The sequence below is a fragment of the Callithrix jacchus genome, chromosome 2 (assembly GCF_049354715.1).
Source record: "Callithrix jacchus isolate 240 chromosome 2, calJac240_pri, whole genome shotgun sequence".
NCBI lineage: Eukaryota > Metazoa > Chordata > Mammalia > Primates > Cebidae > Callithrix > Callithrix jacchus.
In genome coordinates, this window is record NC_133503.1 from 40,544,853 (window position 1) to 40,680,956 (window position 136,104).

Here is a 136,104-nt window from a genome sequence, read left to right on the forward strand (position 1 = left end):
TTTAAAAAATTTTTCAAATTAGATTTTTGCACCCTTTATACAAGACTGGATGGCAGGACATTATGTTTGATTCACTCTACCTGATGACATTTAAAGGTTGTTTTTCTGGATTGAAGACAACATCCGAGGGACAGAGTAAGGAGCCTCTAAATAGACTTCAGAGCTTGGAATGTTGCTGGATTTGTTCACTCTCCCAGCATGTTAATATGTGAGACTAATACTTGGAAATAGTGACAGATATGGAGGAGTTTGGATACTGAGAGAGAACTCAAAGTGAAGATGGTAAACATCTAGAGTTTTTGTTGATTATAATTTTCTCATATATGCAGAAACCTCAGTGTGTTCGAAAACACAACCCTCTTTTAAAATACATAGTTAACTAAACTTCAAAATTAGAAGCTAAGACAATAATCATATTAATACAACCTCTACACTGCCAACTTGGAAAAACAATGAAGAAGAAATGTGAACTGCAACAAGCTTCAGAGATGGAAGATTTTTTTTTTTCCTCTGAAGGGCATATGGGTAGAAGCAATTGTAGATGGCTGGGTGTGAAAGAAACAGACCTTGTAAGCCTGCTATGTAGCTATACTGTGCTAGATGCGATTGGGATGTAATAAGACTTAAAAGACAAATACTCTTGTCTTCACAGAGCTTATAATCTAGTTGTGCAAGACTGGTTAAGAAAGCTGGCTTAATGGAGCTGCATTCCACCTTCACCCCTTAGTGTCATTGGGTGAGATATTTAACTTCTTCGCTCTGTGTCATTGGGTGAGATATTTAACTTCTTTGGGCGTAACTTCCTCATCTGTGAAACACTGATAATTATATCTCCTATATGGCAGCAACGCCAGCCTCTTTTCTGTTCTTCCCCAAGGCAATCTCTCTTTGGACCCACCTTTGCACCTGTTTCTGTGGCCCGGAAAGCTTTTAGCATGGCCAAACCCTTCAAGTGTTGACTTCCATGTCACCTGCTCAGGGAACTTTTCAGAAAATACGGTTTCTGTATCCTCAGATAAGACTGTTAAAATACTAACGGACCGTATAAACATGAGGGTGCTATTATAATCATCCACCCTAAGTAAGATTTGAGATCCAAGGAGTTCTCAAGGATTTAGGGTTAGCAAACTTTTCATGTAAAATGTCAGATAGCAAGTATTCTAGGGTTTGCAGGCTATATTAAACAAATGGGTTCTGCTGTGTTCCAATAAAACTTTACTTATGGACACTGAAACTTGAATTTCATATACTTTTCACAGTCACGGCGACAGACCAGATTTGGCCCCCCTCCCTGTTGCTGGCTGACCCCTGGTTTATAAGTAAGGCAGATAAAAGAAGGGAGTGACTAAGAACCACGATTCTGCGGCCAGACACCAGGGATCAGGTCGCTGCTGTGAGGATTGTCAACCTCTCTGGTTCCAACACCCAGAGAATGGGGCTGTGGTCCCTGCGTCAGGAAGGTCGTGTTGAAAGCTGGATAAGGGCACGTAGGTGAAGCTCAGTGCTTGGCACGAGCTGTCATCAGCAGCGTCGCCCTCTCTTTGGACTGGCCTGTTAGTAGTTAGTTTTTAGTGGACTCGAATACAACACTTGAGCCTCGGAGGCTCACGTTGTTGGAGCAACTACACCCGAGTCGGGGCACCGCAGGGCAGCGGCGCAGGGCTAGGCCCGGCCGGGCTGGGCGGTGCGAGTCGGGGGCGGGGCGGCGGCTCAGCGACGCCGTCGTTGTCCCCGCCTCCTCCCCAGGGGCAGCGTCGGAGCCTCGGAGGCGGCGGCGCTTACAGCCTGAGGAGAGCGTCTTGCTCCGGAGCGGCGGCGGCCATCGAGACCCACCCAAAGGCGCGACCCCATCCCGGCCTCAGCGGCCGCGCCCCTTCAGTTAGCTCGCTCGCTCGCTCTCCTTCCCTGCTGCCCGCTGCGCCATGGCGTTGGCGTTGGCGGCGCTAGCGGCGGTCGAGCCGGCCTGTGGCAGCAGGTACCAGCAGGTAAGCGGCGCCCGACTCCCGCCCCCCGTCCCGGACTCCGGTCCCCGGCTCTGCCCTTTCCGCTGGCCGCCTCAGGCCTGTCTGGCCCGCCCGCGGCCAACTCGACACCGGGGCTTGGCAGGCCGCGCTGGGCCGGGACGGGCGAGTTGGGCCCCGGGCTCGGATTCGCGGCCCCGGCGGGCCCGGCCTGCCCCACCGCGACCCCGGGTGGGACTCCGGTGGTGGAAAGCCTTCCTCTCGGCCTAGTTTCCCGCATTTCCCAGGGCGGGCGGGTCCTTGAGTCAGAACCTGCGACCCAAAGGCGGCATCGATCTGAGGCATTCGTTTTTCATGTTTCCACCTTTGGTTTGATGTCATTGGAAAAAAAGAAAGAAAGAAAAAAAGCATAAAACGGAAACTGGGTGGAGAGAAAAGATTAAAATCTCTGCTGCTGCTGATAGCTCCCCACAGCGAGATGCTATTGCTCAGGGTTTCGGAGCCTAGTTTGTCGAAACCCATCCCCCTCGCCTCCGTTTTAAGACAAAAGTCAAAAAATGAAGCGAGAGACAAGCCCGCAGTTTGCAGTAGATTTGTAAGAGGCGACGTTTGGCTTTGGTGATGCCCCAAAAGGGAGAGCTACAGTCAAGTCTGTAGCAGGGCGTGTGCCGGGTGTATTTTAAATGCTTGGAAATGACGTTTTAAGATATTTGATGGCATAGCTGGGGAGGAAATGTATAGGGAATAATTGGATCATTTTCTCCGGTCTGATTTATAAATTGAGGCCCCAGGGAAAAAGAGCTGCTTGTTTCACTCTCCTTCTGTAGCTTAGTTCCCCCAGGAAATTTAGAGACCTTCTGCATGGCTTTTAGAAGTCTTATTAATGTAACAAACATTATAATTGTGGGAATTGAGCCAGGTGGTAAACTGATGTTGATTGGAACCGCAAATAACGGCTTGTGTTTGTCATGTTTCAAATGCTTTCGGCGCATACAGATGTCAATCCTGCTTTTATGAAATAAAATGCTCTATTTTAGACTATCTACTATTTTATATTTTAGAAATAAGGAAAGCCAGTAAGATTAAAACGTAGATTAACCCTGGTGCAGCCGGGTTTGTTTTGCTATCATCAGCCATGTGTTGCAATCCGCCCCCGCTCAGGCTTGGACTTCCAAATGACTAGTTCAGAATTTAGCTTCTTGGTTTCATAAACACATCCCAAATTGTGACAATGCAGTTAATCCTTAGGTCTCTTCAGAGCACATGGATCTAGCACATGCTTTTTTTGTATGACCTTGGGCAGCCTGTGGGTTCCTTACTGCTTTAACAAAATGGGAATAACAGATGTCACTTAACTGTCACCACAGTGTTTACAAACCACCCGTGTTTGCAAATCACCCCTACTGTATACTGAGATCTGATTTCATCCTTTTCATCCTGACTTGGATAAGGCTAACAAGCAAAAGAGCTGTGGTTTTTCTTTGTACTGCCATCTTCTTGAGCTATTAGGTAATGCTGATATACAGCTAGAATACAGAAAATTTGCGGGAGTATCAAAATCATGTATTCCTTAGTGTGGCATTTAATGTTTTTAAATTATGCAGAATTGAAGTGTCAAAAAAATGAAAAAAATTTTCTGAGAAAAATTATAAAAGGTGAAAGCCAAAAAAACTGCAAAACCCTCCCTAAACAAAAACCAAATAGATAACCAAAGGTAATATTTTAATGTACATTCTTGTGGGTTTATCGCTATGTAAATATACATAGTTCTAGATCAGTATACATGTGTAAAGATAAGGATTGAAGGAAAGCTAATACTGATTTTTTTATGCAACAGTCACAGTACTAATTAATTTACATCCATTTTTTCATTTAATCCATACAAAACCCTTATGAACTAGGGTTTGTTCTCATTGTCAAAGACTCAAAGTGGTTCAGTAACTTGCTCGAGGTCACAAGCTGCTAAGTACTGATTACAAGGATATACACACACTCACCTACTTAAAACACAGGCTCACAGTCCAAATATAGGTGTATGCATTAGCAGTTATATACACATGGGTGTATATTCTCTTATGTACCCATAATGCATATACAGACATATCTTTGTACATGCGTGTGTAGTTTCATAAGCCCCTGATCATACTGGCACGTACTTTTGCACATGTCCCTGTGTATCTTATTCTCAGGCGTGTGCATTCGTACATTTGCATACGTGTGTATTGTGTACATGTATATACAAAAGCACACTAGATAAATAAATGGGTTCATATTTCTATTTTATAATGTGCTTTACACAATGTTAATGTCTTCTATATAAAATATTTTTAATGTCTACATGGCATGTAATTGTATGGCTTAATTTAAGTAACCTATCTTTGGTCACTAAGAATGTTTATAGTTTTTTTCATTCACGGAAATTTATTTTACATACGTCTTCAACCGTTTTCTTAGTATAAATTACTAGACACAGAAATGCCTGGTCCGAGAATATACATATTTAAAAGGCTATTGAATTATAGAATGATGGTGAATTGTCCAGGCAACTTGATTGGAGCATGATACTCTTTGGTTGTCACACAGGGTTGTTCTGACTTCTATTTGATCTAGTTAATCAAATTGAGCTAGTTTTCTCACTAAGTAAATGTAATGGAAAACTGTATGATTCATTCATAAATGCAAACACAGTTTTGTCTTTACGGTCTTTTTATTGGTAGTGCAATATGTGGACAACTTGAATTTAGCATAGTAACAAACTATGCAGAAAGGCTAGGCTCAGCTAGGTGAAGTGGCTCACACCTATAATCCCAGCATTTTGGGAGGCCAAGGCAGGCGGATCACCTGAGGTCAGGAATTTGAGACCAGCCTGGCCAACATAGCAGAACCCCATCTCTGCTAAAAATACAAAAATTAGCTGGACATGGTAGCAGTTGCCTGTAATCCCAGCTACTCAGGAGGCTGAGGCAGGAGAATTGCTTGAACTCAGGAGGCAGAGGTTGCAGTGAGCTGAGATTGTGCCACTGCACTCTAGGCTAGGTGACGGAGGGGGACTCCGTCTCAAAAAAAAAAAAAAATTAGTGGGACCTGGTGGCACCCACTTGTAATCCCAGCTACTTGGGAGGCTGAGGCAGGAAAATCACTTGAACCCAGGAGGCAGAGGTTGCAGTGAGCCAAGATTGCACTGCTGTACTCCAGCTTGGGTAACGCTGTGTCCAAGAAAAAAAAATGGCTAGGCTCATAGGTTCCCTGTGGCATTATTTTTTTCCTTTTTGCATTTTGAAACTAAGACTGTCTCAGACAGTGGAAGCACTATTTTAGAAAGACCTGGGTAGACCCAACAGTGCTGAGAAACCTGTGGCATGTTTTTCTCTCTCTGAGGACGTTTACTCCTGTTCATTCATTCCAAACCCTCTTTGCCTCACTGCAGTAGATCTGTGCATGAATTTTGCCAATTCATTCCAAGTATTTTGAGATACTTGGATTTGAATTCAATTTAAGTGGGTGATGATGACACTGCCATGTTGTTTCAAACAGATTACAGAATGTTTGGTTCTGGACTTGTTTCATTACCTGCTAAAGAAGTTGCCCATTTGTGAGCATCACCAATACTCCGTATTATAGTTTGATGACATAGAGCAGCTTTTAGAATGGTACATTTTTGGATTCATTCTCTCAGGATTATGGAGGAATATTTTGATGAGTGTAAGAATTTCATCTCTGATGGGTCAAACTATATTTATGTTAAATTATTAGATGAAGTAATGATCATGGAGGAAGGAATGAATAGTGTTCATGTGGCTTTTTAATTTTTCAGTTTCAAAAGAAGTTATAATTATGTCACAGAATGCCTCTTAGAAGAATGTTATGTCAAAGTTTCTTAGGTTATATGCTGTATTTGTGGCCTACATGGTCAGTGATCAAAGAAAATTTATAAAAATATTAGGAAGATGGGTAAATTACTCCTTTGAAAAAAAAATATTTTTTTGACGATTTTTACTCTTGTTGACAGGCTGGAGTGCAATGGCATGATCTCGGCTCTCCATAACCTCCTCCTTCTGGGTTCAAGCGATTCTCTTGCCCCAGCCTCCCGAGTAGCTGGGATTATAGGCACCTGTGACCATGCCCAGCTAATTTTGCATTTTTAGTAGAAACAGGGTTTCACCATGTTGGTCAGGCTGGTCTCAAACTCTCAACCTCAGGTGAGCTGCCCTCCTCAGCCTCCCAAAGTGTTGGAATTATAGGCGTGAGCCACTGTGCCTGACTAAAAGCTTTTAATTGTAGTAAAATACACATGAAATTTACCGTGTTAACCGTTTTTGAGTATATAGTTCAGTGGCATTAAGTACATTCATATTGTGGAACCAATCCATCACCAGAACTTTTTCACCTTGCAAAATTGAAACTCCATATCTATTAAACAATAACTCTCCATTTCCCCCTCCTCCAGCCGCTGGAAACCACCATTCTATTTTCTATGAATTTGACTGCTTTAGGTACCTCTCATAAGTGGAATTAGACAGTATTTGTACTTTTGTGACTGGTGTATATCACTTAGCATAATGTCTTCAGAGTTCCATATTGTAGCATTTGTCAGAATTTCCTGCCTCTTTAAGGCTGAATAATAGTCCATTTTATATATGTAGCACATTTTGTTTATGCATTCATTTATTGATGGATGCTCGGTTTGCTTCCACCTTTTGGCCATTATGAGTAAATACTGCTGTAAAAAACTAGTCTACAAATATCTTTCAAGTCCCACTTTCACTTCTTTTAGATATACCCAGAAATGGAATTGCTGGGTCATACGCTAATTCTATTTTTAAGTTTTCAAGGAATTCTTATACTGTTTTCCATAGCAGCTGTGCCATTTTATATTCCCACCAACAGCGCGTAAGGATTCCAGTTTCTCCATATCCTCAACATATTTGTTGTGTTCTTCTTTTTTTTTTTTTTTGATTGTAGCCATGGGTGTGAAGTGGTATCTCATTGCAGTATTGATCCGTATTTCCCTAAGAATTAGTGATGTTGAGCATCTTTTCATGTGCTTATTGGCCATTGATATTTTCTTTAGAGAAAATGTGTATTCAAGTTCTTTGCTCATTTTTGAGTTGAACTTTTGTTTTGTCGTTGAGTTGTAGGTGTAGAGTCATTTCTTCATGATATTTATATTTTCAACCTTTTACTACGGAAATTTCAAAGACATACAATAATAGAGTAGTATAAGAAACCTTATGCACCATCACCCAGCTTCAGCAATTGTGAATGAATGGCCAGTATTATTCCATTTATATTCACCATATTATTTTGAAGCAAATCCTAGAAATCATACATTGATAAATATTTCTATGTGTATGTCGAAAAGAAAAACAAATGGTATAATATTTTAAGAAGATATCACATGAGGAATATATCATGAGAGCTCTCTCGTAATCTGTGAGGAGTATGGAACAGGAGTTGTCAATGCCGGGCTGTGGATCTATAACTAACTGTCCTTTGTATTGATTTGGCTCACTCTTGGCAAGCCTCATGCTTTGTTTTTATAGCAATGATAGATTCCTGTTAATCTATTCTTGTTTTCTTACCTGATCCCATGGGTGACTGCTTGTTAGTCAAGATTTATTTGGCTTAATCATACTATCTGTGTCCTGAAAACAGGGCAGCACTTCCTGGTTTTGGCAGAAACCAAGGCCCAGTTGAGCTGTTCTAGGGAATTTTGCTCTCAGCTGATACCACCAGTAGTTTGACTGCACATAACTTCAAATTGTTTTATCCTAGACATCAATTATATTTCATTATTTTATGTTGTTATATTATAAAATAAATCCTACCATGAGAATAACTTCCTATTTTTATTAAGAAAGAAAAAAAAGGCTTGAAGAGATTCAAGTGACATCTTCAGATTGATTTGTTTTCAGGGCTTTAAAATAATTATTTTTAAAAAATATGTTCTTTTATTATCTGAACAAGTACAACAGCTTAGAAGAAGAATAATATTCTTATAATAATGACAATTTAGATCAAGCAACTTTAACACTTTAACGTACTGTTCGTACTGAAATTGGCTTGATGGTTTATCTTTTTTTCAAGTCGTTGTTGGCAATAAGCTAGGCAACTGGCAAACATCATGTATGAAATTTTTTAGGCTTTACGTACTTAACCAGTGGTAATTTCTTCTAGTGGTTGGCTAGCTGCGGGTACGAGTCGGAGTAGGCTCTGGGTTCCAACCAACTGCGGATTGAAAATAGGGAAAAATAAATACAATAATAAATAATAACACAAATAAAATATACAATATAACAGTTATTTTACATAGCATTTGCATTGTATTATGTGTTATATGTAAAGTACACGAGGTAAGTTATGTGTAAATACCATTTTATGTCAGAGGCTTGGGCATCATCAGATTTTGGTATCTGTGGGGAGTCGTGGAAACAGTTTCCCTCAAATACTGGGGATGACTGTATGGTAATGTCTTGTTAATTTCACCAAGTGTGGTAGTAAAGCAAATGTAACCTGATATCACTTAGCACATCCTGCTGTTACAAAAGACTTACTCATTATTTTTCTGAATAACATAATTTATATTAAAGTCAAAAATAGTAGATTTACTGATCAAGTTTAAGAGCATTCCTAGTGAAATATTTTCTTATTGATTAATGCAGTTCCCTTCATATGTATATTTCTTTTCTTTTTTTTTTTTTTTTTGAGACAGAGTCTTACTCTGTTGCGCAGCCTAGGGTACAGTGGTGCAATCTCGGCATACTGCAACCTCTGCCTCCTGGGGTTCAAGTGATTCTCCTGCCTTAGCCTCCCAAGTAGCTGGGACTACAGGCACCCGCCACCATGCCTAGCTAATTTTTGTATTTTTAGTAGAGGTGGGGATTCACCATGTTGGCCAGGCTAGTCTCGAACTCCTGGCCTTAAGTGATTCACCCTCCTCTGCCTCCCAAAGCGCTGGGATATAAGCCCCCTCACCCAGCCTATATGTATAATATATTTCTTATCCCTGCCCCCCAGCAATTTAGCATAATCTTTGACAATTTTTCTGTTTTCGTCTTATAAATTAGTTTATCTCAGCAATATCAATTAGTAGTTACCATAATCAGAGTTTATGAATAGAGATATAAAGGTTTAGGGAATAGTGCCTGTTTAGTAATGATTTCATTTTCTTTATCATTCAGTGCTTAAATGTGGTATTTAAAATTAAATATTTTGTATTACACAGTAATACATTCTTAATGTGCTAGATTCAAACAGTAACTTTCTAAAGGAAAACTTGATTTCCCTCTCCCTCCTATCTTCTTCCCAGAGCTGTAAACTGCTCCTCAAGTTTGGTGTGCATTTTTCAGGCATTTTTTTTTTTTTTTTTTTTTTTGAGACAGGGTCTCACTCTGTCACCCAGGCTAGAGCGCAATGGTGCAATCTCGGCTGACTGCACCCCTCCATCTTCAGGCTTTCTTCTTAACCTTTCCTTGGCTTTAAATTAAAAAAAAAAAAAATTATACTTTTAAATAGACTTTACTTTTTGGAACTTCTTTCCCCCTAAGATGGGTTCCTGCTATGTTGCTACCCAGGCTGGCCTCAAACTTCCTGACCCAAGTGATCCTTCCACCCCAGTCTCCTGAGTAGCTGGTACCAGCAGGCACGCACCACCACACCCAGCTGAAACATTTTTTAACTTTTCAGAAATATTGAGAAGACAGTAAAGAGTTTCTATATGCACTATGCCCAGTTTCCCCTATTAGCATCTTGTATCAGTATGGTACGTTTTTCACAATTAATGGACCAATATTAGTACATTGTTATTAACTAAAGTCTGTACTTTTCAGATTTTCTGAGTTTTTACCTAATGTGCTTTTTCTGTTCCAGGATCCCATCCAGAATCCAGGATGATATAATGTAGTAACGTTACGTTTAGTCATCCTGTTTCCTTAGGCTCCTCTTGGCTGTGAGTTTCTCAAACTTTCCTTGTTTTTGATGAGCTTGACAGTTTTAAGGAGTACTGGTCAGGTATTTGTAGAATTTCCCTCAATTGGGGTTTGTTTGATGTTGTTCTCATAATTAGACTGGGTTGTGGATTTGGGGGAAGACCACAGGTAAAGTGCTGTTCTCATCACATATCAAGAATGCACACTGTAAACATGACTTATCACTGTTGACAATGACCTTGATCACCTGGCTGAGGTAGTGTTTGTCAGGTTTCTCTTCTGTAAAAATGCTTTTTACCCCCTTTTCCATACTTACTCTTGGAAAGGAAGTCACTGTGCACAGTCCGCACGTAACGAGTGGATAATTATGTAACACCTCGCTGAGGGCAAAGTATTGACATGAATTATTTGGAATTTTCCTGCATGGGACATTTGTCTCTTCTCTGATCACTTGTTTAGTATTTATATTTGTATAGACTAATAAATATTTAATTTATTCTTCCAATTATAATCCAATAACTGCTTTATTTTATTGCTTATATTGCATACCTCTGTCATTGTAGATTTTTTTATTTAACCACTTCCTTACTTTTTGGCACTAGGCTCATCTTACGTATTTCCTGCAGTATCCTAGAATCAGGCATTTCTCCAAGGAGCCTAGCTTCCTTTTACTGAAAAATAATACAACAAACCAAGATATGTGCCCCTTGCTGCTGGGGTGTCATTGCTTTTAGGTCTTCTAAGCTGACAGAGCAAGGAACTATTTGTCTGTATATTAACCTGTGGGTAAACACATCCCGTAAATATTTCTGTATGTACCATCTATCTATATTAAGCTAACCATAGATTCATACTAGTATCTCCACCTCTAATTCATTACCATATGGATCACTCTAGCCTACTCCCCTTATCTATAAACTCTCACTCCAACATTGCAAAACCTGGTACACTTCCATCATCCATTTACCTAATTCTTCAGTTCTGATATACATGTATAAGTTTATCACAATTGTTAACCTGCACCCCTGTAGGAAATAGTATTATTTCCACTGGAGGACAGAGCATATGTACAGTTCCTTTTGCCATTAATCTTTCAAACTCTACTCATTTGCAAAAGTTACTTAGGTCAGCACCTTTACCTCCACCCACTTGAGTGAGATTGTTTCATACATTTATAATACAGTTATATTGTTTTGTCACATTTTGCATACCGTCCTGGGATCCTCCAGCCACGTCAGTGGATTTCTAAAATTTGCATACCTTAAGAGTCTTTGTGCTATAAAGTTCTATAAATTTTCACAAATGCATACTGTCTTATTTTTTCTTTTAAACAACACTTTTTTTGTGGGGGGGCGGAATAGAGTCTCTATTGCCAGGCTGGAGTGCAATGGCTCAATCTCAGTTTACTGTAGCCTCTGCCTCCCGGGTTCAAGCAATTCTCCTGCCTCAGCCTCCCGAGTATCTGGGACTACAGACGGGTGCCACCACATGCAGCTAATTTTTTTTTTTTTTTAGTAGAGACAGGGTTTCACCGTGTTGGCCAGGATGGTCTCTTGACTTCATGATCTAACAACCTCAGCCTCCCAAAGTGCTGGGATTACAGGTGTAAGCCACCTCACTTGGCCCTTAAACAACACATTTTAAGAAAAATGGTAGAACTGATTTCTCTTTATTTTCCCAATGTTCTGTTAATGATCATGTTTGCTTTCTTTTTAAAGCAACTTTAACACCTTTAAAGAAAATTTTATTTAGAAATAATTTTAAACTTAGAGAAGGTTGCAAGAATAGTATAACACCCATATATCTATTACCAAATTAATCTTAGACTCATTATTAAATTTTAATTAACAATGAATACAATCCTATAAAAACTGAAAGTACTACAGATAAAGCCCGAGTCCCTTTAACATCGCAGTCCTTTCTCTATAGAATTCAGTGTTTATTTAGCTATTTGTTATCAAATTATTACTTTTCTTTTTTTTTTTTTGAGACAGTCTTACTCTGTCGCCCAGACTGGATGAAGTGCAGTGGTACGATCTCAGTCACTGAAATCTCTGCCTCCCAGGTTGAAATGATTCTCCTGCCTCAGCCTCCCAAGTACATGGGTTTACAGGCGCCTGCCACCATACCTGGCTAATTTTTGTATTTTTAGTAGAGACAGGGTTTCACCATGTTGGTCAGTCTGGTCTTGAATTCCTGACCTAAGGTGATCCGCCTGCTTTGGCCTCCCAAAGTGCTGGGATTATAGGCATGAGCTACCTCGCCCAGCCCAAACTTTCTTTCTGTTTATAAATCTAGTCTATAGCTGTACCACGCTGGACGCACCCTATCTCATCTGTTTATAAATGTCATTTTCACTCCTACATCTACCAGTACCTGGTGCCACCAGTTCCTGAGCTTTTGGGGAATACAAAACAGGTTGTTTTTTGGCTTTCTGGTTTAGGATTCAGCTTTCTTGGGTCTGCTGAGTCAGTTACCACTTGTCATACTGCTTCTAGCTATCAGAAATTTATTGCTGCTTCCTTTCCTGTTGCTTGTTTTTGTAGGGTTTTTTTTTTTTTTTTGCCTTTAAACAAGCAACATTTTACTAGCATTTATATTTAAGAGGGTTTCAGGAAGACTAAGAAGCAACTGTGTATGTCTAATCTTTAATTGGACATTATACAGTAATTGTAATTACTTCTTTGTCTTTTGTTTGCTAAACTGCAGACTTAGTGAGGCCAAAAGCACCAGCCATGTGTTGTTGCCTGACACATTTAATAAGTGTTAAATTAACCTAGCAGTTAAATACTTGTTGAGTGAAACATTCTGCAATGATAGTGAAACAGGAAAGGTATTAAATGCTTGAAGTACCTACTTTTTGACTCTCATTGTTCTTGCAGGAAGAAAGTACCTCATGACCAGGCCTGAATCAAGGTGGACTCTCTTTAATAGAATACCTTTTCCCACCCATAATCTCTGTCTGAGTATGCTCTAATCCAGGCTAATAAGCAAGCATAACTTTTGGAACTTCTTTCTATCAGAGCTGAGCAGGCTGCAGTCAAAACACAAGCCTGGGTTCTAGGCATGGCTCTGTCACTGTCTTTCAGTGTCTGTATATTTGATTTCACTGTCTTTTCAATGTGGAATATTTCTTTCTTGGGATATACCATTTGATTGTTTTTGGAAGAAACAATATTGTAGGAATGACAGTGTGATCAAGATGTTTTCCTTTACATATAACACAAACTTTAATTGAACACCTTAGCAGTTAATGCTAAGTGTTATAGGTTGAGTACTAAGTGTTAAACATTTCTCATTTCTGAAGAGATAAAGGTTGAAGATGTCTGTTTCTCCTTTGTGTTTCTTTTCTGTTATCATTTCTTTTTAAAATTGGTAACTACAGAGCCATACTATTTATTTTTATTATGAAATTTTGGATACATATGAATGGAATACATAGTGTATCTTATGCAAAGTAACAATACTAAATCAGAGACCTGTGACTACCATCCATATCACATCAGTCTTTTGAAAGTTTGTTTCACACGTATTCTTTTAGACCAATCAGTAGAAAACAGCTGCTTTTGCCTTAGTTGCTTTGTAAAGCCATATTTCTCCTCAATTCTTCTGTGTTTAAAATACACTCCTTGTGCTAAATAGTGATGGGGATACCAGCTGCCACTCTCTACTCCTGAAACCATCATCACTGTCTTTCCTACAGTTATAGCAGTCATCTGTGTATGGCTATGTGCATAGCCTATGACTTTATTTGGATATTTGTAAAGTAATATGAATCCTTTTCATAGATATGAACTGGTAAGTTAAGGTGGTATTAAGATTAGCTGCCATTTCTTCAGGTAAGTTTCTGTTAGAAATCCACCTCTCTGCCTGTTTTGACCAACACTGGCTAATGTATCCATGTGTGCCACTCACTGGTAAGTGCTGGGGTGAATAGAGTAATAAACCGTGTAAAGGTCTCAGTCTTCAGAGGGCTCACAGTCTGCATCACTAATCCTCAGACAATCTTTTGTTTTTTCCCCATTTCTAAATTGTTAGTGAGGTTTGATTTTTGTATGAAAGCAAGTAGAAATCTTAAATGTGCAGCTCATTGAATTTTCACAAACTAAACATGCACAGTTGACTAGTACTTAAATCCAGAAACAGCATTACCAGCACTCTAAAAGGTCCCTTCAGTGCCTTTCCAGTCACCCTTCTCCCAGTGCACACTCACTAGTATGTTTTTAAAAATCTTTATATGAATCTAATCGTACAGTAAATACTGTTTTGAGTCTGGCTTCTTCTGTTCAACATGATGTTGCAAAATTTACCCATGTGGGTTACAGTTTATTCATGCATACTGTTGTTGCATTACGTGAAAATACCACAATTTAGTTGCCTATTCTACTGTAGATAGGCATTTGAGTAATTTCCAGTTTTATGAATAGTGTTGCTTTGCCCCTTCTTGTGTGTCTTTTAGTATCATGTGTAAATGTTTCTGTTGGACATATAACTAGGAGTGGAATTGCTGGATATGCGTAAATTTATCTTTTGTTGATATTGGCAAACAGTTTTCTAAAGTAGTTGTACAGGTTTATATCCCATCAGTAGTGTAGTGTGAGTTCTTGTTATTATATATCCTCAACAATATTTGGCATTTTCTGCTTTTTATTTTGTTCATTATCTGTGATTTTAATTTTCATTTCTATAATGACTAATGAAATAGAGTACCTTTGTATAAGTTTATTGGCCATTTAGATATCTTTTTTTGTGAAATGTTTATTCAAGTCTTGTCCATTTTTTTTTATTGAATGGCTTCCTCATTGATTTTAAGAAGTTCTTTATATGTTTTGGCTATAAGTCCATTGCCTGAAAAATACATTTCTCCTGCTCTTTGGATTTTCTTTTGAATGAATAGTGGAGTTCTTTTATGTGTTTTTTCATTTTGTTTTGTTTTTTAGGCAGAGTCTCGCTCTGTTGCCTAGGCTGGAATGCAGTGGGGTGATCTTGACTCACTGCAACCTTTACCTCCCAGTTGAAAGTAATTATTATGCCTCAGCCTCCCAAGTAGCTGGGACTACATGGGCATGCCACCACACCTGGCTAATTTTTCTATTTTTAGTAGAGATGCGGATTCACCATGTTAGCCAGGCTGGTCTCAAACTCCCAACCTCAAGTGATTCTTCTCCCACCTCAGCCTCCCAAAGTGCTGGGATTACAGGCATGAGCCACTGTGCCGGTCCAAACAAATGATTTTTAAAATTGTTCTTGAAATCTGAAAGACGCCCCCCCCGCCTTTTTTTTTAAGAGGCAGGGTCTTGCTATGTTGCCCAGGCTGGTCTTGAATTCCTGGGCTCAAGCAGTCCTTCCACCTCAGCCTCCCAAAGTGCTGGGATTACAGGTGTGAGCCACCACACCTAGCCATAAAATAATTCTTGAATAGATGCCAGTTGTAGTCCATGGCCTGTTGTGACTTTTTTTCCCCTTTGGAAGGGGCTGCTTAATGTATCATTTTAAATGACGAATAATTAGGAGCTTGTTTTTGCTTCCATGTTTCTGTTTTAGAGCTTTAACATATTTTAGATGAAATCTATATATGGGAGTGGTGGGGGGTTAAAACACAGAATGTATTTACCACCTTTGCATTTAAATTCTTGACTAGGGAGGCCGAGGCAGGTGGATCACGAGGTCAAGAGATCGAGACCATCCTGGTCAACATGGTGAAACCCCGTCTCTACTAAAAATACAAAAAATTAGCTTGGCATGGTGGTGCATGCCTGTAGTCCCAGCTACTCAGGAGGCTGAGGCAGGAGAATTGCCTGAACCCAGGAGGTGGAGGTTGCGGTGAGCCGAGATCGTGCCATTGCACTCCAGCCTGGGTAACAAGAGCGAAACTCCATCTCAAAAAAAAAAAAAAAATTCTTGACTAGATTTTATATAAATTATTTTTAAGTAAGTCTGATCTAGCCACTATTTTTAGAATCTGTAAACAAAAGATGACCAGTTCCTGCTGTTCTCTCAAAGTCAGAGAGTCAGGTGCTTAGTCTCCTTTTCAATTTGTCTTTCCCTAGGGCTTATGGGCCCTGGAGCTCTGAACTAAGCCTGAATTTTCTTAAGGAACCAAGAAGTGAAGAAAAGGGAGAACTCACATTACTGAGGACATGGACTGGTTATAAATAGTGGAGATGCTACTTCTTAAAAATGCTAAGTGTTCATGAGCAGAGAGACTTGCTATTAACTATTTGAAAATATTGAACAATTGTCCGTCCTTATTTCCCTAGTCTTTGTAAGATCATGACCCATCAGGGGCCTACCATTAACCTCAAAGGCTCTTGGCTATAAGTTTTCCTGAAGCTGGGTGCCAGATTTATTTGCATGATGATGTCTTGGAACCATCAGTACTAGAAACATTTGGATGTCAGACACCCATCCCAGAGGTTGGCAGGTTGATGATAATTTTCTGGTGCCACCCCAAAACCTCACAATGCTACTACCATAGCCATGGTTGGCTAATTAGTGCTCTCAGGGATGAGGGGTGATTTCTCCTTGTTCCTTGTCTTTCTCTTTAGATGGTGTGCCTTCACTTGTTACTTGGACCTAAGTAAAGAATAGAAAGATCAGAAGAAAACCCTAAAATTGATGATCATAGGTCACAGTATTTGCACTTTTCATTTCTAAGAACTAATTCTAACATAAATAATTTTCTCTTTCCAAACCAAGTTGTACTCATCAGTTGTACTGATACATATTAACAGTGATGATAACCACAAATTTTTTTTTTTTTTTTGAGGCAGAGTCTTGCACTGTCACCCAGGCTGTAGTACAGTAAGTAGCACAATCTCAACTCACTGCAATCTCTGCCTCCTGGGTTCAAGCAATTCTGCCTCAGCCTCCCGAGTAGCTGGGACTACAGGTGTGCACCACCACCCCAGCTGATTTTTTGTATTTTTTAGCAGAGGCAGGATTTCATCATGTTGGCCAGGATGGTCTCAATCTCCTGACCTTGTGATCTGCCCACTTCGGCCTCCCAAAGTGCTGGGATTACAGGCATGAGCCATCACGCCCAGCCCACAAAAATTTTAAATAGAAAGCTTGACAAACGGTTAGCTTTTCTAAGGGGATTTACTACAAAATTCGGGTATTCTTTTCATCTGTTACTGTATTGACTTTTTAAAGCATTATTCTGATGACTTTGCTTTTCCTTTGGCAAATTTTGATTTTTAATGTGTTTTCATTTTGATATTAAGAGGATTTGCATTTACCTTTTCCATGAGAGATATTGAGGATAGTCTAAATCTGGTGATTGATTTGGTGGGTTTTTTCTTTTTTAGAGATGGGGTTTCACTATGTTGTTCAGGCTGTTCTCTAACTCCTGACCTCAGGTGATCCACCACTCACCTCAGCCTCCCGAAATGCTGGGATTACAGGTGTGAGCCACTGCACCTGGCCACAGTTTGTTTTTTAAAAGTTATCTTGGCTGGGCCTGTAATCCCAGCACTTTGGGAGGCCAAGGTGGGTGGATAGCTTGACCAGCCTGACCAACACGGTGAAACCCGTCTCTACTAAAAATAAATTGGCTGGGCATGGGGGCAGGCGCCTGTAATCCCAGCTACTTGGGAGGCTGAGGCAAGGGTTGTAGTGAGCCAAGATTGTGCTGTTGCACTCCAGCCGGGGCAACAAAGTGAGACTTTGTCTCATTTAAAAAAAAAAAGTTATCTTTTCAAACTCTTGAACTGCCTTTGATCTCTTGATCCTAATATTCTTCTCTTTAGGAAAGGAGAACGTTAAGGTGTTTTGTTGTTGTTGTTGTTGTTTTTTACTATAATTAGTTTATAATTCATTGTGCTGTTTCTCTTTGTTGTTTTTATTCGTTCACAAATATGTGTACTATATTAAGCTTTGGGTATATTGATATGATCAGGACCTATTTTTTCCCGTTGAGGGTCATGGACATTTATTTAGACAGAGAATAATGACTTGGAGTAATGTTTTGTTTTAAATAAAATTTATGTTTATATAGGTTTGCTTTCAAAACTTAGAAAATACTTTTAAAGTATATGATTTCAGTGTTTTTTATTATATTCACAAGGTCGTATAACCATTATCACTGTCTAATTCTAAAATGTTTTTATCACCCCAAAAAGAAACCCAGACAGTCCCGCCCCCTTCTGTAACCCCTGGCAACCACTAATATACTTTTTGTCTCTATGGATTTCGCTTTTTCTGGACATTTCATAATAAATGGAAGCATTCAATATATGGCCTTTTATGACTGGCTTCTTTCTTGTACTGTAATGTTTTTGAGGTTCATCCATGGTTCAGCATGTGTCAGCACCTCATTTTTTTCTGGATTAATAATATTTCATTGTACAGATATACCACATTTTGTTGATCCATTCGTAAGTTGATGAACATTGTTGGCCATTATGGATAATGCTACTGTGAACATTCACATACAAGTTTCTGTGTGAACATGTTTTCAGTTCTCTTGGATATATATGTTGGAGTGGAATTGCTTGAACTTAGTATAAATCTATGTTGTGGTTTGAGACTGGCTCTCACTCTGTTGCTCAGATTGAGCAACAGACTGGACTGGACTGGACTCACTGCAGCCTTGAATTCCTTGGCTAAAGTGATCCTCTTGTCTCAACTTCCTGAGTAGCTGGACCACAGATGTCCCACCATGCCTGGCTAATTTTTAAATTTTTAGTAGAGACAGGATCTTAGTATGTTGCCCAGGGTGGTCTCAAACTCCTGACCTCAAGTGATCCTCCTGCCTCAGCCTCCCAAAGTGCTGGGATTGCAGGCTGAGCCACTGTGTTTTCAGCCTATGTTTAATTTCTTTTGAGGAACTGCAAACTTTTCCACAGCAGCTGTACCATTTTATATTCCCATCAGCAGTGTATTTGAGTTCCATTTTCTCCACATACTCTATTGTCTGTCTTTTTTATTATGGCCATCCTAGTAAGCATGAGGTAGTATTGAGTGTCGGTTTTGATTTTCGTTTTCCTGATGACTTAATGATGTTGAGCATTTTGTGTCTTTTGGCCTTTTGTGTATCTTCTTTGGAGAAATGCCTTTTCAAATTATTTGCCCATTTTATAATTGGGTTGCCTTTTTATTGTTGAGTCTCTCTTTTTAGAATTATTTAAAATATCTTCTCCTAATTAATAACAATTAAATAGAGAATTTTTCTTGAATGTAAATAATTTGGTGATGTTAGAATAACAGAGTTTATGTTTATAATATATAAAGTAAATCTACAGGCCACACAAACTTAATGATTATTTTTGAACAACAGTAAAACAGCATACTCAGTTCTTTACGAAAAGAGATGTGCTTTTTTACTTTTTTAATTATACTGTCTTGTTTTGGTAGGATTTAGGGACTCTGTCACTCAGGCTGGAGTGCAGTGGTACAGTCTTTGCAACCTCTGCCTCCTGGGTTCAAGCGATTTTTCTGCCTCCTGGGTTCAAGTGGTTCTTCTGCCTCAGCCCCCCAAATAGCTGGGACTACAGGCATGTGCCACCACACCTGGCTCATTTTTGTATTTTTTAGTAGAGATGGGGTTGTGCCATGTTGGCCAGGCTGGCCTCAAACTTCTGACCTCAAGTGATCCATCCACCTCAGCCTCCCAAAGTTTTGGGATTACAGGCGTGAGCCCCCATGCCCAGCTGAAATATGATTTAAATGGCATTTTTCTTAATAGAGCTATACAATTACCTACACATGCCATATAAAGTAGAGTTTAATAGAGTACTACCTAAAATTACCTATGCCTGCATCACTAAGAAAGAATTAATCCAGTCACCTGTTAATTCAGACAGCCTTTCACTTTCTCACACCCAGAACATGTCCTTACTCTTTACCTGATTACCTTTGCTTCCAGCTATATGCTGAGCAGACTAGAATGGCTCTCCAGAAGAACTCTAAAACTCTTCCACTGTTGCCACTTCAGATACATCACAATCTGCTGTGGTACCTTTGGCCTTGATGACCCTCAATTTTAAGAAACATTGCTACTAAAGTTTTGTTCTCAAGATTAAAACTAAGCACAGTTTTAAAACTGAAAAATACAGCACATCTAAAGTACAGGGTTTTGGCCATGCACAGTGGCTCACACCTGTAATCCCAGCACTTTGGGAGGCTGAGGTTGGTGGATCACTCGAGGTCAGGAGTTTGAGACCAGCCTGGCCAACATGGTAAAACCCCATCTCTACTAAAAATACAAAAATCCACCAGTTGTGATGGTACACACCTTTAGTCCCAACTACTCAACTACTCGGGAGGCTGAGGCACGAGAATCTCTTGATCCTGGGAGGCAGAGTTTACAGTAAGTCGAGATCAAGCCACTGCACTCCGGCCTGTGCACGAGAAAGATTCTGTCTCAAAAATAATTAAATAAATAATATAATAAAATAGAGGTTTTTTTCCCTCCTTATCACCTTCCTCTATATCTAGGTACTATTGTTATTAAACATAAATATGACATTTTAATGAATCTCCAACACAGAAATCAGATATAGTTCTAATTCTAATAGAAACAAAGTTGAATTTAACAAGTTTAAAGACATTAAACCCTACAGATGTAAACTATTATTTGAGTTCCCAACCAGCAAGGAAGTTTCATCACTGCCCTCCTCACCAAGTAGTTCTAAAGATGATCTTCAATTTAGAAATGAGTTGTTTTTAAGCAATAGCGGAGCTGGGGCTAGGATTAGGCCTAAGTAAGGGGCAACATTTGTAACTGTACCAAATGGCAGGACCTAAAGCCACTTAAAAGTCATTCTTAGATTCTCTATATTTATTAAGAATGGAAGAACAACAAAAAACCCCACACTAAACAAAACCTATAAATCCTTATATATGAGAAAAGGTATCAACTTATACCTCAGAATTCATACAAACAAACAAAAGCATACGAAAAATAATGTTGAACTATCCAATAAGTCCATAAAGTTGGCCAGGCACAGTGGTTCACGCCTGTAATGGCACCACTTTGGGAGGCCGAGATGGGGGGATCATGAGGTCAGGAGATCGAGTCCATTCTGGCCAACATGATGAAACCCCATCTCTACTAAAAGTGCAAAAAATTCAATGTCCAACAGCTATTGTTTTAACTATCACAGTTAGTCAAAGGATATCCCCCCTAACCTTACCCAACATCTCTGTGCACTGAGAGCTGAAGTTCCCAAATCTGTCCCAGTTTTCAGATTTGTCTCTCTGAGTTTCCCCTACAACCCAGATTCTATGACAGTTAAGTTGGACTCAGGCTCCCACTGACACAGTTGTAGAAGAGACTGAGCATCTTTCCAACTCTAACCCCAACGTGTCAATGCCGCGTATTCTTTCAAAGAGCAGCAGGAAAGAGCCCGAAGATTCCTGAGCTCCAGGGACATGGCAGGGAGGCTGCACAGAAGGGTTCCCAGGGACAGAAAAGGGGAATCTTAAAAATAAATTTTGGAACCAAGTTACCAATTTTATAGCACATTCTAGTTCTAACGCACATGTTCCTCCACTTGTTACTGAATGCCTGACTTGGTGCCCCCAAAGTGTAAAAAGATGTTGAATGCCTGACTTGTTGCCCCCAAGTGTAAAAAGATGTATGTATAAGGACTCCATTGTTCAGCAAGTCATTATTCATGCAGATGGTAGTCACTAAATACCTCTTTTTGAAGGTGATCGCCTCTCCCCCAAATCCCCTTACATTGCAGTGTTTTGTTTTAAACAGCTTTCTTGAAGCCTAATCTTATCACCAGCATTATAGAAATAAGCCAAAGTGGGATGGCTGTACAATGAAGTCTTAAGATTATCCCATAGTCATAGTGGTGTTTTAAAATGTTTTTATTTTTTAAATTGGATAAAAGTACATTATTCTAAAGTAGTGAATCTTAATGGAGCAAACTCTTCATCTAGAAGTGTTTCTTTTTTCCTTACCAAATTGAAAATTGGCGTTTCTAAGAAGGCTAGAGTTTATTTGCACTGTCATCTTTTACTATGGTGGGGGATGATCGAATATAACATTTTTAGGTTGCCAGGAGACAGGCAGCCTGTCTTATAAATACTGTCACAGAACGCCTCTTAACCTCTTTATTCTTTGGATTTCTTTATTTCTTAGAATTGCCATGTTTCTTCTCTGAGACCTAAATTATGCAGAGGTAATGTGATTACTTTGATACAAAGCTCAGGAAATATAAAACGGGTGAGAAATACCAAGCTAGGTTTAAATGAAGGTGTTACAGTATATTAAGGAACATTTCGAAAGATTCATATTTGCCTCTCTTCTTGCTGGTAACTCTTCTGCTTCTTTTGGTGACCTTCCCACAGCACAAGAGTTGTTAGGTGTGAGGAGGCTAAGAATACCTTGCCAAGAGCTTCAGATAATGTTAAAACCAGTATTTTAGGTGAACCGTGGTCCCAAGAACTCTCTTTAAATAATTCACTAGTTTGGTGTTCCAGGAGCTTTACTGCAGCTATTTTGGCCTCATGTCTTTGTTCTTAGGTTACAATACAGTTATTTGGGGAGTACCTTAAATTTAACATTAGATTACTAGGGTTCGAAAAAATGTACCCAGATGGTAGATGCTGATGAGAATTTGACACAAGAATTCATTTGAAATTGAATGCTTTTGAAGTACTAGTTAGAAAAATTTATCGACATCTGGTTTTGAATAGCATAGTGAGTAGAGATTGAGATGATCAGTTAAAATTTAATGAGTTATGGGCGGGTGTGGTGGCTCATGCCTGTAATTCCAGCACTTTGGGAGGCCAAGGCAGGCAGATCACCTGAGGTTGGGAGTTTGAGACCAGCCTGGCCAACATCTAATAAAAATACAAAAATTAGCTGGACGTGGTGGCACACACTTATAGTCCCAGCTACTTGGGAGGCTGAGGCAGGAGAATTGCTTGAACCTGGGAGGCAGAGGTTGCAGTGAGCTGAGATTCCGCCTTTATACTCCAGCCTGGGCAACAAAAGAGAAAATCCATCTAAAAAAAAAAGTTAATAGATTATGGAGCTCTACTTCATGTTAGTACACCTCAGCCTCTCTGTTTTACTGTCTCAATTCAAGATAGAATTCTAGGCTGGGTGCAGTGGCTCACTCCTGTAATCTCAGCACTTTAGGAGGCCGAGGCAGGTGGATCATAGGTCAGGAGTTCAAGACCAGCCTGGCCAAGATGGTGAAACCCCGTCTTTACTTTAAAAAAAAAAATTAGCTGGGCACCTGTAGTCCCTGCTACTCAGGAGACTGAGGCAGAGAATTCCTTGAACCTGGGAGGCAGAGGTTGTAGTGAGCTGAGATTGCGCCACTACACTCCAGCCTGGGCAACAGAGCGAGACTCCATCTCAATAATTAATTAAGAAAGAAGAAAGAAAGAAAGGAAGGAAGGAAGGAAGGAAGGAAGGAAGGAAGGAAGGAAGGAGGGAAGGAGGGAAGGAGGGAAGGAAGGAAGGAAGAGTTCTTTGTAGCAGTATGGTTTAGAAGTGGTATGTATTTTCCAAGTGTATGAGTTGGCTCTGTATATCCTGATGATACTCAAGACAGGACCAGATCCCCAAGTCAGTTATATCACTAAATATTCTGTTATTACTTTCCAGATTGACTCCAGTCCCAGCCAGCTCATCTTTTAAATTAATATAGTTCATTGTCACACTGGACTGGAAAAATCAAATGAAATGTCTTTATTTTATGAAGATGACTTGTGTAGACCATACAGATTAGCAAGAGCAGACACTTTCAGTGTGAGTTATTTAAAATAATTGAAGATTTGGCTGGCAGGAAAGTTGCTAGATAGGGAAAAGGGATATCTTTTGACAGATATATATATAGAATTAGGAAGAATTTATGTTTTCTTAAATGTCTCAAGTAAGATTTAATTTGGTGTGCATGCTAAGTATAATGGTAACATGGTTTGCCTGTGATTTGTCTTTGTCTTAACAGATTATTTTTCTAACTTTAAAAAGGTGTCATCACTTGAGGTCAGGAGTTCGAGACCAGCCTGGGTAACACAGGGAGACCCCATTTCTACAAAAAACAAAAAACTAATTAAAAAAAGTTAGGGTCACAGTATGCCATAATTGTGCCACTGCACTCCTGCTGAGCAACAAGAGTGAGAACCTGTCTCCAAAAAAAAAAGTCTACAAGTGATAAATGTTCACTACAAAAAATTTGAACATAGAGATGTACAACAATAAGGAAAAATTCCCCTTTATTCCTATTACTTAGAAATAACAGTGTTGAACTGCAAATGTCTGTCATTCTAGACCTCCTTTCCATTATATGCCTGTATAAAAATACAAAAAAGGATTATACGAGGCCAGGCACAATGGCTCACCCCTGTAATCCCAGCACTTTGGGAGGCCGAGGTGGGTGGATCACGAGGTCAAGAGATTGAGACCATTCTGGCCAACATGGTGAAACCCCGTCTCTACTAAAATACAAAAATTAGCTGGGTGTGGTGGCGTGTGCCTGTAATCTCAGCTACTCGGGAGGCTGAGCCAGGAGAATCACTTGAATCCGGGAGGTGGAGGTTGCAGTGGGCTGAGATTGCACCTCCGAACTCCAGCCTGGTGACAGAGTGAGACTCTGTCTCAAAAAAAGGATTATATGATACATGTTGTTTGGCAAATTTAGCTTTTTTCATGTCATAATAGTACACCATAAATATCTATTTGAGTAATGAAATTTAATTTATTATTATATTTTTAAAGATAGGGTCAGGCTGGAGGGCAGTGGCACAGTCTCAGCTTATTGCAGCCTCGACATTTTGGGCTCAAGCCATCCTGCTGCCTCAGCCTCCTGAGTAGCTAGGATTACAGTTCTATGCCACTACACCAGGCTAATTTTTGTATTTTTTGTAGAAACGAGGTTTTGCTGTGTTGCCCAGGTTAGTCTTGAACTCCTAAGCTCTCCTAAGCTCAAGCCATCTACCCACCTCGGCCTCCCAGAGTGCTAGGATTACAGGTGTGAGCCACCATACCCAGCTGAAGTTTAATATATGTATTTTTTGACACAGAGTTTCACTCTGTTGCCCAGGCTGGAGTGCAGTGGCACGATCTCAGCTCACTGTAACTTCTGCCTCTCAGTTTAAAACAATTCTTGTGCCTCAGCCTCCTGAGTAGTTGGGACCACAGGAGTGCGCCACCATGCCTGGCTAATTTTTTTATTTTTAGTAGAGATGAAGTTTTGTCATGTTGGCCAGGATGGCAAAATTTAATTTTTAATGGCCACTTAGTAGTCCTTAGTGAGTTAGTTGTACTGTAATTTACTTGTCTCCTATGATTGGAATTTAGGTTGTTTCTAATTTTTGCTGACACAACATTTGTATGTACCCTTTTTGCCTCTTTGAATATTTCCATAGAGTAACTTCCTGGGAGTAGAATACTTTTCTTAAAGGAGTTGTGCATTTCAAGGCTTTGATTTGAAATAGGTTGCCAAATAGCTTTCTAGAAAGGCTATTTATTTCAGTTTTTGGGTTCTTATCTTTCTAATTGGCTTTATGCTTGCATTAAAATATGAAATTTTTATTTAGTTGCAGAATGAAGAAGAGTCTGGAGAACCTGAACAGGCTGCAGGTGATGCTCCACCACCTTACAGCAGCATTTCTGCAGAAAGCGCAGGTAGGTAACAAGGCCAGGTGATTATGGAATCCTTAAAAACACTCGGTGCTTTGACATTACAGTAAGAAAAAAAAAGGTGTTTCAGAAGCAGTTGGAAGAAATATTATAAAGCGAGTTTGGATTTTAAATAATTGAGAAGTGGATACATTTAAAATTCAACATCAGTCTCTTACAATTCATCTATAAATGTCTTTTGGTTCAGTTGTTATTTGTACTCTTAGGGGAATGACTCGATTTTGTCTGCTAGAGTTAGTGGAAATCCTTTTATTTCAATTCAGCTAATCATCAAAAATTGTACTTAAAATTATGCAGCATATTTTGACTACAAGGATGAGTCTGGGTTTCCAAAGCCCCCATCTTACAATGTGGCTACAACACTGCCCAGTTACGATGAAGCGGAGAGGACCAAGGCTGAAGCTACTATCCCTTTGGTTCCTGGAAGAGTGAGTATAATTTGCAATGTTACTTGATGGCTGCTCTATGGGAATTAAGTTATTTTCATTATCCAATTTTTATTCATTACTTATGATTGTACTGATTAGTGAAAGTTCAGCTAACTTAAAAAATTAGATATATTTGCTTTGGGGATAATAAACTCATCTCTGGGGCTGGGTGTGGTGGCTCACACCTGTAATCCCAGCACTTTGGGAGGCCGAGGCGGGTGGATCACGAGGTCATGAGATCGAGACCATCCTGGTCAACGTGGTGAAACCCCGTCTCTACTAAAAATACAAAAAAATTAGCTGGGCATGGTGGTGCATGCCTGTAATCCCAGCTACTCAGGAGGCTGAGGCAGGAGAATTGCCTGAACCCAGGAGGCGGAGGTTGCAGTGAGCTGAGATCGCACCATTGCACTCCAGCCTGGGTAACAAGAATGAACCTCCATCTCAAAAAAAAAAACTCATCTCTTCCTAAAAATGAGGAGGTAAAGAGGTATAAATAAGCAAAAAATTACTAGTCAAACCTGCTCATTTTTCCTCTATCTCTCCTAATACCACCACTGTTTCAAGTCTCCTGGGATGGCTGAAGTATCTTGAAGCAGGAGCACACTGACATTTCCTTGATTCTGCACACTTAATATTTTGCTGTTGGGTGGATAGCTGCTAGGGAGATCTAGGAAGAGAATAAATATGTGCAAATTTATACAATTAAACTCATAAAAGGGATCTTCACATTGACTTAGATGAACTCTGTTCCTCTAGCAGTCCAGATCATATCATTTGTGGGGACATAGTGAGTACAGATTCCATCTAGCCTGATGCTGATTCATGGAGGTGGCGATTGGGATGGCGTTTAAACCAGTGGAGATTATTGGGCACTCTTGGTTCTTGATGTCAGATATATAAGTGCTATATTTGTAGTTTTGTAAATATTTATATAGATTGAGGTTGATGCAGGTGTTGGGAGAATGGAAGCAGAATAAGTCCCTAGAAATGTGTGGACCATAGGCCTCTAGGCTCTAGTCTGACAAGAAACTGGAGTTAGTGATGAGCAAGAGCAGAAGCCTAGACTGGGCAGTATGATGGCATAGGCCCAAAGGTTCCCTTCTTGGCTTTAAGATAGTAGACTGTTTACAGACCACACCTATTGTGAGGAGCAGAGCTCCTAAAATCGTTGGTTGGCAGAAGTAGTTTATGAGCCCAATCTAGGATGATCCTAAATGACAGTAGTGTGTATTCAATTCTTATAGGTGTCAGAGAGAAACTAAGAACCCTAGTGTCTAAGGGCAAGACAGTCATAATGTAGCTGCCATGTATTGGAAGCAAACAACATGCTTGGTCCTGTGCTTGATGCTTTTATGTATTTTGTATGTTTCCAGTCTTCATAGTAACCTTGAAAGGTAGAGATTATCTCCTTTGTACAGTTGTGATAATTTAGATCCAAAGAAATAGAGTAATTTTTCCCAAGTCATATGGCTCTTATGTAGAAGTGAGAGTCAAACCCAGATATTCTAGAATCCAAAGTTGTTGTTTATTTCACTGTACTCTGCAGACCTGTTGCAATATGTGGTAAATAGATCAGTATGGAAATTAGCTCTGATTAATCACAGAACTCTTCAGCATACTTTCATTTCATACAGGTACATATTTAGGAACTTCTTAAAGGGCTCTAATATTTAGCAGACATGTTTAAAGCGCTTTTAAAATATAAGATGCAGCATATTTTACAGTGGATAGGTAAAAAGCTTTGTATAAGGCAGTGTTCTTATTGTAATTCGAAAGCCTAAAATCCAACTAGGGTTAAGGGCCCAGAAATACTGATGACTAAGACACATAAGAGCAGTGGGCATCAAAACTGAAACTTTTTACTGGATGATCAAAGCGGCAGATGAGATTTGATGTGGGCCCAGAGTTTTGATAGATAAGAACATTCCAGAGGGAGAAAGCCCAGGAAGCAGGTGTGAATTCAGCCAGGTGCAGGGCAGGTCTGTGGATGTAGTAATTGGCTTTGTATGAGTGAAGAGTTTGTGAAGGGAGGTAGAATGTTGTAACCATAACTGTTGTTTGTGGAATCCCTGGAATAGACTGGGGTACTTAAATTTCATATGTAGCTCTTAGAGAATCTTTCAGAGTTTTTGAGCAGGGGTATGAGAGGACTTGTGTGGTGTTTTGGAAACATTAACTTGGCAACATCTTCTAGGAGGAATCATGGTAGAAGAGATACCAAGAAGACAAGAAGAACGGTTAGAAGGCATTTGTAATCTTATTAGATGTTACTTCCATGGATTTTTTTCGAGTATATCTTTGAGTAGTACGCAAAAAAAAAAAAAAAAAACAGATTTAGCTTTTAATTTTGGCAAAACCTTATTCTGCTAATGTGAAGTAAGAATATTATATATTTAATGCTTTAAAAAATTATAAAACAATGCATTTTTATAGAAATTTCAAATAGTAGAGTAAGTATGTTAAGTTAGAAAAGGAAGCTGCCATTGCCACTGACTTCCCTTTCTCTAGTTCCCACTCCCTGGGGAACTACTGTTAACAGTTTGGATCTTACAGACCCTTTTCTGTAAACTTGGGTACAACAAGTTTTGATATTCCCTAAAATATTTTTCATTTGAGGATCCCCCCTTGAACTGTGTACAGATGTATCACATTTAAGTATATATTCAATTATTTTAAAATATCTCAACACATACCTACATCAGATAAAAAGATAGGCCACATGTGTTCGTATTATTCAGGATTTTTTCTTTCTTTTTTTTTTTTTTTGAGATACAGTCTCATTCTGTTGCCCAGGCTGGAGTACAGTGACATGATCTTGGCTCGCTGCAACCTCCTCCCAGGTTCAAGCAGTTCTCCTATCTCAAACTTCCAAGTAGCTGGGATTACAGGCACATATTGCCACACTCAGCTAATTTTTTGTATTTTAGTAGAGACGAGGTTTCACTGTGTTGCCCAGGCTGGTCTCAAACTCCTGAGCCTAGGCAATGCCCCTGCCTCGGCCTCCCAAAGTGCTAGGATTAGAGGCGTGAGCCATGGCACCCAGTCCAATGGATCATGTTATTTCTAGATCTGCAATATTATGTTATCAAGTTAGGATGAAGGAGATCCTATCTGCTGATGAGAGTAGAGGTGAGATTGTTTTAGATCTGTATACCAATACAAATACATGCTTACGGAGTTGAGCAGCAGGCAGTTCTGTAGACTATTCATATATGATCATGCTATTCTTTTTTCCCCTGTATATGCCTCATAAAGTATTTGAGCTGGTTGATTTTATCTCTATTAGACCCTGGATTACTAATATTTTAGGCCCTAAACAGGTCCTGGATTACTGATAATTTTAGAATTTAAACCAAATGTGTAAGTGAATTTTGCCTTTTTTCTTGAGGTATATATTTGTTGTTGATGTTTTGTTGTTGTTGTTGTTAGACTGAGTCTCACTTTTGTTGCCCAGGCTGGGGTGCAATGGTGCAATCTTGGCTCACTGCAACCTCTGCCTCCCGGATTTGGATTCAAGTGATTCTCCTGCTTCAACTTCCTGAGTAGCTGGGATTACAGGCATGTGCCACCATGCCTGGCTAATTTTTGTATTTTTATCAGAGACAGGGTTTTGCCATGTTGGTCAGGCTGATCTCGAACTCCTGACCTCATGAGCCGCCCGCCTCAGCCTCCCAAAGTGCTGGGATTACAGGCGTGAGCCACCATGCTTGGCCCTCTTGAAATATATGTATATATTATATATAGAGAGCGAGAGAGAGGTGTATATATATATATTTTTTGAGAGGGGTAAAATATTTTTAATGTATTTTATATATATATATATATATAGAGAGAGAGAGAGAGAGAGAGGTGTATATATATATGTATTTTTTTTTTGAGATGGGTAAAATATTTTTTATGGTTTTTTTATATATATAACTCCACCTGAGGTATATATTTTTTTAAGTTTTTTGTGAACTTTTACATTTTTGAAGTGTATTGTTAAAGAACTTAGGTTATAAGATGAAAGTTTATATATACTAATAATGGTAAATGGAATTTTAAACACACATTGAGCCTTTAATCTCATAATTTTAAACTGAGTCAAAACAATAACTTTTTTCATTGCTACTCACATTTGCCCCTTTATTTTTCTTTGTATTTTCCTTTTGCCTAAACATAATTCTTTTTCTTTTCATTTAGGATGAGGATTTTGTGGGTCGGGATGATTTTGATGATGCTGATCAGCTGAGGATAGGAAACGATGGGATTTTCATGTTAACTTTTTTCAGTAAGTATATATGCATAGCAAAACCAACCCCCACAAACCAGAGTGCTTTGGATTATGGACAAATCTGACAGAATTAAAATAACTAGTTGAGCTAATATATTAATACATTACATTTATTTGATGACTTTTACTAGAATGCATATCAATATACCTTTGTTTTAACATACTTTCTCTTTGCCTTCTATTTTCATGAGTATCTGTAGAAAATATAGTTAAAGCAGTTATAAGGATGCTGCATTTTTACAAGAGCTAAACCCTGTCTTTCAGGTCTATGGGGGTCCTTGTGCATTGCTTCTACTCACACTTAAGTCTGTAGAATAGGAATTAAATGCCTTTGTGTGATGAATTTTGCTCTGAAATCTTCTTTTTTTTTTTTTTTTTTGACAGATCAAAGTCAGCCTGACTTTCTTCCTTGATATTATTTTGCATTTATCTTTTCATGTGCCTCACATAGAATGAGCAACTATTTCCTTTATTTGTTGTATTAGAAAGATAAGAAAATGCAGTGCTTTTAGAGGTGATTATATAAGTTGTCAAAATTCAGAGAACAGGAGGATGAGTGACTTGAACCAGATTATTTGGGGGCACTTAATGTTGAAGGCATTTATTTTGTTTACTGGAATATATATATAACACACAGTAAAAAGCAGAGGTTAGAGCCTGGACACAGTGCCTTATGGCTATAATTCCAGCACTTTGGGAGGCCTCGGTGGGCAGATCACCTGAGGTCAGGCGTTCAAGACCAGCCTGGCCAACATGGCAAACCCCATCTACTAAAAACACAAAATTAGCTAGGTGTGGTGGCACACGCCTGTAGTCCCAGCCACTCAGGAGGCTGAGGCAGGAGAATCACTTGAATCTGGGAGACAGAGGCTGCAGTGAGTTAAGATTGTGCCACTGTACTCCAGCCTGGGTGACAGAGCAAGACTCAGTCCACAAAAAAAAAAGCAGAGGTCCTAAGTGTACAGTTTGTTGAGTGTTAAGGTTTGCTTTTAGTTCGTTTTTGTTTGTTTTTTCCTTTTGAGACAAGATTTTACTCTGTCACCCAGACTGGATTTGGAGTGCAGTGGTGTGATGACTTCTCACTGTACTCTTGACCTCTTGGGCTCAAGTGATCCCCCCACCTCAGCCTCCCAAGTAGCTGGGACTACAGGTGTGCACCACTGTGCCTGGCTAATTTTTTTTTTTTTTAAGTTTTTGTAGAGATGGGTCTCACTGTGTTGCTCAGGGTGGTCTCAAACTCCTGGATTCAGGGGATCCTCCCACATTGGCCTCCCAAAGTGCTAGGATTACAGGTGTGAGCTACTGGCTGCTGTGCTCAGCCTGTTAAGGCATTTTTGAAAGTGGTATAATTGTGTAAAATCTGATAGGGAGGATTTTTTTCTTATTTGCCTTTTGGGGAAAGACAGAAGAGTGGATGTATGGTGAGGGTTGCGGAGGACAGACTTTTATCCTTGGGAAAGTCATTTAAGCAGAGGCATGTGTAAGGCATTCTTGTTCTTGGGTAACAGAACATGTCTAACATCTTTCCCCTCCTCTGCTTTTGCAGTGGCATTCCTCTTTAACTGGATTGGGTTTTTCCTGTCGTTTTGCCTGACTACTTCAGCTGCAGGAAGGTATGGGGCCATTTCAGGATTTGGTCTCTCTCTAATTAAATGGATCCTGATTGTCAGGGTAAGTTGTACAACAGAAAAGATAGACTCTACAGAGAGATGATAATTAGAATATTTTTGAATATTTGATTTTTCATTTGCTTTTTTAAAAGTTATTTCAATGCGTTAAATGATTTTTGGTTTGTCTTTGGTTTCATGATGAAGCTGAACCAAAATCAACTGCAAATGATTCATGCACACAAGTTTTGTTGTCAAATCTATTGAATACTGGTCTATCATCAGTATTGTTGCCCAGCTGCTTTCTTTGTTTTTAATGTTTATAATGTGATAATGTATATGTTCTGAAATTAGTTGTTTTAGTAATAAAAGGAAGGTTATTACCGCTTTGATATCTCATCAAAAGCAGCCATTCTTCTCATTAATTTTGTTACAGTTTTAGTCTAGCTCTCTTCTTCCTTCTTTTCTTTTCTCCTTCTCTTTCCCTCTCCCTTCCAGGATTGGTTATGCCAAAATGTTTGGGGAGCCAAAACTGTTTATCAATTTAGGAGCCTATTTCTGAAGTAAATTAAAGAGTATATATCTTTAGTGACTTAAGAGTTACCAGTTAGTTAAATTTGCATGAAGTAATTTAAAGTTGTAAAAGATTAGGCAATTAGGCTTTTAAAGTATCCTCTGATTTCAGATAAATTTGTTGCTGTTGTCAACCTTATAGACCAAACCAGTTTATCTATCATAAATTGACATACTTAACTAACTGATGGGTATTGCTTGACCACTGTAGTTTTTCAAAGTAGTGCTACCTTATTTATTGTAAAACATTTGTTAACATTTTAGGAATGTTAGAATCCTTTGAGAATCTGATGAAAGTTATAAGCTCCCCCCCCCCCCCCGCATAGCTAATATGTACTCATCTAAAATAATGGACTTTATGTTAAGAGCCGGAGCCCTAAAGAGGTTTTCATTCCTTCCCTAAATCTTAATTGTTACTTTATGAACAAATAAAATACTATATTTTAATTTTCAAACTATATTAAACTCTTGGACACCAAAGCCTGCAAGGAAAACGGAAATAAAATTAATTCCAGTGTTGTTTTTTCCCCAAACTAAATTTTCAACTGCATTTAAAAAGTAAATCAAATGAATTAACTTGTATCAGGTGGGATGCTTTTGATTGTAACAAAAACGTAGCTCAGAATGGTTTAGAAAAAAATTTTCAATTGTTTTTTTAAATGGGGAAAGTTCATTTCCCCTGAAAACAAGTCCCTGACAAGGAGGTTAGTTAAATCAGTGGTTCATTGACATCATCAAGGACAGCTGACATATCAGCATATTGGCATAGTTCCCTGCCCAACCACCTCCGGGTTAAAAGATGGCAGTTTCATGTATTAGTATCACACTGAAACACAACGGTGCTCAAGGGAAGAAAAAGAACTATTTTAAAAAATTTTTTTCTACCACCTTTAGAGAGAACTATTTTTTCTCTTCCTTTTTTCTCAAAGAGCAAGGGAGCCTTCTCAGAAGCCCTCAATTTCCATTGGTCAGAATGATATCCTGTGTTCATTCCTAAACCAGTTGCCAGCAAGGGAAGGGAATTACCCTGGTATACATGATAAAGCTTCCAAAGTCAAGACAGGGCTAGGGGAGTTGGAACAAAGTCAGTCCTCATTAGAAAGAAGGCAATAATATCAGCTTGTAGTCCCAGCTACTCAGGAGGCTGAGGTGGGAGGATTGCTTGATTGAACCCAAGAGTTCAATAAAGCCTGGGCAACACAGTGAGATTCTCTCTCTCAATAATAATAATAATTGCTTTTGGCACTGAATAAACAAAGTAAAGCAATCATTATTGAAACATACTTCTAGAAGGGTAAATATTATGTGGACAAAAAATGTTTTCTAAAAAACAAATTTTTGTATACTTTCAAAATAAGAAGTTCATAAAGCTAAAAGCTATCATATTTAATGATTGCTTTTCCATGAAAGGAAATAGATTTGCATTTATTATAACCATTTCAAGTCAGTAATATATAAAATACTTTCACTTATATTTTTAAATTATTGGAAAGGCTAAGTGGTGGCATTGGTAGAACAAAGAAGTCTTGCATTTTGCATATCCTTAAGTTAAAATGAGAAATTGTGTCTGATAAGCTGCTATAAAGTATTTTGCCTTATTTTGTAGTTTTCCACCTATTTCCCTGGATATTTTGATGGTCAGTACTGGCTCTGGTGGGTGTTCCTGGTTTTAGGTAAGTGTTTTTAGTGTAAGAAAAGGTGAGAAAACATTACATTAAGTTTTACAAGTAAAATTACTTTTAGTAAACATTCGTTTTGATCACTGTAGAGTAATATATTAACCAGCTATAGTAAAGTTTTTTAAAGTGTTGCTTTCTTAAAGAATAGACTTTCATTAACATCAGAGTAACATACCCATTAATGAAAAGTTACTTTGTGGTTGTAGGTTTTTCCTAACCTATACATACATTCTTCTCCCCCATATGATCAATGGAGTATACAGATGACTCTGTAGTCTGTCAGTTTTTTTCCCCTTGTAAGTTATTACCACACAGCATTCAAAAACTCAAACCCAAATTGCTTATAGGCATACTGCAGCCAGTTGAACTAACTCATAAATGCATGTGGCCTATCTTTGTTAGGTCTGTCAGTAGAAAATAGAAAATACATAACCTCACTAGATATAATTTCTGAAAGAACTACTATTGGGTTTCCAGAATTCTTTAGTTTACCACTGATGAGATTAAGAATTATTTCACAATAGGCAAGAATCTCACTCTGTCGCCCAGGCTGGAGAGTAATAGCGCAATCTTGGCTCACTGCAACCTCTGCCTCCTGGGTTCAAGCAATTCTCCTGCCTCAGCCTCCCAAGTAGCTTGGGATTACAGGTGCCCACCACCATGCCCAGCTAATTTTTTATGTTTTTAGTAGAGACAGGATTTCACCATGTTGTCCAGGCTGATCTCGAACTCCTGACCTCAGGTGATCCATCTGCCTGGGCCTTCCAAAGTACTGGGATTACAACCATGAGCCACCATGCCCAGCCAGACTTCTTTTTTTTTTTTTTTAAATATATATACCAGGTATTTCAGGTTTTTTGGTCTTTGGATTTTATTTTTTACTCTAAATGTTTATTTTAAAATCTTTTTTTCCTAGACATTATAACAAAGAGATGAACTTTGGGGTAAATTATTTCAATGTTGGTGTCTTCATTATCTGTAAAGAAAATATATATGATACAGTAAGAAAGACTACCATCGCTTCTGTCATTTCTATAAAATAATAAGGCCATCTTGTTGCTTTTAAAGATGGTGTGATTACCTCACTGTGCTTCCGTGACATCAGTTTCTCCTATCTCCTATTTTGCTTCTTGTTGCCTCCTTAAGATCCTTGGTGGTACTGCTGCTAATGGGTCTGGCTGGCACATCCTGGCACCCATGCCCAATAGGTGCTTAATAAATTCAGGTTGTAGGTTTTTCCTACAACCTGCAATCCCAGCACTTTGGGAGGCTGAGGCAGGAGGATTTCACCTTGAGGCCAGGATTTCAAGACCAGCCTGGGCAACATAGTGAGACCTCGTCTCTATGAAAAATTTTTAAAAATTAACCAAGCATGGCAATTTGTGCCTGTAGTACTGGCTACTTGGGAGACTGAGGCAGGAAGACCCCTTGAGGACAGGAGTTGGAGGCTGCAGTGAGTTATGATGGCACCACTGCACTTCAGCTTAGGTGATAGCAAGACACTGTCTCTAAAAACAAGACAAAACAAAATAATTCAGGACCTGCTTTGCCAAGACTGACATTGCTGACCCTACACTTTACTTAGAAAATATAACTCATTCATCGCACCATCTACCACCTCCCCACAGCATCATCTACTCTATGACTGGTCATTAGAATTCTAAGGAAAGAGAAATAGTCATTTTCTTTCCTCTCTTTATTGTTGAGAACTTTAATAATAAAAATGACCAACAGGAGAATAATTTAGAAGAAATAGTTCCTTGGCCTGCTTCTTTTCTAAACTGTACCTTTAAGAGAAAGGCTGACCACCCCTTTTTCCCCAAGTCAAATCCTGAATGGACCAAAGAGAGCCCTTCAGCATATGTTCAGATTGATTGTTTATGGCATAAATAATTTAAAGAAATTTAATGCATTGATTTCCTTTCTATGTTAAAGTTTCATGGAACATGGATTTATAATACTTAATAATTGATCCTTCTTGGTATGTACCATTTGCTTGTAAGCAAAAAGTAAGAGTTTGGATACACTTATGAACATTGGTACTCAATGTTCGGGTCATTTTGAAACCTTTTTTTTTTTTTTAAAAAGAACCAGTTTTGTGGCATTTCTCTTGCAGAGCTCCCAACTTGCCACTCTTCAGCTACAGTTAGCCTATAGTTTATTTGTTTCACAGTTATTGTTAGTTTTTTTTAATTAGTTACCAACATGTTAAAAATCAAAATTATTTCACATAAAACATCTGAATGTTTTTATTTTTCTTAAAAGTTGGAATATCAAGCAAAGCTAGCCTACATTCCACGTGGCACCCTTTGGCTGGAGCTGAGTTGTAGCTATCTCCTCTATACAGGTCGTGTGCCTGTATGTTCAGGAAGATCCCACCACCGTACCCCAACTTAGCATTTGAAAGGGTGACCCCTGCGCTATAGTCACGTGTTGCTTTGGGTACCAAACAGAATAATGTTCCCCAAGCTCAGAGCCGACAGCTCTTGGTTACTGCCAAAAATCTGTTCAACTGTCCATGTACAAAGTTTTCTACCACTGAGTATCCCAGTAAACGTGTTTTTTAAAAAAATGTGCTAAAGTCTCAGAGACCATCTCTGAAAGAGGAAGGCCAGGAGGAGTATCTGAGTTCCCACTGGAGGGGCATATCACCTCTCTGCTGACAGTTTTGAGAGGTATAAACTTTCATCAATGTATAGATTCTGGTGTAGTCACACAAAAGGAGTCTTAACTATGAATAGAGAAATAGGTTGGGTACAGTGGTTCATACTATAATTCCAACTCTTTGGGAAGCTGAGACAGGAGAATCACTTGAGCCTAGGAGTTCAGGGCCAGCCTGGGCAACATAGTGAGACCCCCATCTCTACAGAAAATTTAAACCTTAGCTGGGCATTGTCGTGTAAACCTGTTTTCGTAGCTACTTGGGAGGCAAAGGCAGGAAGATCATCTGGGCCCAGGAGTTCAAGCTTGCAGAGCTGTGATCCAGCCTGGGCTCCAGCCTGGTCAACAGAGCAAGACCCTGTCTGTTGAGAGAGAGAGAGAGAGAGAGAGAGAGACAGAGAGAGAGAGAGAGAGAGAGAGAGAGAGAGAGAGAGAGAGAGAGAGACTAGAGTTTTAAGACAGAATTGCTGTAATAGATAAGGGGATCCTGACATCTAGTGGACAACGTTATATACTGTCGACAGAGAAAACAGTCCATGACAAGGAAGGTTACATTTTTTTTTCTTTTTACTTGAGAAAAACACAATTTTAACCTCTTTTTGGTTGTTGTTTGGAGTCAGTTATCTTGGAATACTTTTTTGGAACTCAATAGGTAGATTTTGATATGTTTCTCAATGAAGCTTTCATATGTAAATGTTTGGCCCCATATCATTTTTTATCTCCTTTAGACCAATTCAATTCTGAATGTGCAAAAGACACTATTGACTCTTAGATTATACCTTCTCATTGAAGGATGGATAATTTGGTATGAAAATCCTTTCCAGATTCCAGAGGAAATTGCTCATGTTTTGATTACCTTTAGCAGAAAAGTAACAATGTATTGCTATCAGGAGAAGAATTTCTGGGGAGGGGTCTTAACATGGAAAATATAAATTCATTCATGACTTTTCTTTTTTAAATTAGGCTTTCTCCTGTTTCTCAGAGGATTTATCAATTATGCAAAAGTTCGGAAGATGCCAGAAACTTTATCAAATCTCCCCAGGACCAGAGTGCTCTTTATTTATTAAAGGTATTAAAGGAAAAAAATGTATTCTAGTCTCAGTGCAATCATGTGCTACATTGTAGAGGTCTATTCCGTTTTAGAGTAAGTATCTGTGTTAGGGAAATATAGAGAAGGTAAGGAAGGCACAGTCCCTGCCTTTTAGCAGTTTCTTATCTAATAACAGGGATTTTTATAAAGAACTATTGATAAAGTCAAATTAGAAAAACTGCCATAGGCGAAATCAATACTTCCTGCTTTGACAGTGTAAAAGAGGCAGGGGCCTTAGCAGTCATCAGAAAGCTAGGATATTTGGCTGCTTGACTGAATCCAACATCCTGAAGCCACTGCTTACTATGGCATCAGTTCCAGAGGATGACATTCAGAAGGAACCCTTCAAGCCTAATCACTCGTCTCTGCCCCTAAACCCCAGAACTGTGTAGTACTTTAGGAACTTTTTAATCTGGGCTGCTGACAAGCCCACCAAGTCTTCCATCTCTTAAAATTGTCATTGAGGCTTTTCTGGTGGCTTTCTTCAGATTGACATCTTGATATCACTCTAATGTGAGGAAGGTCAAATCCAAGAAAAGGAAGAGGAGAAAGGACCTTTTCCCTTGCCTAGAACTGGAGGACTAAGCCCTGTCAGGGCTCTTTGATTCACACTTGATTTTCTGCAGAGGCTGACACTCCATCTTACATCAGTGGCTGCCTAGAGGAAGAGGTGGAGAATCTTGAGAAAGAGTACACCAGAGAGAGCCCTCTCTGCTAACAAGTTCTAATAGACCTTCCTGCACTTGACTGTTCCTTGGGACTTTTGGGGACTGTGTTGGTCATAGAGTGGAACCTTGAGCACCATCTAGAGGCCAGTCCAGTTGAAGGCCTTAGGCAAAGCATTGTAAAGGGTAGGTGTAGTAGTTTAAACAAACCTTACATAATAGTGGAGAGTATGGGGAAGAATTTCAGAATCATCTGAGGCAGAGTGAAGAGCAAAAATAGGGAAATATGGAACTTGTTTAAAGGACAGCAGCTTGATTGGGGCATAAAGGAGTATTGAGGATCAAGGCTAAAAAGTCAAGTTGAAACAGGTTTCACAGATAGCTTGAGCACCAAGCCTATTTGTAGTAGAACCATCAAATTGATAGAGCCAGTAACATGTTGGATCAATGCAAGACTAAGCCCATGTGGAACATTAATTTTTTCTGTACTTGCAGAGTATCAGTTTATATGGGCAATCATATGCTAAGAGTAGGGTTCTCAATTTTGAAAGACCTGTGGTGGTCTCAGGAGGTATGCTTCAGGAAACTAAAACATCTACCATAGTTGATTTTCCAGGTGATAGAACAGCATTGAAAGCTTTTAGGCAACAGAATAGTATAATGAGACCATCTTGAATATAACACGTTTTTTGAAGCATAGCATAGTATAGTAGACTAAAATTAACATTCATGGAGTTTTCCATGTGTCAGTTAATATAGTAAGCATCTTACCTTGTCATAATTAAATGTACTTATGTAAGTAAAGAAGGCTTAGGCTGCTTGAAATGTATACTAGTATTTATTATTACAAAACAGGAATCTTTGATTGCATGTTTTAAAATGTGTAGCATGTCGGGCTGGACACAGTGGCTCACACCTGTAATCCAGCACTTTGGGAGGCTGAGGCAGGCGGATCACGAGGTCAGGAGATTGAGACCATCCTGGCCAACATGGTGAAACCTCATCTCCATCCACTAAAATACGAAAACTTAACTGAGTATGGTGGTGGCGGACACCTGTAGTCCTAACTACTCAGGAGGCTGAGGCAGGAGAATCGCTTGAACCTGGGAAGTGGAGGTTGCAGTGAGCTGAGATCGCGCCACTACACTCCGCACTCCAGCCTGGAGACAGAGCAAGGTTCTGTCTCCAAAAAAAAAGCGTAGCATGTCATGAATTTGAATTTAGTCATACAGTCTGGACACAAATGAGCATTGACACCACCGGCCTGGGCCTTAATGCCTATGATGTGTATTTGTTTATGTCTAGAACATAAGAGGCTTACTAGATGTTGTTTGCAGTGTTATTTAATTACCATTGTCATCTTTCATCTGTGTGTCTGATTGGAATTTATAGTTAGCGTTAGGTGTAACTCTTAAGGATTCAAAAGTTAGTACTATTGGGTTGCTACAAGTCCTCCTTATGAAGGGTGCAGAGATCACCTAATATTTTCCCCTAATACATCTACACCCAAAATATCCTGAGGGGACAGATTTCTTCCTCTTTTTAAAAAATAATGAATTTCTTCCTCTTTTTAAAAAAGTAATGGATTTCTTCCTCTTTTTAAAAAAGACATGGATTAATGTTAGCTCTGAATTTCTAAATGGACTGAGATCACACCTCTGTCTATTCTCTTCATTATTCAGTTAGAAGGAAATGTGAATCTTTATCAGAGAATTACATACCTTCTTCATCTTGGTTCTAAGCATAAGAAATAGCAGCCAGGTTGAGAGAAAGCCTGAACTTCTCAGTTTTCCTGTGTTGTTTGGTACTTTACTGAAAATTTTGTTGTTTTTGTTTGGATTTTCTAAAATTTCTGAAATGGTTTTTGATGTTCTAAATTTAAAACAACACATATGGGGTTGTGATTTGAAGTAGGGAGTCCTTAGTAATAATAATGCTGTAGGAGCTGCTAAAGGCGATTGAAGTGATGAGCCTGCTTGTGCTTCAGGAGTGTACATTAAGAGTTGTCAGAAATGTACTCAGAGGTAAATGAATGCACTCCATTGGAGGGCATAATAGAGTTAATTTGCTTTTCTATTCACTTGTGATACCCTGGTTTATTTGAAATGGTTTCTGACACACCCAGAGAGTTCAGAGGTCTAAATTAAGAGTTTGGGGGACTTACAGCAGAATTTAGAGTTCTAATGACTTCACTAATTTTCCAGGGATCCCCAGAGGGAACCTGAAAAGCCGTAATATCCTATGGGACTGAGTTCCCTTTGTCCATTGAAAGGGTAAGAACTCTGTCCAGATCCAAAATGTACAATCCTTTCTTTCTCTAGTTTGGAGGACATTTAGTTTAATTTTGTTAGAAGACATACTAGAAAACTGTCATGTAAAGTGTGAAAGCTTTATTTCTTTTTCCCTTCCTATTGATTCTTTATTATGTTTATCACAGTTTTTAAAAAGTCATTATCTGCTAATTCCAACATCAAGATTTTCTATAAGTCTATTTGTATTGATGGCTTTTTCTCTTGACTCTGGGTTACATTTTCCTGTTTTTACACATCTGGCCTATCATTTTTTTGTTGCAGTGGTGTCAATTATCATGTTGTAGAGATTATGATTCTTAATTTTGTCAGAAGTTTTTGCCTAGCAGACACAGTCAGATTACTAGAAGATAACTTTGATCTTATTTCTAACTGTCATATACAGTGATTCTTCTAGGGAGATCAGGATAGGGGAAAGGGAACATGTAGTTTAAAAAAATTTAGGCTGACTCCTGCTGAAGAAAAATCACTGGTAAACTAGACTACTCTGCTAAATTGCTTCTCTTGACATTGTCAACCTGAAGTAATCAAAAAGGATCAGAATACAGAGTTTATGCAAGCAGAAAGCTAGGAGTGGCCAATCAGAGAACACAAACTTGAGGAAATGGGTCATTGTTCCCAAAAGCTTTATTTTCTTTTATGGACTTCTCCTTCTTTGATGGAGATGTCACTAATTAAAAGCTAGCTGAAGAAAGACACAAGTAGGGAATTTTTAAAATAACTTTGCCAGAAAGATATAGGTAGAGAATTTTTAAAATAACTTCGCTGCAACATAAAAGTAACAAACTTTCCGTATTATACTAAGATTTGGCATTTTACTAGAAAAGGGTGTAAGAACAGTGACTTTTCTAGTCAGCGTACCTAAAACATAGTACAAATAAACCAATCTTGAAGTGATCCCCGAACACCTCTTTCTAATCAGGCAAAGTAGATGTTACAAAAGCTCAACACTAAAGCTCATGTATTACTATCATAGGGGCAGCTCTCAGGTTCCCTTTCAGAGTCCATTTAAGCTTAAGGGAGGGAAAATGCATTAATAAGCTATTATCTGGTTTCCTACTTCATATCAAAATGCCAGAAGGAATTGCTAAAGGTGTGCACGGTGGCCATCAAGAAGTATGTGACTAGGCCAGGTGCAGTGGCTCACACCTGTAATCCCAGCACTTTGGGAGGTCGAGGTGGGCAGGTCACCTGAGGTTAGAAGTTCGAGACCAGCATGGCCAATTTGGTGAAACCCTTTCTCTACTAAAAATACAAAAATGAGCTGGGCGTGGTGGTATATGCCTGTAACCCCAGCTATTCAGGAGGCTGCCGAGGCAGGAGAATCGCTTGAATCCAGGAGGCAGAGGTTCCAGAGAGCCAAGATCACGCTCCTGCACTTTAGCCTGGGTGACAGAGCAAGACTGTCTCAAAAAATAAATAAATAAAATATGTGACTGAGGAAGTAGAAGAAACATATACCTTTTAGAAACATCTGTTCCTGAACTGGTAAAAAATGTAATGTTTATACTTTTTCTTATTTACCAGTTCACTGGAAAATACATTTTTATGGATTACCACCTCCTCTGATGCTGCCAGGTGAATGAAGAGTTAGCTACAGTAACCAGTGGTGGTAACACAGTTGATTGGTTCTAACACTATTTGTGTGGTACCAAAAGTACGTGTACATATGAAGCATAATATATTTTTAAATTATTTATTTTAACCACATCTGAAATAGAAGGAAAAAAAGAGGTTTTTGAGCCCTAGCATTAATGAGCTAGGGCCTTCATAATTTAAAAAGTGATGTAGTGAGCTATACCTATTAGGCATCAAATATTTTAATTTTTTTCCATGTGCTAACAGACATTTTCATTTCTCCCTTTATATAATTTTCCTCCTGTTGATTAATACCTCTTTTATTTTATTAAAGGAAATTCATCTCAAGGTAAAGATTTACTTATTGGACTGTGTTATAAGATAGCAAGATAGTAGAAATGGTGTTTTCAGTAGAATTTTTGCTAAACAAAATCTATATAATGTCTTCAAGAAGAATTGATTGTCTTCCTCTTGGAGTTAAATGATCTGTAGGCTATTGGATTCTTTTTTCTTTTACAAAGTGATCTGATCTACAATTTAGTAATGCAGTCCAGAATCCCTACTATCTGTTTGTCCTTTAGTTTGTGTACTGTCAGTGTTTCTGTAACACTGCCAGTCAAGCCTCCAGGTCTCAGACAGCAGTGCCCTGTAGCAGTCTTTCATTTGGAGATTGTATGGTGATTGTGATTACCCACTGGTGACCCATCTAGGTCCTCTTGAGAGATTTTAATTTAATTTAATTTTTACTTTTCTTGCTGAACAAGCAAAGGGATTTTTAATGTTTGTTGGGTGGCAGCCTTTGACTTTGAGGGATCTATTAAAGCTGTTTACCAATGCTAAAGCATCATGAACTAAGGCAGTGGCCAGGTAATTGTCTGTATCACATTGTATATTCTTGCAAACTCTGTTTTGACCTAATAGTCATTGTTTCATCAGTTTTCATCTATTAATAGAAACTGATAAAGCAGAAATTACTTATGCTTGTAATGAGTCTGGCCTCATTGCAAAAACTTTGATTTAATATTCATCTGCCAGTTTTCTTTTTGCTTCTGCTTGGCTTTTAGAGTTCCTTATATTTTTGAGTCTCCATCTCTGTGCTTTCTGAGGTCTTTCAATCTCTTATGTCTCTCAATCTAAAGAACAGATGTCCTTGTATCCGTTTCAGTGGTTTACTTCAAATCACAACCCAACTGAATTTATAGTTTGGAAAAATGTTGATAATATTAAAATATGTTAATTTCCTCCACTGTGTTTGTAGTCTGCATTTTGGCAGCCTTTTAAATATTTATGCAGTAATCTAATCAGAAATGATACAGAAGACACCGGGCATAGTCCCAGTTAGTGTTAGTCCCAGTTACTTGAGGGGCTGAGGCAGAAGGATTGCTTGAGCCCCGGAGGTGGATGTTGCAGTGAGCCGAGCTCATCCCACTGCACTCCAGCCTGAGCAATAGACTCTGTCTACAAAAAAAAAAAAAAAAAAGACATAGAAGAGTTTCTTGTGGCTTTTACAGTAATTTAGAGGATAGAAAAGTAAGTTATGGGTCTATATTTGAGCTCATCCAACTCTCACTTTTTGGGTACCACAAATAGTTTCTTAATAAATATTTGTTAAGCAGTAAATGTATCTCTTTAGTGCTTCTTCTTTGATTGTTAATATAGGGAATTACTTGTAATTTTCCCAAGTTGTTTTCATGAGAACCAAAACAATATACTAGTACAGAAATGCCACAAAGTATTAGATGAAAACTATATTTAGTAAAATGCACAGGCATTATTTTGACAGCATTTATTTCAGTCATGTATATTCTTTTATTTTTTTCTTTTTCTTTTTTATTGTTTTAATAAAAAACTTTTTACTCTAAGAAAATTTTTTTCTCTTAATTCATATTCTTTTTAATGAACAAATGGCTCCAGAATTTATGTTCCTTTCTTAAAATTAGTTTGAAACTACATATTTTAAGACAAATGTGCCCCTAAAACACAATGACTTTTTAAGAAAGCTTGTTTTTTTTATAAGTTTACCCTTGTTTTCTAATTTTGCCATGCTCAATTGAGGGTATAGCATGACATTGCTGTCATCCTTACTGGAAATCTTTCTTGTGCAATATCTAGTGGAATTGTTAGAGCAAACAATTACTTCAGGTATATTAGGAAAATTACCTGTGCACTGGATGATGCTCTCTGTCCCAAGTTTCAGTCATTGCTGACAGGCTTAAGTGTGGGATGCAGTAGCACTGCTTCCATTCTTTGTTCAGAGGTTTGGAAAGAGACTCCTGACCTCAGGAGTTTTTAGAAAAAGCATTCCAGCTTTTTGTAGTTCTAGAGGCCTTGATAACTTTAAGAATTGAAATTTTAATGTTTATTGAATACCATGATGTCGGTATACAGTAATCCTAAAACTATGTTAAAATGCACTGTGTCTCCAAACATCCTGCCTTCTTTTGTGACTACATCCTTCTCTTAGCCAAAATAACAAGCTAACTAGAGTTTCAATATTCAATATCCTTCTCTGGCAGATGTTTTCTGGCAAAGGCCTTCCTGCATTTATGAATTCTCTCTCAAGAAGCAAGAGAACACCTGCAGGAAGTGAATCAAGATGCAGAACAGAGGAAGAATCACCTGCTTTAAAAAAATAAAGTACTGTTGAAAAGATCATTTCTCTCTATTTGTTCCTAGGTGTAAAATTTTAATAGTTAATGCAGAATTCTGTAATCATTGAATCATTAGTGGTTAATGTTTGAAAAAGCTCTTGCAATCAAGTCTGTGATGTATTAATAATGCCTTATATATTGTTTGTAGTCATTTTAAGTAGCATGAGCCATGTCCCTGTAGTCAGTAGGGGGCAGTCTTGCTTTATTCATCCTCCATCTCAAAATGAACTTGGAATTAAATATTTTATTGTAAAATATGTATAATGCTGGCCATTTCAAAGGGATTTTCTCAAAAGTTAAACTTTTGTTTTAACTGCGTTTCTGCACATAATACATATTTGCTGTTCCAGTTAATCTAGAAATTTATTCCATTGTACTGTGTGAACACCTGGAAGCAAAATCATAGTGCAAAAATATATTTAAGGTCAAAATATGTCTTTAATTGGTAAATAATGAGCATTAATTTTTTATAGTCTGTAACCACAATTTTGCAGTACCTTATTGTACCTGAGGGATTCTAAAGGTGTTGTCGCTATATAAAATAGAAAGGATTAGGATACAAATGAAGCTTAATTACTAAAATATAATTCTTGGCACTCTTTCTATAATTAGAGTCCCCTACCCCCACCCCCCTTTTTTTTCCTGATGATTAGTCCAAAGGCTGGGAGTAAGGAGAGGATTAGGTACTTAGGAGCAAAGAAAGAATTAGCTTGGAACTTTTGAGATGATCCCTAACATACTGTACTACTTGCTTTTACAATGTGTTAGCAGAAACCAGTTGGTTATAATGTAGAATGATGTGCTTTCTGCCCAAGTGGTAATTCACCTTGGTTTGCTATGTTAAAACTGTAAATACAACAGAACATTAATAAATATCTCTTGTGTAGCACCTTTTACTGTAGATTAGTGCTTTCTTGGCTTGTATTTGTTGACTGCTAAGGCAGTTTTTTCTAATCTTAGAGAGTCATTCAGTAGATGTGATTAAACAACTAAGGTTGGGTCATTTTTTTTCCTTCATTTTCAGCACAAGAAGTCCCCTTCTTTCATATCCTACTCAATACATTCCGAAAAATGTATATGAACATTGGTTCTGCAAACGATAATGGGCTAAAAAAAAGTAGAGAGGAGGCCAGGCATGGTGGCGCATGCCTGTAATCCCAGCACTTTGGGAGGCCAAGGTGGGTGGATCACGAGGTCAAGAGATCAAGACCATCCTGGCCAACATGGTGAAACCCCATCTCTACTAAAAATACAAAATAAGTAGCCGGGCATGGTGGTGTAGTCCTCCCAAGTAGTCCCAGCTACTTGGGAAGCTGAGGCAAGAGAACTGCCTGAAAGTGGAAAACAGAAGTTGCAGTGAGCTGGATCTCACTACTGCACTCCAGCCTGGTGACTCAGCGAGACTCTGTCTCAAAAAAAAAAAGGAGTTGTAGAGATATTAAATCATTCTGGAATTCCTAATTATACTTTCATTTTTAGACATAATTTTAGATAATTTATTTCCAGTGTTTTGTGCATGTTCTCATTTGTTCTTTTCTCAGTTGAATGCACCAACTGTTTTGCGTCCGGTGAGCATCCATTCAGTTGAAATTAAAGATTCCTCGTTTCTCCTGATTTCCATTCTTGTCTTGGTCTTAAATTTAGAGACTGATGGTTTTTATGATATCAGCCATTTGATTTTTTTCATTTTCTATTTAAGAAATATAGAGAAAAAATATATCAAGATGGCCAAATTACTACACAGTGAGCACCAGCACAGTCTGATAGCTGCAAATGTCTATTCTTCTGCTGTGTATGAATATCCAGAATCAGCATAGGAAGTTGTTTAGGGTGTCAGAATATAATGCACAGAAGTATGGGTTGTTTGAAAGCCAAACAGGAAAATTAGAAGCCTCCTGGATTGACATTTCATAATAATTGACATTAATCCTTCTAACAAATTTATTGATTATTATGAACAATAGTATAGTGTGTTCTTGTTCAGAAGTTATATTTGACAATAGAGAAGGAGGTAGTTTATGAAAGTTTCTTTGAAGATTTTTCTTTTTAATTTTGAATAAGATTATACCAACAATAAAGTTTGGAAGTTTTTATGGCCTATAATGTTGTAAGTTCCAGAATGAAAAGATCTCTAATAATCTGAATAAATGTGGACATGTATAGCAGAGAGAACTATGTAAATTATCTTGCAGAATAAAATAGAAGGGTCCTAAATCACGTTAACTCAAACATTGTAGACTAGCTTTGTGTTTATTCTTCAGGTCCTTGTGCCTTATTTGGTTTTGTGTATTCAATGAACTGAAATATTTAGAATTCCTATTTCTGTGTATTTGGTGGACCATAAGACTTTGTCAAATGTAAACCTACAGTTTAATATGCTTTAAAATACTTAGTCTAGAGAATGATTTCTCTTTAGTCATTTAAATGTTCTGAAAATTCAAATCTTTTGAGGCACATAAAGTGTGCACCGTGTATCATTTAGAGTCCTTACTGGTATTCAGGATGAACATTTTCATGCTGCAGTGTTAATTCTCATTTTTCCTTTCCCATTTTCTTTCTCACTGTGATATGTTAATACTGATAATGGATAAAGGGTCAGTTTTTATAATAAATGGTTTGGGAAAGGTATTCAGAGGAACCGCTGTTACTTACCTCAGGTTAAGGAGTACACCAGCTTGGACCTTGGGCTACAGGGCAACTAGGATTCACTCATAACAACACAGTGCCCTGTATTTCTTAACTTCTTGTTGCCATTCGAAACTCTGTACTCTTATGTTTAAAGGGCTCTTTATAGCCTGTTTTTTTGTTTTTCTTCAGAAAGTTACATTGCTTTGTATAGAAATAAAAGGCGTTAAAATTTGCTTGTTAAAAAAATAAGAATGAATTTTTTTTTGAGATGGAGTCTTGCCCTGTCACCCAGGCTGGAGTACAATGGTGGGATCTCAGCTCACTGCAACCTCTGCCTCCTGGGTTCTATCAATTCTCCTGCCTCAGCCTCCCGAGTAGCTGGGATTAAAGGCATGAACCATCACCCCGGCCAATTTTTTGTATTTTTAGTAGAGACAGGGTTTCACCATGTTGGCCAGGCTAGTTTCGAACTCCTGACCTTAGGTGATCCACCCACCTCAGCCTCCCAGAGTGCACCCAGCCAAGAATGAATGTCTTTACTAATAGGATCAATTTTGTTTAGAGTTTTAAAAAAACAACAAAATTTTTAGTGAGGTAAATGATATTATTTTTCTTTGCTTGCTTTTTGCATATCTGACTTGAGCTCTGGCCCACCAGGAGTCATTAGTAACACAGATGAAATTTTGATTGGTCTTGACTGTCTTCTTATACTAAAATAAACTCTACTTAGCTATAAATGGTTTCAAAAGAAAAAGTAAATCACTACTAAAGTAGAGTATCAGGATTAATAGAAGTGATACTTCAATTTGAGTGATTGCCTGAGGGGGCAAGATTGTGGCGTGGGAGTCAACAAAACTAGACCCTAACAATGGAGCCTGGCCTCAGGCTTTACATTCAGTCCAATGCCCTCTTCCCATTGTCCCAGCCTTCTGGAGGGTTGGCATGTAAACGTTGACATAAAATGAAAAAAATCATTTGGCCCTGCTTCTTGTAAACATCAGTAATCTAATTTTAACTTAAAACATGCTAAGAACTGTATATTTATGTAAAGTAGGAGGGTGTGTATATGTATGTATGTATAAATAGATAGATGGATAGATTTTTTTTTTTTTTTTGAAACAGAGTCTCCCTCTGTCACCCAGACTTAAGTGCAGGGGTGTGATCTCAGCTCACTGCAACCTCCACCTTCCAGGCTCAAGTCATCCTACCTCAGCCTCCCAAGTAGCTGGGACTATAGGCATGTGCCACCACACCCAGCTAATTTTCACATTTTTAGTAGAGACAGGGTTTTGCCATGTTGCCCAGGCTGGCTTGAACTCCTGGGTTCAAGCAATCCACCGCCTCGGCCTCCCAAAGTGCTGGAATTACAGGTGTGAGCCACCTCACCTGGCCAGTAGGAGGGTATATTTTATGAAAAATTAATTATGACCCTTATTGCTTACTTGAATCTGATTCTTGGTTAAACTTCAGTGGTGAATATAGGTTAATCATGCAAAATGTAGTGTAATAATTTTCAGATTCTGTGAGTGGTTCAGCTATTTAGAAGATTTTCACCTCTTAGGCTTTTAGAAGATGATTTGAGGAATGATGAGCGTCATAACAGGAGGTAACTTATGCTTTCATAGATGGTTGGTATATTTAAAATTTTTTTTGCATATTTTAAAGCCTAAATCGTATTTCTAGCCTATAAGATGAATAAGGTGGACTGGGTGAGAGTGTTTGTTAAGCCAGTAGTACAGTACTCTTGCATATCCTTTTCCTTTTTGCATATACCTGTACACATTTGTGTATGTGTATAGTTGTGTTCTTTTAGACTACCTACAGAAGGCGCTCTTCGACAAGTAGCCTCTGCATGTTGGTTCTTTGTATAGGCTCTACTATTAACAAGGAAGACATCTCAGAGAAATACACTGGGAATTCCCAAAGGGGAGAGTTAAGTTTAGGTTGAGAGTAAAAGAGGTTTTCAGAAGGAAATGATGATTGTAGAAATTGATTTTGTATCATCTCCATTCTAAAAAGAAGCTATTTTATAACCCAGTTTATTGTATCACCTACAACTTTATGGCCTATGGAGAGAACTGCTCTTATGTAAAGTATATGAATTGAGAGCTGTCCTCCCGAGGCCAGTTTTCCTGACTATAAAATCTGAAATAGTCCATCTCCTGCATGGCATTTTAATCCCCTCAGTCCTCCAGTTATTCTCAGAATATTCTGTTTGTAGGATAAACATTACTCAAAGGTTTTGTGTTAATTTTCATACCTGTTTTTACTTAAAGCTTGTTTCTTTTTTTCTTTACATTGAAGAAGCATTGTCTTCTGATTTTGGTAGTTTTAATTCTTAAGTTTATCAATTGATAATTAAATGTAAATGCACATCTCTTAAACCTGAATACAGAACATATGAATATAGAGGATTCTCTTGCATTTATGTAGGATTTTACCCAGTTGAGATGCAGTTGTGTGAAATAGACATCATCCAACCTGCTTTGTATGTTCATTCTGTTCTAAAAGCAGCTAATTTTAATCATTTATATAGGAAATAAATGCTTCACAGACTTTTCCCATCCATTAGTGATTGCAGATCTATAGATATCAAAACTGAGAAAAGTGGTTTCCTCTAAGTCTTAACAAAGATTAGTGCCGGAGCTCTGGGAAGATGGCAGTATTCATTGTTATTCTTTCGTTGTCTGGAAGGTTCGCGAGTGATATATGCAGTCTGGGAAACAAGAAAATAGGTCAAAAATCTAAAAGAAATCTCTAAAATAGATGATTTCCCTGGCAAAGCATTATTAGAAAAAGTATAAAACTAAGGAAGTTCTGCCTTCTGGTTATGAAACCCAGCCTGATTCTAATGAAATTCATCCAAAATGCCAAAGCTAGAGTGATTTTCACCTTGCATAGTTAGGTTGCATTCGTGTCCCCTGCTGAGAGCTGCTTTGCCTCCGACTCCCCCTCCCTCATTTAAGCTAGTTACTTCCTGAGCCAAGTTGGAGAGGATTGGAGCAACCTATCATCATAACTGGGCTAGAGTTACTCTTGATGAAACGTCCCTCTTTTCATTTGCAGAACAGTCAGAAATGCCTAAAATGCTTCTTAAGAGAGGTTTTAGAAAGAATTTTGCCATCTGCCTCTTGATTCCACATCTTTATTTTGACAGAACATTTCATAGGCCATATTTGGCACTTGCTGTGTTTGGATGTCATGTTAATATGTTGCTTTTTTCTCTGATATCAACACTGAGGATTTTCATGTATATGATTTATTTCCAGTTTATATTTTAACAGATTGCAGATAAATCAGTGATTGCAGAGAAATCAAATGGATCAACATTTTCACCAACTATTTTTTACTTTTTATTTATTGCTATTTATTTATTACTAGCATGCTTTGGTATTAGTTGATGAAAACAGTGGGCACTGGTGACCTGAAGAAGCAAAATTAGCAGTCCATATTTTTCTAGGTTTGACTCAGTGGCTCTCAAGCCCGAGGTCTGCGTACACATGGTCATGTGTAGGACAAAAATCATCTTTTTTCTTCTTTTTGGTTAATTATATATTTTGTCCCTGAGGCTGCGTATGAAGTGAGTTTAATCTGTAGAACCTGTTTTTGTCTTTAAGCTCTTCTCTGATTCAGCAGTTCTGTAGATTTAGGTATTGGAATTACATGTTTTTAATTTTTTCTCCAATATTCACCTCATTGAATTATAAATAGACTTCGTTCCTATAGCAGTCCCATAGAGCTTCCAAATAAGGGTAGGATAATGGGTAAGTAAATACTCATCTCTCATCTTCACTTCCATAGAAGAAGGTTGAGTAGAACAAATTTGCAGTACATTTGTATCTACACTTTATAAATTATAAACTGGTTTTTTTATTTAAAAGTTTCATGGATGCTGGGTGCAGTGACTCTCAACTGTAACCCCAACACTTTGGGAGGTGGGCGGATCACCTGAGGTCAGGAGTTCGAGACCAGCCTGGCAAACATAGTAAAACCCCATCTCTACTCAAAATACAAAAATTAGCCAGTTGTGGTGGTGTTGCCTATAGTCCCAGCTACTTGGGAGGCTGAGACAGGAGGATCACTTGAACCTGGGAGGTGGAGGTTGCAGTGAGCCAAGGTTGTGCCACTACACTCCAGCCTGGCTAACAGAGTGAGACTCTATCTTAAAAAAAAAATTCATGGCATTGATGGTTGGGTAAGATTAAGAACTATTTTGTCTTTATATAGGTCTCAAAGCTCAGGGCCACAGTATTTTCCTCTTCCTATAGTCCTTCCTTTATGGCAGGACTATGGGAAGGAATGTGCACTCAGCAATGGAGGCCATAGGGAAATTCATTTCTATATATTTGTCTAAGTGATTGTGGACTCTTCCTTGGAGGTCTTTAAGCACGGGATAGATCCTCCTGTTTGGAATGGCTTAAGGGTAAAGGAAAGGAATGGATTAGCAGACCCCTTAAAGACCCCAAGAACTCTAGAGATTTGTATGTGGCCCATGTCAGTGACAGATGGAACAGTAAGTTCAACAAATGTCACGTCTGCCGTTCCCAGGCTATGCTTCCTTTAATGTGGTGACCTTCTGGGAGCATTGTCCTCAATTGTCTGCAAGAAGGAAGGGAGTATATCTAAACTTCTGGTAAACTTAATTTGGATGGCTTATTACCTACTGCTACTTATTTTTTAAAGATCCAATGATCCAAAAAAGCTGTGTTTTGCCTAGAATTCCAAAATGAGAACGCCATAAAAACCACTCTCTAGTTTCTGGAGCCGTTTTTAAAGCTCTGTCGATTCTGAAGGAATTTCCTTTATGTAGCTTTTTCTCATGTTAACAGTCCTTCCCCTAAGGGACTATGGGTAGGGGAAAGAAGATGAAGTTGGTAAGGAGACACCGGAGGAGATGAAGTCTGATTTGTTCAGAAAGGACTGATGGAGGAGTGTAGCAGATCAGTTCCTTTTGTTCTTTGCTCCTGCTTTAATCCTTCAGACCCACAGGATATGATTGCCGGCTAATTGCAGGGAGCCCCCTGTAAAAGACAGTTGGCCTACATTGAAGAATAAGAATGAATATGTGTGTTTTTTTTAATTCCTCCTTTATTTGGGTGAGTTTGCTTTACATGTGTTTATGTCTCCAAAAAGTGGTTGGATACCCTCTTGAAAGGTTTTCTTTTCAAAAAAGAAAGAAAAAAAATTCTGAAATTCCAAAGACTCTTGCCCTGCCATTGTAGCACTTAGGCAAAAGCATGAAGAACTAAATCCACAAGACTGTAGTTTAAATAAAAAAACAAAAAGACTATAATGTGCTTTATAGTGGCATTTTTATACAAGTGACTCATTGCTAGAAGTATATTGACCATTTTAAAGTGCAATCTGATCTTTCATGGGTAGACATTTAAATTCTCTGAGTACAGACATTGTACTTAGGACAAATTATTATATTTGTACCTTGGTACCAGTCTTAATCATGTCCTCATTGGGTGCTTATTTTCAAATACCTGATCCTTCCAAAAACAGTATACTAAAACCTGTCGTTAAAAAGATATCAAGTTTAATAGCAAGCCATGGATACTTTTTACTACTTTTTATTGCTGGGTATATTTTATTAGAAAGAAAGGTAAATAAATGTGTTTTGCAGAAAATATGTAGTATAAGTCAGCCCCAGTAGCAGTTATTATTTTTTAACTAGATAGTGGAGCATTTACACACTTAGTTTATTAGTGACCTTCCCATAAAATTTTTAGGAACACAGGGCCAAACAGAGGTCATAAGCTTTTCCAAGCCAGCCAACTTCTTTGGTGACATCAGACAGCTAAAGAGAAGCCAAGAAACATTCCCTACATCTTCAAATTATGTGTCCTTGGCTTTGCCTCCATCCATGGTATTTTATACCCCTCAAAAAGAATTACAGATGGAATTTGTATAATCACCTGTGTTAGAGGCGATACTCTACTCTGAAAAATACAGTTTCTACATATTATAAATGTGCTCTGCCTTCTTGGCTTATAGTTGCTTTGGCTCTTTATTTGATAAATACTAATTTTCATTAGCCAATTATGAGGTACAAGACCTTATGCTGGATGTAGTATGTACAAAGTTTTGTACAAGACAACCCCTGAACACAAGGAGGTTGTAGTCTGGGAGGAGATTGGGTAGGATATGAGACAAAGTGCTTTTGTGTCCAAGAAATCTTAATATGTAATGTTTTTCTGCTGTTTTTGCATAGTGATGGAGGAAGCTTTTTACACTTTTCAAGCTTGCTGCTAATTTAGTTTTCACCAGAAGGACACTTTTAAAGATGTTCATAAAACCAAATGCCCTCAAAGGAGAAATTACTGCCACCTGAGGAGGCCACCCCCAAAAGGGCCAAAAGGATGGAGGGAGTCCATCTCAGGGTGCTATGCGGACAGGACCTAGAAAACTAGCTGCCAAGGGGACTTGCGACTGTGAGCCTGGGGCTTGAGCCCTCTTTCCCCACTTACTGTCTATGTGATCTTGGGGCATTTCCATGCCCATCCAAGCTTTGGTTTTCAAATCTGTGTGCTGGCATATTTTCTTAAAGGGCCGTTTTTAGGGAGATAAAGTGCCCAGCATCTAGTAAACAGCCCTTCACAGCTCTGATCAGCTGTAGTATTGGGTCTAAGGGCAGGACGTGATAAGGCCAAACCTAGAATTCAAACCTTCTCAGGACCATATAGCTGTCATAAACCCTGCCTTTCCTTATTCCTTCTTTACAAAGGCTGTCATTAGGCCATCCCTGATAAATCAGACCGTTCTTTTCCTCCTAAATTCCTGCAGCCCAGATGAGAATATGACTTACTCTTGCTTTCTGGTAATGCCATCATGTGTTTATGTAGGAACTCATATACATGTTCATTTGATCCTCACAGATTACTATAAAAGGGATTATTTTGCGTTCTTTACCACCAAGCAACCAAAGCCTCCCTCCCCTGGCAAATAATTTTTCAACACTCAGTAACATCAAAACACTCTAAAAATTCAATAAACTTTGATTCTCATTTCCTTTCCTGAGTTCTATAGCTGAAATTCTGGCCTCTTTTTGCTTAGTCCATTTGTATTACATTACAAGACTTGCCATACACTATCTTTGAATGGATTTAGGTCTTCAAAGCAGCCTTTGAACTTCTTATCCTTTGCTTTGTTTCTTTCTGCACTGCTCTTTCCATGTCTTCTTTGCCTGCCTCTCCACACCTCCCCCGCCCCCACCATGTTTCCAGTGCTGGTTAGAACACTCTTGTTATTTCTCTGTCCTAAATTTCTACACAGCTGTAGATAGAGCCATTTTCTCAGTGGTCACTTTCCCTTTCTCCAAATCTTGCTCCAGGCCATTTGAACCCTAGTTACTTTTTTTTTCCCTCTGTCTCCAGGCTGGAGTTCAGTGGCGCAATCTTGGCTTACTGCAACCTCTACCTCCCAGGTTCAAGCAGTTCTCCTGCCTCGGCCTCCCAAGTAGCTGGGACTACAGGTGTGTGCCACCATGCCCAGCTAATTTTTGTATTTTAGTAGAGACGGGGTTTCACCACGTTGGCCAGGATGTCTCGATCTCTTGACCTGATGATCCACCTGCCTCAGCCTCCCGAAGTGCTGGGATTACAGGCGTCAGCCACCGTGCCCAGCCTGAACCCTAGTTACTTTCTATCTTCCCATTCCATCTAGCCGCATCCAACAAGAAAACCACATGCCTGCTTTCTCTTCCTGAAGCTCTCCGGGTAGCATTCCTGAATGCCCCTGGATGGATGGTTCCATCTGTTTCTCTGCCCCCCACCCCAGCCCTGCCAATCCAAGCCTGCCCAGGTAGGGCCTGTCTGTTTTCCCCTTTATTGGGGGATCTGGGGGGCTTTTCACAGCGGTGGCCTTTGTCATGCTGTTCACAGCCTCATTTCTTCATGCCCCTTCTAGTTTGGCTTGGCCATTAAACAGAAAGCATTGGGGTACCCTCTGCTCTTTGTTCTCTCTCACTATATATATTACCTCCAATGGCAACTGCGTGAATCCGTGACAACCCTCGGGCCTCCATGGAGAAGCACCTGGCTAGCCCAAATTTCATAATCTTCCAATGCTTCTGAATTATCTTCCACAAAACACTAGGATTCTGTAAGCTCTTAATTGGAATTTTATTTTTTAAAAACAGCTTTAATCATGTAATAAAGTGTATTTTCAAATGCGTGTTCAATTTTGTGGTTATTTGTGCTCTCATTTTCAGACATAAGTGGAACAAATACTAAAACAATATATAAATAAATTTACTCAATAAAAGTACTTTATTTGGGGTCTCAGATTTTGTTTTACAAAAAAGGTTCTGCAGCTGAAAAAAATGGCTTGAAAACCACTGTTCTAGGTGAACACCCCAATTCATCTCTTACTTTGCCTAAAACTGTTTGACCGGTATACATTATTTTCCCTCCCTCAGTCTTACGGGGGTTTCAGAATGCCCTGATTTTGCAAAAATTACCAGCCAATCTAAAAACTCACCTTCTAATCCTACTATTTCCGAAAATCAACTGTGTTCTTTTTCAGACTTGTTTTTGTGAATTTATTATTTTTACTTAGGTAGTACCAGCATACTGTCCAGTGAGATGAGGCCTCATAAGCCATTCTGTTTATGTCAGTTGTTAAATTTTTTAAATAGTCTTTTGCTGCCAAGGCGCTCTGGCTCATGCCTATAATGGCCCTTTGGGAGGCGGGTGGATCATGAGGTCAGGAGTTCAAGACCAGCCTGGATGACATAGTGAAACCCCGTCTCCACAAAATACAAAAAAAATTAGCCAGGCATGGTGGTGCATGCCGGTAGTCCCAGCGACTCAGGAGGCTAAGGCAGGGGAATCACTTGAACCTGGGAGGCGGAGGTTGCAGTGAGCTGAGATCGTGCCACTGCACTCCAGCCTGGAGACAGTGAAACTCCATCTCAAAAAAAAAAAAAAAAGTCTTTTGCTATACTGTAGATTGTCTTGTCTTTTTCTGCTTTTCATCTAGTTTTGACAAATGCTCCATGATGTTTTTTGTTTTTGTTTTTGTTTTTTGCAACGGAGTTTCACTCTTGTTGCCCAAGCTGGAATGCAATGGCGTGGTCTTGGCTCACTGAAACCTCCACCTCCTGGGTTCAAGTGATTCTTCTGTCTCAGTCTCCCGTGTAGCTGGGATTATAGGTGCCCATCACCACACCCAGCTAATTTTTTATTTTTAGTAGAGATGGAGTTTCACCAGGTTGGTCTCGAACTCCTGACCTCAGTTATCTGCCCTCCTTGGCCTCTCAAAGTGCTGGGAATACAGGTGTGAGCCACCTCAACTGGCCTTGATGATGGGGTTTTTAAAGCCAACTTCTAATACCTCTTTTTTTCCATTGCTTCATTGCTAAGAATAATAATTAGACTTTTGCAACAATTATGACAAAGACTTCCTACACCCTTGGTCTTCTTTCATCCATAGGGCATCCAAAAGAGACCCCGTTTCTCTGTTGATTGGAAGTTCACATCAAATTCCTTGACCCTGGGACTCAACCTATAGTAAATATGTATATTTTTGTCTTGCAGATGCTTATCATAGATGGACAGTAATGAATACCATTTATTGAGCATTTATCGTGTGTGAAGTACTCTGCTTTATTCTTCATGATACATTTAATCATCTCCCAACCCTTTAAGGTAGGGAGTTCTGTGATCCTTATTTTATACTTAAAAAAATGGAGACTCATGTTAACCGACTTGCTCCTTACCGTTCTTAAATGGGGAGGCCGGGGCTAATTTGATTTGTGTTGTTAGAACATGAACTCTGAACAACAATAGGATACTCATGATCTTTCCTGTGCGTGCACCTGCTTCGGTCTCTTTTTATTCTCCTGTCTCTTCTTGATCCACTCTTTAACATTTATTCCTTTCTTTTCCCATGGGGTTCCCTTTATTGAAGGTTGGAATGTAGAGGATGCTGGACTGCAGACACAGGACATCTGCCCTCCCACAGCATCCTGAGAGGTTTTCTTTCTTGTGCATATTCCCCAAGAAGTGGGCTCATACCCCTCTGGCAGTGTGCCTCCCCACCTCACTAAGTGTGGCTTCAGTGCCCCCACCCCCACCCCCAGCTTCTACTGCAGGGGTATTTTAAACCTTCCTCTAAGCCAGTGAGACAGGCACAGCTGGTAAGAGGAATCTTTCTAGCTAAGAGTCAGATGTAAGTGCTGGACAGAGACAGGACAAGGTCTCCCAATTAAGCAAAATGATATCTCAAGACAGGATTTCAATTCTAATTTTATATTAATAGCTTACATTTATTCCACATTTTTTGCGTTCAAGTGCTGCTACAGTCCTTTTCACACAGAATCTCTTAGCCCTCCAGAATTTAACAGCAACAATGCTATTATCCCTATTTTACAGTAAAGGAGCTAGCTCCCAGAGATGTGCATAATGGCTCAGGTCACATTGTAGATAGAGCAAGAATTCAAATCCAGGCACTCTTGACCACTAACCAACACCACCCCTGTTCCTCCCCTTTTTATTTACGAAGTTAACCCATGTTTATTATGGAATATCTTAACTCTGATTTTTAGAAATCTGCCTTCTGTCAATAGCGCAAAATAGAGTGCTTTATTGGCCTCTTAAAATGCCAGCAATTGTAATGTATACAGACGTGAACCTTCACGGGAAGATCATGTCTTTGTGTCAGAGAAGAGTGTCTAAAGCTGCCCAGTTGAGGTCATCTATATTGAGTTATCTGTAGGAAATATTCATTTAGGTTTCAGAAGTCATGATTGTTATTAGTCTCATTCTTTAAATTGAACTTTATTTTTATTTATTTATTTATTTATTTTTGAGATGGAGTCTCACTCTGTCGCCTAGGCCGAAGTGCAGTGGCACAATCTTGGATTACTACAACCTCTGCCTCCCAGGTTCAAGCAGTTCTTCTGCCTCAGCCTCCTGAGTAGCTGGGATTACAGGTGAGCAACACCATGCCCAGCTACTTTTTGTATTTTTAGCAGAGACAGGTTTTCACCGTGTTGGTCAGGCTGGTCTTGAACACCTGACCTCATGAGCCGCCCACCTCAGCCTCCCAAAGTGCTGGGATTACAGGCATAAGCCACTGTGCCCAGCTGTATTTTATTTTATTTCATTTATTTATTTTGTTTTATTTTTAAGATGGAGTTTCCCTCTTGTTGCCCAGCCTGGAGTGCAATGGCACGATCTCGGCTCACGGCAACATCTACCACTCAGGTCCAAGTGATTCTCCTGCCCCAGCCTCCCTAGCGGTTGTGATTGCAGGCATGCATGACCACACCCAGCTAATTTTCTGTATTTTCAGTAGAGATGGGGTTTCTTCATATTGGTCAGGCTGGTCTTGAAATCCCAACCTCAGGTGATCTATCCGCCTTGACCTCCCAAAGTTCTGGGATTACAGGAGTGAGCCACCATGCATGGCCATGAACTTTATTTATTATACTCAATATTTAGGTCAAAAAATGTTGCAAATCTGAAAGGAATCTATAATCATTTACTCTATTATTCAATATACCTTTCTAGTAGCTTTACAGAAAAATGCTCGAATCTAGTCCTTCTCACACTTTAATATGCATCCAAACTACCTGAGAATCTTGTTAAAATGCAGAATCTAGTTTAGGAGGTCTAGGCTGGGGCTTGTGATTCTGCATTTGTAACAACCTCCCAAGTGATGACTAAACTGCCTGGTCAGAATCAAGTTTTGATGAGCGAGTCTCTAATCCACATTAATATTCAGGAAAAAAATTTAAATTCAAGAGTGCAACTTTACAGGCTGGGCCTGGTGGCTCACTCCTATAATCCCAGCACTTTGGGAGGCCAAGGTGGATGGACCACCTGAGGTCAGGAGTTCAAGACCAACCTGGCCAAAAAGGCAAAGCCCCATCTCTACTAAAAATACAAAAATTAGCTGGGCATGGTGGTACACGCCTGGTAGCAGCTACTTGGGAGACTCAGGCAGGTGAATCTTGAACCCAGGAGGCAGAGGTTGCAGTGAGTGGAGATCACGCCACTGTACTCCAGAGCAAGACTCCATCTCAAAAAAAAAGAAAAAAAAATTATAACTACAAAAACTACTTACAGAATAAGCCGAAATTCAAATGGTCATATAAAAATTAAAAACCTTGTCCTCAGGCTCCAAAGCAGTCTGATTTTCTTGGAGTTTCTTTGAGCTTGATCTTAATTTCCTTTCTGACAGCATCGGCACATGCAGGAAAACACATCAGATTTCCCCTCCCTTTGTGAGTTGAGTCCTCTGTCTCTTAATAGTGTGATGGGTGGGTCATGGCTTTAGTTAGTTCACATGTCTTGCTTGAAGGATCAGCAGTGCATTTTCTAGAAAATTTTTCCAAATCTCCATTATTAAGAGATCACTGTGAGATGGGGTAGGGGGTATGGGGAGAGATTCGGACCCCCAGGGTTGAAGATCAGCTTGGTCTTGCCTCTGCATGTAGCTAATAAAGTGCAGGAAAGGTTTCTCTTCCCCACCCTCACTTTCACCCACTGTGAGCTTTGCTCATGTCCAGATTGGACTCAGGATGGCAGTTGTGGATGCTCAGAGCACAAAAGCCTTCTTGTTTGCCCAAGGGTCTATCAGAGTTTAAATAGAACTGGCGGAAGCACAGGCACGCTGTATCAGCAGCTTATCAGGGACCATGGTTTTCCATGTACATTTGCAAGGCATTTGAGTTTACCCAACTCCACCAGCACTGAGTTAAATTGCAAGGCTGGGCTGTTCTATGCTGAGCCAGGGCAGGGAAAACAAGCCAGTTTCTGGTATGGGGGTGTCAGGGGAGTCCTCAAGACCTTATTTGCATTCTGCCCACATAGAGAATAAAGCTATGATAGCCTGTGTACTAAGAGGCACCCAGAGAGAACCAGTCTGGCTTAGGAATGTACCCAGAAGTTGGGATGATTCCAGGCCTCCCTGTGATGGAAGTAGTTGGAGATACCTCTTGTTATCCTGGTTCTCTATCTTAGTTTACTAGGTCTATAGTCAGTGCCGAGTATAGTTACAGGAGGGGTCAATTGGGGGCTTGGTATTGTCTTAAAATTGTATGCAATTTTGGGGTTTGCAAATGTGTCTGCATGCATATTTCTCTGGGTGCAGACCTATGAACTAAAAGACTAAATGTTCTTATACTATTTGGGCTGCATCTTCTTTGAGGGTAATCTTCAGGGCAGATACATGGGTAGCCTACTTTAGAAATGAGGCCTTTGCATTTATAATCACTGACTTTCTAAGCACTTGCTATATGCCAGGTGCTGTGCTAAATACTTTATAAATATTATCACATTTAATTTTCATAAAATCCTTTATTTCTAAAAGAGTTGTAATTTGCCCATGATCACAGAGCTAAATACTTTATAAATATTATCACATTTAATTTTCAGAAAATCCTTTATTTCTAAAAGAGTTGTAATTTGCCCATGATCACAGAGCTAAGTAAATGACAGAGCTACAACTGGAACTTTGACTTTCTGACTCCATATCTGTTAGCACCGTGGAAGGCTATCTTTGGCATTTTAATATAAGTATTCGAGGGTTTCATATACATTAGTTAATTTGTCTAACTGGCACAGAGTGGGATGGGTGGCTCTTTTTCCCAAACTGTAGCCATCTTTTCCCCAAAGGGTGGACTTCATGATTTGCCCTATTTATATATTGCCTATGCTATTAAGTTAACCATCATTTAAAATTTTTTATTAAATGTGTTATTTCTTACCCTCATTCCTAAATAATAACCATGGAATAACCATTGATGTGCTAATTTTTTTCTCAAAGCTACACTAAAATAACTAGATAACCATTAAGGTGAAAAATGTATTAGCTGGGTGTGGTGGTGCATGCCTGTAGCCTCAGCTCCTCAGTGGCTGAGGAGGAGAATCAATTGAACCTGGAAGGCAGACATTTCAGTCAGTCAAGATTGTGCCACTGCATTCCAGCCTGGGCAACAAAGCTAGACTCCATCTCAAAAAAAAAAAAAAAGCTATGTATTAATACTACTTAATATCACTTAACATGCCATAAGTGTATGGGTGCCATGCTTTAAAAAAAAAAAAAACAAAAAACCCACCAGGCTCAGTGGCTCACACCTATAATCCCAGCATTTTGGGAGGCCAAGGCAGGCAGATCACAAGGTCAGGAGTTCAAGACCAGCCTGGCCAACATAGTGAAATGCTGTCTCTACAAAAAAAGAAAAAAAAAAATCCCTAATGTATGATTTAAAGGCTACATGTCTACAATGCAGCAGAATTGTGGGTAAACTAAAATGCCCCCTCATGCCACCCACCCCAGGCAGCCTTCTGGCACAGGGACAGGCTAGGGTCATGGAGAGTGGTGCCAAGTGTATCAGAGAAAATCTGGGTGGACTCTGGGAAGGCAATCTTATGGCAGAGGCCACGCCCGGTATCTTTCAGGACCTCTTTAAGTTGCTCTAATGAGGCAATGATGCCAAGAAAAAAAATGTTACCTAGCTCTCCTTGAGGGAGGTCGAAGGATTCCAGGGACTGGGGCAAGAATCTGTCCCACACTCTTGGGCTCTTGCTGAAAGGATATTGCTAGGACATTGAGGGTTATGGAGGAAATAACCTTCCAGGGGCAGAATCATGCAGTGAGGTTTCCCAACCTAGGATGAAAGAGGTCTCTACTAAAAAGCCCACTGGTTCTTGTTTCCATTTTAACTAAATGTTCCTCTCTAAATCCTTTACCGTCTAAGACATTAGCTGAAGGGCAATTTGGAGTTTTATTGTCTGAAATTTCGTGTGCATTTGACCTACATTGCTATGTCTTTAATAAAAGCAGCTAAGGAATAGTTCCTAATTTATTGACCTCACTGTTACTCCAAAATATGCTAAGACCCTCAGTAACAAAGCACCCTCATTTTCCTCCCCAGTAAAGTTGCATTTTACATATTAAACTTTTTAGTCTTGGACCTTAACCAACTTTATAGTTTGGCAATCCCTCTAACCTGCAAGTTAGATAAAGAAGAGCAACATACTCATGCTCCAGGGAATAGAACCCTGGAGTCTGTCTTATTTTACTTGCCTGGGCAAATCAGAGAGTGGGAAAGATTATTTCTGAGCACCAGCTGTAGTAGGATCTCTCTGATTAGGGCCACCTGTATCAGAAAAGTGACATTTGTCTGCTGCACAGCTGAGCTGGTAGTGTCTTGATAGTCCTAGAGACAGCTATAATCTTTTACTCCTTATAGTCTGTTACTATTTAAGAAAAAATGGAAAAAAGAAAAAGAAAAAAAAAGTCTGCTTTTGGACTGGGCTGGGCATTTAGCATTTCGACCATCCTCATCCTTGTGTTCAGCAGTGGCTGACCCGTGACACTCTTCTGGGGACTGCAATAGTGCGGTCTAGGAAACTAAAATCCAACTCTCTGTGGTGCAGTTCTAATATTCCTCTATTGTCAGTCCCCAAAATCACAAAGCCTAGCTAAGAACTCCCAGATACAGTGCTTTTAAAAATGTCTCTTAGCCAGGCTCAGTGGCTCACGCCTGTAATCCCAGCACTTTGGGAGGCCAAGGCGGGAGATCACCTGAGGTAGGGAGTTGGAGAGCAGCCTGACCAACATGGAGAAAACCCATCTCTACTACAAATACAAAATTAACCAGGTGTGGTGGCACATGCCTGTAAGCTACTCGGGAGGCTGAGGCAGGAAAATCACTTGAACCTAGGGAGGTGAAGGTTGCAGTGTGCCAAGATGGCGTCATTGTACTCCAGCCTGGGCAACAAGGGCAAAACTCCATCTCAAAAAAAAGTGTCTCACGCCAGCTTTCAACTTCATATCCCATTCTCCACAACAGCCCCTCCTCCCCGCAGGAGCTTGTGGCTGGAGTTTACAGGAACATCAGGCACAAATGGAATGCTGCCAGTCGCAGGAGATTCCTAGGGAGATAAAAAGCACATCTTTGACCACTTCTATACCAAACAGACCCAAGATGTGTAATTAAAGGCCCTGGGACTCTGCTGGAAATAGGTTTAAACTTGAGGTAATCCCTTCTGGCACTTCCTCTTCCTAATAACCATCAACAAAAATCAAACAAATCCACCTGGCTCCAGTTGGTAAGTCTGCAACCAGCAAAGGTCACAGGAGGAGCGATAAGAGAAGAAAGCGGCCACAAACAGCGTTACTGGAAACACATGTTGTGACGTGTTAGAGAACGACTCCAGCCAGGACCATCCTGGCCCTGAGAAGCGCTCGCTGTGCTGTCTAGAAGCTCATTCTCTTTCTCTGAGAAAGAATGCCAGTATGACACAGGAGGGGAATCATGACTTCGAGGAGCTCATTGGTGCAGCATGCTTTGGTCTTTCTCTCTGTGAGACGTGACTCAAGCCAAAGAGGATGCAGGAAGTGAGGCAAGGCTTAACGTTATTCTAGAGTGAATTCCCCCCATCTCCAAAAGTAATACATGGACATTATTGAAAATACTAATTAGCAAAATGAAGAATAGAATAATTATCCCTGGCCATGGCAGAGTGATGTGGCTCACGCCTATAATCCCAGTACTTTGGGAGGCTGAGGTGGGTGGATCACGTGGGGTCAGGAGTTCGAGAACAGCCTGGCCAACATGGTAAAACCCCATCTCTACTAAAAATACAAAATTTACCTGGGCATGGTGGCAGACACCTGTAATCCCAGCTACTCGGGAGGCTGAGGCAGGAGAATTGCTTGAACCTGGGAGGCAGATGTTGCAGTGAGCCAAATCATGCCACTGCACTCCAGCCTGGGTGACAGAGTGAGACTCCCTCTCAATAATAATAATAATAATTATTATTATTATTATTATCCCTAACTCCACCATGCACTGGTTACCCTGGGAACGTTTTGGTGTATCTAATTCTAGTCTGCCTTCAGTGCATGCATATGTATACAGGTATAAAATAAATAAACACATATGCAGGGAAAAAAATTTTTTTAACTTTTAAATTGCATCTCACTGTTTCATTAGTCAGTTTTGGGCGCAACAAAATACCATAGACTGGGTGCCTTAAGCGACAGAAAGTTATTTTCTCACAGTTCTGGAGGCTGAGAAGTCCAAGATCGAGGTGCCAGCCGAGTTGGCTCCTGGTGAGGCCTCTCTTCCTGATTTGCAGATGGCGGCCTTCTCACATGGCAGAGAGAGAGCTCTGATGTGTCTTGCTCTCCTTATAAGGGCACTAGCCCTATGGGATTAGGATCCCAGCTCGTTTAACCTTTATCACCTTCTCACAGGCCCTGTCTCCAATTACAGTCACGTTGAGGAGGCCTGGCCTTCAACACATGAATTTAGGGGGATGCAATTCAGTCCAGAGCACCTGTGCAAACTCTTCTGACTCTGCTTTTTGTTTCACTTGTCTTGAGCATCTTTTTCAGTCTCTAGTCACATTGTTTTAAGTGGTTGAGCCATATTCCATCACCTGACTGTACCATCATTTAATAATCTGTGATTAATGTCCCAATCCCATCCCCTCCCCTCCCCATTATGTTGTGGAAATATCTTGATTATTGGGGCAAATGGGTTTTTAGCTGGAAGGGCAGATGTCAGCTGGTTTGAGCCTGCTCAGGTGAGCTCAGCAGCCTTCAAGGGGAGAAGACTGAGTTTCTAGGTGACAGCTGAATCCTCACTGGGTGAGTCCTTACTGGTGGCCTATGCCTGAGGCACCTTGAGAACAACACGGAGAGCAACCCACCAGTAAGGGCAAATTAGGTTCCACCCTGGTGCTGAGAAGATGTTGGTTGTGGAAGCAGAGAAGGTGAATCAGGATGATATGGCTGTGGAATGGCAGCTTGCTGAGGGCAGTGAAGGACAGCTTTAAAGAACAGGAAGTCTAGGCCGTGCACAGTGGCTCATGCCTGTAATCCCAGCACTTTGGGAGGTTGAGGCGGGCAGATCACCTGAGGTCAGGAGTTCAAGACCAGCCTGACCAACATGGTGAAACTCCATCTCTACTGAAAATACAAAAATTAGCCAGGTGTGGTGGTACACACCTGTAATCCCAGCTACTCAGGAGAATTGAGAGGCAGGAGAATTGCTTGAACCCCTGGGAGGCAGAGGTTGCAGTAAGCTGAAATCACACCACTGCACTCCAGCCTGGGTGACAGAGCTAGATACTGTTTCAAAAAAAAAAAAAAAAGGCCAGGTGTGGTGGCTCACATCTGTAATCCCAGTACTTTGGAAGACCAATGTGGGTGGATCACAAAGTCAGGAGTTCAAGACCAGCCTGACCAACATGATGAAACCCCATCTTTACTAAAAATACAAAAATTAGCTGGGCGTGGTGGCGTGCGCCGGTAGTCTCAGCTGCTCGGGAGGCTGAGGCAGGAGAATCGATTAAACTGGGGAGATGGAGGTTGCAGTGAGCAGAGATTTGCAGTGCAGCCGAGATGACAGAGCAAGACTCCATCTCAAAAAAAATTAAAACAGAGAACAGGAAGTCTTCCTTCCCTTCCTGGGTGTCTTTGGTCATCTGGGCTCTGATGGTAGAGCCATGCCAGATAGGGGGGTTATGGTACTAAAATCTAGTAGTAGAGTTACTGGTGAACTTACGGTTCAGCAGGCTACTTACCATTTTTTCCTTCCATGTGTTCTCCATCTGTGACATCTGTAGCAGGGGATTGCAATTAGGGAAAGCTGCAGAGTCAGGAAAAATGGAAGAAACCTGGCAGTGAGCATGAAGTGAGCGCCTCCTAGGTGTGAGGCTGGTACCTGTTACCGTCTCTATTTTCCAGCGGGGTCGCCATGTGTAGACGTGTTGAGTCACTTGCTCAGGGCCATACAGCTGAGCCAGGGAGAGCTGGGATTCCATCCCACGTTTAATTACAGAAACTGCCCCAAACCATTGGGCAACACCGCTGCATTATGAAGCATGTGTAAAGCTTTCCAGTTGGGCAGGTCTGTATATAAGATGTACTTAAAGTTAAAAGACAAAATAAGGTCATTGTAAAAAAAAAAAAAAAGCCACTATTTAGTGGTATTTAGACAACTATGTGCCAAAGGCTGGTAGAGGTGAGGGAAGGTGTGAGAGCAGGTCCTGGAAGCATCCTTGATCATTGTCAGAATAGTTTTGTATGAATTTGTGCAATAAAATATAGAACTAATGGGGGTACATTAAGTATTTGTATCTTGGGGTAAGACACAACTTCAAAAGTTTATTATTTTGAACTGACTTTCTCAGTTTGAATGTCTCTTTTTTTGAGACGGAGTCTCGCTCTGTCACCAGGCTGGAGTACAGTGGTAGGATCTTGGCTTACTACAACCTCCAGCTCCCAGGTTCAAGTGATTCTCCTGCCTCAGCCTCCTGAGTAGCTGGGATTACAGATGTGTGCCACCACACCTGGCTAATTTTTGTATTTTAGTAGAGATGGGGTTTCACCATGTTGGTTAGGCTGGTCTCGAACTCCTAATCTCATGATCCTCCTGCCTCAGCCTCTTAAAGTGTTGGGATTACAGGCGTGAGCCACCGTGCCTGGCCAGTTTGAGTATCTTGAATGACTGTTGTAGGGGAAAAAAGGGATACATGCTCCTGACCTATCTCACAGTTTATGGCTGACACTCCTATAACAAAAGACAGATTAACAACAGAAAAACCAAAGTTCTACATGACACAGGAGCCTTCAGAAATGCAGACCAAAAGTCCCAGGGAAAACTGTATTTTAATTTTATTTTATTTTTGAGATGGAGTCTCTCTGTCGCCCAGGCTGGAGTGCACTAGTGCGATTTTGGCTCACTGCAACCTCCACCTCCCGGTTTGAAGTGATTCTCCTGCCTCAGCCTCCCAAGTAGCCAGGACTACAGGTGTGCACCACCACAGCCAGCTAATTTTTGTATTTTTAGTGGAGATGGGGTTTCACTATATTGGCCAGGCTGGTCTCAAACTCCTGATCTCAAATGATCTGCCTGCCTTGTCCTCCCAAAGTGCTGGGATTACAGGTGTGAGCCACTGCACCTGGCTAAAAACTGTATTTTTATGGACAGTTGTGCAGAAGTATGACTGGAGGTCAAAAGGGTATGATCTAATGGGAACAGACTGGACTGTTTGTTCAGATTTCTCTTGACCTCTTTGTGTAATAGTCTTTCCTTCCAGGTATAGGGCAGAACACTTGTCAAATAAGGTTCTTCAAGAGGAAAGATCAGAAAGAACTTCTGAGATTTTCTCAATTTCTTTCTTAAAATACTCAATATATCAAACTGCCATATTTGGGGGTAGCATTTCATATACCCCCATCAATATAACTGTGTAACCTCATATATTAGTCCATTCTCATATGGCTATAAAGAAATCCCTGAGATTGGTTAATTTATAAAGAAAAGAGGTTTAATTGGCTCACAGTTCTGCAGGCTGCACAGGAAGCATAGCAGCCTCTGCTTCTAGGGAGGCCTCAGGAGGCTTCTAATCATGGTGGAAGGCAAAGGGGGAGCAGATATCTTAACAGGGCAGGAACAGGAGCAAGGCGCAGGGGAGGAGGAGTGGGGAGTAGCAGGGAGGAGAGGTGCTGTACACTTTTGAACAACTAGCTCTTTTGAAAACTCACTCACCATCAGGAGAACAGCATTAAGGGGATGGTGCCAACCCATTCATGAGAAATGCACTCCCATGATCCAACCACCTCCCACCAGGTCTCACCTTCAACATTGGGGACCACAATTCAACATGAGATTTGGTGGGGATGCAGATCCAAACCTTATCACCTCAGAATTGTTCAGCCTGACACTTGAGTACACATTCCAGAAAGTTGGAGTACAGCTTTAGGCTGGGTGCAGTGACTCATGCTTACAATCCCAGCACTTCAGGAGGCTGAGATGGGAGGATAGCTTGAGCCCAGGAGTTCAAGAGCAGCCTGGGCAACCTAGTGAGACCCCCATCTCTACAAAAATTATTTAAAAAGTTGTGGGGCTTGGTGGTGCATACCTATAGTTCCAGTTACTTGGGAGGGTAAGATGGGAGGATTGCCGGAGCCCAGAAGGTCGAGGCTGCAGTGAGCCATGATTGTGCCACTGCACTCCAGCCTGGACAACACAGTGAGATCCTATTTTGTTTAAAAGAAAATCAACAAAAACAACAAAAAACAAAAATACCAGAAGGTTGTAGTATAGTTTTAAAAACAAGGATAGAGGCTAAGCACAGTGCCTCATGCCTGTAATCCCAGCACTTTGGGAACCCAAGGCAGGCAGATCACTTGAGGCCAGGAATTCAAGACCAGCCTGGCCAACATAGCAAAACCCTGTCTCTACTAAAAACACAAAAATAGCTGGGTGTGGTGGTATGTGCCTGTAATCCCAACTACTTGGGAGGCAGAGGCAGGAGAATTGCTTGAACCCAGGAGGCAGAGTTTGCAGTGAGCTGAGAAATCATGCCACTACACTCCAGCCTGGGTGACAGAGCGAGACTCTGTCTCAAAAAAAAAAAAAAAAAAAAAAGATAGAATGAATTTGAGCTTTTCAAATTTTTTCAGCTTTAACTTGTCAGATACTTTAAATTTTTGGATACTTATTTTTGACTGTGATACTAATAATTTTGACCTGATTGATCAAAATTTGAAAAAGCTTTGGAAGGTAAGAATGGATTTTGGCAATATGTGCAGGATATAGGACACCAAAACTGTGTCAATCAGAGTACTCAGTGAAAAAGCACACGGAGTCATTGTGGCCACGTGGGAGCCTGGAAATCATGTGTCTTCACCCTTATCTCTGGGGAGGAAGGAGGAAAATGTGGCACTGAGCAGCCTACTCACACTGAAAATGAAATCCTGGCCTGCAGGAGCACCAACGGTGGGGGAGGGATATTTCCTGGGAACAGGTGCTGCCTCTAAGGTTTCTATTTGCTCATCTGCCCCCTCAATCAGAGTGACTGTTGCACCAGGACTTCAAGGGGTTATTTGGCTGCTAGGGAGAGTCAGAGGGAGCCCAGGTCTTTGGGGCTTGTGTACCAAGAACCTGTGGCCTAGCCGCTGTCATGCTCTCATCCTGCCAGATCCCAGAGGACATGAGGAGGACACAGACCCAAGAATACCCTTGGCAGCATTGCTATGGCCACAAATGAGGCTTTATACTGATATGGGGACCTCCTACTGCTCTTTCTGCCTCCTCGTCTGGGTCTTGGGGCTGAATCCCATCTGCCTGGCAATTCCTCATTACTCCATCACCCCTGGAGAAAACTGCAGGGCCTAGAAGGTGAGGGCTGGAGAAAATAGAGCATAGCACTTACGAGGGGACTAAGGACAGAACAGCCAGGTAGGGCCAGGGACCTTGGAGGTGGCCTTTGGCTGGAGCATATTAGAGCAGAACCCTTAGCATCTGTGTGTGTGGCTCCATCAGAAGCAACAGCTGGGGAGGAAGTCAGGAATGAGTGGGTATGGTGGTGGCAGAGAGAGGAATAAGATAACATGATCCTTTCCCAGGACCCAGCCCAGGCAGATAAGGTGGAGAACTGGTGTGATTTCCTTTGCACGCCTAGTCAATTTCTTTCCTGCCCTCATCCTTTCTCAGTCCCTGGCAGCATTGCAGGTGTTAAGTGGATAAAGATAAGACAAGATCCCGAGCTTAACGAGCCCATTGTCACTGTAAACACATAATTGCAGTGCGGTGTGATGAGCAGAGAAGCCAGAGGAGGAAGCGAGTGCAAAGACAGTGTCCGTGAGGTGCCACACAACCTCGGATCTTATCCCTTCTGGTAATCTCATGTTTCTCAGTGTTGTCTTCAAATGGACCACTAGCGCTTTTAGGCCAGAGACCAGGGTTTTGCCTCTGACTCCCATACAAGCCTCACCCAGTTCAGAGTTTACACTAAGTGGTGATCAGTGCTTTAAGTGGATCAACCATCTTTGACCCCTGTGGCTGATGTGTTTGGTTGGAGATGACAGCCCCAAAGTCTTTTTAAGGCAGAAAGCAGAAAAACTTGGATGACCTGTTAACCCAGGCTCTACTTGCAGAGCGGCAGGTTTGAAATCTGTCCCACATTAGCTGAGCCATGTGGGGCAGGCTACTCAAGCTCTCTGAGATTCAGTTTCCCTAGCTGCCAGAGTGTATGCTGGTGCTGAGAGCTGACCTCAGGATTGTGCCTGGCTGCAGTCAGCACTCAGAACAAGGTGTGGCTTCTCCAGACTGGAGTGGTCTGAGTCTCTCTATTTTATTCCAGCCCTAGCTTTTTCTAGAACTGCCCTTCTTAATTCTGTTCTGAGCCAGAGTCTGGAGGTCCAGGAAAGGGCTTAGCCCTTGAAGTTTTCTTTAAAAAATAAAAAAAAAAATTTTTAAGGATTTTTTAAAAAGCTTACATCTTGGCCAGGTGCAGTGACTCACGCCTGTAATCAACAGGTGAATCAACTTAGGTCACAAGTTTGAGACCAGTCTGGCCAACATGGTGAAACCCTGTTTCTACTAAAAACACAAAAGAATTAGCTGGGTGTGGTGGTGGGTGCCTGTAATCCCAGCTACTCTTGAGGCTGAGGCAGGAGAATCGCTTGAACCCAGGAGGTGGAAGTTGCAGTGAGCCAAGATCATGCCTTTGCACTCCAGCCTGGGTGGCAGAACAAGATCTGTCTCCAAAATTGGCCTTTTAAAAAACTTAGGCATAATTAGGAGTAGCAAAAAGGTCAGGTGACAATGTGTAGCCAGGGAGATCTTTAGTCTTCCAAAAAATCAAAAGACTCACCTGATACCTCCAGGGGAGTTACATGTCCATTTCCCACCTTGCAACCACCAAGTGATTTGGAGGGTGATATTTTGGCCTTAGAATATCTGATCCCGCAAAGACCAATTTTACCCAAGAGATTTCTAGCATCCATGTCTCATGAGAGTCTCACTCTGTTTCCCAGACTGGAGTGCAGTGACATGATCTTGGCTCACCACAGCCTTAACCTCCCAGGTTCAACTGATCCTCCCACCTCAACCGCCTGAGAAGCTGGGACTATAGGTGCATGCCACTATGCCCGGCTAATTTTTGTATTTTTTGTTGAGATGGGGTTTTACCATGTTGCCAAGACTGGTCTTGAATCCTGAGCTCAAAGAACCTGCCCTCCTCATTCTCTCAAGGACTAAGGAGTAAGAAGTTGGGAAAACGTGTTTGGTCTTTAGGAGGCAGAGTGAATGTAACTGAAAGGCTGAGGTTTCTTCTTCCTCCCTTTCCTCCACTTTCTCCTGTGATTCTTCAACTCTTTAGAAATAGTTCCCAAGCCTTTACGTGGAATAGAATGTTTTCCATTCTGGTCTGGTACCCTGGATGGGGTGGGGGAGGGAGGTGAGAACAGTGAGCTCCATCTCCAGATCCTGTGTTTTTTCCATTTTTGGAATGAGCTGGGAGGGCGTTTGGAGAGGGTAGTGTCATTATCTCTCCCGCTGACACTTTGCTTGTGGGAGGCTCATTGCTGTCACCAGCCTCTTCCTGAATGGACAAATGTTTCCAGTCTTTATTTTTTCCCCTCTTCTTATAATAGCAATGGACCAAATGTGCATCAATGTACCACTCACCTGACATTCACGGAGCATTGTCTGTGGGCTGCGTCCTCAGGCTACGAGGACAGGAGGCAACCTTAAGTGGCTCACTGTCTAGTTTGGGAGGTGAGACATGTACCCACAAGAAGCTGAGAAGAGGACAATCCAGCCCAAAAAGACTTGTCAAAATAAGCTCCAATGTATTGTCTGGCCTGATAGCAATCTTTTATTGGTCACTTGCTGTGTATTATGCACTTATCTCTGATATCTCTGGAAGACAGAGAGACGTTATCATTCTATATTTCAGATGAGGAATCTGAAGCTTAGACAGGTTACACAGTTCACCCAGGTGCACACAGCTCCTCAGTCTAGGAGTCTGATTCTGTTTGTATCAAAGCCCATGCTCCATTCACACCATGCTTCTCTGTTACCAAGTGTTAAAAGAAATAGTTTGGAGAAGGCAAGATTAGTTACTATCTACAAGGTATGTGTTACTTTTGAAATTGTAACTTTTCTATCTTTAGGTAATCTTAAAACAATTTATTATTGGCCGGGCGTGGTGGCTCACACCTGTAATCCCAGCACTTGTGAGGCCGAGGCGGGTGGATCAACAGGTCAGGAGTTTGAGACCAGCCTGACCAACATGGTGAAACCTCGTCTTTTAAAAAATAAATAAATAAATAACAACTTATTAGCAATGTATTAAATGTATTGCAGCAGTTTAAAATGTCTTCAGCCCGGCAAGGTGGCTCCCAGCACTTTGGGAGGCCAAGGCGGGCGGATCATGTGAGGTCAGAAGTTCGAGACCAGCCTAAGCAACATAGTGAAACCCCATCTCCACTAAAATACAAAAATTAACTGGGCATGGTGGCAGGCACCTGTAATCCCAGCTACTTGGGAGGCTGAGGCAGGAGAATCACTTGAACCAGGGAGGGAGAGGTTGCGGTGAGCTGAGATCGTGCCATTGGTTTGGGTGACAGAGCAAGTCTCCCTCTCAAAATGTGCCTATGTCCTCAACTCCTTAATTTAGTAAGTGCTCTTATTTTTAAATATCTCCTTCCAGTCTTTGCCCATGAGCCTTGGTATTTCTCCATGGTGTTCATCCAAGTATATATGCTATTTCATGTTCTATTTGACTTTATATGCATTATAAATATTTTTTTGAAGTCTTTATTTTACAATTGTAAAGACTGGGTAATATTCCATTGTGTAGATAAAGCATTGTTTGCTTAGCCAATCTACTGTTTTGTGTCTCATCTGGACAGTTTTTAATTTTTGTGTTCTAAAAAAGAAAAGAGAAATTCTTCATGCATTTTGTTTTTACCCTCTTATGAATGATTTCTTTAGGAAAATTCCCAGGAGTTGGTTACCAGGTTAAGAGGTCTGAATGCTTTTGTGATATCTGACATATGTTGCTGAATTCCTCTCTGGAAGGACCATACACCATCCATGACTCCCAGCAGTGGACGAGACGCGTTTTTCCCTTTGGTTGTTAGAAAGCTTGAGCATTTCCCCACCATGTGTTTACTGTTGGTATTTCTTCTATATGAATCGTCTTTCCGAAGCTTTGCTGATCCATTTCTTAGGACCTTGTCATCATTTAATGTTTTGTATGGGATATTTACGTACATGGCACACTCAACTGGGTAGTTCAGAGAGTTTAATAAAGGGATGTTTTACAAGGTGAGGGCAGGGCTCAGGGAACCAGCAAGGGAGAGAGCAGCTCCTGTGATTAGCAACAGCCTGCCCTGTCGGCTCTGACACCTCGAGAAGCAAGGAGGGGCCAGGCACAGTGACTCAACGCCTGTAATTCCAGCACTTTGGGAGACCTAGGAGGGCGGATCACCTGAGCCCAAGAGTTCAAGGCCAGCATGGCCAACATGGCAAAACACCGTCTCTACTAAAAATACAAAAATTAGCCAGGCATGGTGGCACATACCTATAATCCCAGCTACTCGGGAGGCTGAGGTGAGAGGATCACTTGAGCCTGGAAGGAGGAGGTTGCAGTAAGTTAAGATTGTGCCACTGCACTCCAGTCTGGGTGACAGAGCAAGACTCTGTTTCAATTAAAAAAAAAAAAAAAAGCAAGGAGGGAGCAGGCACCAGGCCCCATACGGGCTGGTATGAGGGGAGACCTTCCTGGCAGGTGCTGCGGCTTTGAAAGAGGGACATGGCCAGCCCAGGATGACTCGGCAGGGAAGGAGCTGGGAGAGTAATTCCTCAAACCCCCAACCTCACCCTGCTGTCTCCCTCCCCTGTTCTGCTGGTGCCTGAGGTCAGACCACTACACCTGTGTTTCCCAAATGGTGCGATGGTTCTGGGAGGTCCGTGGATAAAGATTTTTTTTTTTTTTTTGAGACGGAGTTTTGCTCTTGTTACCCAGGCTGGAGTGCAATGGCGCGATCTCGGCTCACCACAACCTCCGCCTCCTGGGTTCAGGCAATTCTCCTGCCTCAGCCTCCTGAGTAGCTGGGATTACAGGCACCATGCCCAGCTAATTTTTGTATTTTTAGTAAAGACGGGGTTTCACCATGTTGACCAGGATGTCTCAATCTCTTGACCTCATGATCCACCTGCCTCCGCCTCCCAAAGTGCCTAGGATTACAGGCTTGAGCCACCGCACCTGGCTGATTTTTAAAAATTTAATAGTCGGCTGGGTGCGGTGGCTCATGCCTGTAATCTCAGCACTTTGGGAGGCCGAAACAGGTGGATCACCTGAGGTCAGGAATTCAAGACCAGCCTGGCTAACATGGTGAAACCCTGTCTTATGGGGGAAAAAAAGTTTAATAGTCATGTATTAAAATATACACATGTCCATATATATTAAGTGCTTCTATCTTCTTCTTCTTCTTCTTCTCCCTCGTCTTCTTCTTCTTCTTCTTCTTCTTCTTCTTCTTCTTGCCTCCTTCCACCTCCCTCTATCTTCTTTATGTAATAAAATATTTACAAAATCTATTATTTCACAAGTATCTATTTCTGGCACAAAGCTAAACTATGTATTTAAGTTAAAGGTTGACTATGGTACAGGGGCCTGGCAAAACTGCTTGGAGGAACAGTTTTTTTCTGCTTTAGGGAACCACTGCTCCCTGCAGACTCAACACCCTATCCTTTGATCTCTGACTTCACACATACACTATCCTTCCTGGGAGGTCAAGGGTTTTTGGTCACCCATGGATGCTTGTCCCTGATGTCTCAGGATTACAGAGGGGATTCCTGAGGCCTCATCCCAGACACGTGCTTGCCTCACCTGAGAAGCTGGAAGAGGAACCCGGCCTCTGTGTGGGCTCACTGAGTTACAGCCCAAGTGAGAGTGGGCTGCCCCTAAGTCCTGCACTGCCCTGACACCTGTCCCTGTGCTGAAGAATTCTCCCAGAGCCAGCGGGGAGGAAGAAGCGGGAGTCGGGACCCTGTGCCCTCATTCTGGTCTCGAGGAAGCACGATCAGTGCCACCCCCTTACTCAAGACCCCAACTCCCAGAGGCATGTGGGGTCATCCCAAAGGACAAGACACAAAGGAACTCTACCCAGAGATCAGTGGCCACTGGCTCCTCCCTCCCCTCTCCCACATGGGAAAAGATAAAGGCTCTTCCCCTTTCCCCTTACAAGGAGTGGCACTGCTGGGAATCCTTCATACCCAGGCCATTTAGCATTATCTCCGAGCTCTCCTCTGGGAGTGTCTGCTTCACCCAGAAAATGCCCCAGGGCACATGCCTCTGTGCAGAATAGCTGCAGGAGAAACCAGGGGACATCAGGCAAAAGATGTATGCCATTATGATTTATCATGTATCTTATTATGTTACTCAGAAAAGTGGGTTGTCAAACTCTCTTTGAGAAGTGGCCATTTCTTTTGGAAAAGTTTGAACAGTAATTCCAGGTTTTAATCTTGGAATTACAGGTAAACATTCCATGTCCTCATCACCTTAGCTAGAAACACCAGACTTCCCCATTTGCCTGGGATAGGCCTGGTTTATGCCTGTGACTTCTTTCATTTTAAAAGTATTTTGGGCTGACCAGGGTGGCTAATGCCTGTAATCCCAACACTTTGGGAGGCTGAGGTGGGTAGATTTCTTGTGCCCAGGAGTTTGAGACCAGCCTGGGCAATATAGCAAGGCCCTGTCTCTACAAAAAATACAAAAACTAGCCAGCTGTGGTGGTACATGACTGTAGTCCCAGCTACTTGGGAGGCTGAGGTGGGAGGATCACTTGAACCCACAAGGTTGAGGGTGCACTGAGCTATGATCTCATCACAGCTGAGCAACAGTTGAGTGAGATCCCATTTCAAAAAAAAAAAAAAAGTATTTCAGAACAATAAATCATGGCTACCCTGCCCATAGGCACATGTGACCAATCTTCAGATAGATTATAGAATGCGGGGGCTGGAAGAGATTTCCAGAGGTCTTTAGTTCATTCCGTGGCTGGAAGGCAACAAATAGACACCACAACCCCACCATCCAGCAAAAGCCCCATGCCTGCTTCGACCCAACCCTCAGTCCAGCCCTTCACAGGTGTCTCCATGGTACAAGTTCTCCTCATCCACCTCTTCTCCCCTCTGTTCAGAATTCTCTGATGAGAGATGAGCAAATGGGAAAAGCTGGGACTGCAGGGGAAATAGCCTCCTGTTCCAATAGCAAGGACACCCTTGAGCTTGAAGATAAGCCCAGGAGTTAACTTGTTCTCCTGACTTCCTTGTGATAAAGGCAATAGCTCTCTGAGGCAGAATCACAGAAATGAAGAGAGGAGGCCAGTGAATGTGGGTGGCCCAAAGGGACTGTGGGGCCTTGTCTGCAGGCTTAGGGCCAAGATTGTCCAGAGCCAAATGGCCTTTACCCATCTGAGCTTGCCTCACCCCTCACTATCACGAAGCCTGCTGTAGGAGCCCCACCTGGCTCTCTCCAAGCTGGACCCCTGCCAGGGCTGCTTGGGGGTCTCTTAGCTTAATTCCTTTTTTTTTTTGAGACGGAGTTTTGCTGTTGTCACCCAGACTGGTGTGCAATGGCACGATCTCGGCTCACCGCAACCTCCGCCTTCTGGGTTCAAGCAATTCTTCTGCCTCAGCCTCCCGAGTAGCTGGGACTACAGGCACGCACCACCATGCCCAGCTAATTTTTGTATTTTTAGTAGAGACGGGGTTTCACCATGTTGACCAGGATGGTCTCGATCTCTTGACCTCGTGATCCACCCGCCTCAGCCTCCCAAAGTGCTGGGATTACAGGCTTGAGCCACCACACCCGGCCTAGCCTAATTCTAATCTTCTTTCTGCTCCCCACCAACCCCAGCAGTCAGCTACTTCCTAGGAAGCAGATGGCACAAGAATGTCCCTGGGTTGGGAGTTTAGTTCTCTATTTTGTTATTCTGGGAAGAATGCGCTTAATTTTACTTAATTATAAGGCATTTATTGAGTTTCTGCCAAGGGCCAGGTAGGTATCTGTGCTAGGTGCTGGAGGTGCAAAGGCAAATCCTGACTGTTCCTGGCAAGCACAGTGAGTTTGTTCCGTGATGCTCTGAACTGCAGGCCAAGAAGGGAGCAGAGGTTCTGCCTTAGGCTGGGAGGAGGACTGGGGGAGTCTTTAGAGAGGAGCAGCCTTTGGGCAAAGCCTTGAAGGATAAACAGAGTGATATGGTTTGGCTCTGTGTCTCCACCCAAATCTCATCTTGAATTGTAATCCCTCAAGTGAAGTGAGAGAGGGACCTACAATCCCCATGTGTCAAGAGAGGGAGGTGATTGAATCGTGGGAGCAGTTTCCATCATGCTGTTCTCGTGATGGTGGACGAGTTCTCACGAGATCTGATGGTTTTTCAAGTGTTTGACAGTTTCTCCTTCATACACTCGTGCTCTCGCCTGCTGCCAAGACAGACGTGGCTGCTTCCTCTTCCACCAAGATTGTAAGTTTCCTGAGGCCTCCCAAGACATGAGGAACTGTGAGTCAATTAAAACTCTTTTCTTTATGAATTACCCAGTCCCGGCTGGGCCCAGTGGCTCGGCCCAGTGGCTCACAACCGGTAACCCCAACACTTTGGGAGACCAAGGCAGGCAGGTCACTTGAGGTCAGGAGTTTGAGACCAACCTGGCCAACATGTTGAAACTGCATCGCTACTAAAAATACAAAAATTAGCCAGGCGTTGTGGCAAGCGCCTGTAATCCCAGCTACTGGGGAGGCTGTGGCAGGGGAATTGCTTGAACCTGGGAGGCAGAGGTTGCATTGAGCCAAGATAGCACCACTGCACTGCAGCCTGGGTGACAGAGTGAGACTCCATCTCAAAGATAAAAAAATAAACAACCCAGTCTAGGGCAGATCTTTATAGCAGTGTGAAAATGGGCTAATATAGAGAGTTTTCCATGGTCGGCAAAGATAGGAAGAACTTTCCAGATGAAGGAAAATGCTTGAGCAGATGTCTGGAGGTGTGGGAAGAATGGATACTGTTGAGTGGGGTTGGAATGCAGGGAAAAGCTGGGGTAGGTTGGAGAGTCAGAGCTCAGAGGTGTGATGAGAAGCCCTCTGGAGGCGCACAGACTAGTTGCACAGCCTTGGGAAAGTCATTTTACTTCTCTCTGCTGTAGTTTATTTATCTGCATAATGGGGATAATATAACCTACTTCATAAGATTGTTGTGAGAATCAAAGGATATATCAGATATAAACCAACCAGCATGGAGTCTGGCAAATACATGCTCACAAAATGTCAATAATTGGCACTGTTTCTACTGCTACTAATAAAAGTGGGCTGTTCTTTTCTAAAACATGTGGCTTGAGTCACTGGAATGAGCCAGCAATGCTGCCCTCCTATACCAGGTCTGGTCTTATGATTCCATTTAGAAAGATACTATCTGGTCCAGGATGCTAACGGAAGAAAATGCACATGGGTGGCTTGCTCAGGGCTCTGCTGCCATCTTTTTCTGACAATTACATCAGACCAGCAGTGTGGCTCTTGACATCAGTAATGCATTTATTAATTACTTTTTATTACACACCTATTTATTACAAACCTGCTGTCTGTCAGGTACTAGATCCAAAGTCTTAGTAAGAGTAGGTGAGTAAAGGTGCTGGGAGGAGAGAAACAAATTGTTTTCAAAACTGATTCTGTAAAATCAGAAGTGCATTGGAAGCCATAATTTTACTGCATTTTGTGACTGTGAACCTGGAAACTTGGTCAGGGGGTGGGGGGAGATTTATTTCTATATGTCTCTGTCACTGACATGTGAGTGCCTCAGGAGTACCCACTGTGGGGACTGGGTTGCTTTGTCCATTTGGACACTCGACAGGTATTTATGCACACCTACTGTGTGCCCAGCACTATTCTATGCACTAGCTTGTCATTGAGATGTGAAGAGCTCTTTCGGGATTGTAATGATTATCTCTAAAATAATCATTTTTGTTTTAGAAAGAATCAAGCCCACTTTCCCCTGCCTGTTCTTTCTCAGATAGGCTTGGAAAGAGGACGGGAAACTGTGTGCACCTGCATTGCTGTCAGTAAGCTGCCATTCAAGCAGCAGCTGGAGTCAAATGCTATTCAGGAGTGATGGGCAGGGAAAGGGTTGGGGTGGGATGGGGCTTTCGCTCCTGTAAAACTCTCACTCTCTCTGGGGCGTTGGCTGCTTTCCCTAAGGGACATCTACCTGCTGGACTCACCCATCCAGGATGTCACATTTCACTCTCGGCTGACATAGTGATGGTGGTGAGTGGGGAGTGGCCAATCTGTTCAAGGAAAAGGCAACTACTTACTTCTCCTAGCCCATCCCCGCACTTTGAAATCGGTATTTACAGGAGGTAGTGTATCCCCTTATATTTATTTAGAGGAAAGATCTTCCTCAAACATGGTAAGAAGAAGACTAAAGAATAGTAATGAAACTAATTTAACGGCCATAGTTGGTAGCCATCATTTTGGAGAATTTATACTGTTCTAAGCAAACAGGTGCTTTTCATATATGTCTCATTTAATCCTAACAAGCTGGGCACGGTGGCTCACACCTGTAATCCCAGCACTTTGGGAGGCTGAGGCAGGCGGATCACCTGAAGTCAGGAGTTCCAGACCAGCCTGACCAACATGGAGAAACCCCCATCTCTACTGAAAAGAAAAAAAAAATTAGCTGGGTGCAGTGGTGGGCAACTGTAATCCCAGCTACTTGGGAGGCTGAGGCAGGAGTATTGCTTGAACCTGGGAGGCAGAGGTTGCGGTGAGCCAAGATCACACCATTGCACTCCAGCCTGAGCAACAAGAGTGAAACTCCATCTTAAATAAATAAATAAATAAAATAAAATCCTAACAATAATCATGCCAAGTTCATGCTATCATTTCCATTTCACGGACAAGGAAAATTGAAAACAAGAGGATGGGTAAGCCCATGGTCACACAGTTGGTGAGTAGAAGAGCTGGAGGTGGAACCTGTCTCTCTCAGGTGTCAGAGGGTATGACCTCCACACCAATCTCTCCCCGTGGAGGGGTAGATGCTGCCGTGAGAGTCTCTTCTCCCCTTGATTTCTTCTCTTCTCTTCTTTTCCTCCTCCTGTCCCCTCCACCCATTTCTTAATGATTCTTCAATTAACCAAGCATGGCTTAAAAAACTTTGATGAGCTTCCTCTAGCAGTGGGGCCATTTCCCTTTTTTTTTTTTTTTTTTTTTTTTAGCGAGAGTTTGACTCTTGTTGCCCAGGCTAGAATGTAATGGTGCAATCTCAGCTCACTGCAATCTCCACCTCACAGGTTCAAGTGATTCTCCTGCCTCAGGCTCCCAAGTAGCTGGGATGACAGGTGCACAGCACCATCCCCGGCTAATTTTGTATTTTTAGTAGAGACAAGGTTTCATTCACCATGTTGGCCAGGCCGGTCTCAAACTCCTGACCTCAGGTGATCCACTCGCCTCTGCCTTCCAAAGTGCTGGGATTACAGGCGTGAGCCACCTCATCTGGCAGGGGCCATTTATCTTATTTTAATCTTTATTTTTTTGAGATAGAGTCTTGCTCTGTTGCCCAGGCTGGAATGCAGTGGCACAATCTTGGCTTACTGCAACCTCTGCCTCCTGGCTTCAAGCGATTCTCCTGCTGCAGCCTCCCAAGTAGCTGGGATTACAGGTACCGCCCCCCACTCCCACCACGCCCGGCTAATTTTTGTAGAGTGGAGCCATTTCAAACAAGGCGCCGCCCTGGAGCTGCAAGGGTTAACTCTGGCCTGGTTCAGAACCTAGTGCCTTGGCCTTGGGAGGCGGCTATTAGTCCTCCTTTCTAATTAAAAATCATCACCACTGGCTTTCATCCCGTGCTAACGAGAAGAGTGTGTGTGAGTTTGTGTGCAGTGTGTGCATGGGTCTTTATCTCCACTTCCTGTTTCATATTTAATTTGACATTTTTTCCAGTTTGTGGATGTGGAACACGTGTAAAGTTGGGACCATCGTCTGTTAGTAATCATTCCCGCATTTGGGGGCTGGCTTACTCCCACTGAGCCTGACCAAAGGCTTGTGGATTCTAATCTTCCTGCCTCCCGAAATTGCTTCATCCTGATCACTGCAGTTCCTGAAGGGACTGCCTTTGGGGCAGCTTTTTGCCTTGGAAAGTTTTCCGGAAGGGCTGGGATGATTCTTGTGTAGCAGGGAAAGGGGAGGTGGCACAGAACCCCGGTTTGGTAGATAAAGAACCGTAGGCTCTGGAAAAGACAACCTCCCACACCCCCCACAGTAGTTGGTTGGGTTGGGGTGAACCGTAGCACCAGCCTTTGGGTTGTCCTTCATCAAGGCTGGATGAGGACATGGTGAATCTGAGTTCACTTCTGCCTTTTCTCTGAGGTCTGGGGCCCAAACCCCTCTGGACTGGACTCAGCCCAGCCTGCGCCTGCTCAGCAGCATGGTCTTGCAGTACCCTGATACAGAGTATGGACGCTGAGCATAGCCTCAGAGTGAGGCCTCATGAGGACACAATGGGCACTGGGGGGTTGGAGAAGCTTCACCTTCTCAGCCTCTGTGGCTTTAAGGCAGATGGAAATCCTGTTGGCCATAAGGGTCCCTAGGACCCCATCCTCATGTCACCAGTCTAAATGGGGATTCAGAGCTGCTATCCAGGTGCCTGCCCCAAATGCCCTAATCTTCCCACAGAGGTAACTGTTTCATCCTGCTAACTATTGAGCCTTAGAAACACTTCCTGGGTGTTTCTGAGTTGCTGAGATTTTGTAAATCATCAGACTCTGATAGCTAAGGATGATCTATCTCATGTATAGAATGGGAGTAAATCAATTGCAAAATGAGAGCTAGAAGAAATTTACCTATTGCTCTGATCTGGGAAGTACTCTTCCAAGACTGAGAAGTCTTGGGGCCCCTGAAATATGGTGCACAATTCTGGGTGGTGCGCATCTTTCTAGGGAGGGGGTCCATGGCCTTCATGAGCTTCCCAAATTGTCTGGGACTTCTCCAAAAAGTCAAGAATCACTGGCACAATCACCCCCTCTCCCCGCAGAGGAGTGCTATAGAATGGGTCCCAATGAACAGGGTTGGGGGAGGTTCCAAGGGAGTGAAGAACTCATGGACTTATGTGAATGGTTCTAGATCTCATACTTTCAGATGATGAAAGTGGATGGGGGAGGATTGGTAGAGATAAATAGTTTGTATTTCTTTTTTCTTTTTCTTTCTTTTTTTTTTTTTGAGACAGTCTCTGTCACCCAGGCTGGAGTACAGTGGTATGATCTTGGCTCACTGCAACCCCCACCTCCCAGGTTCAAGCAATTCTCTTGCCTCAGCCTCCCAAGTAGCTGGGATTACAGGCATTTGCCACCATGCCGGGCTAATTATTTTGTATTTTTAGTAGAGACAGGGTTTCACCATGTTAGCCAGGATGGTCTTGATCTCCTGACCTTGTGATCCGCCTGCCTCAGCCTCCCAAAATGCTGGGATTACAGGCCTGAGCCACCACTCCCCACCAATAGTTTGTATTTCCTTGCAGTAAAAAAGACAAATATTTATATGTCTTTGCATCAACTTTTGGTGATGAGAATGGGTGGGGGAGGCTTGGGTAGAAATAAATAGTTTGTGTTTCTTTGCAGACAAGAATAATCCATTTTATTATTTGCTCTTAGCTTTGTGGATGTACATTAAAGAGTCTGAAGTATAAAGAATTATAACCATCCCAGACTCCCTGACTTTGAATAATCCATTATAAAAGTACAGTTCCTTTTATCACAATGTTCTTATCTTCTGTTTGTTTCTGAGCTAAAAAGAAATGCCCTAAGCTACACCCCAGCTGTAGAGTTTCTAGACCAAAGGCTACTGTTTTTTTCCTGCAGGAACCCTGGGGTGTTAGGGGGTTAAAAGGCCTGGGCCAGCCATGTGTGTTTAAAAAACAAGGCTGACTCTGAAGCAGCGGCTCCAGCCTGACTCCATCCTGCTGTTAATGGAGGACAGAGGACCACTTATAGCTTCCTCTTCACCCCATAACAAATAACCCAGCTCCCCCAGGCCTTCCTGCACCCCCACCCCCACCGCCCTCCCAGTGGTGGCAGCAGCAGGCGTGTGTGTTCTGAGTCTGGTTTCTCAGCAGGCCCTGCGGTCAGCCCTGACAAGCCGTCTGAGACCCAGCTACTTTCAGAGATAAGGCCCAAACTAACCACATTAGCAGGGTGCTTGGAAGGTTTGCCTTGCCTCTGTCTTGTGTTTGGATGCTCCAGAACCTCCTGGGCAGAGTGGAGGCCTTTGCCTTACAAAGTGTGGTCCAGCTTTGAGCAAAGGCTCCTGTGGCACCTCCTCTGGAAAGTCCTCCCTGACTGCTCTAGCCCAGGTGACTGCTCTTCATTGCATTCATTTAGAAAATATTTCTTATGCGCCCTTTAAAAAATTCTTTATCACAGCCTGTGCAAACACAGCTTGCACATCAGCACCGTCACTCCCATTGACTCATTGTGCACCCAGCTTGGCACTAAGCATCTGACAGAAAATATTTTATTGACTCAGCGTAAGAGTCCTGCGAGGCCGGGCACAGTGGCTCATGCCTGTAATTCCAGCACTTTGGGAAGCCAAGGCGGGCAGATCACCTGAGGTCAAGAGTTTGAGACCAGCCTGGCCAACATGGTGAAACCTCGTCTCTATAAATAAAATAAAATAAAAATAAAAAAAGAGTCCTGTGAAATTGGCATCATCACCATCCCATTTTTACAGACAGGAAAATTGAGGCATTTTTATGTTTTGTTCTCTTTCCTTTCCTTTTCCTCCCTCCCTCCCTTCTGCCCTTCTTTCTTTCCTTCTTCCATCCCTCTCTCCCTCCCTCCCTTTCTTCCTTTCTTCCTCTTTCCCTTCCTTCCTTCCTTTCTTTTTGACAGGGTCTTGCTCTGTCACCTAGGCTGGAGTGCACTGGTGTGATCACAGCTCGCTGCAGCCTCAACCTCCAGAGCTCAGGTGATCCTCCCACCTCAGTCTCCTGAGTAGCTGGGACCACATGTCTGGCCACTGCACCTAGTCATGTTTCTTTTTCTTAGCTTTTATTATCCTCTGTGGTTGCATCATGTGTTTATCTGGTTATTTATTTCATATCTGGCTCATGTATTATATCATGAGCTCCATGGGGCAGAGATTTCCCTCCTGAGGTGGTGGGGACTTGGCATGAGTGGTACCTGTCACCTGGGAGGCATTCAATAGATGCTTGCTCAATAGATGCCTGCTCAATGGCTAAGGCACAGGAGGCTGTCACTAGTTCACAGCCTCACACCTGGTTGGCAGCGAAGATGGGATTTGAACCTAGGTCCCTGTGTACAGTCATTGCATCTAGTAGTTCTTATCCATGTGTGAGTTCTTGTCTCTGGCCAGACCATCAGCTCCTTTAGGCCATCCCAGGTCTTACCTGAAAGGGCACCAGGGCTTTGGAGTGGTCCACCTGGGTTCAGACACTGGTTCTGCCACTCAGTTGGGTGACACTTGGAACATTACCTATCCATTCTGAACCCACGTGGACACATTTCTGAAATTGAAAAAATAATGCCTGGTTGTTGTGAGAATTGTAAATAGTATGCAGGGTGCCTGGTTTATCACAGGTGCTCAGTGAAAGGACAGCTAACATGAGACCGACTCAGCCTAACTTCTCAGGAAGCCGGTGCACTGGGTTAAAGAAGTTTAGAAATCTGTCCTCTTTTATTAGACTATAAAACATGAGTATATGCTCATTGGAAGAAGGAGGAAGAGGAGGAGGGAAAAAGGAAGAAGAATAAATTAAACTATATAGAAATCAAAATGAGGCCGGGTGTGGTGGCTCCTGCCTGTAATTCAAGCACTTTGGAGGCCAAGGCGGGCAGATCACCTGAGATCGGGAGTTCAAAACCAGCCTGACCAACATGGTGAAACCCCATCTTAAAAAAAAAAAAAAAAAGTTAAAAAAAAAATCAAAATGAAAGTTTGCATACCCTTTCTTGCCCCAAATCCAGTTTTTTTCCTGAGAAGTAAATACTGTTAATGGTTTGGTGTGTATCTTTTCGATAGTTTTAAATGTGTTTACTCAAATCATATATTTTTACATAAACAAAATCATACTAGGCATATGGTTTTTTAAATTGCTTTTTTCATTAACCTATCTTGGGGGCCTTCCCATGTCACTTCATTCAGATTTACAGCGATCTTCTTCATGGCTGCACAGCATTTCTGGTATGGCTGGACTAATCTATGCAACCGTTCTCTGACTGGTGGCTTTTTGCTTCTAATTTTTTCTCTATTTCATGCAAGATGACAATGAATATTGTTTCTGTTATCCATTCCTGAGTGACAAATCCCTCAAAATTAAATGGCTTAAAGCAATGATTTATTATTCCTCACGTTTCTGTGGGTGGAATGAGTGGTGGCTCTGCCTCCCGTTGTGCTGGAGAGGGAGAGTCCGAACATTTTCGCTGGTGGGGCTGGTAGTTGGTGCTGGCTGGCGCTGGGTGCTGGGCTGGAGTTATCCGCACGAACGCCTTTGGTCCGCCTCCTACTGGTCTCTCCATGTGGCTTGAGTTTCTCACAGCATGAGTCTGGGTTCCAGAATGTCATTGCTGCCATACTCTATTGATCAAAGTCAACCACAAGGCAAGCCCAGATTCAAGGGGGTGGGAGACAAGCTCTACCTCTTGATGTGGGGAGCAGCATGTGTGCATGTGCGGGGAGAGGGGGACCTGCCAGGGACCATGTACTAATAATACACGCTCTCCTCAACAGGATACAAGAGTGCTCATTTCTCCACTCCCTCACCAGGGTTGGATGTTATCCATTGCTTTCATCATGTCCATACAGTGGATGAAAAATTATAACTTGTTTTTAGTTTCAGAGGCGCTGAGCATCTTTTTATATGTTTCACTTAAAAAAAAATGTTTTTGAGACAGGGTCTCATTCTGTCACCCAGGCTGGAGTCAGTGGCACTATCATAGCTCATTGCAGCTTCGAACTCCTGGGCTCAAGCAATCTTTCTGCTTTTGCCTCCTGAGTAACTGAGAACACAGGTGTGCACCGCCTCTACAAAAATATAATAATAATAATTTTTTTAGAGATGGGATCTTGCTATGTTGCCCAATATGTTCTTTAGTGAGAGTTCGATTCGAGAATAACATCCTGAATTTCCTATCCATCAAATAAACAAAATGATAGTTTGGTGCTCAGAGGGGAACAATTATCCCATATGAGGACTCTGATTCAGGGTTTCATCAGCCAGCTCTGCTGCCTGTGAACTGGCTTTGAGAGAGTTTTGAAGTGTTAACAAGCAGATTATTAACCCTGTGTTATCTTCAAGCTCATTCTTTACTTATAAGGGCCTGTGTTTTCAGATGACTCTGATTCCCAATAAGAGAATGTCCTGCTCTTCAGTGAAATTGTGAGACAGCTCTGAACTCTAAGCCCTGGGGCTGTATGGAAAATGCCCTTTTAGGGTGAGGGAGTGGGCTACTGGTAGTAAGATCCGGGGTAAAACCTCCATTAAATGGCCTACTATTAACATACATTTCAGGCGTTTTCCCTCTGCTATTCCCATGTTCCCAAGAGAAGAAAGATAAGAGAATTCAGGCCATGGTGACTTTGATGGAATAGTCCAGGGTGCAATTCAAAGATGCTCATTAGTCAAAGTGGGTCCCACTGCTTTTCCAGCTTGCGATCCAAGCTTCAGTCTCCTAGAGTTTGCACACTAGTGTGTCACACAGGAGCATTTTGGTTATAAGACCCAGAAAAGCACATGCACATTCTGGCTTAAGCAGGGGAAATAAAGAAGCAATTTATTAGATTATATATGAGAATGGAAGGGATTCAGGGCCCAAAGAGGACACACGTCAACCCTGGACTCTGTCTCTTGGCTCTCTTCTCCTCGCCGTAGACTCCTTGTGAAGACAAGATGGGGTGACACCAGCAGCCCCTCTGCCTCAGGATCCAAGTCTAGCCAGAGAGTGCCCATCTCTGGCTCATATTCCCAGGAAAGGCCTCTGTGGCCCATTGGCTCCCTTGGGGCCATTTTTCCTTTCCTGATCCAAGCCCTGAGGCCCAGAGAATCTGGAGCAGTGATTGAATTAGGCTGGGGCATGTGTTCCTCCCCATGGCTGTGTTTTGGAGCCTCACCTTGAGTGAGGTGGATCCCAAGCCAAGCCTGGGAGCTGTTCCGGAAGGCAGAGGAAAGGATACTGGGCATGTCACCGCAAAAGTGACTGTCCCTGTTTCCTTCCCCATGGATGTCACACAGCCATTCATTTAGAATGTAAAATCCACAGTGGGGGGAATTTGGGTATCCTATCTGTCCTCAGTTAAAGCTCAGTCACTTCCTCCCAGGACTAGTGTTGGCAAACAAAAAATTGTGAGTCGCCTAAGAACAATTATGAATGATCCAAAACCCTCACTTCAGTCACAGGTTGTATCAGCCTTCCTGGAGAAGGTGATGAAAAGGCCGGATTCTAACCCTTTTTTTTCCCCCTCGCCCTTAAGGGGAGGTGTCTGAGTAGTGAACCCGCAACAAAGGGAGAGTGCAGGAGCTGGGGGAATCCTGCGCTTTCTAAATGTAATCTACAGGATTATCATGTGTACAATTGATTACTGCAGATTACCTAGGGGGTCCAGGGTAAGGGTATTTATTGTCTTCAACCACAAGTCTACAAAGTTTGGGGAAGCAAAATGTACTTTTTTTGCCAGACTGGGAGAACAACCCTGGGATGTGCTAACAGGCCCAATGGGGTCATTCGCTTCCTGTTAATCCTTTTATGGTTTACTGTTTTTTTGAGAGAAAACTCAGGTTAAATGTTTATTATACAGGAAAGGAATGCTGCTGCTTCCTCCTGCTTTTCCTGCTCTGTTGCTCTTAATTGTTTAATAGGCAATAGCATGCAAATAGCATAAAAATCTAAAAGGTACACAATGCGGCATGGGAAAAATACATGGCCCCCGGAATCTTTGCCTCCAGCCCCTCCCCCACGGCCACCCCAGAGGCAGGCCCTGGTACTGGCTTCCATCATATCCTTCCCCAGATAGTCCATAAATACTCCTTTTTAATAAAATATCATACCACATATACATCATTTAAGGACAAATTATCCTTTTGTTCTTTAAAATGAAACGATCAGAATTTTCTACCACTGTGACTTGGAAGCCCCAGAGTTCAGGCTGCAGAGTTAAAGAGACAAATCAGTCCTCACCTCCAGTCAGCTGACCAGCTGACCAGCGGGGCGTGTGCGCTGTTTCCAGAGGTTTACGTGCACTTGCGTATTCTCTGCCCCACGGGGCACCCCCATTCACAGGGCCTGCATGCTGAACTGCTTCCTTGCACTTTTGACCAAAAATGGTCTCACTCAGCATCACCGGACAAGCTCCTCCTCGCCTTATTTGCCGTCTGGGCTCCAAATGGCCTACAGTTTCCAGAAATAAAGCTGAAGTCTTGTCACCACTGAGGTTATGCCAGAGCTGATGGCTCAGAATCTGAAGGCCAGAAAACATTGCAAACAAGGGCAAAGTGCCACTGGGAAAGCACAAACGCAGTCCCTACTGTGCTCCCAGAGGTAAAGTGAGAGAACGTGCACAGCGGCCTCCCTAGGCTCACTTAGTGCAGTCCCAGGGGACGGACCTGTTGTAACTCAGGGCTCTTTATGTGCAGCTCAGTCCCATGGAGATGACCACGAATGAACGGCATTCACTTTTACAGACATAAGAGTTTTGTGCTGTTTAAAAAGAAAATCGCTCGATAGTCACGTCTTACAATGTAGCAGAGAAATATGGAAATAGTAATAATCTTCACTTTAAAAAAATTTTCTTGTTATTTATTTTATGATGACAGGGTCTCTCTATGTTGCCCAAGCTGGTCTCAAACTTCTGGCCTAAAGCAATCCTTCTGACTCAGCCTCTCAAATTGTTGGGATCACAGGCGTGAGCCACTGCCACTGGCCCTCCCTTGCTATTGAGGAAAAATAACGATTATTGTGCACAGGTACCAAGCACTGTGCTTAGTACTTCTTCAGCCTTACTTGCTACCTTTCAAGGGCTCTATGAGGTAGGGCCGAGTGTTATTTCACTTTACATGTGTGCACTTGACCTCAGGGAGAGGAAGTTAGCATCTCCAGGTCACAAAGTTGGAGCATGGTGGAAGCAGCATTCGCACCCAGGGCCTTCTGATTCCAGTGCCTATGCATTAGGCCCTAGGCAAAACCGCAGCCACTAGCACAGTGACGCCACCAACCTGTCCCTCAGCAATTTGTTCAGAATTTAAAATATTCACTGGGCGCAGTGGCTCCCACCTGTGAATCCAGCACTTTGGGAGGCTGAGGCAAGTGGATTGGCTTGAGCTCTTGAGTTTGAGACCAGCCTGTGCAACATGGCAAAATCCTGTCTTGAGAAAAATATAAAAAGTTAGCTGGGCATGGTGGTGCACACCTGTAGTCCCAGCTACTCAGGAGGCTGATGTGGGGGGATTAGTTGATCCTTGATCCCAGGAGGCGGAGGTTGCAGTGAGCCAAGATCACACCACCGCGTTCCAGTGGTGATAGAGCCAGGCCTTGTCTCAAATAAATAAATTAATTCATTAAATTAAATATTCTCTTAAAGTGAGCGATTAATAATTTATAGGAGAAAGCCTTTTCCCAGGAGACAGGTAGACTGAGCCCTCTCTGGATTTAGCTCACTGTGTTCCATAGAGAAGTAGCATCATTATTTAACAAAAAGAAACACCTCCATTCATTTATAGGAGAGCCGTAACTTTTGTGTTCACCACTCTCAGTATGCATAGGAAGTGCAGCTTCTTTATTTAAGGCTATACCTGGTCGAAGCCCCACCCCACTGCTACCCTCTGGGTGGCAGGAAGAGGAGCTAACACAGCCCAGTGCAACCTATAATGGAGCCTAACCATGCCAACCACCTCTTAAGGCTGGTCTCTGCCACCCAGCCTGAGTGGGTGTGCTGGGGAGGGACCTGTGAGAATCATAATCTCGGGGAAGAGTCTCTCTGTCCTTGTGCTTGCTCTTGGGTATGAGCTGGTTGGTCACACAGAGGACTGCTGGCCCAGTCCTAAACCTGGGCAGGGGTTCCACACAGCCTCTGGCTCTTTTTTTTTTTTTTTTTTGAGACAGAGTCTTGCTCTGTCACTCAGGCTGGAGTACAATGGCACAATCTCAGCTCACTGCAAACTCCGCCTCCCAGGTTCAAGCGATTCTCCTGCCTTAGCCTTCCAAATAGCTGGGATTACAGGCACATGCCACCACGCCCAGCTAATTTTTGTTTTTTGTTTTTTTTTAAGTAGAGATGGAGTTTTGCTATGTTGGCCAGGCTGGTCTCAAACTCCTAAACTCAGGTGATCTGCCTGCCTCAGCCTCCCAAAATGCTGAGATTACAGGTATGAGCCACTGTACTCAGCTGGCCTCTGGCTCTTAGCACACCTGCCACAGAGGAACCAGGAAGGTAACAGACTCGCTCCACCGGACTGTGCTGCAGGCCCACTGTTCTACTCAGCCCTGGGCTGCTGGGCTGGCCTTCCAGAGGCCACACCGGGAGTGGGCAAGACCCTCTGCTTGGCTCCTGGTGCTCTCCTGTCCTGATCAATCCTCTTCCCTTCTCTGAGGGAAGACTGGGCCTTATGTGCCTACATGTCTACCTCCCCCACCATCCTCTGAGCAGGAAGGGGTGGGCTTCTCTTCTCCCTCTGCACCCTGTCTGTTTTCCCAACTCCAACCTCATAGCTAAGTCTTAGGGGCCAACAGCAGTGAGAGATGCCAAACATACCAATACTTTTCTCCAGAGAAATGATTCCAACCTGAGCCTCTCATGTCCTCAAAGTGGATGTTTGCCAAGGATTGTGAATCATTTTTGACAACTTCCTTTCCAAATCTCACATTGGTGGTTAGTACCCCACTCTGGCGTGTCGGGATACTTGTCAAGAGTTTTGTTCTTGGCCACTGGAACCTCAGCAAAAAGCAAGACAAAAGGAGTCATCTTTAACATCTGTTGTCTTGAGTTTGCAATGTACTAAATGTGCACATGTATATGTGTGTGTGTGTGTATGTGTATATATGTATATACACATACACACACACGCCATTCTGAGCCTCTCTGGGTGACATGCCTGTAAGGTTAACAGGGAAGCTGAAGCTTAAAGAGCTTTAGTTATTGAATAAATCAAAATGAGCTGGGCCAACAAAGATGCTCATGGTAGACATTGATGAACTAGAGATAATTCAGGCCAAGGCATGGTGCCTCATACCTGTAATCCCAGCACTTTGGGAAGCCAAGGCAGGTGAATCACCTGAGGTCAGGAGCTTGAGACCAGCCTGGCCAACATGGTGAAACCCCTACTGAATTCTCTACTGAAAATACAAAAATTAGCTGGGCGTGGTAGTGGGGGCCTGTAGTCCCAGCTCCTCAGGAGGCTGAGGCAGGAGAATGGCTTGAACCCAAGTTGTGGAGGTTGCAGTGAGCCGAGATGGTGCCACTGCACTCCAGCCTGGGTGACTCCAGCCTGACCAACATGGTGAAATCCTGTCTCTACTAAAAATACAAAAATTAGCCGGGCATGACAGCCTGTGTTTGTAATCCCAGCTACTCAGGAGGCTGAGGCAGGAGGATCGCTTGAACCCAGGAGGCAGAGGTTGCAGTGCAGCGAGCAGAGATTGCACCACTGCACTCCAGTCCTGGTAATAGAGCAAGACTTTGTCTCAGAAAAAAAAGGCTGGGAGCAGGGGGGTAATGGCAGGAAGTGTGTTCCCTGGTTCAATAGGTTTGGGTTGCAGGTGAAGCAAAGCTAACCAAGCTTTTTAACTACTGGGCTTTTCAGCCCCCTTGCAGAAACAAATTACTATTTTAATCCCAGGGTGGAACTGTTGTAAATAGTATTGCCCAAACGTACTTCTTTTTTTTTTTGAGACAGATTCTTGCTCTGTTGCCAGGCTGGAGTACAGTGGCGGGATCTCAGCTCACTGCAACCACGGCCTCCTGGGTTCAAGCAATTCTCCTGCCTCAGCCTCCTGAGTAGCTGGAACTACAGGCACCTGCCACCGCTCCCAGCTAATTTTTGTGTTTTTAGTAGACAGGGTTACACCATGGTGGCCAGGATGGTCTCGATCTCTTGACCTTGTGATCCACCCACCTTGGCCTCCCAAAGTGCTGGGATAACAGGCATGAGCCACTTCTCCCAGCCCCAGACTTACTTTTTGATGAGCATTTCATGGGACTAGTGTTGCATGAAACCTACTCTGGGAGTACTGACTTAGAGTGAACTATTTCCTTGCAGGGGAAAACAGGAAACTCATATTATCTTGGTATTTCCTTGTGACCAAAATCTATGGTGCCTGAATCAAAGAAGGAGCCTACATGATGGAACCACTTCCAAGCTCAGTGGGGAGCCCAAGGAGCAAGTCCCTCATTGCTCTTGTCCAACAAACCCTCTCCACAAATGGAAGGACAGCACCAGCTTCCTCCTGCCTCTCCCAGAAGCAGGCCACTCCTGAGGAAGGTATGGGGATGTGCTGCTTGGCTTGAAAGTGGGAGATGGTCTGTTCAAAGCTCTGCTTATTCAGCCACAAGAAATAAGTATCTTTCACTCACCCTTCCCACCACCACACCGTCCCTACATCAAACACTAGAGCTTTCTTTCAACCTAAACAACCCTCAGAAAGGAAGAGGGAGAAATGAGAAGGAATTTCAAGAATTTGCCTGACACTTCCTTCTTTGCCCTAGCACCATATTGCTTTAGACTACAAATATGATTCTAGCCATGTAAGATTTAAATGACAACTGAAATTAGTTGTAACAGGATTCCACATCTGTTTTGTTGTTACATCACCCCTTTGGCCAAGGTCTTAGAGGTGGTAGAATCAACCACAGCTAATAACCCAGCACTTTGGGAGGCCAAGGCAGGTGGATTACTTAAGGTCAGGAGTTCAAGACCAGCCTGGCCAACATGGTGAAAACCTTGTCTCCACTTAAAAAAAAAAAAGGTATAGCAAAATTCCTTTATAGATAACTAAGACTGACCCTCCCAGCTTTTGGGGAATTGGGCGGCTCCCTGAACATTTTAGGGCATTAGGAAAAAGATAGGCCCCATCTCCCAACCACTGGCACTATAGATTGGATTGGTTTTTCCAGTGAATAAAGACAGCCTGAATACACAAAGCAGGGACTCAGGTTGGGGGGTACTCTGAAAGAATCTGTAGATGAGAAGAAACTTTTAGCTACCTGGGAAAGACTTGTTGGGCCACATACCACCCTCTAACAGATTTATATGTCTGAGGTATAAAGCCAGCTCTTGGAGAAGCAATACTATAAAAACAAAGCCACAGAGGGTATAAATGTGCTGGCTGCACCAGCCATAAATCCGTGGTGAGAGGATCCAAGGCCCTGCAGAATAAGAGGCAGTATTGCTCAAGGGGGTCTCTGCTGGACCTGCCTTTTCCACGACAAAATAACCAGAATTCTCCTCTCCCCGACCCCTCTCCCCCAACACCGCCTCTGTCCTTGAACTGAGATGCTGCTGATTACAGCCTGATGGCAAGTGGGGTTCGTTCCATTTCTGAAGCTTACGGCGCTCCTCAGAGCCCCTGCTGCGCAGTCCTTGCTGTCTTGGATCATTTCTCAAGGTTGCATTTCTTAGTTCCCTTCAGAGATTGTTGGCTCGGGGATTCCGATGGTCCCTCATCTGTTTTCCTGTACTTCACAACCACCACTCAATCCTTTGCATTGCACAGGGGAATAAGTGACACTTTTGAGGTGTGTCTGACCTGCCATTGACCCCTAGTCCCTAGAGTATCCCCCTTTAATCAAGAATGGGGCCAGAAAAGAGAGGTTGGCCAATGTGCAGACATACAGTTAGACAGAAGGTCTAAATTGTTTGTTTGTTTTTGAGATGGATTTTGCCATGTTGCCCAGGCTGGTCTCAAGCTTCTGGCTTCAAATGATCTGCTTGCCTTGGCCTCTCAAATCCTGGGATTCAGGCCTGAGCCACTACACCCAGATGGTATATATTTTGTGCAGTGGCACGATCTCAGCTCACTGCGATCTCCGCCTCCCAGGTTCAAGTGATTCTCCTGTCTCAGCTCCTCCAGTAGCTAGGATTATAGTCGCATGCCACAACACCCAGCGAATTTTTGTATTTTTAGTAGAGATGGGGTTTCACCATGTTGGCCAGGCTGGTCTCAATCTCCTGAGCTCAAGTGATTTACCCACCTCGGCCTCCCAGAGTGCTGGGATTACAGGTGTGAGCCACCGTGCCCAGCCTAGAGTGGATTTCTATTTGCAACCAGTGAGCCTTGACTAAGCAAAACAAAAAAAAATGGCCCTTGGGTTGAATTCCCAAGTGTTTTTATCAGCATCTCTTACTGACTTTACCTTTAGAATGTACTGGAATATTGGCCACTTCTCACTGCCCGAGTCACCATCATCTCGCTGGGATTGCTGCGATAGCCTCTCTGCTGGTCTCCCCTCTCTTCCTGCCTCCCTACAGTCTGTTCTTCATTTAGCAGCCAGGTTCTCTCTGCTCTTTTTTACTTTCTTTCCTGTGCTTTCCCATCCCGTTCTGACCAGACTGGTTCTAAAAACCATTAGGATAAAGCAAGGGAGGCACCCAGTACACGTGGGAGAGACTTATTGTCCAGAATGGGGTGTCGGAGCCTGAACAGGGTAAGGGACAGTGTCTGTGTGGAAAGAGTGCCTGGCATGGGGAGCAAACAGGAGGAGGGGGCATCTGGGGAGGAGAATGTCAGAGCCTGTGAAAGGTGAGGGAGGTGTCCATGTGGTGCAGGGCATGCCCTCGTGTAGGAAGACAGAACCTAGGTGGGAGAGGAGTGTGCCTGGGGAGGAGAGGCCTGGCAGCAGGTATCAGAGTTCATAGAGAGGGAGGAAGTCATCTACACAGAGGAGGGGCCTGACATGAAGGATCAGAATCCAAGCAGATAGAGGAGCATCCCCATGTGGGTGTTAGAGATGAAGAGGTGTCCACACAAGAGGACAGCTGGGCACAGAGAGCCAGAAGGTAAGAAGTGTGTCCAGGGCAAAGGATGATGATGGCAGATGGGTGACAGCAGGAAAAGTGATCAGAAAGTACATATATTTTGACTAACAGGAGCCGGATTTCTCAGAGTCAGAGAAGGGAGTTACAGTTATGGAGAGGGACAGAACTTAAGTGAACCCTGTAGTGTTGGGTCGTAATTGGAGAGCTATATCAGAGCTCATGGCTTTCAACACCTAGGTAGACACATGGATAGATAAGATGAGATGGCAGTGTCCACTAGCTCTGAGGGCCTGGGAAGAGTGGCACATCTCACTAGCAATGAACACAACCAGCACCCAGATCTTTTAAATACCATTTTCCAGTAGCAGGAACTAGGGCTTCTTGCAGAAATGACAGATTCCCATATGAGGACATAGGAAGTATAAGAAAAGCCTGGAAGATTCTGTTGTGTCAGAAAGCAGAACACGGCTAAAAATAATGAGGCTATGTCCACACAGAAGCCAGCTCGAATGGGCTACTACTAACCAAAGCTGGGACAGTTTAAACACGAAAATAAATTACGGTAGCAATGGCTATAACCCACTGGCTGATTTAGGAAACCATGACTCCACACTAATATAAATAAATAAATATTTACATAGTTTCAGATAGTCTCTCCAGAAAACATCTATTAATTTCAAGGGGGAAGGCTGCGTGCGGTGGCTCACTCCTATAATCCCAGCAGTTTGGGAGGCCGAAGGAGGTGGATCATCTGAGGTTGGGAGTTCGAGACCAGCTCAACCAACATGGAGAAACCTTGTCTCTACTAAAATACAAAATTAGCTGGGCATGGTGGCTCAAGAGGCTAAGGCAGGAGAATCACTTGAACCTGGGAGGCAGAGGTTGCAGTGAACCAAGATTGCGCCATTATACTCCAGTCTGGGCAACAAGAGTGAAACTCCATCTCGAAAAAAAAAATGTTTTTCAAGGAGGAAAAGGGTAACTTTTCAGTGAAGAAGTCTGACTGACATCACCTTAGTCAAGTGATCAAAGTGAACATCATCAGCAGTGGGAGAAATGGAAAGCAAAGTGGGAAATGCACTGACAGGCTGTGGGAAGAACGCAGGTGCATAATCAGGATCTAATCCTGAGGACCAAGCTGAAAGACATTCCATGAAGAACTGGCCTGTAATCTTCAAAAGTGTCAAGGCCATGAAGGCTAAGGAACTGTTCCACATTGAAGGAGACTGAAGACATATGATGACTAAATGCAAGGTGTGACTCTGATCTGTTGCTAGGCCGGCTGGCGCCCCGCTGCTCTCTGCTAGTATCTGTGGGCCTTGGCTACAGGTTGTGGCTCAATTGAGGTCTGTGCCACACATCTTTCATCCCCCTTGGATTAGCAGATATCTGAAGCATTTTTTTTTTTTTTTTTTTTTTGAGACAGAGTCTTGCTCTGTCACCCAGGTTGGAGTGCAGGGATTACAGATGCGTGCCACCAAGTCTGGCTAATTTTTGTATTTTTGTAAAGATGGGGTTTCACCATTTTGCCAGGCTGGTCTTGAACTTCTGACCTCAGGTGATCCACCTGCCTCGGCCTCTCAAAGTGCTGGGATTACAGGTGTGAGCCACTGTGCCTGGCCACCTGAAACATAGTCTATTCAGAGCCAAGAAGTAGGGCAAGCCCAACTGCACAATCATATCTCAAGTTTCTGCTCACTTCACATCTGAAATCCGTAATTAGCTAATGCAAGTAACAAGGCCAAGCCCTAATCCAAGGGTGAATGGCACACTCTGCCCTCCCATGACCAGGGCAAAGATATGTGCGGTACTGCTGCAACAGGGCAGTGGGAATTGAGATTGATGAGTCAACCTGCTACTTCTGTGTGCCTTCCACTTTTCTGAGCACACTGTACCGTCTGGGAATTCCTATGTTGAGTATGTGTTAGTGCCAAGCACACTGCTGGACCCAAGAAGTGCTTATTCTTGACTAATCAGTTGCTGGCAAATGTTTCTCTATCCTTGTTGGGGAAAGAGACTAAAACCACTGCGCCAGTGTTCCCCGCCTACATTGGTTCCAGCAGCCTTCCTGCAACTTGGATCTACCTACTAAAATGCGAAATATGCAAACTTTTTGAGTAATCAGTTTAATTTTTCTGGAGAAAAATTATAGATATCGTTTTAAAAAAGCAAATATGAACAAGAGTGCTTATTATAGCATGGTTAGAGGAACAAAGTGGAACTTCCCAAAGGTCTCATACAGGAGAGAGGCTAAATAACATTGCTGTTTTCATGGTGGTTAAAAAAAATGAAGAATGAAGTATCATTATGTGTTCTCAACAATTCAGTTAGAGAGTGGAACCACTAGGAGGGTGTGTGTGTGTGTGTGTGTGTGTGTGTGTGAGAGAGAGAGAGAGAGAGAAAGAGAGATGGGGGTTTGACTTTATGCAATCAGGAAGCTGGTTAAACTGTCTTGGGAAGGCTGTTACCTTCTCATCTGACACTGGAGCTTGGCATCCACAGGGCAGGAAGAGAAGAGGGATGTGAGCAGGGAGGAGCGAGAACCGGCAGGAGCCCACAAGATCCATGGGAGTCTCTCTCCGCTTCCAGCTCATTGGCATGAATGCCCTTTGGGGGCAGCTGACCCTTTCTTCATCACAGAGCCAAACACACACCTGGCCCAGAAGATGGAGCTGCTGAAGGAGGACACAGGGCAAGTGGAGCAGCTGTAGCTGGCAGATGAGCAGCAATATGGGAGATCCAAATCTCAGCCTAAATGCCTCCTGGCCCACCCTGATTGGCTACAGAATCCAGCTTTCCCAAATGGATACATTACAATGCCACCACATTGCTGGTGTGGAAAGTTTTCCAAGATATATTTATGTGTAAGAAAGTTTCAGGGCTGGACACAGTGGATCATGCCTGTAATCCCAGCACTTTGGGAGGCCAAGGCGGGTGGATCAACTGAGGTCAGGTGTCTAAGACCAGCCTGTCCAACATGGTGAGACCCTATCTCTACTAAAAATACAAAAATTAGCTGGGCATGGTGGTGTGCACCTCTTATCTGAGCTACTCAGGGAGGCTGAGGCAGGAGAATCTCTTGGATCCAGGAGACAGAAGTTGCAGTGAGCCAAGATCATGCCATTCCACTTCAGCCTGGGTGACAGACTGAGACTCTGTTTCAAAAAAAAGAAAAGAAAAATGAAATGCAAGCTTTAGGCTATTATGGACAACATGTTTTTAAAAAATGCTTCCACAAAAATTATTTTCATCTGTACACATCTAGGTAGGTACATACATAGAGACAGATTGAAAAGATCCACACTGACCATGGTCGCCTTCAGATAGGAACTGGAGCTGGGGAGGAGCGAGTCGAGGGGACTTTGTGTTTATCTGGATTCCAGCACAATTGAAGGCAAATGTAAAAAGAAGATCCCCTCTGTGTTAGTCTTTTCTCAAGTCGGGTGTTTTACTTCTCCATGAGGACCCTTATTTTTAGTTCTTTGAAAATAAGCAATGAAGTAGATATTTCAGGACACGGGTGTGTGTAGATGGTCAAAGGAACTCTTCTGGTGGTTTCCTTTCTTCTCCATTTCAAATCATTAACAGTGCAGCGAGTCTTTACCACTTTGCTTTGGCCTTTTGCTCCTGAGAGATGAGTGTACCTCCAGGGCTCTGCCTTCAGCCAGTCGGGCTCTGGGGGAGGGGTGGTGACCCCTCCTGGGCAGAACTCAGCAGAAGTGATGATGCCCAGTTGGAATGCCAGGACCTCCTGTGGGGGGCTGGGGAGGCAAGTCCCTCTCTGCTTTCTCAATAGCAATGCTACGTGCCAGATATTTCTTCTAAGAACTTTGCTAGTGTCATGGGCTCCAGCCGGGGCACTACTGGGAGCCTGCCTTCTGTGGATGGCTCCTGCCTGTCTCTGTGGGGTTTATTGCAAGAATAGTCACAACAATTTTTCAAGAGAGAGAAACAAATAGATGGGATCCTCAAGAGGCTTCCAGACTGCTGCAAGTGACCCCATGAGGCCCCTCCCCAACCCCACACTGTGTCTTCAGGCCCAGAGGGCAGCCTCCCCCTGGGGCTACCTCCCAGTCCCACCTTTTCCCAGAGCTTCTCGTTCTCCTGTCTTTCAGGAAGATTTCAGGTGCTTTCTCCACAGAGAAGGTCTTTCCCTTCTCTTTTTTCTGTTAAATCCCAACCATTCTTCAAATCTTTCCAGAAGTTTCTCCTCAGCCAAAAGGAGTTCGATTTTCCATCATCACCCAGCTGTCCCTTCAGGCAAGACGTGGCACCCAGCCTGGGGTGCTCAGCAGGAGCTTCCAGCTGTTGCTCCCACAGGGACTGCCCTGCCCAAAGCCATGGCCTCTCTAGGGAGGCCTCATCTGGTGGCTGGGTGAGGTGAAGGCACCAGGGCCTTGCCACTTCTGCCTGACAAGGGTAACTCCGCTGCAACATTTGCTTCAGAGCCCGGCACTGGGCTGGCCATGCATCTGACAGGTCTGCATTGCAGCTGGCTTTCCCCTCTGCCCACACCTGTTCCCTCGCAGCTCTTTCCTTTCACAGGTATTGATCTCTAATAAACATCATATCAGCATCTGCCTTCTAGAGAACCCAACTTGTGATAGTTGGTACAAGGAATGGTCCCAGAAAGCAGTTGACAGGTGGGTTTTAGAGCTAGACCAGTTATCATGGGGCCAGCATTGAGAGGGGTAGGGCACGGCAGCCCCTGGGTCAGGGCAGTGTCCCAACCAAGGATTCCCCTGGTGAGGAAGGGGGAATGCACTAGCAGGTGTTATGCATGAGGTATTTAGGGGTCTGGAGTTCACATTTGCTATACGTATAGGGTATGGAATAGAAAGTTGATGTCCTTCAGAAAGAGAATGGACAGTGGAGGGCCAGTAATGGGCAACTGAAAGGCAGGTGTGAAACCAGAGGGCCTCTTTGTTTGTGTACAAAGGAGTTCTAACCTCCTTGAGCAGAGGGCAGGATGCAATGCTTTGTTTTGTTTTGTTATATCAAGGTTAAGGCCCTGGCAAGTAAAACCTGGCTGTGATAGGTGGGATAGAGACATCTGTATGGATGCTTCAGAAGCCTGTGCATTCCCAGACTCAGCTGACCCTCCCAGGCACGCAGAATGGCCCACTGACACGAGTGAGAGCTAGCACTGTCCCTGTGCTGGAGACCACTGCAAAGGCCACTCTCCGAAGTGTCTCTCAGGAAGTGCCCCTGCCTTGCCTCCTGACCAGTAGGCCTAAAAACAAGATTAAGTCACAGCTTGATCCAGCTGGGTGCGTAATTTGCCTGATATGGGAGGAAAGGGTACATTCCCCAGGGGTTGTAGGACCAAGCCAGATGGCACACAGAGGGGCCAGGGGAGTGTGCAGTGGCCTGGACTTGAGACTGTCAATCAGAGGATGAGAATATCGCATGGTACAGGGAAGAGCTTTCCTGAGATGCAGGATCCAGGGAGATGGCATTAACTCACTACTAGGATGCCCCAGAGGTGTGGAGAAAGTGACCATCCTGCCAGCAAAGGTGAAATGCCAGAACTGCCGAAGTAGTTGGTGGAGGAAAGGATTAAAAGGCTCAAGGAAAGCTGGGCGCAGTGGCTCACACTTCTAATCCTAGCACTTTGGGAGGCCAAGGCAGTCAGATCACCTGAGGTCGGGAGTTTGAGACCAGCCTGACCAACATGGAGAAACCTCGTCTCTACTAAAAATACAAAGTTAGCCTGGTGTGGTGGTGTGTGCCTGTAATCCCAGCTACTTGGGAGGCTAAGGCAGGAGAATCACTTCAACCCAGGAGGCAGAGGTGGCAGTGGGCTGAGATTGTGCCACTTCACTCCAGCCTGGTCACAGAGCAAGACTCTGTCTCAAAAAAAAAAAAAAAAAGTTACAAAACTAGTCCAGAGTAGTTCTGTCCATGCATTGTACCCTTCCCTGAGCTTCCCCAGTGATAACATCTTGTATAACTACAGCACATTAACAAACCAGGAAATTGACATTGGTATGGCGATATTAACTAGATGACACCCCCCGAATTTGGATTTCACCAGTTTATACGTGAACTTTTGTACGTGTACATAGTTCTACGAAACTTTGTCACCTGTATAGATTGGTGCAACCACCACTACAATCAAATACAAAACTGTCCCATTACCACAAAAGAACTCCCTCCAGCTACCCTTTTATAGTCACACTCTTGCCCCATCCCTTACCCCTGGCCACCACTCTCTATACTTCTGTCGTTTTGAGAATGTTATATTAAAGAAGTTATATGGCAAGTATCTTTTGAGATTAGCTTTTGGAATTCAGCATGATGCCCATGGACAGTATTCCCTTGAATAGATGCTCCACACTCTTTGTTTGTTTCTTTGTTTTTGAGACAGAGTCTTGCTCTGTTGCCAGACTGGAGTGCAGTGGCATGATCTCCGTTCCCTGCAACCTCTACTTCCTGAGTTCAAGCAATTCTCCTGCCTCAGCCTCTCTAGTAGCTGGGATTACACACATGTGCCATTACACCTGGCTAATTTTTGTATTTTTAGTAGAGACGAGGGTTCACCACATTGGCCAGGCTGGCCTCGAACTCCTGACCTCGAGTGATCCGCCCATCTCGGCCTCCCAAAGTGCTGGGATTACAGGCGTGAACCAGCATGCCTGGCCCATACTTTATTTTAATCTGGTCACCTCCTGAAGAACATTTGGGTTGTTGGCACTTTTTCGCTATTGCAAATAAAGCTGATTTGAATATTCACATAGATTTTTCTGTAAACATAGTTTCTTTTCTTTTCTTTTTGAGATAGAGTTTTGCTCTTGTTAGCCAGGCTGGAGTGCATTGGCGCAATCTCGGGTCACAGCAACCTCCGCCTCCCAGGTTCAAGCAATTCTCCTGCCTCAGCCTCCCTAGACGCTGGGATTACAGGCATGCGCCACCACGCCCAACTAATTTTGTATTTTTAGTAGAGACGGGGTTTCTCCATATTGGTCAGGCTAATTTCAAACTCCTGTCCTCAGGTGATCCACCCGCCTTGAGCTCCCAAAGTGCTGGAATTACTTTGTGAGCCACCGCTCCTGGCCCACGGATAAATGCCCAGGAGTGCAGTCGCTGGGTTATGGTAAGTGTGTTTAATTTTATAAGAAACTGCTAAGCTGTTGTCCAGGGTGGCTGCAGCATTTTACAGTTCTCCCACCACCGTGTGAGAGCTCCAGTGTCTGCCTCCTCCCCAGCATTTGGTATAGCCGCAGTTGTTTTTAGCTATTTAATAGGGGTGTAGTGGTATGCCATTGTGGCTATAATTTGCATTTCCCAATTGGTTAATGATGGCAAACATCTTTTCCTGTGCTGATTTCTCACCTGTTTGTTTTCTTTGGCACAGTGCCTGTTGAAGTCTTTGCCTATCGGATTTATCTTCTTTCTGTTGAGTTTAAAGTGTTCTTTCATATTCTAGATGTGAGTCCTTTGTCAGAAAGGTGATCTGCAAATGTGTTCTCCTAATCTGTGGCTTACCTTTTCATCCTCTTCATGGGGTGTGTCTTGTAGCAAAAATTCTAAATTTTGATGAAGTCCAATTTATCAGTGCTTTTCTTCATGGATTGTGATTTTGGTGTCAGGTTTAAGAACTCTTTACCTAACCCTAATTCATAAAGATTTTCTCTCACATTTTCTTCTAAAAGTTTGATCTTTTACATTTAGATCTACAGTCCATTTTGAGTTAATTTTTGTATAAGGTGTGAGTTTACCTCCAGGTTTGTTCATTTTGCCTGGGAATGCCTTAAGTCATTACTCCAAGACCATTTGTTGAATGGTCTCTCTTACTGGCTACTTCTTTCTACACATCCATCTTTTCACTACCTAAATAGTAAGAGTAAAAAGTAGGAATCACATCTTATGCCTTTTTTTTTTTTTAAATAGAGATGGGATTTCACTATGTTGCCCAGGCTGGTCTCAAACCCTTGAGTTTAAGTGATCCTCCTGCCTTGGCCTCCCAAAATGCTGGGATTACAGGTGTGAGCCACAAGGGTCGGCTTGTCTTATGCTTCTTGACATATCCCTCTGAACTTAGCATTTATTCATTCATTCAATAAATATTAATTGAATCCTCATTATGTGCTGGGAATTATGCTAAGCACTTAGAATACATCTGTTCTTCTCATGGAGTTAATAACCTACTAAAGAAGAACGATAATAAAAAAGCAAAAAGGGCCAGGTACTGTGGCTCACACCTGTAATCCCAGCACTTTGGGAGGCTGAGGCAGGTCGATTACTAGGTCAGGAGTTCAAGACCAACCTGATCAATATGGTGAAACCCCATCTCTACTAAAATTACAAAAATTAGCCAGGCATGGTGGCATGTGCCTGCAGTCCCTGCTACTCCAGAGACTGAGGCAAGAGAATTGCTTGAACCCAGGAAGCAGAGGATGCAGTGAGCCAAGATCACGCCACTGCACTCCAGCCTGGGCAACAGAGAGAGACTCTGTCTTAAAAAAAAAACAAAAAACTAGCCACCATCATTAAAAGGAATGCAGTACAACTCTATCTCCTGACACAAGAGCATCCACAACATAATCCTCAGTGAGTGATATACCATTTCTCCCTCCCCCTCCTCAGTCCCTTCCCCCTCCCCCTCCTCCTCCCCCATACCATCTTAGCTACCAAAGTTTCCCAAACCTCTGATGCCTTCTGCTTTGTCAGAAGTTAGTTATGGGCAGTGAAAAGTCTCCATTGGTTACTGGTCTATGTAATGCTGGGGAGAAAGTAGGTGTTCCCAGCCCACAGAGCTGATTGAGGAGTTGTTGGGGGCAGAGAGGCTGGTGGACAGAAAGCGGGTTCCCACTGCTGCTCTGCACACAGCAGAGGTGGTGCTGATTGAGCCCAGAAGAAGCCCATCCTAGAAGGAGGGGGCAAGTGGCATCCCCAGCCTCAGCTTCCTTCGGGACTGGCTGTCTACAGCCCAGCATGGTTTTGCGGTTCCCCTTGGATTTTGGAGGTTAATAAAATAAGCGGCCAGCTGCCTGCCTGCTGTGGTTGGGGGAGGGTCTGTGGCACGAGCGCCTTGCTGGTTGGGGCTGGAGGGGCTGGTAGGTTGCAACAAAGCTGGCCTAGGAGCCTTCTGGTTGGCTGCCTAGAGTGCTTTTTCAGGCCAGGGCGGGAGGCCCAAACCACCTGCTGGCCTGCTGGTAAATGAGTAGTAGACCAGGTAGGATTTCATAGCTGCATCTATTCGGGATTGTCAAAAGGCTTCCAAGGTTTCCATCCCCCATCAGGTTTCCTGGCCAAACCTGTCTCCTAGCCATGCCCTTCAGCATCCACACCTCCAGAAGCTTGGCTGTGATTAGCCTGGTGCTCGGCACAGAGGGGTGAGCTCTGAACTTTCTAGGGCCTTCTTGGCCATGTGTTCTAGGAAGCACAAAAGTCTGGAGAGTGAGGATCAAGCAGGTTCTCCTCCTTCCATGGGCATTGTCAGCCAATGAGAACTTTTAGGCATCACATGTGTTTGCTTTTAGCCTGTGGGGCAATCAGATCTTTGCTAGAGGGCCTGACAGGGACTCTGCTCCTGATGAGGAGAGAGCAGTGGAGCCCAAGCACCTTAGCCCTGGTGCTCTGGGAGTGCAGTTGGCCAGCTCTGGGACTAGGTGGTCCTTTTCCAGCCCCATGGTCGTTGAGTGATTTAACCCTGAGGTGGCCTTGGTTATGCAGGCTTTATCTGGGTGAGCCCAGTTACTCATTATCTATCCCTGGGCTTGACCTGACTCTAGCAGGCTGCCTCACCTCTAAGAGTTTGCTCTGGCCAGGCTCAGGCCTGCAATCCCAGCACTTTAGGAGGCCAAGGCAGGTGGATCACAAGGTCAGGAGTTCGAGACTGGTCTGGCCAACATAGTAAAACCCCGCCTCTACTTAAAAAAAAAAAAATACAAAAACCAGCCAGGTGTGGTGCTGTGTGCCTGTAATCTCAGCTACTCAGGAGGCTGAGGTAGGAGCATCTCGTGAACCCAGGAGGCAGAGGTTGCAGTGAGCTGATATTGTGCCATTGTACTCCAGCTTGGGCAATAGTGTGAGACTCTGTCTCAAAAAAGAAAAAAGAAAGTCTGCTCTGCCCACACAGGCTTACCCCTCTGGGAATGTCACATTCTGGAAGTTGTGTACTCTAACTTCTGCCCACAGCCCAGGGCCAGGAGGAAAGCCACTTTAGCTAAGATGAGATTCTGTCTCTTCTTGTACCTGACACTTCCCTCAAACTTGATACTTGTTCCCTGACACTGCACTGCCTTATCTGGCCTTGAAGTCGGGACTTTCTCCTCCTTGGAAACTGGAGATACCAGGATGTCTATGAATGACCTGGCACTGGAGTGTGGCTTGAGGGTCACCCACTGAGTTCATGACACACCATCCAGACATTTTCTTTTCAGCCTTCACTGCAGGGACTAGAATCACCAAGGTCATGCCCTGCTGCCCCTTCCAGAAGCCTGGGTGATACCCCAAACCTCAAATAAGCTTAAGAGAATTGGCCCTCATTCCAGACTGCTTGGTTCAAACCTGACACCATCACTTGCCTGCTGTGTGATCTTGGGCAAGTCATATAACTTCTCTCCTCTACCCCTCAACACAACAGGACAGGTTTTCATGTTCCCAGTGCAAGTTCTTTCGTTTATATAGTCGTCTCCCCTTATCCACAGGGAATACATTCCAAGACCCCAGTGGATACCTGAAACCATGGACAGTACTGAACACCATCTTTGTGTGTAATATGTTTTTTTACTATACATGCATACTTGTGATAAAGTATAATTTCTAAATTAGGCACAATATGAGCTTACCAACAATAACTAACAATAAAGTAGAACAATTATAACAATATACTATAATTAAAGTTATATGAATATGGTCTCTTTCTTTCTTTTTTTTCCCCCCTCACTATGTCACCCAGGCTGGAGTGCAGTGGTGCGATCTCTGCTCACTGCAACCTCTGCTTCCCTGGCTCAAGTGAGTCTCCTACCTCAGCCTCAGTAGCTAGGATTACAGGCCTGGGATACCACGCCCAGCTAATTTTCTTATTTTTTAATAGAGATGGGGTTTCGCCATATTGGCCAGGCTGGTGAATGTGGTCTCTTTCTAAGTTTTTGGGTTTTTTTTTCTGAGACGGAGTCTCACTCTTGTCACACAGGCCTGAGTGTAAATGGCATGATCTCAGCTCACCGTAACTTCCACCTTCAGGGTTTAAGTGATTCTCCTGCCTCAGTCTCCTGAGTAGCTGGGATTACAGGTGCATGCCACCACACCTGGCTAATTTTTGTATTTTTAGTAGAGACAGGATTTCACCATGTTGGCCAGGTTGGTCTCAAACTTCTGACCTCAGGTGATCTGCCCACCTTGGCCTCCCAAAGTGCTGAGATTACGGTTGTGAGCCACTGCGCCTGGCCTCTTTCTAAATATTTTACTGTACCATGGGTAACTGAAACTACAGAAAGTGAGACCATGGATAAGAGGGGAGACTACTGTACCATCTGCCTTTTGTTGATGCCAAGGGTAGTTCCTATACCTGAAAAACATAATATAAAATACAATTTTGGGGCCAGGCATGGTCACTCACACCTGTAATCCCAGCACTTCGGGAGGCTGGCGGGCAGATCTCCTGAGATTGGGAGTTCAAGACCAGCCTGGCCAACATGGTGAAACCCCATCTCTACTAAAAATACAAAAATCAGCCAGGTGTTGTAGCATGTTTGTAATTCCAGCTACTCAGGAAGCTGAGGCAGGAGAATCATTTAAACCTTGACGGCAGAGGTTGCAGTGAGCCAAGATTGTGCAACTGTACTCGAACCTGGGTGAGAGAATGAAACTCCATCTGAAAAATAAAGTATTGAGTCTAACCGGTCCCTTAAAGCTATGCTGTTTATGTTTGAATATACTTAATTACCTCCAGTGACAGGTAACTCACTGTCTATAAGAGGCACCTGGAGAGTGGATCCTGATGGTAGACAAGAAGGAGGTGGCCTGGGGCGTGGCTGACCTTGAAGATGTTTGGCCCACAGATGCGGCTGCTGGATTGAGTCCATTTGAGGAATGTCCCGCAGCCTGGCCCACAAGGTCTCCCTCCCAGCCCTACCCCGGAGCCCTCTCAATCCTTCCTCTCTAAAACCGCAGCCCCTCCCTCAGAAGGGAGCCCTCTCTGCACAGACTGGTTAAGGTTTATTAGTCCTTAAAATTCCTTCGAGATGAGTTGGTATTTATTTCCCTGCAAAGCTTATGTAACCGTAAGAGGATACTGGGGCTGCCAAAGCTGTCTGTGGTTTGGATGGGGCTCGCAGCGGTTTCTTCTGGGAGCTAAATATTATAATGAGTGACCTCATACTATCATTTTCTTTGGAACCGAGTTGTGCTTGTCCCAGTGGTACCCGGAGCTACCTTCCAGGCCCCTGCTGTTTTCATTCAGCCTGGGACGGGAGGGTAGGGTGAAGGGAACAGGGAGAACAAAATTAGTCTGTTGAGGCTACTTGGTCACTCGGCTTCTCCGGGAAGGCTGAGATCTGGGTTTTCAGCCAGCGCTGAGCTCTGTGTAGCCACCATGATTAAACTGCTGGGGAGATTATGGGAAGGGCCAGCCTTCCAGCCACGGTCTGTTCCAAACTGAGCTTTTGTAAGGATGCAGATTTGGGACTTGTAACAGCAATGGGTTGGGAAGGGTCTGACTGCTGAGTGGTCATGGGCAATCCTGAGAAACTGTTGAAGCTGGGGAAATCTTGCATGGGGAGCCTCCAGCTGTTGAGTAAGAGGCACCATTCATGGAGTACTTGCTGCATACCGGCACCAAGCAAAGCACTCTGCCTGCATTCACCAGGGGCCTGCGTAAGACAGTGGGCTGGGGCTGGGCACGGTGGCTCAGGCCTGTAATCCTAGCACTTCGAGAGGCTGAGGCGGGTGGATAACGAGGTAAAGAGATCGAGACCATCCTAGTCAACATGGTGAAACCCCGTCTCCACTAAAAATACAAAAATTAGCCAGGCATGGTGGCACACGCCTGTAGTCCCAGCTACTCAGGAGGCTGAGGCGGGAGAATTACTTGAACCTGGGAGGCGGAGGTTGTGGTGAGCGGAGATCGTGCCACTGCCCTCCAGCCTGGGTAACAAAAGCGAAACTCTGTCTCAAAAAAAAAAAAAAAGACAGTGGGTTAGAGGGTCAACATAGTGTGGAGTGGCTGGATCTGTGTCCCAGCTCCACCACTTGCTGGCATGTGACACTGGGCAATGATATAACCTGTATGTCCCCATCTCAAAACAGGGGTGATTACAGCCCTCCTTGTGGGGTTGTTAGGAAGATTAATGTGATCATGCAGACAAAGCACTTGCACAGTGTCTGGCAGTAGTAAAGAACTCAAAAAATGTTAGCAGTCATTTCATCAGCAGCAACATCTAGCTGGATCATCATAGCATCCCTATGGGGAAGGGACTCTTAGTCTCCATTTTGCAGGTGAAGAAATGCGGCTTAAGGGGTCATGTGCTCAAGGTCATGCAGATAGTGAGCCACAGGACTAAGATATGAAAACTTCATTCTAGGTCGGGCGCAGTGGCTCATGCCTGTAATCCCAGCATTTTGGGAGGCCAAGGCGGGTGGCTCACGAGGCCAGGAGATCGAGACCATTCTGGTCAACATGGTGAAACCCCATCTCTACCAAAATACAAAAAATCAGCTGGGCATGCTAGTGCATGACTGTAGTCCCAATTACTCAGGAGGTGGAGACAGGGAAATTGCTTGAACCCAGAGGGCAGAGGTTGCAGTGAGCCGAGATGAGGCCTCTGCACTCCAGCCTGGGTGACAGAGTGAGATTCTGTCTCAAAAAAAAAAAAAAAAAGAAAGAAAAGAAAAAAGAAAAAACTTCATTCTAGTATTCCCTTGGCCTGGAGCTGGAAAAGGTGGGGTTTATGGCATCAATTCCTTCCTTAGGGAGCTTGAAAGCTGCCATTTGCAAGGCTGGGGAAAGGAAAGAGCTGAATTCTCTAGCCATGGTCGTCTACAGTGGGAGAAAAATGGTTCATAGAAAAGACTCTGAGGAACCATACTGGATGGTGAACTCCAAGAGGGATCAGGAATCGTGTTGGTCTTGCTCACCACCGCATCTCAGTTCTGAGCACAGTGCCTGGCACCGTAGTTGTTGACTGAACGAGTTACATTTGCAGTGATCTTTTGAGCATGGTCATTTTAACAAGAAAAGCCTGGCTTCTTTGTCTGTTTTCAGTAACTTTTTGACCTCAGTGACACCATGTAGGTGACATCTACTGGGGCTGATAAATCCCCCTGGGAGCAAAAGGCCCAAGGCAAGCGAGAGGACCCCAGCTCTGGGGCCCAAGAGAACCCACAAAGGAGAGGGAAGGATGGGTTAATGCTTCCAAAGCCCTGATCAAGTACAAGTACCTTGAATTTAGTGGGCAAATAGGTATAAAGCACCTTCTGGTGCCCACCGTGTGCATAGGTGCTGCAGACACAGAAGTGAGCAAGAGAGAGAGAATTCCCTGCCCTTGGAGGAATGCTTGGCCTGGTGGGGAAAAGACAGCAAATGAGTAATCAAATGAGTAGTTGTTGACTATGAATTGTGATAACAGCTGTGAATGAAAAATGCCTGAGGTACCAAGATGGAAAATCATAGAGAAGCAGAATTCCTATTTTAAAGGGTTAGGGCAGGCCTCATGGAAGAGGTGGCATTTAAGCTCATCGGGAAACTGTACAGTCTCAAATGGAACTCACTTTTCTCTCCTGATGGTCCCAGGTAGAATTTGAGGCTCTTAGGCCTAAGGCTGGCATCAAAGCCTAAGTAAAGTCATGTTATTTCTGAAGACCCTGCTGAGCTAAACTCTCAAGAGTAAAGATCCCGTCTTACCCAAAAGCTGGGAATAATTAACAGTGAAGGGAAAAAAGAGGTGCCTAGGCCAGGCGCGGTAGCTCGCACCTGTAATCCCAGCACTTTGAGAGGCCAAGGCAGGCAGATCACCTGAGGTCAGGAGTTCAAGACCAGCCCAGTCAATGTGATAAAACCGCATCTCTACTAAAATTATAAAAATTAGTGGCTGGGGGCGGTGGCTCAAGCCTGTAATCCCAGCACTTTGGGAGGCCGAGGCAGGTGGATCACGAGGTCAAGAGATTGAGACCGTCCTGGTCAACATAGTGAAACCCCGTCTCTACTAAAAATACAAAAAATTAGCTGGGCATGGTGGCGCATGCCTGTAATCCCAGCTACTCAGGAGGCTGAGGCAGGAGAATTGCCTGAACCCAGGAGGCGGAGGTTGCAGTGAGCCAAGATCGCGCCATTGCACTCCAGCCTGGGTAACAAGAGTGAAACTCCGTCTCAAAAAAAAAAAAAAAAAAAAAAAAATTTGCTGGGGTGGTGGCACACACCTGTAGTTACAGCTACTTGGGAGGCTAAGACAGGAGACTCCCTTGAACCTGGGAGGCAGAAGTTGCAGTGAGCAGAGATTATGCTGCCACACTCCAGCCTGGGCAACAGAGCGAGACTCTGTCTCAAATGAATGAATGAATGAGTGCCTAATTCAAGAAAGAAGTGGAGGCTGGGCGCGGTGGCTCACATCTGTAATCCCGGCACTTTGAGAGGCCAAGGCGAGTAGATCACTTGAGGTCGGGTGTTCGTGACCAGTCTGGCCAACGTGGTAATACCCCATTACTACTAAAAACTACTACAAAAAAACTTAGCTGGGTGTGGTGGCAGGTGCCTGTAATCCCAGCTACTAGGGAGGCTGAGGCAGGAGAATCGCTTGAACCTGGGAGGTGGAGGTTGAAGTGAGCTGAGATCATACCACTGTACTCCAGCCTGGGCTACAGAGTAAGACTCCGTCTCAAAAAAAAAGATTTTGGCCTTTTAATGTATCCTTGTTGTAACTTGGAAGTAAATCATAAAAAGCCCTTTTTATGGCCATAGTGGGCCATGCCCTTCCCCACCTGCATCTTGTACCCCACACCCCTCACCCACTGCCCTTCACCTGTAACCAGGACTTCATCTGATTGGATCTAACCCCAGATGCGTACATTCAGCATACACAGTGATTAAAACTTAGATTTCGGTGCTCTGTAGTTGGAGGCAAATTGCTCTGTGAGCCTCAGTTTCCATTCTTTTTTAATGGACATAGGAAACGCCATCATTGACAGATGTTTAATGAATGTTAAAGTCTCTTTCCCACTTAGGCCCAAACAAAAGTACCTCCTTAGTATACTTTATACTTTAAACCTTCCAGGGCACTGTCCCATTCATTCTTCTATTTGAAGCTATTGAAATCTGGGCTGGGCTTGGTAGATCACATGAGCCCAGGAGTTCAAGACCAACCTGGGCAACATGGCAAAACCCCATCTCTACTAAAAACATAAAAATTACCCAGGGTTGGTGACTCATGCCTGTACTCCTAGCTACTTGGGAGGCTGAGGTAGGAGAATAGCTTAAACCCTGGAAGTGGAGGCTGCAGTGAGCCTTGATCGCACCACTGCACCCCAGCCTGGGTGCCAGAGTGAGATTTCATCTCAAAATAAATAAATAAAACTATTGAAATCTGCACATGAGTCAGGGTGAGCAATGTGATTCCTTATCAAGCAGGAAGTGGCCTCAGAGGTTAAAGCCCTGTTCCAGGAGACACAGGGAAGGGACAGTGAAACTAGGATGGTGATGACAGCTGCACTTGAACTTCTCCTGAAGGTGATGCTGTAGAGGGACCAGATGAAGACTCTGAGCCCCAAAGCCAGCCAGTGTCTAAGAGACAGACCTCTGCTGTCAGGTCATTCCCCACCCAGCTGCCTGCTCAGGGAGGCTGACTTCCCTACAGCCCAATGCTGGGGCGTTCACACATCTCTCCAATTTTTCAGTGTTCACTCTCTTCCTGGTCTTCTCCCATTGCACTTCTCCTGCTGCTGACCTTGGCTTGTCTAGCCTTCCCTCTCCAGTTTATAGCCCCCATTCACTGGGCAGTGTGGGAAGCTTGGGCCAAGGGTAGGATTTGGCTGTGGATGGGGTGGGGTCACAGGGAAGAAAAGCTTCACCAAACATCTTTCCCACTGCCTCCGCAGCCCACGTATGGGGATGTATTTCCTAAGGGGAGCCCAGTTCAGTACCTAAATCCTTCCAGGTGGGGAGCCAGAGGGAAAGGGATCTTAAGATTTTAACTTCCAGAATTTGTATTCTTGCAATGAGGGGGACTCTGTCCAGCTAAGAGGCGTCAGTACCACAGGAGGGAGTTTCAGCAGGAAGAGGAAATTTTGCTCTGAGGTTGTGATTTTAATGCTCTCCCAGCTGGTTGGATGGGTGCCTACTTTCTGGGGCTGGAGTGGTAGGGTAGAGGTGAGAAGGTGGTGGGGGAAGAGAATAGGGAGGAAGAGAGGGTCCTCAGAAAAAAGTAGTGTAGCTGCATGGGAATAAGCATGTCTAAATCCTCTGGGTCCCCTGGAGCTGCTTCCCAGCTGTTTGACCTTGTGAAGTGGCCTAACTTCTCCGCACTTCCATTTCCTCATCTGTGTAAAAGCAGGGGCAATACTTCCTTTATTAAGCAAATATCTTCTGTCTGCCTACTGTATGCTTGACCCTGTGCAATTGAACAAGACAAACAGGAGACAGGATCTCTGCCGCCCTGGAGCTTATATTCCAGGAGGGACACAAACAAGAAATACATCAACCGTAAACAAACAAGATAATGTTGGATAATGCTAAGTGTTAGTCGGAAGCCAAAAGGGAGTGGGGAATATGGGACAGCCAGAGGATGCCTCTCTGAGGAGGTGGCATCTGAACAGAGACCTGGAAGTTGAGAAGTCAGTTCTAGAAATGGAGGAAGAGTGTTCCAGGCACAGAGAATAGCGTGTGCAAAGGCCTTGAGATGGGAGTCAGCTTGAGGTGCTTGTGGAACAGGCCGTTGACTCAGAATATAAAATATAGTAAGCAAGCAGGGAAGCGGTTTGAACAGAGGTGGGAGAAGTAGGCCAGAAACAGATCACACAGGGCTTCAGAGGCTGTGCCTGAGGGGTCTAGAAGGCTTTGGAGGGTAAGTTAAGCAGGGGAATGACATGACTAGGTATGTATTTGAAAATATCGCCCCTCCTTGAACTTTCTGAGCCTCGTTTTCCCCATCTGTTAAAAATGGGCATAATAGGCCAGGCGTGGTGGCTCATGCCTGTAACCCCAGCACTTTGGGAAGCCGAGGTAGGCGGATCACCTGAGGTCAGGAGTTTGAGACCAGCCTGGCGAATGTGACGAAACCCTATCTCTACTAAAAACACAAAATTAGCCAGGCGTGGTCGTACATGCCTTTAATCCCAGCTACTTGCGAGGCTGAAGCAGGAGAATTGCTTGAACCTGGGAGGTGGAGGTTGCAGTGAGCCGAGATTGCACCATTGCACTTCAGCCTGGGCAACACGAACAAGACTGTCTCAAAAACAGGAGGGAGGAGGGGCATAATCTATCTCATAGGATTATAGATAATTAAAAGACTTGAAAGTTAAAGCAGCAAGCAAATTGATGAACATATATGACCAAGGTGCGCAACAAATGCCAGGACCACGATGTGAAGACTTTGCAAAAGCTCGGAAGAGACCTGCTCAGGAGTGAGCATGGTTCCTAAAGAGTTAAACAAACCTGTCTTGGGAAAAGCAGTCCCATGCTGCTAATAGAATGGTAAAGGATGCAATTCGGGCTGTTTATCTTTTAGAGATTCGGTGCTCCTATTAAGCAATCACTCTGTTTATGTCACTGGTAATTGAAGTAAATTGCTTTCTGCAATCAAATCGGGAAGTTCCCCCTTCCGATCACGAAAAGGACTTGGACTCTGGTTCCTGATTTCCAGTATTTAGTCTGACTTGAGATTTGCCCTGTAATTAATTGCATACATTCCACTGATTTCCTTAAACAAGATTTGGTTTGCTGTTGGGTCGGCAAGGGATGCGTTGATTTTGAAATTGCCCCAGGGATAGGAAGTGTTCTGCCTCCCCTCCCTCGCACCCCTAGCCACAGCAGCCTTCTGGCTGGTGGGGCCTCAGCAGATGTGAGAGGTGGAAGTGAGCAGCAGGTGTGGCCACTGCCGGTTCAGAATCCTCTTGGTGCCCCTGCTTGGTAGAGAATTCTAGTGCATTAGAACCAAAGCCCGTGAATCAGGATGGAGGCATTCCCGGGCCATGGGCACAGGCTTCCTCGCACCAATCATCAACTCTTTCTTCACTTCTGTGAGTGGCACAGGAAGAAGTAAGGGGAGTTGGGCAAAGAGTAACACTGAATCCCAATAAGCACCCTGAGAACCCCAATCCTTTCCATGGCCATGTTGCTGCCACCCCACCACCCCACCCCCAGCTCTCCATCATGTGCATAGGCCTAGAGGATGTTCAGGAAGTGGTGAAGGGCTACCCTAAGGAGGAGGGAGTAGAGAGTTTTAAGGCCTGTGGCCCAGCTCCAGGGAGTAGTGCTCCAGTGCCTGCTCCTAGTGTTGGGGGGCAAGGGCGGGGGGTGGGGAGGAGTATTTGATGCTGGACACAGCTGTTAGGTTAGGTTGCCAGGCGACTGAGAAACAGGCAGAGTGTTCACCCCATCATTCATCCTTGATGCTGAAAAGAAATAAAGGGCCTCAGGATTTAATTGAAGGTGCAGAGGTTGGGTGATTTACCTTGAGATGTGGAGGGTATCTCCTTATGGATTAATCCTGTGACCCTGCAGAAGGTAGTCTTCAAGGCCCAGCTTAGTGGCCGCCTCCTGCATGAGGTCCTGCCTGATGCACTCTCCGGAAGTTCCCTCTCACAATGCCCTTGGACTGTGTGCCTCTGGGGCAGTGCCACACCTATCCTGCCCTGCAGTGGACCCTGTATTTGAGTTTCTTCATCCACTGACAAAGCACCTGGCATGAGTGAGATTCTGCTAGGCTGGGGACAAAGACTCTGGTGAGCTAAGGTCAGGAGCTCAAGACCAGCCTGGCCAACATAGTGAAACCCCTTCTCTACTAAAAATACAAAAATTAGCCAGGCATGGTGGCACACCAGCTGTAATCCCAGCTACTTGAGAGGCTGAGATAGGAAAATCGCTTGAACCCAAGAGGTGGAGGTTGCAGTGAGCTGAGATCATGCCACTACACTCCAGCCTAGGCAACACAGCAAGACTCTCTCTCACCCAAAAAAGACTCAGGTGAGATATAACCCCTACTTTCAAAGAGGTACCAGAGCCGCAGAAGAGTTAGGTAAGTAACAGGAAGTTAATTAAAGGAGTGGCATTGGCTGGGCACCAGTGGTGGCTCATGCCTATAATCTCAGCACTTTGGGAGGCCGAGATGGGCGGATCCCTTGAGCCCAGGAGTTTGAAACCAGCCTGGGCAACATGAGGAATCCCCATCTCTACCAAAAATACAAAAAGTACCTGGGCGTGGTGGTATGCACCTGTAATCTCAGCTACTTAGGAGGCTGAGGCAAGAGGATTGCTTGAGCCTGGCAGGTCAAGGCTGCAGTGATCACACACTTATCACTGCACTGTCCAATGGCAACATTTAAATGGAGACTGGAGGCCAGGCACAGTGGCTCATACCTGTAATCCCAGCACTTTGGGAGGCCAAAGAGGGCAGATCACTGTCTCTACTAAAAATACAAAAATTAGCTGGGTGTGGTGGTGGGTGCCTGTAACCCCAGCTATCTGGGAGGCTGAGGCACAAGAATCTCTTGAACCTGGGAGGCAGATGCTGCAGTGAGCCATTACACTCCAGCCTGGATGACAGAGCAAGACTCTGTGTCAAAAAAAAAAAAAAAAAAATTGAGGGTAAATAAGATGGAGCAACTTGTCTGAAGCAATTAGCTGTTAAGTGGTGAAGCCAGAATTCAAACCCAGGCAGCCTGGGTCCAAAGACCCCCCTTTTGTTTGGAGACAGGGTCTCATTCTGTTGCCCAGGCTGAAGTGCAGTGGCACAATCTTGGGTCAGCTAACCTTGAACTCCTGGGCTCGAGCAATCCTCCTGCCTCAGCCCCTGAGTGGCTGGGACTGTAGTTGTGCATCACCATGCCTGGTTACATTTGTTTTTACTTTTTTTAGAGAGAGGGTCTCACTACATTGTCCAGGCTGGTCTTCAACTCCTGGGCTCAAGTGATCCTCCCACCTTGGCCTCCCAGAGTACTCAAATTACAGTCATGACCCACCGAGCTGGCTCAGAGGCCACATTCTTAAGCACTATACAACATTGCTTCCCTGAGTAGATTTTATCTCAGCCCAGAGGGGGGATGCTCACACGGGCTTGGAATGAGGCTGGCCTTCTTGGAATGTCTCTGGAAATAGTAACACTTAAGTCGTATCTACCAGTCTTGCATGCAAGTTCTCCTCCACCAAGAAGGCTTCTGGGGTCACATCTTTAACCTTCACTACCTTTTAAGAGCTGGATCTCACGGAGTAAACAGAAGAACAAATGCCTACAGAAAGGAGGTGACACTAGCCGTAATCTGGTGAAAATCCATAATCTGGTGATTCATGTGGTCTCTGGAGAGGTGCTTAGCTGGAGCTGGAAACAGGCCTCACACTAGGGCTCCGGCCTCACTGATGTCCAGGGCTGATTCCCACAGGCAGAGATGTCCTCTGCCCCTCTTTAGGCTGGAAAGAGGGAAAACTTCCTTCTTCAGGCCTGTTGGGATTTCTTGGCTTTCTGGGGGCTCCTTCCAGAAATACATTTGAATTAGGCCCAGGAAGACAGAGGGAAACAAGGACTTTCAAAAGCATTTTCCGGTCCAGGCACAGTGGCTCACTTTGGAAGGCCGAGGTGGGCGGATCCTCTGAGGTTTGGAGTTTGAGACCACCCTGACCAATATGGAGAAACCCCATCTCTACTAAAAATACAAAATTAGCTGGACGTGTTGGCACATGGCTGTAATTCCAGCTACTTGGAAGGTTGAGGCAGGAGAATCACTTGAACCCAGGAGGTGGAGGTTGCAGTGAGCCAAGATCGTGCCATTGCACTCCAGCCTGGGCAACGAGAGTGAAACTCTGTCTCAGAAAAAAAAAAAAAAAAACAATTTCCAAAACCCTGCTGGTTTGGTCCTCACTGACTTAGTCATAGCAGTGGACAAAGAGCAGGGTGGCAGGAGTGGCCCCCCTGGTGCAGGCAGTAAGGGGGTGCATTGTCTGCAGAGAATGAAAAGAAAATAAAGAATAAAAGCAGCCAAAAGGTGCTTGCCATACACCAGAAATTCTAAACACTGTCAGGGAAAATACTCCTCCTACCGTGGCAGGCTGCTCCTGTGCCCTGCCCTTGGTCTCCTACTGTTTGGTTAAGATAGTTTAGTAGCAGGGTAACAGAGACTCATTACAAACTGGCTTAAGTCAGTAAGAAGAGTGAGTTATAAGGAACGGGGGTCTCTTGTGGAAAAGCCTCTGGGCGGTGCCTCTCTCCTTTCTCTAGGACCCTGTGACACCTCTGGCTTCTCTGTGAGTCAGCCTCATTGTGCCTTCTCTGCATGGTGGCTTCCTCAGCTTTATTGAAGTAGCACATCCTCAGTTCAAGCAACCAGCAGAGACTGACCTGCATCTCTTAGTTCCAACTCCAAATTTCTGGAAGGCAGAATGAAACTGGTTCACTGTCGATCTGGTGACCAATCCTAATGCAATAGCCAAAGGAGGGTGCCCTAAAAAACCAGGGCTTTGAGCCAGATGCAGTGGCTCACGCCTGTAATCCCAGCACTTTGGGAGGCCAAGGCAGGTGGATCACCTGAGGTCAGGAGTTCAAGATCAGCCTGGCCAACATGGTGAAACCCGTCTCTACTAAAATACAAAAATTAGCCAGGCATGACAGTGGATGCCTGTAATCACAGCTATTCAGGAGGCTGAGATGGGAGAATTGCTTGAACCTGGGAGATGGTTGCAGTGAGCCGAGATCATGCCACTGCACTCCAGCCTGGGCGGCTGAGTGAGACTCAGTCTCAAAAAAACAGAAAAACAATAAAAAAAAACCAGGGCTTTTAGGGCACTTGGGGGTTTATGTGCTGGTCAAACACCCCGAAACAAGTCTAGTTAATATGTCTGGATGTTGTTTGAGAGGAGCTGAACAGCTCTTTGTTCAGGACTCAGGAACTGTCTTATATCCCTTATATCCCTGTTTTTGATATAGCCCTTTCCACTTAAGTTAGCTGGAGTGGATTTTTATTTCTTACAACAGGAGAGTCCTTGGCAAAAACAAAAACACACACAAAAAGGAACATAAAAGAACATAAATCGATGGGAAAAAGGGAGCATATAAGAAAGGTGAACATCCCTGGTTGTGTATGCACCTGAGGAGGGGTAGGAGGGGTGGCCTTGCCTCTGAAAGAGGCATAAGTCTATGTTTATGGGGGGGTTCCCTTTCCTTGGAGCATGTGGAAACTGAGATAGGTTACAACAGTGTGCGAAGACTTACACCTCTCCAGAGGGCAGTGGCGTCTGCTTCTCTCCCCTCTTGTCCTATTCTTTCCCACAGATTCTCCATCCTGCTATCCAGACAGCTCTCCATATGAAATTCCCCTGTCTGGATTGCCACAAGACAGATTTTTCTAGTGGTTGATAGGCTTATCTCCCAGCCTTCCTCTACCCTTACCCCCAGCTGGGGAACTGAGTCTTGACTGGCAGGTAAAAATGCAGGCTCTGAGGGCCACTTGCTATCAAAGGCCTCCCAGGGAGATACAACAGGAGGGACCAGCATCACCTATAAAGCATTCTACCCAAAAATGTTTAATCTGAATCGAATTCATCCTCTATTTCCAGTTTACAGAGATAAGAAATAGAAGAACAAGTTAAATGACATCATGAGAAAATGATCAGACCAATGGAGAATGCGGAGTGTTCAATAGGACAGTAGGTCTGACCTCTTCAAAAAACCAATATCGTTTAATAAGAAGGCTGGGGCCAGGCACGGTGGCACATGCCTGTAATTCTAGCATTTTGGGAGGCCAAGGTGGACAGATCATTGAGGACAGGTGTTTGAGACCAGCCTGGCCAACATGGCAAAATTCATCTCTGCTAAAAATATAAAAATTAGCTAGTTGTGGTGGTGCATGCCTGTAATCCCAGCTACTTGTGAGGCTGAAGCATAAGAATCCTTTAAGCCCAGGAGGCAGAGGTTGCAGTGAGCTGAGATTAAGCCATTGCACTCCAGCCTGGGTGACAGAGGGAAACTGTCTCTAAAAAAAACAGAAAAAGGAAAAAAATTAGCCAGGCCGGTGGCACGTGCCTATGTTCCCAGCTACTCTGGGGGTTGAGGCAGGAGGATTGCTTGAGCCTGGGAGGCAGAGATTGCAATGAGCCAAGACTCTGCCACTGCACTTTAGTCTGGGCGATAGAGTAAGATCCTGTCTCAAAAAAAAAAAAAAAAAAATATTGGGATACAGTTCTAAATTAAAAGAGGCTTAAAATTCATGGCAACCACATTCAATGCTCAAACTTTAATGGACTCTTGATTTAATTAAAAAATAAAAGATATTTTGGGACTACTAGGGAAACTTAACTCTAAGCTGTTTTGAGTGATATTCAGAAATTGATGTTAATGTTCTTACTTTGCCAGTAGCAGAGTGATTATGAGGAGAATGCAACCATTTTGGAAGATGTATGAGGAAGTATGCAACTTCTTTTATATTTTTTCCCAAATTAAAATCTACATATTTAGCTCAAACAACTCAATTAAAAAATGTGCAAAGAGGCTGGGCGCCGTGGCTCACCCCTGTAATCCCAGCACTTTGGGAGGCCGAGGTTGGTGGACCACATGAGGTCAGGAGTTGAAGACCAGCCTGGTCAACATGATGAAACCCCATATCTACTAAAAATACAAGAATTAGCCAGGCATGGTGACGGGCACTTGTAACCCCAGCTACTCGGGAGGCTGAGGCAGGATAATCGCTTGAACCCGGGAGGTGGAGGTTGTAGTGAGCTGAGATCGTGTCACTGCACTCCAGGCTGGCTGAGAGAGGGAGACTCTGTCTCAAAAAAAAAGTGCAAAGGACATAAATAGACATTTTTCCATGACCAATAATCACAGAAAAAGATGTTCAACAACATTAATCATTAGAGAACTACAGATCAAAACTATTGGCTGGGTGCAGTGGCTCATGCCTGTAATCCCAGCACTTTGGGAGGCCAAGGTGGGCAGATTACCTGAGGTTGGGAGTTTGAGACCAGCCTGACCAACATGGAGAAAGCCCATCTCTACTAAAAATACAAAAAATTAGCCGGATGTGGTGGTGCATGTCTGTAAACCCAGCTACTCGGAAGGCTGAGGAAGGAGAATAGCTTGAACCCGGGAGGCAGACGTTGCAGCGAGCTGAGATCGTGCCATTGCACTCCAGCCTGGACAACAAGAGCAAAACTCCATCTCAAAAAAACAAAAGCAAAAGCAAAAAACATATAACTTCATACCCATTAGGATGGCTGCTATCAAAAACTCAAAATAATAAGACTTGGCTAGGATGTGGCGAAATTAGAACCATTGTAGACTATTGGTGAGAATGCAAAATGATACAGCTGCTATTGAAAACAGCATGGAGGTTCCTCAAAAAATTAAATATAGAATTAGCGTACAACAATCTCACTTCTGGGTATTTATTGAAAAGAATTGAAATCAGGAACTTGAAGAGGTATTAGCACTCCCATGTTCCTTGCAGCACTATTTACAAGAGCTGAGATTTAGAGACATCCTAAACATTCATTCAGGGATGAATGAAACAAAAATGTAGTGCCTACATACAATGGAATGTTATTCAGCTTTAAAAAATAAGGAAATTCTGACACATGCTACAACATGGATAAGCCCTGAGGACATGGTGCTAAGTGAAATAAGCTAATCATAAAGAGATGAATACCACATTATTCCACTTATATGAGGTACTTACAGTAGCCAGAATCATAGAGATGAAAATAGACTGGTGGTTGCCAGGGTATGAGGGGAGGGAGAAGTGGGGAGTTATTGTTTAATGGGTTTGTTGAAACTCTATTGTTTGAGTTTCAGTTTTACAGGATGAAAAAGTTATAGAGATGGATGGTGGTGATGGTTGCATTACATCACAAATGTATTTAGTATCACCAAACTGTACACTTAAACATGATCACGATGGGCTACGGTGGCTCACACCTGTAATCCCAGCACTTTGGGAGGCTGAGGCCAGTGGATCACTTGAGGTTGGAAGTTCAAGATCAGCCCGACCAACATGGAGAAACCCCGTCTCTACTAAAAATACAAAATTAGCTGGGCATGGTGGTGCATGCCTGTAATCCCAGCTACTCGAGAGTCTGAGGCAGAAGAATCGCTTGAACCTGAGAGGCAGAGGTTGTGGTGAACCAACATCGTGCTGTTGCACTCCAGCCTGGGCAAGAAGATCAAAACTCTATGTCAAAAAAAAAAAAAAAGATTACAATGGTAAATTATATGTTACATATATGTTAACACAACAGAAAAACTGAAAAAGAAATTTAGGAAAGGTAACCAAATAATCTACAAATTTATACATACCGATGAAGCAAATATGACAAAATATTTCTAGTTGTTGAATCTAAGTGGTTGGTACAAGTATGTTCGTTGTTTTATCCCTTCAAATTTTTCTGTGTTTAAACATTTTCATAATGAAAAGTCAGAAAATAAAAATAAGGAGGCGGGGCACAGTGGCTCATGCCTGTAATATCAGCACTTTGGGAGGTCATGGCAGGTGGATCCCTTGCGGTCAGGGGTTGGAGACCAGCCTGGCCAACATGGTGAAACCTTGTCTCTACCAAAATAATATAAAAATTAGCTGCATGTGGTGGTGTGCACCTGTAAACCCAGTTACTCAGGAGGCTGAGGCATGAGCATTGCATGAACCCGGGAAGCAGAGGTTGCAGAGAGCTAAAATTGATTGTGTCGCTGCATTCTAACGTGGGTGAAAGAGCAAGACTCGGTCTCAAAATAAAGGAAACTGTATTTTAGTTCCTATTCCTCCATTAATAAGCACAGGTCTTGAGCCAATTCCATAAACATTTCAAGATTCAGTTTTCTCATCTGCAACATGGGGTTGATAACAGTGCTCATATCATAGGGATATTTTAAAGATTAAGATCATTTATGTAATTCCCATCACACAGTCGTGGTGCATAGGTGCTTGGTAGGTTGATTTTATCCACAAGCAACGCTAACACAGAGAGGCACCATATGGCCCCTTTCTCTCTTAGCTTAGTATTGGTCAGAGGCTGGCTTCTGGTCAACCAGCAAATCATTCCTGAGGGCCGGGCTAGGTGTCTTCTGTTTGCCATTCCAGATCCAATCTATTCTTTCTCTACCCTGCTCTGTGATCGGAGAGGCGGAGGCATGTGGACTGCATCCTTGCCCTCCCTTTCCTTCTGCCCTCTAGTTCGGTTCGGCCCATGGGAAGCACCAGCAGGAGACTGGCAGGAGGTACAGAGGGAACTCCCTCCCTGCTGTGGTGCCCTGAGTGGGCAACTGTTCCCTCTTCTTGCCCCTTCTTCCCCCTAGGAATTTAAAGAACCCCCACTATTGCTTGACCTGGGACACTGTACTGTCCGTTGTTATTATCCTTAAACCTGGAACATAGAGCCTTTATTAAACTGCTTATCGATCCAGTTTGAGTGTGCCACCTATTTCCGACCAGAATTCGGGCTGACACAGGGTCTTCTGTGTGCTATTTTGCCAGGCTCTGAGAGATACCATACTTAGGAATGCAGACATGGTCCTTTCTGGGGCTTCTTGTGCCTTTACCTTAGACCTGTCCCCTTGGGGATTTCTGAGCTGATATCAACTTCCCTATTCCAATGGACACAGCATACACAGAATGGCAAACAGCACCGACCCTGCCTCTACCCCTCAACACGTGTGGTAAAATCTGACTTAGATTTTGTGATATCTAGGCCTAACCCAAATCTTCAGATCCAAACAGAGAGAAATGTTGGCTGTGCCCCATTCTCTTTACTCTGTGTGCCTAGGAGCTTGAGAGTTCAGTGGAACCTCATTAAATGTCTGAAGCACTTTGACAACAGACAAACAAATCTGGTAACATTTAGCAGGATGCTGTGTGTGCAGTGTGGGGCTTCATTAAGTCGAGTTTGTGGTGAGAAGAACTCAGAAAACACATTTGTTTAAGACAATAGGATTAGATCATATTCTCCTCAGATGTTTCTATGAGTCTTTCAATATCTGTAGAGATGGCCCCCAAATGAGACTAGGATTTAACATCTCTGGAGAAGTTGGAGTTCATAAACTCAGGGTCTTCCTTTATATCTACTCTGAAAATGGTTTTCTCCCTCCTACTATAAACATGAAGAATTGGACATCATTTGTGGGCAGGATTTATTTGCAGCAATGGTAAACAGTCCCCACCCTGGTGTACCACTGAGCACGTACCACCATGCTCGGCTGTTTTGTTTTTGTTTTTGATAGAGATGAGGTTTTGCCATGCTGCCCAGGCTGGTCTCAAGCTCCTAGGTTCAAGGAATCCGCCGGCCTTGGCCTCCCAAAGTGCTGGGATTACAGATAGGAGCTACCATGCCTGGCCTCAGTAAATGATTTCCACATCCTTGTGTTCTCCCTGTCGGGCACCACGATGGAACTGTCTTTTTGTGCCAGCCCCTATTGGTATGGTTTGGCTGACTGTGACCCCACCCAAATCTCATCTCGAATTGTAATCCCCACATGTCAAGGGAGGGAAGTGATTGGATCATGTGGGCAGTTTCCCCATGAGGTTCTCATGATAGTGAGTTCTCATAAGAGCTGATGGTTTTATAACTATTTGGAAGCTCCTCTTTTTTTGCTTCTCTCTCCTGGCATCTTGTGAAGAAGGTGCTCTCACCATGATTATAAGTTTCTGGAGGCCTCTCCAGCCATGCAGAACTGTGAGTCCATTAAACCTCTTCCCTTTATAAATTACCCAGTCTTGGGTAGTATTTGTATAGCAGTGTGAGAACAGACTAAGAAACCTGTGAAACAACCGATGAAACTTTCATCACCTTCTGGTTTGGTAGCTCAAGAAGGACCCTCTCAGAGGGCGCCGTTTCCTCTTAAATAGCCCAGTAACACAATGAGAAACCTTCCTGGCTCATCCTTCTCACAGACTGCAGAAGTCTGAACCATATGGAGAGTTTGCTTGCACTTGGGTCTGGTCCCCTGGCTCCCTGCGCTGGCTGCCAGGTTGCAATTACAGCTCCTGAGTGTAAGCCTCAGCAGGAGGCTTCTCCACTGAGGTGAGCATATGCACAAGTGGAAAATAAACAGCCCAAGGGATTTCTGGCTTTGGAGCTGGCTCACAATAAGATGTTACCAGTCAAGGCCCATGGGACTTTTGCAAGTACATAGTAAACCAGGGTGAAAATCCTCTCCTATGGATTTCCTCCAGGAGGAGTGACCTCACAATGACACCTAATGTTTATGAAGCATTTATTTATTACATGCGTAGCACTCAAGATGCCCTTGACACATATCTCCTCACTGGGCCCTTACCCTCTGTGGTAATTTACTACCATCACCTTTAACAATAATGTTTATTTCAGTAACAAACCCTGCCTTACCGATGAGGACACTGAGACTTAGAAAACTAAGAAAAATTCTCCTGGCAGGACATGATAGCTCATGTCTGTAATCCTAGCACTTCGGGAGGCTGAGGCAGGCAGATCTCTTGAGGCCAGGAGTTCAAGACCAGGCTGGGCAACACTGCAAGACCCTATCTCTGCCAAAATAAATAAAATTAGCCAGGTATGGTGGCATGCACCTGTAGTTCCAGCTACTTGGGAGGCTGAAGCAAGAGGATTGATTGAGCCCAATAATTTAAGATTACAGTGAGCTATGATCACACCACTACACTCCAACCTGGGTGACAGAATAAGACCCTTGCTCAGAAAGAGAGGAAAGGCGAGGAGAGGGGAGGGGAGGGGAGGAGAGGAAGGTTCTCCTAAGGTCATACAGTTTGCAAATGGTTAGAAGCAGACCTTGAGGTGCTCCTGGCCAGACGTGGTGGCTCATGCCTGTAATCCCAGCACTTTGGGAGACCAAGGTGAGCGAATCACCTGAGGTTGGGAGTTCAAGAACAGCCTGACCAACTGGAGAAACCCTGTCTCACCTAAAAATCTAAAATTAGCCAGGCGAGGTGGTGCATGACTATAGTCCCAGCTAGTCGGGAGGCTGAGGCAGGAGAATCGCTTGAACCTGGGAGGCAGAAGTTTCAGTGAGCCAAGATCGCACCATTGCACTCCAGCCTGAGCAACAAGAGCTAAAGTCTGTCTCAAAAAAAAAAAAACTTACTCCTGCACACCCCTGCCAAGGAGGCATTTCATTGCCACATGAACCTGGCACGCAGGTGAGAGCAGAGAAACAAGGAAAGATCTGCCTGCTAGAACATAAGCTACTTAATGAGAGAAATTTTTGTTTAGTTCACTGCTGTATCCCTAGTACCTAGAACAGTGCCTGGCAAGTATTTGTTAAAAGCAGTGAAAGAAGTGGTTATCATTTGTCACTTATCACCTGACCTCAGCCATCACACTCCTGGCCTGTGAGTGTGTGTGGGTGATGACCACAATGGAAGAAGATGATTTTGGTCATTGAACTCCACCCAGTGGGGCTGTGGCCCTGGGAATCATGGGGTGGGCTCTGCACGGCTGGGAATGTGTTCGGATTTTAACTCTGTGGATCATAGCTACAGATGTGCTAGAAGGAATGCTGCAGAGCTCCACAGGGCAAGTAGCAGCTGGTGACAGGTGACAGGCATCAGGGCGGGGACCCTGGGCCCTGAGCTTCCTGCATACTGAAGATACTGTTGGGGGCGCGGGTGGGGGTAAGGGGAAGAGGAAGAGGATGTGGGAGATCCAGAGGAGGGAGGAAGAGAGGGAGAAAACACAAGAGCCCAGGAGGGAGGTGGGAAGGCCCCCTTCTGCTGCTCCAGCTGGTCAGACAGGCCCCCAGGGCCCCCCCCCTCCTGCTCCTTCACCCATTGTGAAGCAGTCTGAGCAAGAACAATGGGAATGGAATCCTTCTTCCCCTCCTGCCTGGCAGGGCTGGGCCCACTTCCTCCTTGCCCCACCGAAAGGAATGCTTTCTTGTCCAGACTGTGTGGTACCCGCAGGGAAGAAGGGCACTTGGGGCTCCCCAGGGACAGAAGGCTTTGTGGCTTGAGCTGATGACAATGGGGTTGGAGCAGGGAGCAGGGGTGTTCGGTGGGGCAGGGGTTGGATCTTTTCAAAATTTCTCTTGGGTTTCTAATGAGTGTTTCTGCTTTTTTTTTCTGACTCATGAGGGGGTCTCTGTCGTGAGGCCTTAAGTCACGCTAAGTCACTTGGGGCCTTTTCTGACTTCTGGGGCCGACCACTCAGGCGGATCTGTGACCCTGAGTGGCAGCGCCCACAGCCTGAGAGAAGGCTTTTGAGACAGGTTAGCGGTGCCTGGGCACCCCTTATTCTGGGCAGAGCTGCAGATCATCTGAGCTCTTCACTCCTGGCCTCCCAGTACCCCAGAAGCCACTCCATTCTGTGTGGAAACTGCATCTCAGGGACACTCCGGTTTTTATTTCAGGGTTGGAAGGCACAAAAGCTGATTTTTTTGCCTCCTTCATGTCTCAAAGCATAAAAGTCCTCCAGTTTCCCACCTGGAAGGTCGATGCCTAGCTGTCCACTTCTGGGGACAGATGAAGGCAAAGGGCTGGAGGCTCTCAGCACACAGTCTGTGAACTGAATCCCACTGTGGTCACATGTGCTGCTTGTTGACCCTCTGATGTTCCTTCTTCAGAGAATAAACCTCCTGTCTCTGGCAGCTTTGTGGGAGAGGCAGCAACCGGACTGCATGGTGAGTGGGAGGGTGTGAAATCTGGCTTCTGACAGCCAGTTCTCCGGCTGAAGCTGTACCAGCACTCCACTGTGAGAGATCCTTGTTGCTGTGGATCCCCGAGCCCTCTGCAGGGGTCTGCAGTGCAACTCACATCTCTGCTCAGCGTTCCCACGGCTGCATCAGGAGGTCTTTGTGAGGTCTGCTTTCTGTTGTTGTTGTTGTTTATGTTTTTTTCCTTATTTTTTGGCTGCCATCTCTTCTGTTCACTTTGTCCTTCTGGGTTTTTGTCTTTTAAAAAAAAATCCCTTCATGTTAGTTTACAGGGTTTTGGAATGCATGTGTTCCATCTCCCATCTGTGAACTGTTTTCATTTACCAATCCTGGAAAGCTTTAAGACTTTGAGTAAGGCCGAGCATGGTGGCTCACACCATTGGGATGCCACGGCTGGTGGATCACGAGGTCAGGAGTTCAGCCTGGCCAACATAGTGACACCCTGTCTTTACTAAAAAGTTAGCCGGGCATGGTGGTGCATGCCTGCAGCCCCAGCTACTGAGGAGGCTGAGGCAGGAGAATCACTTGAACCCAGGAGGTAGAGGTTGCGGTGAGCCGAGATCACATCACTGCACTCCGGCTTGGGTAACAGTGAGACTTCATGTCAAAAAAAAAAACAAAAAGACAGTAACAGAAAATGTTGCAAGTCATGGCCCTTAAACACATTTCTAGATTTAAAAGTTAATTTTGCAAATAAAATCATTGTGTGGTCTCTCTCGTCCTGCTCTCACTACCTTTCCCTACAAATGTGTTACCTCGTTATGGAACCCAGAGCCTCACACTGTACCAGAGCTTGGTGCATATGTGTTAGATGACTGATTGACAGGCTGACTTATAACCTAACTAGCCCAAATCTTACAGGATCTTTCATCTAAGAAGAGACGCTTAGCATACCATACCACCCATGTTAATTTCCATAGCCTATACTTTGTTAATTAATTTTCATTACAAGCTATATTGAAGATATCAAAAAGTATCTTAAATGCAAGATATAGAATGTAAAGAGGAATAATATAAGAACTACAATTGCAAAGTAGCCAGCTCAAACACTGCAGCCTTATAAGGCCCTTTCTGAGCACATGTTCCTCTCTCCCAGAAGCACCCACTGTTTTGTGTTAATAAATCACTTGCTTTCTTTATAGTTTTATCATTTGTGCGTGCAAATCTAAACAATACATTGTGTCCTTTTACTCATTTTTGAAATGCATATGTGGAATCATACACTGTGGTTTTCTCTGATTTGCTGCTTTCACTCAACATTGTTTTTGAGACCCATCCAAACTGATCTATGTAGCTGCAGTTCATTCATTCTTCTAAAATATTCCATTGTAAGATAACATCACAATTTATTCATGTATTCCACTGTTGTTGGACATTAGGGTTGTTTCATTTTTTCACTATCCTAAGCAACAGGCCTGGGACTAGGGTAAGGCAAGAGGGACATCGAATTAGTTTCCTAGAGCCTAACTTGGTGGCTTAAAACAACAAAAATGTTTCTTCTCACAGTTCTGGCTGCCAGAAGTCTGTAATCAAGGTGTTGGCAGGGCCATACTCCTTCAAAGGCTCTAGCAAGACTGTTTTGCTTGCCTCTTCTAGCTTCTGGTGTCTCCAAGTGTCCTTGGCCCATGGCTTATGACCTTCACGTGGCCTTCCCCTCTTCTCCCTGTGTCCCTCTTCTGTATGTCTCTTCTTTTTTTTTTTTTTTTTTTGCATTGTACCTTTTAATTGCCTGGGTAGTTTTAAATAAATGGAGAAAGCACCTTTCAGAATCTATACTAGCAGGAAAAAATTCCGTTAAGCATTTACATGGTAAATTTCTATAATTTCACAAAAGGTTTTTGATCTTACTTGAAGTATACATGAGGGAAAGAGCCCCCCTCAGGTGGGTGGTTCTTTGCTTACAGAAGCAAACTAAAGGACCTAAAACTGGAGACAAGCCTGGATGCCAAAAAGGGGGAAGAGACATGGTAAAGAACCATTAATAAATTCCATGTCTACTTCAAGACATACATAATAAGTATTTTATACGTAATATATATTTTAGGGCAAACTACCACCCTTAAGATAAAAGTACAATCTTTAAAAAAGCTGTAGTTCTCAATTACAGTTATGTATCTCAATACCTTGGACTGCTGGATGTCAAAAGACAACACCTGGGGGTCATCTATGAGGTTTGAACAAATACTTTAGAGGAATTCTCTAGGACTCTATACTCTATTTTGGCTTTCTGAATGAAGCACAACAGGCTTCTCTGCTATCCTCCGGCCAGTATAATAGTCAAGGAAAAAAGAGCAACAGTATTGGATCATTCCTTAGACACTAATCAACTGGGGAAAGAGTTCATTGGCAAAAGGGTCCTCCCAAGAATGGTTTATAAGCGGAGAGGACATGTCATTGAAGGGAGAAAGGGAGCCCCTATATCCACAGTCACTGTAAGCATCCAGTAGGCAGGAAGATGGCTTCGGGCAGTGGCTGGATGAAAGCAGATTTGAGATACCCAGCTCTGGTACGAGGTCATCTTCTACAGGTTCTTCCTTCACTGAGACAATGAATTCGGGGTGATCTTTCTCTGAGGGTCTGAGAGGTGCTTTCTCAATTTTCACTATCACATTAGCTTGGCACTCTGTCTCAGAGGGTATCTCTAAGACTAGGGGCTTGGTATATATGTGGTCAAAGTGAATTAGTTCATTAATGGCTTACAGCTTGGCTGATGACGTCCCCAATGACAGAGAAAGGGAGGCTGATAAGGAACTGGGTCCTTCTGGGTTGACCTCTGGGAGCCCCTCCAGGCTGGCAGGCTCTGGGAAGGGCATTTGAAGAACATGACTGGGTCCAAGTTGTCCAGAATGCCCAACAGGATATCAGACTCTGAATCTGAAGAGTCAATACCGCCAGAATCCATGGGGAGATGTTCTGGAGGGGTGACAACTGGGCCTGCACCTGCTGCAGGGGTGCACTAGTCTGAATGCTGTGGACTCAGCAGACCCAGTCACTGGCCTCACTCCATTCCCCTTAGCTTCCGCCTCCTCTTCAGCAACCAGGGCATCCATCCCCAAACGCTGTCTTAACTCCGGATTCTCAACTACAAGGCCGTGAGTTTTTTCTCGTAAAAGCTGATTTTCTAGCAAAAGTTTTTGGTTCTCTTCTAAATCTACCACTTGCTGTTCCAGCTCACTCATTCGAGCTTTCTTTCGATCTCTGGCAGTCTGAGCTGCTACTCTGTTTTTCAGTTTCCTCCTCAGCGCCTTCTCCTCGGGGCTCCGGTGCATGGGGCTCAGGTGCGTGAGGCATTGTCGCTTGCACGCCTGGGGCGGTCCCCCGCTCGCTGCCTCCGGGCTGGCCCCTCTCTGGGCGGGCACCATGAGCGGCAGGGCCTGGCCGGCTGGGGCTCCGTCAGTAGAGGCGGGCTGCCCCGACAGAAGCAGTACTTTAGGGGCTCGGCGCGGCTGCCACCACCACCATAGCTCAAAACTACGCATCGCGCGCCGCCGCCGCCGCCGCCCCTGTATGTCTCTTCTAACGACACTTGTCATTGAATATAGGACCCAACCAGGTTATCCAGAATGATTTCTTCAGATCTTTTTTTTTTTTTTTTGGTTTCAAGTTTGAATGAAAGCTTGCATATAAATAAGATCACTTTGTTCCTGCATGCTCTCAATTGTTTCTCCCTTTTCCTTTCCTACTTGGCGATATTTGACTTTCCGTTCAAGGATCTTTTTGCGGTCTTTGTCCGGTTTTAGCATGGTGATAACCACCTTGCTGGGGTGAATGCCTACGTGGACAGTTGTGCCATTAGCCGCTTCCCGCTGCACCTGTTCAGTGTAGATAATACATGTCTTCCTGTAAACCTGGGCTACTTTTGCCAGTTTGTTGATCTTTATAGTGTCCTCGTACAACCTGAACTTCATCATCCCTTCAGATGGGCATGAATCGCACGCTGCACTTCTGTCTCAGCTCTTTGGAAAGAGGGGAAGACTTACTCTTCCTGTGAATGTGGGAAAGTACATTGAAATGCCTTTTGCGATTCTTGCTTCGGTAGGAAGTCACAAAGGGATTGAACTTCATTTTGGCCGCTCCTGCCTCAGTGATGGCCTCAAAAGGGAAGAGCTCATCTTCAGATCTTTATCACATCTCCAAAGACCGTTTTTCCAAATAAGGTCACATGTGCAGGTTTGGGGACACAGACATAGCTTTTGAAGGGCTTTCAGCCCGCTATCAACACTGAGGGTGCGGTATTAGAGACCACATCAAAGTACAACAGTCCTGCAGGGGATAGGGGAGTACCACCTTAAGTTTTGTGCCCTAGGAGCCGTTCTTCCTCCTTCTGGTCCTGGCCCTGCTAAACAATCTTGTCATGAACATCTGTGCATACCTCTGGTCCCCTTGGGCAGGAGTTTTTCTAGAGTACATAAATAATGTAGGAGTGGAATTGCTGGGTAGGAGAACATGTGCATATTTGTCTTTATTAGCTAAGCTGGGGCTCTTTTCCAAAGTGGTTTAACCAGGTTGTTCTACTCTCGGTGGTGGATAGCAGTTCTGTTGCTCCACATCCTGTTCTTGTTCCTTCAGGATCTGGCTTTGTCTGGCTTTCTGGTTGTAGTCGGGTAAGTGTGGAAGAGTATCTCATCAAGGATTGTTTTTTTTGTTTGTTTGTTTTTGAGACAGGGTCTGTGTCACCCACGCTGGAGTACAGTGGCATTATCATAGCTCATTGCAGCCTTGAACTCCTGGGCACAAGCAATCCTGCTTCAGCTTCCCAAGTAGCTGTGACTATAGGATAATGTTACCAAAGCTGGTTAGTTTGTTTTAGTTTTTGTAGAAATGCGGTCTTGCTATGTTACCCAGATTGGTCTCAAACTCCTGGCCTCAAACAGGTCCTCCTACCTGGGCCTCCCAAAGTGCTAGGATTACAGGTATGAGCCACCACACCTGGTCTCATCAAGGTTTTAATTTGCATTTCTCTGATTACTAATGAGGTTAAGTATATTTTCACATGCTAATGAGCCACTTGTATTTCCTCTCCTTTGAAAGGCTTTCTCAAGGCTTTTGCTCATGTTTATAATTTATTTTTGCTTTTTCTTTTTGGTTTGTAGGAACACTTTATATATTCTCTATACTAATCCTTTGTTATTTAAATATGTTCCAAATCTCTTTTCCTAATGTTATCTTTTTACTCTCTCTTTTTAAAATGTGGTTGAATTTATCAATTATTTCCTTTATAGTCTGGGCTTCTGTTCTTCTTCTTCTTTTTTTTTTTTTTGTTACAGAGTCTCACTCTGTCCCCCAGGCTGGAATACAGGGGTGCAGTCTCAGCTCACTGCAACCTCCACTTCCCAGGTTCAAGTGATTCTCCTGCCTCAGCCTCCTGCATAGCAGGGACTACAGGCATGTGCCACCATGCCCAGCTAATTTTTTGTATTTTTAGTACAGACATGATTCACCATGTTAGCCAGGATGGTCTCAATCTCCTTACCTCGTGATCCGCCCTACTCAGCCTCCCAAAATCCTGGGATTATAGGTGTGAGCCACCGCGCCCAGCTGGGCTTCTGTTCTTGTTTAAAAAATTCTCCCCATCCTTGAACATATAAAAATATTTCTCTCTGTTGCCTTTTAAAGGTTTCATAGTTTTGCATTTCATATTTAAGTACTAGAATGGATTTTCTGGTATATGATATAAGGCAGGGATGCAATTTTGCTTTTTTCTATTTACGTATTTATTTTTATTTTTTGAGACAAAGTCCTTTCTGTTGCCCAGGCTGGAGTGCAATGCTGCAATCCCAGCTCTCTGAAACTTCCGCCTTCTGGGTTCAAGGGATTCTTTTGCCTCAGCCTCCTGAGTAGCTGGGATTACAGGAACACACTACCATGCCCCGTTAATTTTTTTGTATTTTTAGTAGAGACAGGATTTCATCATGTTGTCCAGGCTGGTCTCAAACTCCTGACCTCAGGTAATCCGCCCACCTCAGCCTCCTAAAGTGCTGGGATTACAGGTGGGAACCACTGTGCTGGCCACTTTTTTTCTATTTAATAAACCAAGTGTCTCAGCACCATTTATTAAATAGTCCAGGCCTTACCCATTATCTGAAATGCCCACTCAGTCGTAAATCAAGTCTCTCTATATACATGGATGTTGTTCTAGGTTCTCTGTTCTGTCCTATTAATCTATTTGTCTGTCCCTTTCCAATGCCATATCATCTTTATTACTACAGCTTCAGTGGTAAGTCAAGTCATGGTATCTGGTAGGATAGGTTCCCCTCAACTTACTCTTTTTCATAACCACCTTGGCATTCTTGAACAGTTGCTCTTCCAAATACATTTTTGAAATAGCTTTTCAAGTGTCTTGAAAACACATGTTGGGATTTTTATAGCTGTTGCATTAAAGGCAATTGATAGTTATGATAGTGAATCTTCTCGCCTAAGAGCATTGCATTTCTCTTCATATATTTAGGGCTTCTCCCCCACCCAAGACAAGATATCGCTAACCCAGGCTGGAGTATGGTGGAATGATCATATTCACTGCAGCCTTGAACTCTTGGGTTCAAGTGATCCTCCCCTGTCAGGCTCCCAAGTAGCTGAGACTGCAGGTGCATGTCACCACACCCAACTAATTAAAAACAATTTTTTTGATAAAGATGGGGTCCTGCCATGTTGCCCAGGCTGGTCTCAAACTCTTTAGTGATCCTCCCACTTTTTAAAACAGCATTTAGAATTTGATCATTTTTCTACAAAGAGTTTTGGGTGTTTGATCACCACCCCCCACCCCCAACAAGCCTCATGTTGAAATTTGATTCTCAATGTTGGAGATAGGGCCTAATGGGAGGTGTTTGGGTCATAGGGGCAGACCCTTCATGACTAGATTAAAGTCCTCCTTGAGGTGTGGCTGGGGAGTGAGTGAGTTCTCATTCCATTAGTTCCTTCAAGAGCTGGTTGTTAAAAAGAGCCTGGCATCCCCCTCATGCTCTTGCTTCCTCCATCGACATGCAGTCTGCACACACCAGCTCCTCTTCAACTTCCATCATGAGTAGAAGCATTCTGAAGCCCTTACCAGATGCAGATGCCCAATCTTGAACTTTCCAGTTGTGAGAATAAGGAGCCAAATAAACCTTTTTATATATGAATTACCCAGCCCTGGGTATTCCTTTATAGCAACACAAAATGGACTAAGATAGGTTTATGTATCTTTTATTTTATTTTGAGATGGAGTTTCGCTATTGTTACCCAGACTGGAGTGCAATGGCACAATCTCGGCTCACCGCACCCTCCGCCTTCTGGGTTCAAGCAATTCTCCTGCCTCAGCCTCCTGAGTAGCTGGGACTACAGGTGTGCACCACCATGCCCAGCTAATTTGTGTATTTTTTTTAGTAGAGATGCGGTTTTATCTTGTTGACCAGGAGGGTCTCGATCTCTTGACCTCATGATCCACCTGCCTCGGCCTCCCAAAGTGCTGGGATTACAGGCGTGAGCCACCATGCCCAGCCTGTATCTTTTATAGATTTATTCCTAAGTCCATTTTTCTTTTTTTTTTTTTTTGTGACAGAGTCTCACTCTGTCACCCAGGCTGGAGTGCAGTGGCACAATCTCAGTTCGATGCAACCTCTCCCTTGCAGGTTCATGTAATTTTCATGCCTCAGCCTCCTGAGTAGCTGGGACTACAGGTGCAGGCCACCATGCCTGGCTGATTTTTTGTATTTTAGTAGAGACAGGGTTTCACCATGTTGGGCTGGTCTTGAATTCATAGTCTTAAAGGCTGAAAGTCCAAGAACAATATGCCAGCAGGGTTGATTTCTTCTGAGGCTTTCTCTTTGGCTTTCAGATGGCCACCTTATCTCTGTGTCATCATGTAGACTTACCTCTGTGTGTGGGAATCCTTGGTGTTCCTTGCTAGGTGCTTAAAAATGTCTTGGTGCCTTGTATTAGAAATGGGCATCTTTGGCAGGGCACAGTGACTTATGCCTGTAATCCCAACACTTTGGGAGTTCAAGGTGGATGGATCACGAGGTCAGGAATTCAAGACCAGGCTGGCTAGGATGATGAAACCCTGTCTCTACTAAAAATACCAAAATTAGCTGGGCATGATGGCCTGTAATCCCAGCTACTAGGGAAGATGAGGCAGGGAATTGCTTAAACCCAAGAGGTGGAGGTTGCAGTGAGCTGAGATCATGCCACTGCACTCCATCCTGGGCAACAGAGCAAGACTCTGTCTCAAAAGAGAAAAGAAAAGAAATGGGCATCTTTGGCTGGGCACAGTGACTCACACCTGTAATCCCAGCACTTTCGGAGGCCAAGGTGGGCTTCCCATGAGGTCAGGAGTTCAAGACTAGCTTGGCCAATATGGTGAAACCCTGTCTCTACTAAAAATACAAAAATTAGCCAGGTATGGTGGCAGGCACATGTAGTCCCAGCTACTCAGGGGGTTGAGACAGGAGAATCGTTTGAACCCAGGAGGCAGAGGTTGCAGTGAGCTGAGATCATGCTACCACACTGCAGCCTGAGCAGCAGAGCAAGACTCCATCTCAAAAAAAAAAAAAAAAGAAGAAAAAGAATTGGCCATTTTTATGAGAAATATACATTTTATAACTGAGTATTACTGATATATAGAAATTCTATAGAAATATGAATGATTTTTGTATTCAGAAATCTTGCAGGCCTCTCTTATTAATTCAAATGGCATATCTGCATATTATTTTGGGGTTTCGATGTAGCCCATCCTTCATATGCAAATAATGACAGTTTTATTCCACTCATCCTTTTTTGAATGTCTGGAATATGGCAGTATTCATCCTGCAGGTTCAGTAAGAACACACTGAGTTCAAAATGACCATCTACTCACTTTATATACATTCATTGCATAATAATCCAAATATGTGGCATAAAATGCAAAACTAAGTTGGAACA

General features: G+C 43.3%; 1 protein-coding gene and 1 pseudogene across 1 annotated transcript; one reads left to right on the forward strand and one right to left on the reverse strand.

The window, feature by feature from the left end:
- Positions 1-1,744: 1,744 nt before the first annotated feature.
- On the forward strand, positions 1,745-45,908 carry NDFIP1 (Nedd4 family interacting protein 1). The gene is made up of 8 exons (XM_002744294.6): positions 1,745-1,985; positions 25,400-25,487; positions 25,800-25,930; positions 30,116-30,203; positions 31,753-31,877; positions 33,993-34,059; positions 37,690-37,795; positions 44,885-45,908. The coding sequence occupies exons 1-7, from the start codon at positions 1,923-1,925 to the stop codon at positions 37,791-37,793; spliced, it is 666 nt and encodes a 221-aa protein (XP_002744340.1). The 5' UTR covers positions 1,745-1,922; the 3' UTR covers positions 37,794-37,795; positions 44,885-45,908.
- An 83,398-nt stretch (positions 45,909-129,306) lies between these two features.
- LOC100390936 (uncharacterized) lies at positions 129,307-130,671 on the reverse strand (annotated as a pseudogene).
- Positions 130,672-136,104: the final 5,433 nt, after the last annotated feature.

What these genes read in the sequence shown, in the direction of transcription:
- NDFIP1 (XM_002744294.6), top strand. Translation starts at nt 1,923, where the DNA reads ATGGCGTTGGCGTTGGCGGCGCTAGCGGCGGTCGAGCCGGCCTGTGGC. An exon ending in TCCCTTTGGTTCCTGGAAGA is followed by an intron (nt 25,931 to 30,115) that starts GTGAGTATAATT and finishes CTTTTCATTTAG; the next exon opens with GATGAGGATTTTGTGGGTCG. An exon ending in TTTCATGTTAACTTTTTTCA is followed by an intron (nt 30,204 to 31,752) that starts GTAAGTATATAT and finishes CTGCTTTTGCAG; the next exon opens with TGGCATTCCTCTTTAACTGG.